General features: G+C 34.9%; 4 protein-coding genes, 1 non-coding gene and 4 pseudogenes across 6 annotated transcripts; 3 read left to right on the top strand and 6 right to left on the bottom strand.

Annotated features, from left to right (window-relative positions):
* Positions 1-54,928: 54,928 nt before the first annotated feature.
* Positions 54,929-57,458, top strand: LOC107952188 (uncharacterized; annotated as a pseudogene).
* Positions 57,459-61,348: 3,890 nt separating this feature from the next.
* LOC107952187 (uncharacterized) lies at positions 61,349-62,122 on the bottom strand. Its single transcript, XM_016887467.1, has one exon. The coding sequence runs from the start codon at positions 62,120-62,122 to the stop codon at positions 61,349-61,351; it is 774 nt and encodes a 257-aa protein (XP_016742956.1).
* Positions 62,123-78,761: 16,639 nt separating this feature from the next.
* On the bottom strand, positions 78,762-78,868 carry LOC121231016 (small nucleolar RNA R71). Its single transcript, XR_005929085.1, has one exon. It is a non-coding gene; the product is annotated as a small nucleolar RNA R71 (small nucleolar RNA).
* A 13,609-nt stretch (positions 78,869-92,477) lies between these two features.
* On the bottom strand, positions 92,478-96,116 carry LOC107951068 (uncharacterized). Of its 2 annotated transcripts, XM_016885966.2 has the most exons (6): positions 94,689-96,116; positions 94,150-94,583; positions 93,886-94,047; positions 93,393-93,468; positions 93,058-93,213; positions 92,478-92,889 (listed from the first exon to the last, which is right to left on the bottom strand). In XM_016885966.2, exons 1-6 carry the CDS (start codon positions 95,949-95,951, stop codon positions 92,749-92,751), a joined length of 2,232 nt encoding a protein of 743 aa, XP_016741455.1. In that variant the 5' UTR covers positions 95,952-96,116; the 3' UTR covers positions 92,478-92,748. The 2 variants fall into 2 exon arrangements, with proteins under 2 accessions (XP_016741455.1, XP_040971232.1); XM_041115298.1 differs by lacking the exons at positions 92,478-92,889; positions 93,058-93,213; positions 93,393-93,468 and adding an exon at positions 93,568-93,797 and having other exon boundaries at positions 94,689-96,083.
* A 10,874-nt stretch (positions 96,117-106,990) lies between these two features.
* Positions 106,991-111,355, top strand: LOC107951067 (O-fucosyltransferase 35-like; annotated as a pseudogene).
* Positions 111,356-111,617: 262 nt separating this feature from the next.
* LOC107951065 (MOB kinase activator-like 1A) lies at positions 111,618-113,804 on the bottom strand (annotated as a pseudogene).
* Positions 113,805-114,305: 501 nt separating this feature from the next.
* Positions 114,306-116,823, bottom strand: LOC107951066 (12-oxophytodienoate reductase 3-like; annotated as a pseudogene).
* Positions 116,824-127,678: 10,855 nt separating this feature from the next.
* On the bottom strand, positions 127,679-128,960 carry LOC107951064 (transcription factor TT2-like). Its single transcript, NM_001327584.2, has 3 exons — positions 128,793-128,960; positions 128,582-128,711; positions 127,679-128,505 (listed from the first exon to the last, which is right to left on the bottom strand). Exons 1-3 carry the CDS (start codon positions 128,923-128,925, stop codon positions 127,860-127,862), a joined length of 909 nt encoding a protein of 302 aa, NP_001314513.2. The 5' UTR covers positions 128,926-128,960; the 3' UTR covers positions 127,679-127,859.
* Positions 128,961-129,480: 520 nt separating this feature from the next.
* On the top strand, positions 129,481-133,464 carry LOC121230487 (uncharacterized). Its single transcript, XM_041115380.1, has 3 exons — positions 129,481-130,030; positions 130,381-130,710; positions 133,295-133,464. Exons 1-3 carry the CDS (start codon positions 129,481-129,483, stop codon positions 133,462-133,464), a joined length of 1,050 nt encoding a protein of 349 aa, XP_040971314.1.
* The last annotated feature ends 10,715 nt before the right edge of the window (positions 133,465-144,179 follow it).

The raw sequence follows: 144,179 nt of genomic DNA, 5'->3' as shown, positions 1-144,179 counted from the left end.
ATTATGATTATGATAAGTCTCAATTCAGAAAAGTATGAATAAAAGTTTATGATATATATGCGATAACACGTGATATGAAAGTTTATGTTGTGATAAATATCTGTATTTGCTTAATGCTCATATGATGTAGTGCACTTGGCTTACTTGACAAGTTGAATGGGATAATTGGAAAATTGGTGTAAACCAACATGAATGTTGTGTTGCCTAAAATGAATGACATGATTTTGACGATGTTGCTATGATGATGAAAGTTGGTTCATATGTATATGTATAAGAAAGTCGAGTCAGAGGCCTTACAACCCCTCCCCCTTATCGAAGTGATGCTTATAATGGAATTTCATGAGATTTGTACTGAATAAGTTCCCGATTGAAAAACCAAAGAGTTCAATGATAGAATAATTATAAGTATGATTAGAGATTGAGAATGAGTTGATAAGTAAAGTCAGAGCTAGAAAAGTATCAGGTTGACATAAAGATTATTGGAGCTATGCACTGTCCCAGTTAGAGAATGAATTTACTTTGGTAAATTGAATTACTCAGGTACAAGGTCGAGAAAAGTGTAAATCAAAATTTATTCCGAACTGGTCTTCTTTAGTGAAAGGTTTAACATGAAATTTGTGATGGCAGAACTAGTTGTGGGAAATGATATTTGAAATGTGTAATATCTGAGTGTGACAGTTACAGCTGAACAGATTTAACAGTTTATTCTGAGATGTTCTATGTATTTATCCGTTCTTAGAAAAATTTCTATGGCTGTTGATCTTTTGAAGAAATTCTTGTTATATGGGAATGTTTTCTAATCTTGATGTTAGATAGAAGCATTGATAGTCTAACTGGTTTATAATTTGTATTGTTGTATTTCCTCGGGCATTTTATTACATTTCGTTTGATAAGAATTGATGAGAGGATATGTATGATATTATGATACTGTTTCTTCTATTTGATGCTCCATTTGATATGTATGTATGGGAAGATACATTGTTCTTGTTATATTTGATTCCAGTGGGATTAAATGATGTTTTCTTCTGGACTTCTTTTCTCTGAGGAATTTTCAAGATCTTCCATATTTTCCTATGAGTTTGTTTTTTGATTTTCCGGCATGGTATCGTATCTTGGATTTCTTTATTCGGTTTTCTTGTTATCTTTATTCCATAATTTTTCAATTATGACTTATGTTCGAAGTACGTTCTTCAGCTTGTGATAATCATGACAAGCATGACTATACTTTCGATTTGATCTTGGTAATGTGGTGATTTTAGTATTGGAATTTCTCAAATTTTCGTGTAAGGATTTGACAACAGTAAAGGCATAAGTGATAAAAGCGTGAGTTTCAATCGGTATGGTGGATTACTTCTCTCAAGTAAGTCAATTATAGTTAATGTCTTCAATTGAGATGTTTTGGTTACTTGAGCTAATGCAATTGAGATGGTTTTGATTAGCGTAAGGAATGAATAGTAAAGGACTGCATGATGAATTGTTTAGTAACTAGAAGAAAGGATTACTTGAAATGTCATTCAACGATGTTTAAATCGGCTCGAGTGTTTAATTTTTGTGAATTATTTATTTGATAGATTTCATATGACAATTATGTCAGGATCATTTTTCCCAAATATGATAATAGAATTTCATTTCTTTACGGGTAAAAGGCAAATAGTCTGAACGAGAAGTGTATATCTCTTAGAAAATTTTGATATGAGTTAAAGCTACTAAGAATGATAAAGTTTTCATCTTGCGAAAGCTGAAAAGTTTATTACATGTTAGCAAGGTTTGGACAGATGAGAATATTGCGAACCAAAGCGTCTGAACTGGACTAGTCTGCATTGAGTAAAGATTTCCTAATTTTCAGTAATGCACCGTGGTATGAAGGGTGATGTGTTTCAAGAAAATAAGGAAAATGTGATAGTGAGTAGTAAACTAAAAGAGTACAGTGAGGATCGACTTCTGATGTTGAATTTCAGATTGGATCTGATTCATGGTATTATTATTCCGAGGCTTATACAGAAAGAACTGTACGAAGCTCACAGTGAAAATTTGCCTTTTTATTCAGAGAGTAATGACGTGTACTGTAATTTGATTTAGATGTTATTGGATTGTGATTTATCGGTGATGAAAATTTGTATGATTATTTCGAAAGAGTGCAGGTCCCTTTGATTGTTGGATTTCTTGGAATTCTTGTCTCCATAAACCAAATTGAGATCCGGGTTTTATGTCATGATATCATGGGAAACTGAGAAGCCTTTGAAAATTTAAGAACAATTGGGAGTTGAGTCCGTAAGCTTTCAAATCATATGAGAAATTAAAGAGATGTATTGGAGGCACCGCCTGAGCGAAGGTACTTTGGTATCGAGTATGAGATTGAGGAATCTAAGTGAAGACCACTTTTCTGGTAAGATTTTCGGGGACGAAAATCCCTAGAGGGGGTAGAGTTGTAATACCCTGATTTTGGGCCTAGTCGGAACAGTGGTTTCGGGACCACAAATCTGACGATGAAAATTTTGTTTTTTATTATATTTTTATGGTCTACGATTTCACGGAATAATTTTGTGAAAATTTCGTTCGAAAATTTTGACATTCGGGCACTTAATTTAGTTAAAAAGACTAAATCGTAAAAAGTGCAAAAGTTGAGTTCTACATACTAGAGGTGTCCAATTGTTATGAAATTTTAAATTGAGGGTCCTTAATGGTAATTAGACCATTGGTTAATTTCTGGACAAAAATAGACATGAAATGGGTGTAATAAAATATTTTTAAGTTAGGGATATTTTGGTAAAGTAATAATTAAAAGAATTAAAAAGAAAAATAAGCCAAATTAGCTATCATCTACTTCATTCAACCGTTTCTACCAGCAGCATCCATGGTTAAGGTTTGTTCAAACTCCCAAGCTCAATTGTAAGTGCTCATTAGCCCCGTTTTTAAAGTTCTTTACATTTTTAAAATCCCGGTAACTTGGTTAAGCTTATTCTAGCAATAATTTAACCTAGGGTTTATATTTGGAAAAATACCCATAGGTGAAATGTGTTTATTTTGATGTTTTATGGTAGAATATGAAGCTTGAAATTGTGTTAAACAACTTTTACTAAGCAATTTTACGTGAAAACGAGTAAAACGACATAATCGGTAAAAATACCTAATGTTCATAAGTACATGTTAGAGTGTGAATTTGATGTTGCTATAGAAGGGACAAATGATCAGCATGTCATAAAACATAAGAAAATAGAATGAAGTTTAATTTACGAGCCTAGGGGCAAAAATGTAATTTTGACAAAATTTAGGGGCAAAATTGTAATTTTTCCAAAATATGATTTTGGGTCAATTTGAATAATATGAGTCCTAATTAGACTATATTTGTAATGATAGAGCAGGGAAAATTGAAATTCGGGCTAAAATCGGCAAAATACCAAGTTGTGGACAAAATGGTAAAAATGGCTATTTTCGTATACAAGGTAAGTCCATGTGTTAATAATAATGCAATACCATACTTGAATTGTAATTTTCTATTGTTATGGCATAAATTGTATGATTTAATATGTTTAGGAGAAGTTGATGGATGGTGTATATGATATGGAAAATGTGATGCTTGTTGTGTCAAATGAAATTGAATGGCAAATTATTGTTACATGAATTGAATGTTAAATTACTATTAGATGGGCTGTATGAATTGCTACACAGTTGTACCCGATGAGATTTCGACAAGTTTGTACGTAAATAATTTATCAATTCTTTTTATTTTACTATATTTTGTTATCATATGAAATGTGGCTGCCTATAGAATGATTATTTGTTGTAAATTGTAAATTGAAAAAAGACTATGAATAAATTTGTAACATGTTGGAAAGTGAGGAATTTCCCGGTTGAACCTTCGGAATAGAAATGATATGAATGATCTATTGTGAGGTCACGTGTGTAGTACTAAGTGCAGGCTACTACGTGTACCAGATAATTGGTCGTATGTGTAGTACTAAGTGCAGGCTACTATGCGTACTCGATAACTTCGATCACGTGTGTAGTACTAAGTATAGGCTACTACATGTACCGGATAATTGGTCGCATGTGTAGTACTAAGTGCAGGCTACTATGCGTACCAAATAACCTTGTCTACAAGTGTGAAAATATGTGCAGGCAATTGAGTATCAGTTATTATTCTGAAGAGTTCAACGGGAAAATCGATTAAGTAAAAATACATGTGAACATGATTATATGATGAATAAGTGCAGGTATATGTTTATGAAAATTATGAGCAATGTGCTTGATATTTGAGTGAACTTCGATAAGACAAAATGGATTAAGTGAAATTATGTAAGAGTGAATTTTAGTAGTAAAACAGTGTTGGACAGCAGCAGTTGTGTGACTTTGAAAATTCACTAAAAATTGTGTAAGTTGTTACAAATTTAAAAAAAATTATGGAATTAAATATTAATGAGTCTATTTTCATATAAAAGAAATAGAGGGATAAAAAGATTTCTATATTATGTGATATTCTAATTTTTTTGAGATAGTTTCAGAATGAATTCGATATCCCCTGTTCTAAATTGGAAAAATCGTTAAAAATTGTAAAAAAATAATTATGAGTTATAATTTATATGAATAGAATCCTAAATGAGTCAAATTTCAGTAGGAATGGACGAGAACATCATCCGAGTCTTGAAATATGAGATAAATAATTTTTAGTGAAGAGAGGTCAGAGCTGTTGGACAGCGAAATAGGGGAAACTTTAATGAATAAACTGTACTAATTGGATAAACCAAAAATTCTGGAAATTTTATGGGAGAAAGGTATATGAGTCTAGTTTCAATTAAAATTAACTAAACTAAATTTTGAGTTTTTTAGCTCCAGATATGAATGATTTAGTAACTGTAAGTTGATAAAACAACTTAACCTGAACATGTGTAATTGTACAATTATAGTGTTTTATCTTGAAAAGCATGTGAGTAATTGCTTATTAATTTCATATGGACTTACTAAGCGTAAATATTACCCATCCTCTCTATTTCTTTAGTATTAGCAGGTCGGCTCGGGGTTGGAGATCGTCCGAGGCAAAATCACACTATCAAACTATCATTTTTGGGAGAATTAATTCAAATATTAGAAATATCTAGTGAGTGGCATGTATAGGAAGTTGGTTTGTGATATGTATTATTATTATGAATTTGACCATACGTATTAGTCTGCATTGAGTTATCGTATATGATCATGAGATGTGGTCCTTATCCATTATGGTTTATAAGTTTAATTAATCATGCCATGTCCTATGTTTTGATGTGATGATATAGTTAGCTTTGTTTGTTATGCATGATTGGTAATACATCAGGTAAGTTAAATGCAGGCCAGTGGATCATGAATTAAATGGAAATGAGTAATGCTACCTTGAATACAGATGTTTAATGGACAAATTGGTAACTACATTATGATGGTATAAAATTAGAATAAGATTTAGCATGTCTAGTTCTAGTTAATGTAAGAATGTATATTATATATAGGATGGTAAGAAAATATGTTTAAATTGAATGACATGTTATTGCATGATTATGGATGTGTAAGTGCTCATTTATGCCACGTTATATGTCTTTAAATATGAGTCTATACATGTGTTCAAAAAGTTTTGAATTAAATGAAATTTTATGGCCCGATTTTCATCTATGTGTATGGTTATGTCTGGTAATGCCTCGTACCCTGTTCCGGCCTTGGATACGGGTAAGGGGTGTTACATTGTAGGCTTCGCCTTATTTCTCTTCGATTTCTGTGAGTTGTGCTCTCGATCTCAATGTTAAAAAGTAAAGGTCCTGACGGGTTTCTCTTAGTCATAAACTAGAGACACCTGCCAGAAGCAATTAAAAAGAAAAATTTAGAAAAGAAAAATTAAGCTAAAAGCAAAAAGTAAATTGCAATAAAAGTAAAAATGGCTATAAATTGCAATAAAAGTAAAAATGGCTAAAGTAATAAAAATCAAGCGTTCCTAATATCTTAGTCCTCGGCAACGACGCCAAAAACTTGATGGTCGCTAAACTAACTAACAAAATTCGAGTAAGGCAAGTGCACCTGTCGAACAGTAGTATAGTTATGGTGAGATCGGGAATATTGTATCCACGAGGACTAAAAGTAGATCGGGAATATTGTATCCACGAGGAGTAAAAGTACTAGTAATTACTATCTTTGTATTATCTAACCTAAGAATTAAAGGATGTTTTTAAACTAAAACTAATTATCTAATTAACTAAGATTACGACAGAGATTAAAGTTGGAAAATACTTTTTAGAAAACCGATGGAGAAGACAATACCCAAGGAAAAATTCACCTAGACTTCACTTATTACTTTTGAATTAGACAATTTATTCACTTGACTTAATCCGTAGAAATCCCTAGTTTATGTTATTATCACTCTCGAGACTAAAAACAAATGACTCTAGGTTGATTAATCGAAAACTCTTTCTAATTAAAACCCCTATTGTCGCATTAACTCAATCTATGGATTCCCTTATTAGATTTGACTCTAATCCAGCAGATTTATGTCGTCCTATCTCTAGGATTTCATGCAACTCCGCTTAATTATGAATGATCTACTCTTAAATAGGGACTTTTGCTCCACTGAATAAGCACATGAAAAACCTGAATTAATATCCTGGAATATTAAAGCAAGAATTAGAACTCACAATTAAGAATAAGAACAAGTATTTATCATATAATTCAAATAGTAATAAGATTCGTCTTTGGTTTCATCTCCCTTAGGTATTTAGGGAGTTTAGTTCATAATAATGGAAAACATCTCAAAATTGGGAAAACAACAAAACATAAAGAAACCAAAGAACTTCTAAGGAAATTGAATAGAGATCTTCAGTCTTGAAGTAGATCCTGCTTCTGAGCTAATTCTGATGGCTATCCTTGAGTATTTTCTGCCTTCTACTCTGCGTCCCCCTTTTAATCCTCTTCTAGGGTGTTTATATAGCCTTTGGAATGCTTCAAAACCCTCAAAATTAGTCTTTTTTGAGTAGAATTAGACTTGGGCTCGATAGGGACACGGCCGTGTGACACGCCCTGTTAATATGCTCAAGCCGTGTGTAATTCTGAGTTGGTTTTTAGTCGACTTAGCCATTACACACGGGTGTGTGGTTTACCCGTGTGGAAGTGCCTAGGCCTGTGAAACACTGAATTAGGCCCATTTTGTCCGTTTTTGTCCCGTTTCTTGCTCTTTTCGCCTTCCTATGTTCACCTAAGTATAAAACATAAATTTAAGGGATCAGGAGCATCGAATTCAATGAAACTAAGGAAAAAATCATCCATAAATATGTTAAACATGGGGTAAAAAATATGTATATATTATGGTTTATCAATGACATTGCCTCAGATTTTGGTAGGACAAGGATTCAATCGACTTTTGGTACTTATTGCAGTTTCTTTTGAATACTCAACTGTTTGCTTTATTTGTGGTTATCATATTTAGCACTCCATAAGAGGTATCTTTTTTTGTCTTACTACATATATATATGTAACACCCCGGACCCGAGACCGTTGCCAGAGTCGGACACGAGGGGTTCACAGACTAAATTCGCTTACTATCGTAGTCCATTTTAAAATTTTCCAGGCAGTTGGCTAACTGCAACACTGTCACCTTAAAAATCATATCTTGAGTTTCACAACTCAAAAATAAGTTTCGTAATTTTTTTCTGAAACTAGACTCATATTCCCATCTACATATTTTTTTCTAGAATTTTTGGTCGGGTCAATTAGTATAGTTTATTATTCAAATTCTCCCATGTTACAGGGATCGACTACACTGACCTTTGCGCATTACGACTTGGATATCTCCCTGCACAGAGCTTCAATACTGATGCTGTTTGTTTCTATAGAAACTAGACTCATAGAGGAATCTATACATATATTTAATGACTCCTAATTATCTCTGGTTAATTTATAATGAATTTCCAAATTCGGAACAGGGAATCCAGAAACCGTTCTGGCCCTGTCTCACGAGAACCTGAATATCTCTTAACATACTATCCATATGATCGTTTCGTTACTTTCCTATGAAAATAGATTCATCAAGGTTAGTTTACATAATTTATTAATTATTTAATTCCAATCCTACTATTTTTAGTGATTTTCCAAATCTACACCACTGCTGCTGCCAGCATCTGCCTTTAAGGTAGACTTTACCTATTTCATAGTTTCCATGATTCAACTAGCCTTTTTAGCATAAATAGCACAAATTATGATAGTGATTAACCATTCCATACCAAATGATTATAACATTATGCTCAAACATATATAAGCCATTTTCGCATGGCTATATACATTAACCAAAATATTCTTCCGCCACTAGTCTATTTTATACATGCCATAAGATAATCCAAAACATAGCAGTACCAAACAGTGGATAGTGATAGTGTGACTAGTTGCTGACGATCCCCGAGCCTGTAGCTTCGCAATGAGATCTATAAAACAGAGGAAACAGAGTAAAAGGAGTAAGCATTACAATGCTTAGTAAGTTTTAAGCAGTGTCAACAGATAACAATCAAATTATAACATAGTTGTTCGTATTTTTATTTCACTCTTCCTTCGGGCATACCATCCCTTTTACCGAATATGCACGTCTCATCATATACAATAGGCAGATAAACTTTCACATAAAAGTGAGCTCATGTGACATAGATATATCGTATGATTTCACATCACCTCTCACACTGATCCGATGTCACATAATCATAGGAATAGTCTCATAGATTGCTCTCGTATGCATCACATAACTACCTTATGATTTAGTGCAAATCAAGCTCACATATAAACTTGGAGTACATACCTGTTGAACCTTTCGCATTGAATATATTTATAAGCAATTCTTATTACGAAGTCTTACCCGGACATAATCTCCACACGTAGTCATCGGGTCTTTAGAGCTCGGATATAGTACGAGCACGAAGCTTACGGACCTTAATCAGTGATAATATTCTCGCATAAAGCCTGCGGGGTTTTAACCCGGATATAGTGCTGACACAAATGCCCTTCGGGACTTATCACATTTATACACTTTCACATCCATCACGTTGGCCACTCGGCCCTGTTACATATATACACTTTCACATTCATCACATCGGCCATTAGGCCTTATCACATATATACACTTTCACATTCATCACATCGGCCATTAGGCCTTATCACATATATACACTTTCACATTCATCACATCGGCCATTAGGCCTTATCACATATATACACTTTCACATTACCAACCCTTTTATTCATACACAAAGATCAACTTAGCCAAAGGCCGGTAGCTCATTTATCAACTGAGCGAATACTTATTTGTAAGGGCTCAACTAATTCAAAGCACATACGAAACATACCTCAATGTTGGGATGTTTCAAGCGTATTAACTTAAATTTTTACAACAAGATCATTCATTCCCAAATCACATACCTTCGGAATTTAACCGGATATAGCTACTCGTTCAAATGCCTTCGGGACATAGCCCGGTTATAGTAACTCGCACAAATGCCTTCGGGCTTAGCCCGGAATTAGTATCTCGCACAAATGCCTTCGGATCTTAGTCCGGATATGGTCACTTAGCACAAAGCCTTCGGGACTTAGCCCAGACATCATTCAAATAACCATGCACATTTAACAATAAATCATGGCACATTCGTATTTCATTTTCGTTAGCAAAACTCAAACACAAGACACTCATCATTCTTGAAATTTCGGCTCAATAGCCACACACAAAGAGCATGATTTTGATTTGCTTAAAACATGATCTAATCAAATCATAATTTAAGCTCTATTACTCAAGAACTTACAATATCACGATTTAGAATTCAAGTATGGGTTTAATCAATAGCTTGTGAGCAACTAAAACAAGTTTATCAAGGTTCACAACATAATCTCAAATTCAGCACAAGCTGTTTTTCCTGAGCAATAGTCACTAAATTATTTATAACTGGAGCTAAAAAACTCCAAATCACTTTCCGTTAATTTTTCCTGAATATAGACTCGTATATATTCCACCCATAAAATTTCCAGAATTTTAGGTTTGGCCAATCAATACCATATTTTTCTTAAAGTTTCCCCTGTTTCACTATTTGACTAATCTGACCACTCTTCACTACGAATCAAATTTCTCATTTTACAGAATTCAAAATGTGTTGTATTTGATTTCATTTGAAACTAGACTCATTAAGGAGTCTAATCATATAAATTTTATCTTATAACCATTTTTTTACAATTTATAATGATTTTCTAAAAACAGAACAGGGGATTTCGGAGTCATTCTGACACCGTCTCACACAACTTTAAATATCTCATTATCGGAAATTCCTTTGCTTACACGGTTTCTTTTATAAGAAACTAGACTCATTAAGATTTAATTTCATGTCTCATTCAGCCTTTAATTCAAGTCCATAAATTTATGGTGATTTTCTAAAGTCACGTTACTGTTGCTGTCCGAAGCAGACTATTTCAAATTACCCTTAAATTCCCAAGCTCAAACACTTAAGAACTTACCATTTGAGCTTAGAACATATCATGGCCACATCATATCTTATTAAATCAACTCATCATGTCCTATTATAATTGAATTTACTCAACGTTTAAACACTTAAAACTTACAAAGGAATCAAACTCAAATACTTAAGAACTTACCTTGAATTTGATCGACTTAGTACAAATCGGCTATTCAACTACTTTCTCTTTTCCCCTATCCGAAGTTGGTGTCCTTTGTTGTTGAGCTAGATTTAAACAAATTCAAATCATTACTAATCCATAATTCATGCACCTTATTTCGGGTATATCAAAAATCATTCAACCAAGTATTCAAATATAGCTTAACACCAAATTCACATTCGGCACTCTATTAACGCAACATAACCATTTTCACCTTGTTAACACATAATCGGCAAGGTTAAATCCCATATACACAACTTAAGTCCATCCTTTAACGATCATAATTCACTATAAGGCCGAAAGCTACCTAAACATCACTCTCAAGTCTCTTTTTACCATTTAACAACCTTAAAGCTTACTTAATAGTCAATTTAAAATTAAAAAAACAACATCCAAAATTTAACACAATGCCACATAGCCGAATACCACTTTTAGTAATGAAATTCATCTTTAACACAAAATTACTAAGCCTCACTTAATAATTAACTATTTAGAACTCTCAAACATCAAATACTTCAAATTTTATGCAATCCACACCATAGCCGAAATGCTTAATATAAGAAATTGAGTTAAATTTGAGCTAAATTTAAGCTCCCAATCATAAACTAAACTTATAACTTTACACACTCAATAATTTTAACATTATCAAGTCCATCCAACACTTATCCAGCAACTTTTAACTTTAAAAACAAATCCCTAGCTCAAAAACACATGAACCGAACTTAATACGCCACTTAGACCAAAATTAGCAAATGGGTTTCGGCTAGATAAAGAAGTGAAGCTCGTATTCATCAAAATTTAACAAAATTACAATGAAATTACCTTAGAAATTGGCCTCCAAAAGACCGAACATTCCCAAAACACTTTCCCCTTTTTCTTTCTTTAGTTTCGGCTAGAACCCAAAAACAATGAAGTCTCCCCTCCTTCCCTAGCTCACGGCACTTCAAGAAAAGAAAGAAGATGAAGACTTTCTCTTGCTTTCTTATTTTATTCCCCCTTTCTTTTTTTTTTGATCTATTTTAATCATTTACTAATAAAAGCATCATTAAAAATTCAACTTAATGGAAGAACCATCCTTGCTTGGCCGGCCACTACTTGAGGTTTGGGTGATTTGACATGCAAACCCAAGTTTCCTCACTTTGTTATCATTTGATCCTTACATATTCCCCTATCATATTTTCTTAGGTTCTCAACTAAGTCAATCACATGAAATTCACCTTCATAAGTCTAAATTAAAACATCAAATTTTCACACATGCACTATGGTTTAAATTCATGAACAATTACATAAAAATCACATTAACATACCTTTGATTTATGAACTAACCATGGCCGAATGCCTTGGCTTCTTCTTCTCCTTTTTTTTTCTTTCACTAGTTACGGCAATGGGGAAAAGAAAGATGGACATACCTTGTTTCTATCACTCTTTCCTTCTTTTAATTATTCTTTCTTCCATAATATAAAGCCATTAACTATTATCATGCTAAAATAAAATGCATATAATATCTATCAACTATCATTATGGCCGGCCACTAATTAAAAGTGGTCCATTTGACATGCAAGTCCCTCATGTCAATAACTCATGCATTATTTGGCCACTTTAAATTTCACCTATCACATTTTCAAGTCTTATCACATGGGTCCTTTCTTATAAATTAACACCGCCTTGATAAAATCAAGGCACGAAATATTTGCACATACAAATTCCACATTCAATAAGCACAGAATATAACATCTGATTATTTTTGTGACTCGGTTTTGGGATTCCAAAACCACTTTCGACTAGGGTCAAATTAGGGGTGTCACAATATATATTGGTATACTTGTATAGTCAAACGGTAGAGGGAAAACATTTTGCATATGATATATGAACATTTTAAGTCTTAGAAATGGAAGTTAGCTAAATTTGTTCTTAATTATCTTGTGGCTTTCTTGGTTGGCCAATTAGTACTGGAGAATACAAATTAAATATTATTTATGAAAGATAGCAAGAATCTAAGCAAGAAAATAGATGATAGGTTGTTTGCTGCCAAGTGCCAACTTTTGTGTTGATAAACGCCAAATTATACATATTTTTACCCCAAATACTTAGCATATTTATGGATGTTTATTACTATATTTGTGGATTTTGGTGCTCTTAATCCGATTATTTCATGTTTTGTACTCAGGAGAGCACCAAGAGTCAAAAGGAGCCAAAAATGAGCAAAAAAGGTACGAAACAGACCAAATCAAGAAGATGACATGGCCTAAGCCTTGCCACACGGGTAGCTCACACGCCCGTGTCTTTCGAGGGTGTCGACCAAGGCTTTCACGATTCACACGGCCTGGCCATTGACCCACACGGCCGTGTGTAATTTAACGGATCGAACACGGCCTTGCAATCACGTCACACGGTCGTGGCACACGGACGTGTCCCTTTTTTAAGAAGCTGTATTTTACAGGAAAAGGATACTTAGGGAGGAAGAAAGCCAATCCAAAGCCTATATAAACACCCTAAGTATGACTTAGAAAGGGGGTCCTCTCCAGAACTTTTCTAGAGTACAAAACCACACACCGAGAATTACTTGAAGGAAGCCAGACGATTCATCCCAAAAGCCGGAGCTACTCCAAGACTAAAGATCTCTCTCAGAATTCCTTCAGGGGTTTTAGAGTTTTCTTTATGTTTTGTTATTTTCATACTTTTGAGATGTACTCTTATTTTATTATGAACTAAACCCCTTAGATACCTAAGGGGGTTGAAACCTATGATGGATCTTGTTATTATTATCTGAACTGTATGATAAATACTTGATTTGTTCTTAACTATGTGTTCTTAATGCTTGAGTTAATATTCCGGGTATTGATTCATGATTTGATGTGCTTATGCAGAGGAGCAAAAGTCCCTGTCTAAGAGTAGATTTGGCATAATTAAGCGGAGTTGATCGAACGCCTAGAAATAGGGTTACAAGATTTTGCCGAATTAGGGTGAAACCTAATATGGGAGTCCATAGATCGATTTACTGCTTCCCTAGGGTTTTTAATTAAGAAAGATATTTCGATTAATTCAACTGAGGGTTAGACGTTATTAGTCTCGAAAGAGATAATAATATAGGTTACGGAGTCTCACGGATCAAGTCAAGTGAATAAATCGTCTGGTTCAGAGTCAGATAACAAGTGAAATCTAGGTGGATTCCTCCTTGAGTGTTGTCTTTATCAATTACTTTTCTTCAAGTCTTTTTCCAAATTTTCTCTTTGCTTTAGTTTAATTAGTTAATTAGCTTAGTTAATTAGTTTAATAAACAACCTCTCTTTATTTCTAGGTTAAATAATAAAAAGATAGTTATTACTAGTACTTTTGGTTCCCTTGGGTACGATATCCCGGTCTTGCCATTACTATACTATTGTTCGATAGGTGCGCTTGCCTTTTCGTCGTGATAATAGTTAGTCTAGGTTTGATCTTCATTATAAATATTTATTACTTGTTACGAACCACGCGATCATGTGTCATAATTCAAGTGTCTTTAGTTTTCACATAAGAGGAAGAGTTTTCATCAATAGTTTAATCCAAATGGTTAAGATGAAAGCTACTGTCAAAATTGTATAAAAACCAAACTTTCTAAAGCTGAAATCGTTTGCATAGCTGATATACATATATAACATGGCAAAGGTGTTAGATCCTAAATTTGGGATAGTAGGTAAAACTTGAAGGTTAAAATAGTAAGTAAAAAAAGAAGAGCTAAAAAATAAGTACTCATTTGTGATCAATAATCATGCTGCGTTTTTCAGTTATCTAAGACATGTTTTTGACAGAAAAGTGTTGAAGTTTAGAACCATACAATTAAAGGTTAGCCCTTTAAAAAGAGAAAGATTATTTATACATATACAACATGAATTAGTGTAAAAAGAAAAAAAATGGTTGAAGTTGAGCAGGTGTAGACAATATTTCATTTTGTATACATCTTTCTTTATTGCTCTGTGGTACCCTTCTGGTTTTCAGCTGGTGTTCCATGCACCACGGTTCCTTTCGAAGAATGAAAATTGAAGCTTTTTCTTTCCATCTTTCTTTGTTCAATTTTTTTATTACATTTAGAGCTTCATAAAGTTGGCACAAGTGCTGACTGATAGTTGCTGGAGCTATTTGAATGTGGCTCAATCTTCATTTCTTACTTCTAATGCTGTAACTGTTTCCATTGAACTTTGATACCTTCTCTGATTGCTGACCATTTTGAAATAGGGTTTGTCTTCATTTTTAATCAAAAGACTGCTTTCATTTTTAATGGATAGCCAGGCAGCAAAATTTGCCTTCATTCATATTTTCAATTTTATTTTTATAAGTATGTTCTGAAAAATAATACAAATTATATATTTTGTTTAATGAGAATGCATCAAATGATGAAATATGAATAGAAAATGCAAGTTATACTTCTTTAATTTGATTTTTGACGGAAACAAATGACTAGTTTTAACAATATATGTTTTTAAATTGTATATAATTAATTGTTGTTTTTTTCCATGTTATGTGAATCTATTTAATGAGATTTATAGATATGTAATTTTCAATTAGCTATGGTTGAATTTCACATTTGTCAACAATTGAAATAATATTAAGTAGATTGTTAGTTGTTTCTCTTCAAATATAGCATCTAACTTTATATCATATTTATAAAATTGAAAAAAAAAACTTATTTACTGATTATTGGATACTTCCAATGCATTTTAAATAGTGAATTTCTCTTACACATTTTACCTATTTTTAAATTTTTACTATCTCTTGAATCTATCTATTTCAGATGCCCATATTTAAGTTAGCACAATAATTGAGAAATTTTTAAAATATATTAAATTTTATAACAAAAATGCAAGTAAATTATATATTTATGGTAAAAACAAGTTTGCGCAAATATTTGAAAAATGACTAAAATTTTAAAAAATAAAATAAAATTGTGAGATGAATTAACTAAACCTATAGTAAAATAATTTTTATTGATAAAATAGTACAAAATTAAATAATTGTGTTAACTAATTTTGGCTATATTGGTGGGACCTTTTCTTTAAAAGAGAACAATTTTTTATTTTATTTTTAAATTAAATTAAATCCTTATAATATAAGTATTATTTAAAATTTTGATAAGTGGACTCATTAAATTAATTAGTTGAAAACTAAAATAATATTTTAATTATATATAAAAATGTGTTAGATCAATTATTGATTCTATTAATTTTTAAAAAAAAAATAACTTAATCTAATTAAATTGTAGGTGTAAAATAAAAGACTTAATTCTGCTATGCATTCACCAATTTGCAATTTTGCATATGCATCTAACTGCTTGGGATTCAATGAATTTAAATAACATGAATTAATATATATTAATGTCAATTTATCTTATCATTTATTTATTATGTTTTTTATTAAAATAGTGAATTGAATCCCTAGAAAAGAAGTATTCGATAGGATCATTTGAATTGCTTAATCAAACAACTCCATTTTAAGCTCTCCTTAATTGCACTTGTAAGTACCTCGTATTACTTACATGTTTTAATTTAATACAACATTTTTTTGAGATAAATCCATGTCAGTGGTTTGAATTAAGGCATAATATCTTACATATATCCTTGTGATATTACTATTTTTGGTTAAATGTGTTCATTTAATTATATAAGTAACATGTTTCTTTCTTTTTTAATATAGAAATAAACAAACATAAATAGTAATAAACAGATTATAAATAAATAAAAGAAACACATAAACAATAATAGTATTAATTATATAATTAAAATTAGAATTAGAATTGAAATTTGACTTAAATCTATTTAGAACGTTTAAGTAATCATATTATAAACATGAATTAAATCTATTTAGAACACTTAAGTAACCATAATTTATTGTCAACTTTAGACTTCAAGAATTATGAAATGGATAAGAATTGGATGGATTTGTCAAGGGTAAGCAACGATTATTGAAAAAGAGTACAAACTTTTCTAAATTTTGCATTTCGAAATGCAAGCCAAGAGAATATGATTCTTTGCCCGTGTAAGAAGTGTGGCAACATCAATTGACATATTCTTGAAGTTTTCTACGAACATCTAATTGTTGATGGCTTTATTCGAGGGTATAAAAAATGGATTTTCCATGGAGAGTGTACACCTCGTAGAACCTCTTCAACAATTAATCCAGCTTGTCCTCATAAAGAAGATGACATGGAAGATATTTTACAAGATGCATTTAATATGCATAGTCATGGTTTGCAATCATTTCCACCTGAAATTATTGCATTCGATAATTGTGATATTGGTGGAAATACTTTTACTGAAATGAGAAGAAGTGCACTTGATGAAGATCCAAATAGAGAAGAGGTGAAGTTCTGTAAGTTACTTAATGAAATGAATGAAGAACTTTATGAGGGATCGAAATTTTCAAAACTGTCATTCTACATCCGTCTTTTTCACTAAAAATGTTTGGGAGGGTGGACTGGAAACTCTTTTAAGCTGCTGTTAGAGTCTTTGAGAGATATGTTTCCGTTTGCAAAAATCCGTCATTCATGCAAAGATATGAAGAAACTGATAAAGGATTTAGGCCTTGGGTACGTCAAAATTCATAGTTGCCTAAATGACTGCATGTTGTATTGGGGTGATTTAGAAAACCAACAGTCTTGTCATGTTTATAGTAAATCTCGTTGGATGAATAGGAATGTAGAAGATGTGAATGAGGATGAAGGTGAGGCACAGTCAAGAATGAAGCCAGTAAAGATTTTGCGATATTTTCCACTAATACCAAGGCTTCAAAGGCTTTTCATGTCTTCAAAGATAGCCGATTCTATGAGGTCGCATCATGATCAACGAACCGATGATGGATTATTAAGGCATCCTGCGGATTCTTTAGATTGGAACTCATTTGACAGTAAAATTCCAAGCTTTGCAATTGATCCTTGGAATGTGAGGCTTGAGCTAGCATCTAATGGCCTTTTAAAATCATGAGTACTTTCGTACAATACTTGGCCTTTAGTGCTTGTTCCTTACAATTTGCCTTCATGGATTTGCATGAAACAATTTTCTTTTATCTTATCTATGATTATCCCTGAAGAGAAAAGTTTCAGGAATGATATTGACATTTATATACAGCCACTTATTGAAGAGTTGAAACAGTTATGGGAGTTTGTTTCAACATATGATGTCTTAAGAAAGGAGAACTTTTATTTACGCGTAGCTTTGTTGTAGACTATTAATGATTTACCGGTTTATGCCAATTTATCTGGTTGGAGTACTAAAGGACGTTATGCTTGTCCTTGTTGTGCAGCGCAAACATGTTTGAAGTGGTTATATAATGGAAAAAGTTCTCTTATATGGGGCATCGCTGATGGTTAGATGGAAATCATAGATTTAGATTTCAGGGTACTCTATTTGATGGTACTAAAGAGTTCAAAGAAGCTCCTAAGCAGACTATTGGATTTGAAATCTTGTTCATGTTAAAATATATCAATTCTAGTTATGGGAAGATAAATCAACCTCCCAACACGCAAACAAAGGGAAGACCGAAGGAGACGTATGTTGGCAATATTGACTGGTAGAGTGATGATGAATTTGATGAAGAAGAAGATCCTAATGAGGCGAACTTGTGAAAAAAAGAAGTATTTTTTTAGTTACCTTATTAGAAGCATCACATTTTACGACACAATCTTGATGTCATGCATATTGAAAAGAATGTTTGCGAGAACATCATCGAGACAATTCTGAATGTCAATAGAAAATCGAAAGACAATCTTCATAGTCGACTTGATCTAGTTAACCTGGGAACTAGGCGTGATCTTCATCCTCAATTACTTTCAAATGGAAAATCTCGATTGCCGCATTTTATTTTTACAATGTCGAAGAAAGAAAAAGAAGTTTCCTGCACGGTGTTGAAGGATATAAAGGTCCCAGATGCGTATGCATCAAAGCTATCTCAATGTGTGAGTCTTAAAGATCGAACACTATATTCCTTAGAATCACATGATTATCACATCTTGATGCAAGATTTACTGCCAATTGCATTACGGTGTTGTATGTCAAAAAAGGTGACGTCTTGTATAATTGAACTACCCAATATAATGAAAGCTAGTTGTGACAAAGTTTTGATTGTTGAAGAACTTAAGGAAGTACAAGATCGAGCCGCTTTGACTTTATGCAACTTGGAGAAGATTTTTCCACTTTCGTTCTTCACTATTATGATGCACTTGTTAATCCATCTCCCTCATGAAGCAAAACTTGGTGGACCGATTTTTTATCGGTGGATGTATCCTATAGAGAGTTGCTAATTTATTTGGAAAGTTTTCATTCATTCATGAATACGTTTAATTACAACTTTTGATAATGTTGTATATCGTGTTTAGGTTCCTATGCAAATTGAAGTCTTATTGTCGTAATAAGCGTTATCCATAAGGATCAATTGCTGAAGGTTACTTGGCATAAGAGTGTATGACTTTCTACTCTAGATATTTAGAAGATGTTGAAACAAGACTGAATAGACCAAGTAGAAATGTTGGGCTCACTAATCATAACTTAGCCGAAACTTATCCATTTTGAAGTTGTGGACAACCAATCAGTAAAGTTGAAATTGCACACTTAAATGATAGGTCTTGGGTACAAACACATTGATATGTTCTTTTTCACCACGATTCAATTGAACCATTACGCAAGTAAGTTTTAGAATTTGATAAATATTCATCTTTTTTAATTTGTTTATCTTCTAACCAAGTAATCCACTTTTTAACATTGTGAGTACAAACAAGTCTTGAGATCTCATTCACGCTCTCGAAGATTACAACATCGAGAGATTCATAAATTATTCACATAATCTTTTCATGAATGGTTAGGGCAAACGGTATGTAACAGCCCATTTTTGAGTCAAATTGGAACAGTGGTTTTGAGACCACAAATTTGAAGTTAAAATATTTATTTTAATAAGGTTTACAGCATGATAGAATTATTATGTGAAAGTTTCGTAAAGAAATTTTACTGTTTAAATGCTTAATTCGGTAAAAAGGACTAAATCGCGTAACGCATAAAAGTTGAGTTCTATTATTTAGATGTAATAAATAGCTATATAGCATTTAAGTAAAGGTACTTAAGTTATAAATAGTCCATTTTTTGTTAGTGGATGATGATAGCATGGCAAATGGTGTAATTTTGAATTATTTTTAAGGTTAAAATGGTAAATGGTTAACAAATGTTATAATTAAATAAAACAAAGTTAAATTAGGCATTATTATCATCTATATGCACCAAAAATTGGATTAAGAATAAGTTAATATAGGGTTTCTCAATCGACAAGCATAAATTCTTCAATTAGGTATGTAATTTGACCCAGTTTTTAATGATTTATACGTTTTTGATATCGTTGTTTCGTATATTAGCTAGCCCATACCTTAATTTTTCAATTTTTTCATGATTTTGTAAAGTTCCATTGTTGAATACTTGAGTTCTTTAATGTTTAATGATAAATTATGGAAGCTTGATGATATTTTTACATGTTTTGTAAAGTGATTTTTAACAAAAATGCAAAATAGGGATTAAATTGTGAAATTGTAAAATGTAGTGGTTAAAAGTGTGAAATAATGAAAGATATGGGCTGCTAGTAGTATATAGTAAATTCAACTACCATGGGTTATGGGTAATTGTGCAATTGTGCAATTTTACATTTTTATGTGTTATGGACTAAATTACAATGTAGTTAAAATTCTAGGGGTAAAATTGTAAATTAACCAAAATGAATGTTTTAGGCTAAATTGAATTGAATGAAAGTTTGAATGAGTTAATTTGATATTATACAGATTAAGATAAGTAAATACTGAAACTACATCGGGGAAAACGAAAAGTGAACGAATAGCTGATAGTTTTATCAGAAGATACGAGGTAAGTTCGTATAATTAGAATAAAACTTCTATATATTTGAAAATATTTTAAATGAATATATGTGATTGATTAACTGATGTATTTTAAATACAAATGCCTTATTGATATATTATATTTGTAACCGAGCCTGTTTGAACTGTATGAATTCATAGGATACGAGTGACATGTCACTAGGGTTACCATTTTGGTCAAGCTCCTGCATTTTTTGTGGACTCACCATAGCTCGTATGAGCTTATCGATATATCAGCTCATAAGAGCTTACTGTTATTAGATTGTTAGAGCTTACCGTTTCAGCTCGTATGAGCTTACTGTTCAGCTCGACAGAGCTACCATTTTAGCTCAATAGAGCTTACTGTTCATCAGCTCGGAAGGAGCTTACCGATCATGGCTCGAAAGAGCATAAATGGTAATGAATTGATGGATTACTGATGTTGTTCACCTGAGTATCCTTTGAATTTCTAATAGGTTCAACAGGCATAAATTATGTTTATATGGATGAGTACTATTATTGATTGGATTATTGGTTATATGATTAAGAATGAAATGATGAATGTTAGTTATATTGAGTATTGGATTGTGATTGTGGATAATTTCATGTATTAATATGTCTAACCTATGGATGAATACTTGCGATAGGCATTTGGAAATTGTAGGAGTTTAACCTTAGTTACTTGTACTGATTTTGTTTAAATGGTAAGTTTAATTCTGAATTATACGGGCTTACTAAGTAATAAAGCTTACTCTATTTCTTTTTTTATGTTTTATAGAGGTTCGATAGCTTGCTCGTTTCGGACAAGTCGGAGTTGCACATCACACTATCCAATTTTTGATTGGTACTTTTGAACTTGTGGATATATGTAAATATGACATGTATAGGCTAGTTTAAAAGATGTTAAGTATGTTATTTGATATGAAGGTTTTGGTATATTTTGTGTATGAGTTAAGCCATGAGATTTGGCTTATCTTGGTATTATATTTTCGTTAAATATAAGTGTTCAATTATGGTATGTTTTGGGCAAGAAATAGATAGATTGAAAATGTGCAAATGATGTCTTGATATGTATTTGGTATATGAATGGATTATGCATGATGTTGATTATGTAATTGGGTATGTAAATGTTAGGTTTGATATGGCAAATAATGTGCATTGAAATGGTTATCTTGGCTGCCTATTGAGTTGTAAAAATGTGGTCATTTATGCTTGGGAATGCTTGTGTTTATAAGGTGGAAAAATGGTTTAAAAATGGTCTATTTTTGTCCACACGGGCATGTGTCTCAACCGTGTGCGACACACGGTCCTGCTGCACGGCCGTGTGTCCCTTGGGGACCCTTTCGAATTAAGTCAGTATACCCTTCAAGTTTGGCATGGCCTAGACACATGGGTGGGTCTACTGGCCATGTGTGACACAAGGGCTGGCACATGGGCGTGTGGCCGACCGTGTGACCCAGGCCAGTAACCTCTCTAGTTTTCCTACGACCGTGGCACACGGGCATATCCTCGACTGTATGACACAAGTCAGTATGTATGCCCTCTTTCCACACGGTCTAAGACACAGGCGTGTCTATTAACCGTGTGAGGCACACGACTTGTTCACATGGGCATGTGATATTTGAAATGTTGAAATTTTTCTAAGTTTCTAAAATTTTAATATGTTACCGATTTAGTCCCGAATGCATGTTTTAAGCTTTGTATGCTCGATTTAAGTACATATTGAATGTGAATGAATGATAGTTACTAAAATGAGATGGTATTTGATAAATTATTGTTCTGAGCTGAGTTATAAGTCTGGTAATGCCTCTTAACCTATTATGGCAATGGTTACGAGTTAGGGGTGTTACACGGTCTGCAACTAAAACTTTCATTAACAAATAATAATGTTTTCGTATAACATTTATAATTAATCAATTTACTTTCAATTCAATAGGCTTGGAGTGGAAAGGACATCAATGAGAAAGTTAAATGGCTTTCCCAAGGTCTGAATAGAGTAGTAAAAAGATATACTGCCTTCCTCATTAATGGATTCAAGTTTCATATAAAATCTCGCGAAAGATTGAGGACTCAAAATTGTGGAATAGTTGTTAATTCTTCAATTGCAAGTTATGCTAGTGCTAGGGACAGTAATTCTATTGAGGGAAATGTGAAGTGTTACGAACTTCTTACAGACATTATTGAGTTGGATTACTATCGCAAACGGAAGGTTGTCTTATTTCAATATGATTCGGCTGATGTTAATAATTCTCACAGAATAAAAAAAGATCAATTTGGTTTTACAATGGTGAACTTCTCTCGATTAATTCACACTGGACAACAATTGATAGATAAGCTGCATGTATATTCTTCTCAAGTCAAATAATTTTTTTACTCGAAATATCCAACTGATGAGGGTTGATACGTTGTACTCCGTAACCCCCCTAGAGACTTGTTTGACATAGGCAATGGAAGTAGAGATGACATCGACGAAAAATCAGAAACTTTACCTTTTCTAGAACAAAACTTAAATGAAACTATCCCTAATACTAGTACAGAATTTCAATGAGTTCGAGAGGATGTGGATGAAGATATTTACGAATCATGATGTAGTAAGATTTTACGATTTTTTAATTATATGTAATATTATAATTTAAATCTTGATCTTGTTAAATATTTCAACTATTTTATATGTACTATTATTGTTGTAATTAGTTACTAATATTTCAACTATTTTATGTGTATTGCAGATAATATGTCTAGAAGAGGATTGCGAGATCTAAGTATTATTTAAAATCCTCCAATTTCGGAAGAAACAAATAGTGAACAACAGACTACTATTGGATCTTTGAAGGTTTGGAATACAGCAGACGATCCTACAAAAATTGAAAGTAATGTTAACTTTAATTTACATGCATGTTGACTTTTATTATTGATTTTTGTTTCAAATCCTTATATTATCATATACCATTTTTTTAGCTGAAAGTGGTGGGAGGCGCAAAACTCGAGGACATACACTATTAAAAGATTTATACGATCTAAATTCTATTGAGCATGTCAAAGTAGCTAGAAACAATCATGGTCAGCCTATTGGATCAGAAGCTCAACTGTTAGCAGGATACTTGGGCATTATAGCATGAAATGCCAATCTGTTGCCAATCAACTACGAGTCATAACATCATATGCCTGATAGTAACAATCAAGCTCTCGATAATATTAAGGTAATAACGTGAATATATTTTATAATACTTTAGTTTAAGTTTCATTCATATTTACTTTCTAAACTTGTGTTATTTGCAAGAGAGATTTGCTTTAGAGGTCTCATATAATTATGTGAAGAAGGCGTTAGGAAAGAAATGGAGAGACCATAAAAGTACTTTAAAGATGAAATATTTTAAGAAAAATATAAGTCTCGAAGAGAAATTGCGAAATGTCCCGCCGGGAATGCTATGGTACCAATAGGAAGATGCAGTTAGATTTTGGAATTCAAAGAAAGCAGAGGTATTACGTACTTCCAAACTCTTATAATTATTTCGGTTTATAGTATTTACTATATACAGAATAATAATTTCATAATGTAGGATCGTGAGCGAGTTGGAACTACAAGTAGGCAAAAACAAAAATTCACGCACACAGTTGGGTTGAAAAGTTTTGCTTGTGTAGCTGATGACGAGGTATTTTGAATTTATTAATTATGTCAAATACTAATTATTTTCTACTAAATAATATTTTTCCTACTATATTATAGGAACTGTCGTCTGGTAAAAAAGTTGGGCGCTTTCAGCTTTTTGACATTACACATAGAAAGAAAGATGGATCTCATATGACTATTAAAGCTGCAGAAATTATGGTATATTTACTTAATAAACTTTGAATTATTTTAAATATTTATCATGTTTAATTATAATGGTTTAATTCGTCGTTTATACTGCAAATAATGCCAAGTTATGTTGCATTTGTTTGATTTTATGTTTCATTTCTAACTCCTTGATTGATTTATTAGGAGAAACTAAAGGATAAAATGGCAGAGTATGAAGCGATCGCTTCAAGTGATAGTTCTGTTAATCTAGACGACATTTATAACCGAATTATTACCGAAGTTTTGGGTCTTGAAAGGTACAGTCGGGTTCGATTTCAAGGATCTTTTGTTAACCCAACCTAATATTTTGGATCCAGCTCGCAGTAATACATGTCTTTGGCGAATCAAGCTCAAGCTGAAGTTCAGAGGTTAAGAGACCAGATGGCTCAGATGCAAGTAAGCACAGTTGAGCAAATTGCTCAACTTAAAGTGGAGGTAGCATCGAGAGAAGTAGAGGCTTAAAGAAAATATGATGAACTCCAGCTACAACTTAAAGCGGAGGCAGCAACAAGGAAAGCAGAGGCAACAAGAAAATATGATGAACTCCAGCTATATCTTCAGAATATGATAAAGATGTTTCAGCAGTCGTAGAATCCGCCATCTTAGACTTCTGTTTTCTTATTGTGAGAATATCTTAACAATATAAATTTTGAATATAATATATTTTGTTATTTCATTTATTAATTTAGATCATATACATATTTCTTTCGTGATAGTACCATTTAGATTTGAAGTTTTTGGTTGGATTTGATGTTACAGGAAATTATGTTGAAAATTCAGGTTCTATATGAATTAAAATGGTTTGGTAAAATCTACTAAAGTTAGTGGCGTTTTCCCACAAAAGCTACTAAAGAACATGATCTTTAGCGGTGTTTTTATGAGAAGCGCCGCTAAAGGTCATGCTTTCTAGCGGCATTTTCCCACATAAACGCCGCAAAATTTAGTGGCGTTATCTATAGCGGCATTTTTACGATGTTTATCAAAAAGCCATAAATTGTTTTAGTGGCGCTTATAGGCAAAAAAAAATCCTCTAAAAACCTGTTTTGCTGTAGTGCTCAACCCTATGAGACTCTTAAACAAGCTTAGGATAGGCTGTGAAAGAGGAGTTTCAAGGAAAGTATGTGAGCTATTCAAAGTGCAATTGGTGAGCTTGAAAGCAAAAGTGCGAGTTCTGCAAAGTACAAGCTTAGCAAGATGTTCGAGTTGAAAAAAAAATCGCTAGTTGTAAAGTTGCGAGCCATCAAAGAGCGAGCTCAGCAAAAATGCGAGCCATGTAAAGTTGTGATGTATCACCCCAAACTCGGCCTGGACATTATGGCCGAATTTGACAAAGTCACATGAGAGTATTTAAGAAAAATGTATTAACCTTCAAATATTTCCATTTATTAGCTTTTACTCGGTTCGGGAATTCGAGTTCTAATTAATTTGATTCAAATCATCTCTTTACGCGAAAGCTTTTGAAACCCAAATAATTAGTTTTAAGTAAAAACATTTTTATTTACGAAACCTTAGTTTTTAGGAGAACCATGTTTTGATGAGTTGCAGTTTAAATAATCACAAAACCTTAATAAGTTCCGAGTGAAAACCAAACAGTCCAAGACTAGAATTACATCAAAAACTCCAAATAAATGATTATAAACTAAACGTAATCGAAAAAAATAGTCTAAATATTTACGTGTGGCCACCCACGAGTCCTCTACCTTACTGATCCGTCAAGTCTGGGGATTATCTACACAGATTAAACAGAAAAAGGGTGAGTTTTCGCAACTCAGTGTGTAATCCCCACAGAAAAACATGTATACAACCATTCATCAGTTCATAATAAGAATCAGTCTGGGCCGGAGCCCCTTACAGAAATCAATGTAGGCTTGGCCCACTCAGTTGTAGAATTAGACATATGTACTAGGGCCTTGGCCCATCCCAGATACAATATGCAGAACAGAATAGATTAAACAGAGCCGTGCCCACTAGCCTCTACACACCAACTCCGTCCAACCCTACACACCATGTGGGGATAAAATCGACCCACCCATCCCTACACACCATGCTGTACCGAGTGCGACACATAATCAGATAATTGTAGCTGTGCTACTAGATATCAGGCTTAGGAGCCTTTCAGAACACTTCCTCCATATACATTAACCCAACCTTGATGCAATGCAGCATGCAATACATGACATGCAAATATGCAATTAATAGATCATACATACACATCAGTGTGCATGCTACGGCACGTATATAACACAATCAAATCACGAAATCAGTGGTGAAGTAACTCTCACCGACCTTACAGTAGGTCCTAGTCGAATTGGGGGACTTGAGCAACCATTCAGAGTATTTCAGAAAATTGGTCTCACACGCCCATATGGCCTGCCTGTGTTGCCCACACGCCCATGTGGCTCACACGACCAAAATTGGACACACCCATGTAGTTAACCCATGTGGCCTACACGGCCCAATTGGTCAATACTTTTTGGTACTTTGTAAACACTATTTTGGAATTATGGCATGTATAGAGGGCTGAATCATTTTGTTATATGTTATAATTAATTTGGTTTAAAATATTACTTTTCAAAATTTGATAATTTACTTGTATTTATGTATATATGTTAATGTTATCTATTTTTGTTCAAGCTAGAAGAATTAATTATGTAAGGTTAGGTAAATGTGTGAATTCAAGTTTTCGTGATATGTAATATTCCCTACCTTGTTCCCGCTTAGAACATGGGTATGAGGTGTTACATTTATTGGTATTAGAGCCAAGGTTTAGGCGCTTCTCGGATTTACGTATTGTGTATGGAAGTCTATCTATACATGCCATAATTATATTATGATAGTGTGATGACTCTTGACAATTTAAATCGTGTTTTTATATAGTAAATGGATCCCGACCGAGCTGCAACTGATGATGTAGAAAGTAATGCGCCGGCTCCCGTACAAGGGACTACGCTAGTTCAGAGCAGGCATGAGACACATGATCAGGGAGATGGGGCCCGGGAAGCCTTTCTCCGTATGATGAGTAATTGGTACACAGAATTTGTTCGGGAAAATCTGAACATTCAGCCTTCTCCACCCCCTCCTATTTCTCAACCAGTTCCCATAGTTCCTCAAGGTGCCGAAATGACAAGATTGAGCAAACCCCCTATTGATAAAATTCGAAAGCAAGGGGCTGAAGAATTTAGGGCTAATATAGATGATGATCCCGAGAAAGCAGAGTTCTGGCTTGAAAATTCTATCTGGGTATTCGATGAGCTTTCTTGCACTCCCGAAAAATGTTTGAAATGTGCTATATCTTTACTAAGGGATTCGGCATATCATTGGTGGAAGACACTGGTATCTATGGTTCCGAAAGAAAGGGTTACATGGGATTTCTTTCAAGAGGAGTTTAGAAAGAAGTATATAAGCCAGCGGTTCATTGATCAAAAACGGAAAGAGTTCCTTGAGCTAAAACAAGGTAAAATGTCTGTGGCAGAATATGAACGTGAATTTGTCAGACTCAGCAAGTATGCCCAGGAGTGTGTGTCCACCGAAGCTATTATGTGTAAGAGCTTCGAGGATGGGCTAAATGAAGACATCAAGCTACTAGTTGGGATTTTAAAGTTGAAAGAGTTTGTGGTATTGGTCGATCGAGCTTGTAAAGCTGAAGAACTGAGTAACGAGAAGAGAAAAGCTGTGAATGAAGCCAGAGACGCAAGAAAGAGGCCAATGAGTAAGTCATTTCAATCTCAGTCAAAGAAGTCTAAAGAAATGAATCCTCGGTTGACTGTTTCAACTGGACATTCGTATCAGGATCGTGGGAGATCATATTCGGGTTCTAAAGCTCAAGCTACTTCAATGGTGAGTGTAGGTAATGTGAGATCTAATAGACCCGAGTGTCAGCACTGTGGTAAACAACATTTCGGGGAGTGTTGGACGATTAGTCGGGCTTGTTTCAAATGTGGTTCCCGAGAACATTATATTAAGGATTGTCCAAAAAGGGTTGAAGAAGAAAAATTTCAGAGTGCCAGACAGACTAGTACTGCTAATAGAGGTAGACCTCCGAGAAATACTGGAAGTGGAGCTAGTAGTCGAAGTGTGACAAAGGAATCAACTGGGAGACCGGAAGCTAGAGTACCTACTAGAGCTTATGCCATACGTGCTCGGGAAGAGGCGTCATCTCCCAATGTGATTACTGGTACATTTTCTCTTTATGATACTATTGTTATTGCATTGATTGATCCCGGATCTACTCATTCTTATGTTTGTGTGAATTTGGTATCTAGTAAGAGCTTGCTTGTAAAATCTACTGAATTTGTGATTAAAGTGTCAAACCCTTTAGGTAAATATGTGTTAGTAGATAAGGTTTGCAAAAATTGCCCTTTGATGATTCAAGGTCACTGTTTTCCGGCTAATCTAATGTTGGATTGGTTGAAATGTGTTAGTAAATATGTGTTAGTAGATAAGGTTTGCCCTTTAGGTAAATATGTGTTAGTAAATATGTGTTAGTAGATAAGGTTTGCAAAAATTTCCCTTTGACGAGTTTGATGTTATTTTGGGTATGGATTGGTTGATATTACATGATGCCAAAATAAATTGCAAATAGAAAACTCTTGAGTTGAAATGTGAAAATGGTGATTTCGTACATGTCTGCTCAGCGATATATGCGAAAAGGGTGTGAAGCTTATCTTGCTTATGTATTAAATACTAAAATGTCTGATTCGAAGCTTGAATCAGTACTGGTAGTCTGCGAATTCCCGGATGTATTTCCAAAAGAATTGCCGGGGTTGCCTCCGATCAGAGAGGTAGAGTTTTCTATTGATTTATTACCTGGAACTGTACCAATTTCTATCTCTCCATACAGAATGGCTCTGACTGAATTGAAAGAATTAAAAGCTCAGTTGCAAGAGTTAACAGATAAGGGGTTTGTGAGACCGAGTTTCTCTCCCTGGGGTGCCCCCGTGTTGTTTGTAAAGAAAAAGGATGGATCTATGAGACTTTGTATTGACTATCGACAGCTCAACAAGGTGACGATAAAGAACAGGTATCTGTTACCGAGAATCGATGATTTATTTGACCAGTTAAAAGGGGCGATAGTGTTTTCAAAGCTTGATTTGAGATCCGGTTACTATCAACTGAGAGTTAAAGAGTCGAAAGTGCCAAAAACCGCTTTCAAAACGAGGTATGGACACTACAAATTTCTTGTGATGCCTTTCGGTTTAACCAATGCTCGGGCTATCTTTATGGATTTGATGAATCGAATCTTTCGGCCATACTTGGATAGGTTTGTGGTTGTGTTCATAGATGATATCCTGATTTATTCTCGAAACGAGTCCGAGCATGCTGAACATTTAAGAATGGTATTACAGATTCTAAGAGAAAAGAAATTATTTGCTAAATTCAGTAAAAGTGAATTTTGGCTTCATGAAGTCGGATTTTTGGGACATGTAGTTTCGGGTGATGGTATTCAGGTCGATCAGAGCAAAGTTTCGGCAATTTTTAATTGGAAACCGCCAAAAGATGTATCTGAGGTTGGAAGCTTTTTGGGCTTAGCTGGATATTATCGACACTTTGTCAAGGGATTTTCAATGATTGCCTCTCCTATGACTAAGCTATTGCAAAAGAATGTTAAATTTGATTGGACTGAAGAGTGTCAACAAAGTTTTGAGACGTTGAAAGAGCGGTTGACCAAAGCACCAGTGTTAGTGCAACCCGAGTCGGGGAAAGAATTTGTGATCTATAGTGACGCGTCATCAATTGGTCTTGGTTTTGTTTTAATGCAAGAAGGTAAAGTAGTAGCTTATGCCTCAAGATAGTTGAAACCGCAAAAGAAAAATTACCCGACGCATGATTTAGAGTTGGCCGCCATGGTCTTTGCTTTGAAGATTTGGCGTCATTATTTATACGGTGAGAAATGCCGAATCTTTACTGATCACAAAAGTTTGAAATATTTGATGAATCAAAAAGATTTGAATTTACGACAACGGAGATGGCTTTAATTATTAAAAGATTATGAATTAATAATTGATTATCATCCCGGGAAAGCGAATGTAGTCGCAGATGCCTTAAGTAGAAAATCTTTGTTTGCTTTGAGAGCTATGGGTACAGATTTGGCTATGTCTGATGATGGTTTGATTTTGGCCGAGTTAAGAGTTAGGCCGCTATTTCTTCAGCAAATTTATGAAGCTCAGAAGAATGACAGGGAATTGCGAGCCAAGCGATCTCAGTATGAATTGGATTGTAACTCAGTATGAATTGGTGGAACGGTATGAAGAGAGATATCTCTGAGTTTGTAACAAAATGCTTAATTTTCCAGCAAGTGAAAGCTGAACACTAGGTACCTTCAGGTTTACTTCAACCATTGATGATTCCCGAGTGGAAATGGGACAGAATTACGATGGATTTTGTGACAGGGTTGCCTCTGACTCCGAAAAAGAAAATTGTAGTCTGGGTTGTGGTTGATAGATTAACAAAATTGGCTCACTTTATACCAGTACGTACCGACGACTCCCTTGATAAGTTGGCTGAATTATATATTTTTGAAATTGTGAAATTATACGGAGTACCTATGTTTATTATTTCGGATAGAGATCCGAGATTTACTTGGAGGTTTTGGAAAAAGTTGCAAGAAGCTTTGGGTACGAAATTGAATTTCAGTACCGCATTTCATCCACAAACTGACGGTCAATCCGAAAGAGTAATTCAGGTACTCGAGGATATGCTCCGATGTTGTGTTTTAGAATTTCAGGGCAGTTGGGAGAAATATTTACCCTTGGTCGAATTTGCCTACAACAACAGTTTTCAATCGAGCATGCAGATGGCACCGTACGAAGCATTGTATGGTCGCAAGTGTCGGACTCCTTTGTATTGGACCGATCTCAGTGAGAAACAGATTCACGGAGTTGACTTGATTAGAGAAACTGAAGAGAAAGTAAAAGTGATTCGTGATTGTCTGAAAGCTGCTTCAGATCGACAAAAGTCATATACGGATTTGAAGAGAAAAGAGATCGAGTTCCAAGTGGGTATAAAGTTTTTCTAAAGGTATTTCCGTGGCAGAAAATTTTAAGGTTTGGCCAAAAAGGCAAGTTGTAACACCCCTTACCCGTATCCGTTGCCGAAACAGGGTACGACGTATTAACAAATTATAGTATATACTATTAAATAAAACCCAACAAAAATATGGCGTGCAATTTGATCATGGATTAGTATAACATATGCCATTAACAATACAAAACAATTTCAAAGGCTTCGTACAAAATGATTAGTTTGATACTATAAGTACAAAGTCTGCTATACAAGCCATATTTCAAAATGTTGAGTTCAGATACCAAGAGTATTGATAGTGCGGGCGGATCTTCTACGATCTCTAACTCCTGTGCTAGCTAGATGACACTATAAGACAAAGGAGAGAAAAGAAAGTAAGCTTATAGCTTAGTAAGTAAGTATATAAATAACAAATAAGGAATCTAATATGTTTACAACATAACTCAATTATATCATATTTTTAATTTTACTGTTTACTCCAATTTGATCAAGCTGTCCCTCCTGCGTCATGATCACTAAATAAATCATAACTCGAGTTACGAAACTCGAAATTAAAATCCGTAAAATTTCCCTGAATCTATACTCATAAAAATTCTTACTAATATTTTTCTAGAATTTTTGGTTTAGCCAATTAGTACAGTTTATTAGTTAAAGTTTCCCCTATTACACAGCTCAACTAATCTGACCTCTGTTCACTACGAATTAAATTTCTCTCAGTAAACAATTAAAATAACCATGAAAAATATTTCATTTAAAACTAAACTCAATAAGGAATTTAGGAATATAAACTATATTTCTTAATTTGTTTTTTACAATTTTTAATGATTTTTCAAAGTTGGAACAGGGGATCACATATTCATCCTGAGCAAGTCACACCCAATTTCAAATATCTCAAAATATAAAATTCCTTTGCTTGCTCTGTTTATTTTGTATGAAAATAGACTCATTAATCTTTAATTTCACATCTCATTAAACCTCTAATTAGATTCCTTCTATTTTTTATGAATTTTCAAAGTCACGTCACTGCTACTGTCCAAAACAGTTTTAATGCTAATTTCACTCTTTCACACATTCTTTATACTAACCTCATTTTAACTTACATATATATATACCACAAATCATTTTCACCACATTTCATACATCACAAGTGTAGGTCCATGACTACAATGTCACCACAAAACCATCCCGTTGAACAATTCGGATTAATCCTCGATACTTGATGGTTTCAACACACAGCCCCACCATCATATTTCATTTAATTCGGCTCTCTTGTACACATGGTGAACACTTAGTACCACTCATGCGACCTAGCCGATTTGTCTCGTAGCTCTCTTGTCTACATGGTGTCCTTCACTTGGAATCAGGCATGCGACCTAGCTACATTTATCTCTCACGTAGCTCTCTTGTCTACATGGGATACATCCCGTATCACACATGTGACCTAGCTACTACATAGTATCTCGTAGCTTTCTTGTACACATGATGTGCACTCGGCACCATACATGTGACCTAGCTACGCTCCCTCTATTTTATTCGATCTTTCCGAATGTTCAACCGGGATCTCTCTCTCTATTACTTATTTCCATTCTTCCAATAGTCGATTTATACTTCAGCATCAGCTAGTATATATATATATAATAGGCTGAAATATAAGAATGTAAATGAAATTAATGTATTATTTACATACAAACTTACCTCGGTGCAAAATATGGAAATTTTGCAATTTAGTCCAAAACTTTCTCCTTCCCCCGTTCGAGGTCGATTCCACGCCTTTCTTGATTATGAAGCTTGAAAGTTGAAGAAACCCTAGCTATGGAGGAGAGCAATTTTCGGCAGCAACTAATGAAGATGATAACCAATTTTGTGTTATTTTTCCCATTTTATTTCATTTAATATACAAATGACCAAAATGCCCTTACTACTAAACTTTCAAAAAAATTCCCTCCATGTCCAACTTGTGTCCATAACTTAAGAATGGGTCAAATTGCTATTTAAGACCTCCATCCCAAAGCAATTTCATACTAAAAACTTCTAAAACACGAGTTTTACAATTTATTCGATTTAGTTCCTAATCTCAACTTAAGCGCGCAATGCACAGAATTTCATCACGAAATTTTCACGAAATCATGAAATCATATTATAAACCCCAAAATAATTATAAAATAATTATTTCTATCTCGAATTTGTGGTCACGAAACCACTATTCCGATTAGGCCCTAATTCGGGTTGTCACAATTCTCCCCCCTTTAGAGATTTTCGTCCCCGAAAATCTTACCGATAAAGAGGTTCGGGTACTGTTTCCTCATAGCTTCCTCAGGTTCCCACGTAGCCTCTTCTATCCCATGTCTGTGCCACAATACTTTCACTAAGGCTATACTTTTATTTCTTAACTATTTAATTTCTAGAGCCAAAATCTTTATTGGTTCCTCCTCATAGGTCATATCCGGTCGAATCTCAATTTCTGTTGGAGAAATCACATGTGAAGGATCAGAACGATAACGTCGCAACATTGATACATGAAACACGTTATGAATTCTTTCTAACTCTGCCGGTAAGGCCAACCGATATGCCACTGGTCTAATCCTCTCAGTAATCTCGTACGGCCCAATAAAACGCGGACTCAACTTGCCTTTTCAGCTAAATCTCAGAATCTTTTTCCATGGTGACACCTTCAAGAACACTTTATCACCCGCCTGAAATTCAATCTCTTTTCTTTTTAAATCTGCATATGACTTTTGTCTATCTGAAGCAGCTTTCAAGCAATCCCGAATTACTTTTAGTTTCTCTTCGGTTTCTTTAACTAGATCAACGCCGTGAATCTATTTCTCACTAAGTTTGGTCCAATATAAAGAAGTCCGAAACTTACTACCATACAAGGCTTCGTACGGTGCCATTTGTATACTTGACTGATAATTGTTATTGTAGGCAAATTCAATCAAAGATAGATATTTCTCCCTACTACCTCCAAATTCTAAGACACAACATCTAAGCATATCCTCGAGTACCTGGATTACTCTTTCCGACTGACCATCTGTTTGTGGATGAAACGCGGTGCTAAAGTTCAATTTTGTACCCAAAGCTTCTTGTAAATTTTTCCAAAATCTCGAGGTAAATCTCGGATCTCTATCTGATATTATAGACATAGGTACTCCGTGCAACCTCACAATTTCAGCAATATATAATTCGGCTAATTTATCAAGTGAGTAATCGGTACGTACTGGTATAAAGTGGGCTGACTTTGTTAATCTATCAACCACTACCCAGACAGCATCCTTCTTTTTAGGAGTCAAAGGCAAACCGGTTACAAAATCCATGGTAATCTTGTCCCATTTCCACTCAGGCACCATTACCGGTTGAACTAATCCTGAAGGCACTTGATGTTCAGCTTTTACTTGTTGACAGATCAAACACTTGGTTACAAATTCAGAAATGTCCCTTTTCATACCTGGCCACCTGTACAACTTCTTTAAATCATTATACATTTTTGTACTACCAGGGTGAACTGATAAACAGCCACTGTGCGCCTCATGTAATATTTTCTGAATCAATTCATCGTTTTTCGGTACACATATCCTGTCTCGAAACATCAAACAGTCGTCTGGTCCAACTCGAAAATCTGAGTCGTAACCTGATTCGCGTTGAGTTCTCTTGGTTCGCAACTCACTATCATTCTTTTGAGCATCACAAATCAACTGGAGAAATAACGGTTTAGCCCTCATCTCTGCTGAGATTGACCCATCATCAGACAATGCTAACCCCGTATTCATGGCTCTCAAAGTAAAAAGAAATTTCCTGCTCAAGGCTTCAGCAACTACATTTACTTTTCCCGGATGATAATCAATCACTAGATCATAATCCTTTAATAATTCAAGCCATTTCCGCTGTCGCAGATTCAAATCCTTTTGATTCATCAAATACTTCAAACTTTTGTGATCAGTAAAAATTCGGCATTTTTCACCATACAAATAATGTCGACAAATCTTCAAGGCAAAGACAATAACGGCCAATTCCAAATCATGTGTAGGATAGTTCTTCTCATGCGGTTTTAACTGTCTCGAAGCATAAGCTACCACTTTACCCTCTTGCATCAACACACATCCAAGGCCTGTCAATGATGCATCACTATAAATTACGAACTCCTTTCCTGGCTCGGGCTGTACTAAAATTGGTGCTTCAGTCAATTGTGCTTTCAACTTTTCAAAACTCTGCTGACATTTATCAGTCCACTCAAACTTAACATTCTTTTGCAGCAACTTAGTCATAGGAGAGGCAATCATCGAAAATCCCTCAACAAAACGTCTATAATACCTGGCTAAGCCTAAAAAGCTTCTAACCTCGGATACATTCTTTGGCGGTTTCCAATCAACGATCGCAGAAATCTTGCTTGGATCCACCGAATACCATCACCTGAGACTATATGTCCTAAAAATCTGACTTCACGAAGCCAGAACTCACTTTTACTAAACTTAGCAAACAGTTTCTTTTCTCTTAAGACCTGCAATATGGTTCTCAAGTGTTCGGCATGTTCAAACTCATCCCGAGAATAAATTAGAATGTCATCTATAAACACTACTATAAACTTATCCAAATATGGCCGAAAGATCCGATTCATTAAGTCCATAAATATAGCTGGAGCATTTGTTAAGCCAAAAGGCATCACAAGAAACTCATAATGTCCATACCTTGTCTTAAAGGCGGTTTTTGGCTCATCCGACTCCTTAACTCTCAACTGGTAGTAACCAGACCTCAAATCGATCTTTGAAAACACTGTGGCCCCCTTTAACTGATCGAATAAATCATCAATCCTCGGCAATGGGTACTTTTTCTTTATAGTCACCTTATTAAGCTGACGGTAATCAATGCAAAGTCTCATTGAACCATCCTTCTTCTTTACGAACAATACAGGAGCACCCCAGGGAGAGAAACTCGGTCTCACAAATCCCTTATCTGTTAACTCCTGCAACTGAGCCTTCAATTCTTTTAATTCAGTCGAAGCCATCCTATATGGAGCAATCGAGATCGGTGCAGTACCCGGCAACAAATCAATGGCAAACTTTATCTCTCTGTTCGGAGGCAACCCAGGCAATTCCTCTGGAAATACATCTGGAAACTCACAGACTATCAGTACTGATTCAAACTTCAGTTGAGGCAACTCAGTATTCATTACATAAGCCAGATAAGCTTCACACCCTTTTCTCATGTATTTTTGTGCAGACATGTGCAAAATCACCATAGGCAATTTATTTGATTCATCTGTTTCAACCCACAGAATTTCTCCATTTTCACATTTCAACTCTAGTGTTTTTTGTTTATAATCTACCTTGGCATCATACAATGTCAACCAGTCCATTCCCAAGATAACGTCAAACTCATCAAATGGTAACAGCATCAAATTAGCCGGAAAACAGTGACCTTGAATCATTAATGGGCAATTCTTGCAAACCTTGTCAACTAGCACATATTGGCCTAAGGGGTTCGACACTTTAATCGTAAACTCAGTAAACTCAACAGGAAACTTTTTATTAGATACTAAATTCATGCAAATATAGGAATGAGTAGACCCAGGATCAATCAATGCAATAATAATAGTATCATAAAGAGAAAACGTACCAGTAATGACATCGGGAGATGATGCATCTTCTCGGGCACGTATAGCATAAGCTCTAGCAGGTGCTCTAGCTTCTGATCTTGCCGCTGAATCTTTCATCGCAGTTTTACTGCTAGTCCCACCTCCAGTATTTCTCGTTGGTCTACCTCTACTAGCGGTGGTATTCTGTCTAGCACTCTGAAATCTTTCTTCTTTAACTTTCTCTGGACAGTCTCTAATAAAATGCTCGCGAGAACCGCACCTGAAACAAGCTCGCTCGGTTCCCCAACACTCACCATAATGTTGCCTGCCACATTGCTGAAACTCGGGCTTTCTAGGTCGCACATTACCCACACTTGCCACTGAAGTAGCTTGAGCTTTAGACCCCGAATATGCTCTACCACGATCTCTATGTGAATCCCCAGTTGAAACTGTCATTCGAGGGTTTGTCTCTTTGGACCTCTTTGATTGAGATTGAAATGGCTTACTTATCGGCCTTTTTCTGGCATCTCGAGCCTCAATAGTAGCTTTTCTTCTTCCTTTGTTCAATTCTTCAGCTTTAAGAGCTCGATCAACCAATACTACAAATTCTTTCAACTCTAAAATTCCTACAAGCACTTTAATGTCATCATTTAGCCTATCTTCAAACCTTCTGCACATAATGGCCTCGGTGGACACACATTCCTGGGCATACTTGCTGAGTCTCACAAATTCGCGTTCATACTCTGCCACAGACATCTTGCCCTGCTTCAATTCAAGGAACTCCTTCCGTTTTTTATCAATAAATCGCTGACTTATGTATTTCTTTCTAAATTCTTCCTGGAAGAAATCCCAAGTAACTCTTTCTTTTGGTACCACTGCTACCCAAGTCTTCCACCAGTGGTAGGCTGAATCTCTCAAAAGTGATACAGCACACTTTAAGCACTCCTCGGGAGTACATGAGAGTTCATCAAATACACGGGTAGAATTTTCAAGCCAGAATTCCGCTTTCTCAGGATCATCATCGATCTTTGTCTAAACTCTTCGGCCCCTTGTTTTCGAATCTTGTCAACCGGAGGCTTGTTCATTCTTACCAAATCTATGCCTTGAGCAGTTACAGGAATCGTCTGAGGTATAGGAGGGGGTGGAGGAGGTTGAGCATTTGGATTTGCTCGAATAAATTCAGTATACCAATTGTTCATCATTTGGAGAAAGGCATCCCGAGCCTCATCTCCCTGTCTCAATGTCTCAGGTCTACTTTCCACAGGCGCGGTCCCTTGTGCGGGAGCCGGCGCATTACTAGCAGCATCATCAGCCATAGTTCCTTCAGGATCCATTACTATATTAAAACAAAACACAATTTAGAATAATCAGGAGTCACCACACTATCACAATATTTTTATGCCATGTATAACTAGACTTTTACACACACTTTATTAGTCCGAGAACCGACTAAACCATAGCTCTGATACCACTAAATGTAACAACCCTTACCCGTATCTGTCGCCGGAACAGGGTATGAGGTATTAACAAATTATAGTATATACTATTAAATAAAACCCAACAAAAATATGGCTTGCAATTTGATCATGGATCAATATAACATATGCCATTAACAATACAAACCAATTTCAAAGGCTTTGTACAAAATGATTAGTTTGATACTATAAGTAGTAATTTAAACCTGGACAATTATGACACTTAACAAAATAACTAAGTCTGCTATATATGCCATATTTCAAAATGTTGAGTTCAGATACCAAGAGTATTGATAGTGCGGGCGGATCTTCTACGATCTCTAACTCCTGTGCTAGCTGGATGACACTATAAGACAAAGGAGAGAAAAGAAAGTAAGCTTATAGCTTAGTAAGTAAGTATATAAATAACAAGTAAGGAATCTAATATGTTTACAACATAACTCAATTATATCATATTTTTAATTTTACTGTTTACTCTAATTTGATCAAGCTATCCCTCCTGCGTCATGATCACTAAATAAATCATAACTCGAGCTACGGAACTCGAAATTTAAATCCGTAAAATTTCCCTGAATCTATACTCATAAAAATTCTTACTAATATTTTTCTAGAATTTTTGGTTCATCCAATTAGTACATTTTATTAGTTAAAGTTTCCCCTGTTACACAGCTCAACTGATCTGACCTCTATTCACTACGAATTGAATTTCTATTAGTACACAATTCAAATAACCATGAAACCTATTTAATTTAAAACTAGACTCAATAAGTAATTTAGGAATATAAACTATATTTCTTAATTTGTTTTGTAAACTTTTTAATGATTTTTCAAAGTTGGAACAGGGGATCACATAGTCATCCTGAGCAAGTCACACCCAATTTCAAATATCTCAAAATATAGAATTCCTTTTCTTGCTCTGTTTCTTTTGTATGAAAATAGACTCATTAATATTTAATTTCACATCTCATTCAACCTCTAATTAGATTCCTTCTATTTTTGATGAATTTTCAAAATCACGTCACTGCTACTGTCCAAAATAGTTTTAATGTTAATTTCACTCTTTCACACATTCTTTATACTAACCTCATTTTAACTTACATATATATATATACCACAAATCATTTTCACCACATTTCATACATCACAAGTGTAGGTCCATGACTACAATGTCACCACAAAACCATCCCGTTGAACAATTCGGATTAATCCTCGATACTTGATGGTTTCAACACACAGCCTCACCATCATATTTCATTTAATTCGGCTCTCTTGTACACATGGTGAACACTTAGTACCACTCATGCGACCTAGCCGATTTGTCTCATAGCTCTCTTGTCTACATGGTGTCCTTCACTTGGAATCAGGCATGCGACCTAGCTACATTTATCTCTCACGTAGCTCTCTTGTCTACATGGGATACATCTTGTATCACACATGTGACCTAGCTACTACATAGTATATCGTAGCTTTCTTGTACACATGATGTGCACTCGGCACCATACATGTGACCTAGCTACGCTCCATCTATTTTATTCGATCTTTTCGAATGTTCAACCAGGATCTCTCTCTATTACTTATTTCCATTCTTCCAATAGTCGATTTATACTTCAACATCAGCTAGTATATATATAATAGGCTGAAATATAAGAATGTAAATGAAATTAATGTATTATTTACATACAAACTTACCTCGATGCAAAATATGGGAATTTTGCAATTTAGTCCAAAACTTTCTCCTTCCCCCGTTCGAGGTTGATTCCACGCCTTTCTTGATTATAAAGCTTGAAAGTTGAAGAAACCCTAGCTATGAGGAGAGTAATTTTCGGCAGCAACTAATGAAGATGATAACCATTTTTGTGTTATTTTTCCCATTTTATTTTATTTAATATACAAATGACCAAAATGCCCTTACTACTAAACTTTCAAAAAAATTCCCTCCATGTCCAACTTTTGTCCATAACTTAAGAATGGGTCAAATTGCTATTTTAAGACCTCCTAGTTAATATCCCAAAGCAATTTCATACTAAAAACTTCTAAAACACGAGTTTTACAATTTATTCGATTTAGTCCCTAATCTCAACTTAAGCGCGCAATGCACAGAATTTCATCACGAAATTTTCACGAAATCATGAAATCAAATCATAAACCCCAAAATAATTATAAAATAATTATTTCTATCTCAGATTTTTTATCACGAAACCACTATTCCGATTAGGCCCTAATTCGAGTTGTCACACAAGTTGAGTCCGCGTTTCATTGGGCCTTATAAGGTTATTGAAAGAGTTGGACCAGTGGCTTATCGGCTAGCCTTGCCAACCGAGTTGGAAAAGATTCATAATGTGTTTCATGTGTCGATGCTGCGACGTTACCGTTCTGATCCTTCACATGTGATTCCTCTGACAGAAATTGAAATTCGACCATATATGACCTATGAGGAGGAACCAATAAAGATTTTGGCTCGGGAAATTAAACAGTTGAGAAATAAAAGTATAGCCTTAGTGAAAGTATTGTGGCACAGACATGGAATAGAAGAGGCTACGTGGGAACCTGAGGAAATTATGAGAAACCAATACCCACATCTATTTACCGATAAGATTTTCGAGGACGAAAATCCTTAAAAGGGGGAGAGTTATAATATCCCGAATTAGGGCCTAATCGAAATAGTGGTTTCGTGACCACAAATCTGAGATATAAATAATTGTTTTATAATTATTTTGAGTTTTATGATATGATTGCATGATTGTGTGAAAATTTCGTGATGAAATTCTATGCATAAAGTGCTTAAGTTGATATTAGGGACTAAATCGAATAATTTGCAAAACTTGCATTCTAGAAGTTTTTAGTATGAAATTGCTTTGGAATATTAATGAGGAGGTCTTAAATAGAAATTTGACCAATTTCTAAGTCTATGGACAAAAATTGGACATGGATGGAATTTTTGGGCAGTTTAGTAGTTAGGGCATTTTGGTCATTTAGTTATTAAAATGAATTAAAAACAAAATTAAAAGCCAATTTTTGTCCATCATCTTCATTAGGCCGAAATTTCAAGGGTTCTCCATAGCTAGGATTTGTTTCAAGCTTTCAAGCTCTATAGTAAGTGATTCCAAGCCCCGTTTTTAATGTTCTTTACGTTTTTGGAATCCCGGTAGCTCGATTTAGCTTAGTTAGCAATAATTCGACCTAGGGTTCATATTTGGAAAAATACCCATAGGTGAAATTTGTGTATTTTGGTGTTTTATGCTAGAATATGAGGTTTTAAATTATGTTAGACAACTTGTGCTACTCGGTTTTAAGTGAAAACGAGTAAAAGGGCTTAATCGGTAAAAATACCTAATAGTCATAAGTGCATGTTAGAGTGTGAATTTGTTGCTTTCATAGAAGGGAAAAATGACCAGAATGTCATAAAACATAAGAATAAGGGCTGAATTAAATTCCTGAGCCTAGGGGCAAAATCATAATTTTGTAAAAGTTAGGGGGCAAAAACGTAATTTTTCCATAATGTGATTATTGGATTGAAATAAATAGTATGAGTGTTAAATGAACTAAATGTGTTTTTATAGATCAAGAAAGACGTGGAATCGATCGTGATCGGGGAAAAGAAAAGCTTTCGGACTAAATTATAACATTTCTAAAGTTTGCACCGAGGTAAGTTCGTACATGAATAATTTATCGATTTTTTTATGTTATTTTATGTTGTTATCATATGAATTGGTGGCTGTCCATAGAACGATTAAATGATGGAAATTTGCAAATTTAATTAGATTGTGAATAAGTGTTAACAGTGAAAAAGGAAAGATTTTCCCGGTTGAACCTTCAGAACAGGAACAATACGAATGACCCATTGTGAGTACACATGTGTAGTACTAAGTGCAGGCTACTACGTGTACCATATTGTTAAGTCGCATGTGTAGTACTAAGTGCAGGCTACTATGCGTACTCAATGACTTCGATCACGTGTGTAGTACTAAGTGCAGGCTACTACGTGTATCAGATGGTGAGGTCACGTGTGTAGTACTAAGTGCAGGCTACTACGTGTACCAGATTGTTGGTCGCATGTGTAGTACTAAGTGCAGGCTACTATGTGTATCAGATAGCTTCGGCTATAAGTGTGGAAGGGGGAAATATGTGTAAACAATGGTATATTTGTTATTTTTCCGTTGAGTTCAACGGGGAAAATCGATAAAGTGGTAATATATGAAAATTTAGGAGCTATGTGCTCGATAATTGAGCAAATTCTAGTATAACAAAAAGGACTAGGTGGAATTATGCAAGAGTGAATGTTAGAAATAAAACGGTGTTGGACAGCAGCAGTTACATGATTTTAAAAATTTACCAAAAATCGTGGAAGTTAAATAAAAATGCAAATGATATATTAAAATAAATATTAATGAGTCTATTTTTACATAAAAGAAACAGGGGAAGTAAAAGAATTCTATATTGTGTGATATTTGAATTCTTGTGAAACAGGGTCTGAATGAATTTGAGATCCCCTGTTCTGACTTTATAAATTCACCATAAACTATACAAAAATTATTAAGAGTCATACCTTATATTCATGGATTCATTATTGAGTCTATTTTTAAAAGAAACAAACGGCATGGTCGTTGGAATTCTGTACAGGGAGAAATTTGGTTCGTAGTGCACAAGGGTCAGAGTAGTCATACCCTGAAACAGGGGAGACTTTAACTAATAAACTGTACTAATTGGCCAAACCAAAAATTCTAGAAAAAATTAGTGAGTATACATATGAGTCTAGTTTCAGGGAAATTTTACAGCATTGAATTTTGATTCTTGTAGCTCGAGATATGATTTTTTTTAAAACCAGGACTCCAGAAAACAGCCTGTCCTGAATATGTGATTATATACCAGTATGATTGTTTTACTTTGATAAATTGTATGTATCAATTTCGTACTTACTTACTAAGCTATATGCTTATATTCTTTTCTTTTTCTTGTCTTATAGAGTTACTAAGCCAGCTCGGGATTTGGAGATCGTCGGAGACCCATCCACACTATCAATACTTTTTGGTACTTTGTAAACACTATTTTGGAATTATGGCATGTATAAAGGGCTGAATCATTTTGTTATATGTTATAATTAATTTGGTTTAAAATATTACTTTTCAAAATTTGATAATTTACTTGTATTTATGTATATATGTTAATGTTATCTATTTTTGTTCAAGCTAGAAGAATTAATTATGTAAGGTCAGGTAAATGTGTGAATTCATGTTTTCGTGATCTGTAATATTCCGTACCTTGTTCCAGCTTAGAACATGGGTATGAGGTGTTACACACAAGGCCAAACACATATCAATCTCACATTTATTCAACATTAGCATAACACATGACTTGTAGCAAATATCAAGTTATATACTTACCTTTTTACTAGTAGCCAACAAACTAACTTATAGCTGGGCATTTAGCTCGTTTTACACATCTGTACACGATTTACCTTTGCCCGATGAACCATTCGGAGGATAGGACACTCAGATAATCACACAAGTCGTACAATGCCAACGTCCCAGACGTGGTCTTACATGTAGTCACATATCGATGCCACTGTCCCAGACAGGGTCTTACTCGTAAACACATATCGAAATCACATATCGATGCCATTATCTTACTCGCACAAATATATCGGAATCCTATGTCATGACATATGTATCCTAACTATTCATAAGGTTCATACGGGGCTTTCAGACGTCGTAACTCGATCGAAACGAAGTCATAACATAGTTGCCAAGCTTAACAACATTCGACTAATGCAGTTATAATTTCATATATCTCAATTCAGCATATATTCTTTGCATTTAATTAAAATTAAGTACGTCTATTTGCTTATAAACTTACCTCAGACGATGTAAAATGAACAGGGCAGCTAGTCAACGACTTTCATTTTTCCCCGATCCAAATCTGATTTCTTTAGTTCTTAATCTAAACATATTCAAATTAAGCTCATTCAAACATATTTTCATTCAATTTAATCCAAAAACACATAAATGGGAAAATTACCATTTTACCCTTGACATTTACAAGTTTTACAATTTAGTCCCTATTGCACAAAACACAAAATATGCAAAATTTCCCTCTACCCAAGTTGGGCCAAATTTTACCCATGCTTATACAAGTCCATATCTTTCATTTATTTCACATTTTAGTCCCTCAAATTATTATTTTTGCAATTTAGTCCTAATTACTCAAAATCATCAAAAACTCCAGTACAAAACATGTTAATCTAAAACATATCTTTTATATTTCATCATCAAACAACAAAAATCACAAGCTCTCAACAATGGCATAACTCAAAATATTCACCAAAATAAAAAATTCAAGCATGGGTTTTGCAGTACTCGAAGCAACGATCTCAAAAACATAAAAATTATCAAAAAACCGACTAAAAACGAACCTTGAATCAAGATGAGAAAGATGGCCGAACCTAGCTTTTTTTGTTTCTTTTCTTTTGTTTTTTTTTTTCAGTGGATGAACAAAAATAATAAACTAAACTTTAACTTATGTTTTATTATGATATATAATAACATTTTAATCAATTACCATTATATCATTTATAATTAAATAACCATAACACATAATATAAGGATATAACCAGCCATTACACATTATTTTGGTTTATTTATAACATAGATACTTCAAGTTAGAAAGCCACTAATAATTCAGCCCCTTTTTGAAATAACCACTAAATTTTCATTTTATGCGATTAAGTCCTTTTATTAAATCGGACACTCAAACAATAAAATTAAATCACGAAAATTTCACAGATATAAATTCACACAAAATAAACATAGAAAATAATTTTAAAATGTTTTTTTGACTCGGATTCGTGGTCCCGAAACCACCATTCCAATTAGGGTCTAAATCAGACTGTTACATTAACCCAATCCACTACTCCCACAATATCCTCTCAACAACTGCCCACTATCAGAATTTCACCACCTCTCAAACTCCTCTACATGCTTAATACAACCAAAAGCAAAATTATCACACTCATCGTTTCCACTGAGATTTGAACACATGACTTATAACTGCACTTACACAAGCTTAGCCATCAGACCAGTAGACCCATTCTGATATAAGCTTACCAACAATTAAATATAAGCCTATAGAACCAGGTTAAGGCTTTATTCATAAAAAGGCCAAAATTTACTCAAGTCGTGACTTGAACTTGGGACCTCACACACGTACCCAGAACACTTAACCACTGAGGCAGATATACACTTGTGTAATATTTTATCAGAACATAAATTTAAAACTTGGGGCGTTACAATTCTACCCCCTAAAAGAAAAGTTTGGCCTCAAAATTTTTACCTGATCAGAAAAGGTGAGGATATTGCTGATCATCGACTCCTCTGGTTCCCAAGTGGCCTCCTCAGTGCTATGATTCTGCCAGAACACCTTCACTAAGAGAATAGACTTTCCTCACAGAAATTTAATGTCACGATCCAAAATCTGGACTGGATCCTCTTCAAATGTCAGATCTGATCTAACCTCAATGTCCTCCACCGGCACAATATGTGTGGGATCAGAGCGGTAGCGCATCAACATTGAGACATGGAATACATCATGAATGCGATCTAACTCTAGAGGTAGCTCCAACTGATATGTGACTTGCCCCACTCGCTTCAAAATTCGGTACGCCCAATAAACCGAGGACTCAGCTTGCCCTTGCGACCGAACATCAGAATCTTCTTCCAAGGCGAAACCTTGAGAAAGATGAAATCTCCCACAGAATACTCTATCTCTCGATGTTTCAGATCCACATAAGATTTCTGCCTATTAGAAGCCACTTTCAGTCGTTCTCGAATCAAACGGACCTTCCCATCAGTTTAAAAGACCAATTCTGGACCCAAAATACGTCACTCACCCAATTCGGTCCAGCATAAGGGAGTACGACACTTATGCCCATACAGTGCCTCGTAAGGTGCCATCTGTATACTAGCCTGGTATTTGTTATTGTAGGAAAACTCCGCTAACGGCAAGTACACCTCCCAACTGCCTCAGAAATCAATAAGCAACTCCTCAACTATCCTTCAGTATCTGAATCACCCTCTCCGACTGACCATCTGTCTGAGGATGGAATACAGTCTAACCTCGAACCCAAAGCCTCATGCAGGTTCTTCCAGAACTGAGATGTGAAATGAGGATCCCTATCAGAGATGATCGAGACAGGTACTCCATGTAGCCTCACTATTTCAGAAATGTAAAGTTTAGCTAGATTTTGCAGCGAGAAGTCTGTCCTGACCGGAATGAAATGAGCAGACTTAATGGGTGTTAAAGGTAACCCACTAACAAAATCTATCATTACTCACTCTTATTTCCACAATGGTATCTGAACCAGCTGTAGCAAACCTGAAAGTAACTAATGCTCAGACTTAACCTGCTGACAAGTCAATCAGTGAGCAACGAAGTCAATAACTCATGCTTCAACCCTGGCCACCAGTATAAATCCCGTCGATATTGACACATTTTGTTCCCACCGGGATGCATAGCATAAGGGCAACTATGCGTTTCCCTTAGAATCAACTGTCTCAAGTCCTCATCATTCAGTACACAAAAATTCGACCGCGGAAATACAATACCCCATCCTTATTAATCCCAAAATCTGCAGTACCACCACTCTCTACCTGATGAAAACGCAACTCTAGAGACTTATCCCCCATTTGTTTATCTCTGGTCCGATCAATCCATGTCAGTCTAACCTGAAGTTCTGACAACAGACTCTTATCGTCAAAGAGACTAAGTCGAGTGAACATCACTCTCAAATCGGTCATAGCTTTATGGTTCATCGGCCACCAAATTGACCTTACCAGGATGATACTCAATAATGCAGTCGTAATCCTTAAGCAGTTCAACCCATCGACGCTGCCTAAGGTTCAACTCCTTCTGAGTGAGGAGATACTTGAGGCTTTTGGGATCAGTGTAGATAGTACACTTCTCATCTTACATATAGTACCTCTAGATTTTCAGAGCGAAGACTACCATGCCAACTCCAAATAATGTGTCAGATAGTTAGCCTCATAACTCTTGAGTTGTCAAGACGTATAAGCAACTAGCTTTCCGTCTTGTATCAGAACACAACCCAGACTCACATACGATGCATCACTGTAAAGCACGAAGTCTTTACCAGGCTCAGGTTGTATCAGAACAGGAGCCTGAGTTAAAACAGTCTTAAACTTATCAAAACTCTCCTACTGGGCATCGGTCCAAACTAAAGGAACTCCCTTATGCAATAGCTTAGTCATGGAAGCTGCGATCAAAGAGAACAACCCTTCTACGAAACGTCGATAATATCCTGCCAGCCCCAGAAAGCTACGAATCTCAAACACATTCTTCGGTTGTTTTCAATCTACCACAGTGTCAATCTTACGAAGATAGACTCGTATCCCCTTAGCAGAAACTACATGTCTAGAAATGTCACTTCCCGAAGCCAGAACTCACACTTGCTGAACTTCACATACAACTGTTTCTCACAAAGAATCTGTAGAACCACTCTGAGATGCTCATCGTGCTCATCCTCTGTTTTAGAATACACCAAGATATCATCAATGAACACCACCACAAACTGATCCAGGTAGGGTTGAAATACTCGGTTCATTAAATCCATAAATGTCGCCGGTGTATTGGTTAAACCAAAGGGCATAACTAGGAACTGATAATGTCTATAACGAGCCTTAAATGCCGTCTTACGCACATCAACCTCTTCAACTCTCAACGAATGATAGCCCGAATGCAGATCGATCTTAGAAAACACAGAGGCCCCTCTGAACTGATCAAATCAGTCATCTATCCTCGGAAGTGGGTAATTATTCTTGGTCGCTAGCTTGTTCAACTAACGGTAGTTGATACACATCCTTATTGTCCCATCTTTCTTTTTCATGAAAAGAGCAGGTGCTCCTCACGGAGACACACTGGGAAGAATGAACCCACGATCCAACAACTCCTGAATCTGAGCCTTAAGTTCCGTCAGCTCTTTCGGTGCCATTCAGTAAGGGGCGATAGACGCTAGAGCTGTATCGAAAAATAACTCAATCACAAACTCCACCTCTCGGCTTGGAGGTACCGGCGGTAATTCCTCAAGAAACACATTTGGAAAATCCCTCACTGTCCTGATGTTTTTAACCAAACATTCCCTAGAATCGGAAATACTAACGTAGGCCAAGAAAGCCTCACACCCTTTCCGAACTAACTTTTTCGCTACCAAAGCTGAGATCACATTAGTCAGGTAATCACGACGTTCCCCAATCATAATTACCTAGCTGCCCTCATTGGTTCTCAACACAACCCTTTTTGTTGCACTATCCAGACTTACTTGGTACTTTACCAACCAATCCATCCCCAATATCATATCGAACTCCTCAAATAGAAGCTCCATCAGATCCACCTAAAATACTATCCCTTGAACCTCTAACGTAACGTCTCTATACAATTTACTAACTCGAATGGACTGCCCCAAAGGACTCACAATAGTCACCTCACTGGAAGTACCCTCAACAACAATCCCTAAAGTTTCAGACACAGTGCTAGCTACATAGGAGTCTGTAGAGCCTATGTCTATCAGTGCAAGATAAGGTACATCAAAAATTAAAAACGTACTCGTGATGACTTTCGGAGCATCTCAGTCCTCACAGTGACGTGCAGCATAAACCAGTGTAAACCCGGTGCTCTCTGACCTCAGCCCATACCATTACCACCCCTAGTCTGACCTCAGCCCCTCGGTAGCTACTGAACTACCCTCGATGGCTGCGCATTACCAGTACCCGTAACTTCATCTGCTCGGTCCTCAACTGACAATCTTGAACGTGGTGCTCAGTCAACCCACACTTCAAGCTTGCCCTAGTAGTCCTCCAACACTTGCTCAGATGGCGTCTACCATAGTGTCCATAATGCACCACCCCAGTAGGTACAACAGAAGTCCTAACTCTCACTGGCCCATCAGATCTGACCTTTTTCTTAAGCCTCATCACAGAACTCAAGGGCTCCAATTCCCTCTTATTATTTCCTTTCTATTAGTTTTGGCACTCAACGCTCTTAACCGTCAACCACCACTGGTATGCTTCGTCGCGAAGCAGAGAAATAGCCCCCTTAAGCTTCTGTTTAGCAGTAAAATCCAGGTCGTCCATAATTCTCTCTGTGGCCTCCATCCAATACTCGACCACATTAGGGCGACTCCAGCAACACCCCTGAATAACTCAGCCCCATTGGACCAGAGTTGTTCTGTTACCAACCCTCGGCCCCTAGAACCAGTATTGGGCCCAGTGACCCTCTCCAAGATCCGTAGCATGGCTTAGGACAGTGCGTTGTCCCCAGCCGCACGATCATCAGACCCAGACCCAATCTCTGTCGCAGGTGATACTGGTGTCTCACTAGTACCCAGATTCAGAATAGTATCAGATGCCAAGGACTCAGCTCGAGCCCCTCTACGACCCCTACCACAGCCTCTAGTACCCTATCCACGAGTACCACATGTGCTTATCATAATTTCAGAGTTTATCTATATTAACAGTTTTATGCATCAGTTACAGTTTCAATATTTATTAACAGATATTTTATGCAGTACAGTATCAGAATATTCATAGTTAGTTATCGCGAGTAGTAGTCTCACTACAGTTTTTACTCTACATTGTCTAGATTTTCAGTGTAATATACTAACTAAAGTAGTTTCAGTATATTCTAATCATATTTTCAGACAATTTTAAACAGAGTTTTAGAGAACTTACAAGATCGGCACCGGAAACTCGATGTACCACATACTTATTCCAAAAATATTTCAAATTATTTAAAAATTATTTCTTTAAAACCAATCTTTCAAACCCAAATCTACAGCCGAGTTTTGTAATCTGGATCTGATACCACTAAATGGAACATCCCAAACCCGGCCTAGACGTTATGGCCGAATCTAGCAAAGTTACATGAGAGTGTTTTAGAAAAATGTATTAACCTTCAAATCTTTCCATTTATTAGCTTTTACTCAGTTCGGGAATCCAAGTTCTAATTGATTTGATTCAAATCATCTCTTTTACGCGAAAGCTTTTGAAACTCAAATAATTAGTTTTAAGTAAAAACATTTTTATTTATGAAACCTTAGCTTTTAGGAAAACCATGTTTTGATGAGTTACAGTTTAAATAATCACAAAACCGTAATAAGTCAGCCCCATTAGACCAGAGTTGTTCCGTAACTGACCCTCGGCCCCCAGAACCAGTATTAGGCCCAGTGACCCTCTCCAAGATCCATAGCATGGCTTGGGACAGTGCGCCGTCCCCAGCCGCACGATCATAAGACCCAGACCCAATCTCTGTCGCAGGTGATACCGACGTCTCGCTAGTACCCAGATTCAGAATAGTATTAGATGCCAAGGACTTAGCTCGAGCCCCTCTACGACCCCTACCACAGCCTCTCGTACCCCGTCCACGAGTACCACATGTGCTTATCATAATTTCAGAGTTTATCTATATTAAAAGTTTTATGCATCAGTTACAGTTTCAATATTTATTAACAGATATTTTATGCAGTACAGTATCAGAATATTCAGAGTTAGTTATCGCGAGTAGTAGTCTCACTACATTTTTCAGTCTACACTACCTAGAGTATTTTCAGTGTAATATACTAACTAAAGTAGTTTCAGTATATCCTAATCATATTTTCAGACAATTTTAAACAGAGTTTCAAAGAACTTACAGGATCGGCGCCGAAAACTCGATGTACCATATACTTATTCAAAAAATATTTTAAATTATTTACAAATTATTTCTTTAAAACCAATCTTTCAAACCCAAATCTATAGTCGAGTTTTGTAATCTGGCTCTAATACCACTAAATGTAACACCCCAAACACGGCCTAGATGTTATGGCCGAATCTGGCAAAGTCACATGAGAGTATTTTAGAAAAATGTATTAACCTTCAAATCTTTCCATTTATTAGCTTTTACTCAGTTCGGGAATTCAAGTTCTAATTGATTTGATTCAAATCATCTCTTTTACGCGAAAGTTTTTGAAACCCAAATATTTAGTTTTAAGTAAAAATATTTTTATTTACGAAACCTTAATTTTTAAGAAAATCGTGTTTTGATGAGTTACAGTTTAAATAATCACAAAACCGTAATAAGTCCCAAGTGAAAACCAAACAGTACAAGTTCAGAATTACATCAAAAACTCTAAATAAATAATTAAAAACTAAATGTAATCAGAAAAAATAGTCTAAATATTTACGTGTGGCCACCAATGAGTCCTCCGCCTCACCGATCCATCAAGTCTGGGGATTACCTACATAGATTAAACAGAAAAAGGGTGAGTTTTCGCAACTTAGTGTATAATCCCCACAGAAAAACATGCATGCAGCCATTCATCAGATCATAATCAGAATCAGTCTGGGCCGGAGCCCCTTACAGAAATCAGTGTAGGCCTTAGCCCACTCAAATGCGGAATCAGACATATGTATTAGGGCATTGGCCCATCCCAGATACAATATGCAGAACAGAACAGATTAAACAGAGTCCTACCCACTAGCCTCTACACCAACTTCATCCAACCCTACACACCATGTGGGGATAAAATCGACCCACCCATCCCTATACACCATACTATACCGAGTGCGACACATAATCAGATAATTGTAACTATGCTACCAGATATCAGGCTTAGGAGCCTTTTAGAACACTTCCTCCATATACATTAACCCAACCCCAATGCAATGCAGCATACAATATATGACATGCAAATATGAAATTAATAGATCATACATACACATCAATTTGCATGCTAAGGCACGTATATAACATAATCAAATCATGAAATTAGGGGTCAAGTAACTCTCACCGACCCTACAGTAGGTCCCAGTCGACTTGGGCGACCCGAGCAACCATTCAGAGTATTTTAAAAAATTGGGCTCACACGCCCATGTGGCCTGCCTGTGTGGGCCCACACGCCCGTGTGGCTAACACGGTCCAAATTGGCCTTGGTCGTGTGGATCACACGGCTTGGCCCAGACTTTCACACCCCTATGTGGCCCACACGGCCCAATTGGTCGAGCCCATGTCTCGCACACGGCCTCACCTGTCCTCACATGGCCGTGTCGTGAGCCCGTGTCACTTGCACACAGCCTAGTTCATCGATCACACTCCTGTGTGCTGCCACACGGCCTACCACACGGCGACCACATGCTCATGTGACGTCGACAGTTTCATTTTTTGACTTTTGTCGATTTTCATTTTCTGTGTTTTCAGATACACACCTGGTTTCAGTTAAAGTTAAAATGATCCTCGACAACTCCAGAACCTACAAATCGATATTCTATCACCCATAAATTAATGTCACTACCGAACTTAAATGAGACTACTACGAGATGCTCAACCAAAATTCTTAAACTTTACCTTCGATCGTGAAATAGAAATTCCGCACACTACAATGGCGATGGAGGAACTTCAGCCCCTTGAATAACCCTTAATCACAGAACGAAAACCCCCTAATCCAAATTCAGAAAAGAAAAAGTTAAGATTAAACAAAGACCAAATTTACTGAACGTGTGAAACTGCGCTAAGCAAACAAAACGAATTGGATATGAAGTTGAGAAGAGGAAAAGAAAGGCAGATTACAGTAAAAAGAAAATAGAGGGGAAACCTAGGGAAATTTCAGCAAAATTGGGGGAAAAACAAAATGTTAGAAACTAAAAGAGAAAAATTGAGAAAAAAGATGAGTTTAACACAATCCACTACTCCCACAATATCCTCTCAACAACTGCCCATTATCAAAATTTCACCTCCCCTCAAACTCCTCTACACGCCTAATACAACCAGAAGCAAAAATATCACACTCATCGTTTCCACTAAGATTTGAACACATGACCCATAAGTGCACTTAAGCTTAACCATCAAACCAGCAGGGCTCATTCTGATATAAACTTACCAACAATTAAATATAAGCCTATAGAACTAAGTTAAGGCTTTATTTATAAAAAGGCCAAAATTTACCCAAGTCGTGACTTGAACTTGGGACCTCCACGCACACCCAAAACACTTAACCATTGAGGCAGATATACACTTGTGTAATATTTTATCAAAAAATAAATTTCAAACTTGGGGTCTTACGTGCGAGCTTGTTGATGACAATAAGCCAAGGTGCGAGCCTGTCAAAATAAGAGCTTGTTAAAGACAGTAAGCAAAAATGCGAGCCTATTAAAGGTGCGAGCTCAGCCTAGTGCAAGCAGCAAAGTGCGGGCCTGTCGAAAAGCTCAACAGAATGTGAGCTTGTCGAATTGCAAGCTGAGGTGGTGAACAGTCTAAATGCAAGCATGTATGAATGCAAGCCGAAGTGGCTGATAGTCTAAATGCAAGCCCGAGTGGGTGCAAGCCAAAATGGCAGACTGAAGGAAAGAAAACTATACTTGCGAACTGGATGTGCAAGAAGAAACAAGATTGTAATAAACAAGGGAATAAGGCAAGATGTGTTTGAAGGCAAGTTTCCAACCAAGTCTGTTAAAGAAGAGAAGACTCAATTTGCCAAGGTTGAAAATGAAGTGCTTGAGCAAGGCCAGCTTGAAATAAAGTATCTTGTGACTACCAAGCTTAAAAATTGTTGAAAGATTGGTGTTTGCAATGTGAAGACCAAGGAGGAGTGTTGAAAATTGGTCAATCATTCTGTTGTGATATTTTTGGTTGCAGTGCATACAGCTTGTAAACATGTTGTAGCACGTATGCTTGCTGTAACAGTAAGGTTGTTTTTAATTACATTGTAATTAAACTTAGTTGAAAAGGAGCAAGTAGATGACAATTTGATATGTTTAGGTGTTGAATGACTAATTTTAGGTGGCTTGTTTGTGTGTACAAGCAATGTTTATCAAGTTACTCGGCTACTTAGTGGTAGTAGGTAGTATCTGATGATGTATTTGACTACAAATGTATTCTTTTCTTATTGACTGAGTGAGAAAAATGAGCTAAAATCCATAAACTCCCTTATTGCACATTTGTGGGCAAGTATTGCTTCCTTGGTCTGTGTCCTGTGTTTCTTTCTTTGCTTCTCCAAATCGCTAACATTGGGCAATCAAAAGTGCATGACATGTGTTGGAAATTTCAAACAAAATTTAATATAATGGAAATGATAACGCTGACTTTGGCTAATAACATAGCTTGTTATATTATGGCTAATTTTAGGATAATCTGACAAGAATATAGGGATAATTAACGGGGCCTCCTCTTCCTCACAAGCAACCACTGTCGTCAACCTAAGAAGCAATGGCAACCCTACAAGTAAGTAATCCATCCATCCATCCATGCATGGCTAATGGGTTATAACAGGAACTCTATATGACGTTTGTTAATTTCATGGTAGTACACAACAGGAAATAACGCTTACCTTCGTCCGACCTTACACCTGACTTTATACAAAGTTGCACTTAAAGGTGATTGAGAGATCGCCACCCAAGTCTTTGAGAAAAACCTCAAGGCAGCTACGGCTATGATCATGGGGTCCATGTACGCGCTCCATGTTCCAGTAGGGACTAGGAAAGGTGGCGATGGTCAATGGAAGCAGGGCAACCACTCTTTCGATAACTGGTGCCATCGAAACCCCAGATACCGTCAAGTTACTGGTTCGTAAGAACCCTGACTACCCAATATTCAGGGCATGGATGGAGGATTTCTGTTGGTGTTGTGAGCAAAGAATAGCTTTGAACAACAGTGGCTTGAGCTACAAGGCTCGATACTCGCAGAAGAAACAAGCAGCAAGTTGAGCATAATTTTTTAAAGCAAAAGAAATGGAGAGTGAATATGGAAGAAAACTGATGAATTTCATTTATAATACAATATTGGCATAGCGCCATTACATATATTAAGCATAAGTCAAACACTACAAGCAAATTTTACCTAAACTATTACCTAACACCACTATAACTCATTGAAACTTGCTAAATTAACTTGTACAACAAAACAAAGCTGATTTGAAGCTCAATCACTACCTAATTACATCAATCATCAAACTCTCATAGTTCAAAATGAACAAGATTGCATTATACCAACAAAATGAACAAAAATGAACTAAATGACAGCAGCTTCACTTGGTTCTGCTGTTCTGCATGGCTCGGTGCTTATGGCATGCTCCTTGATGCTGCTTCCTTAGTTGTTTGAGTTGTATGGAAGGCAACTTCAACAATTTTCGATCCATAGGGCAACTCAATTTGGCCACAAGGAAACACTTTTGTACTTACTCCATGTAACAAAGGCTGAGGTGCAGCCTAGCTCATATGAGAAGCTTCTGGTGTTTTTCTTCTACGTTAACTAATTTTGGCAAGATTTTACGGTGATTTCACATCTCTACAATTCATCATATATATAGTATAGCACTATGCAATATATATGTGCCTTTAAAGCCTTTATGACTATATCTAATTTGCGGATTCGTTTGAAACCTTGCAGATTTGGAAGCAAATATGGTTGAGTAGTACCCAGAGTTAGCTAAGGACTTTGGGCTCGAGTCTCCTTCGTGTTCCATTGCGGTAATGAATTTAGCTTTCTTTAGTAGCAGTGAATTGACTCTACGCGACTGCCTTATTGACTCCTGTTAGTCATTCTACTGTTTGACTGTAATTATAAATATTACAAAGTTAAAAGGAAGCAAATAAAGTGAGTTCATTGTATAAATCTAATAATGAGAGTTTCGATCTATGATGGTTTCTGCCATATGATAGGTGTCCCTTCAACTTTGAGCTTGGAGAACGTCGCCAACAATTCCAACAGAGGAGACATTAAGAATCCAGCTAACAAGTCCCAAGTATCAATACGTAGCTGGTTTCTACATTTCACAAGAATCAATTTTAGTTCTGGTTTGTCCAAATTCTTTCATTAATCTTATATTTCTCATATAGGTCATAGTCATAGTGAATAACTTTAACACTGAACTGAACATGTTAAGGTGCAGCAAGGCAGAAACTGATTACAGTACTCTAGAAAATAATTGAAGGTTTAGGTAATACCCACGTCGAACAATTCCTTAATCTAAAACATGAGCTGATAATATGGATAATTTTAGTAATAACATGTTGCATCTAGTCAAAAATTTGGCACCGTCGGACCAGCTTAATCGTGTTTATGGTGTAGCTCTGCAAATACAACGTGAGCTACAATGGGTTTAAGATATCAAAAACCATTAGGTGAATATCTTACATAAATTTAGGTAGATAAATCTTATTTATGTAGATAAGTTTTATTCATATTCTAGGAATATTTTTATTTTATCTTTTAGTAGTTTATTAGAATAAGGGAACTATTTTCTTTTATGTTTTAGTAGTTTATTAGAATAAGGGAACTATTTTCCCAATTAGGATTAGCATTCTTTTCTCTATTTAAGTTTAGCTCTTTAGTTAATAATAATAGAACAGTTTTATTAAAAGCTCTCTTGAAAACTTTCATATATATGTACATACATAGTTGTATTAACATTTTCGTACAGGAAGTGGAAAAGATGGTACCAAATATCTATTAAGATGCTAGGAACATTGAGAGAAAGACTCCCAGAATGGTGTTCACTGAAGAACACAAGGAATTAGTTAAAGAAGGAGAGAGATGGATGAAGGATGCAGCGAATTCATGCTCGGTGGTGGCTACCCTTATTGCCACAGTTGTGTTTGTAGCAGCCATCGTAGTACTAGGTGGCACCAATGGTGACAGCGAATTCCTAGTATTTGAAAGAGAAAAGGCATTTGTTATCTTTACGATGTCAGATGCACTATCTCTCTTCTCATCCACCGCTACCATTCTCATGTTCTTGTCCATGCTCACTGCTCGTTATGTTGGAGATGACTTTCTCCAAGCCCTCCCCAAGAGGCTGATTATGGGGCTCCTCACCCTTTTCATCTCCATTACCACCATGATGGTTGCCTTTAGCTCCACGCTCTATCTTGTGTTTGGAGAGGCTAAGACATGGATTCTAGTATGTGTGGCTGAACCAACCCGTGTATTGGTAACCTTGTTTATTTATCTGTAATTTTTGCTACTTGTGGATATGTTCTACTTTACTTAGGGCTATGGAATTTTCAGCAAGCACAGTGAAAACCCCTTATATTAAATCAGAATTCAAAAATAAATAGGGAGTTATTGTGTGTGTGTGAGAGAAAGGAGGAGAGGCATTGTTGTTGGAAGCGTAATAATAAAAAATAACTCAAATACTAATTTTATTACACACAAATAAAATACAATACAAACTCTATTTTATTTTTTATCTTTATACTAGTTGCTGCTAGTTTTTCTTTCTATACTCACAACACTTTTTTTTTCTCTCGAACTCACTAATTTTTTCAACACTCACACACACAAATTATAAAACTCTACTTACATATATATATAGACATAGTAAGCCTTAATGATTGCTTATCCCTTAAGTATATGATAATACTTATCCATTTTACATGCCTTGCCTTGTAGGACTTTTCAATGTTGCTACCATCTTGATTTTTCATGAAATTTCCAACATGATAATCTTTATCCAATTTCCAAAGTTGTATTCAATTTGAAAACCAAGTTGTATGAGGTAGAACCCAATTTGGATTTGACTTCTTTAGTTGTAAATTTTGACCTTGAAAAGTTTGGTTTGATTTCTAACACTCCCCCTCAAACCGAACTTTTCTTTCCAAGCTTTTCTTTGAGTTTATGGAATATGTCTGCCTTCAATGGCTTCGTAAAAATGTCCGCCAGTTGATCATCTGTTCTGCAATAAACTAACTCTACATTTTTATTTTTCACTTGCTCTCGAATAAAATGATACTTTGTATCGATATGGTTGCTTCGACTATGAGACACTGGACTATTTGCAAGAGATTTTATGGACTTGTTGTCAACATAAATTGTAATTGGACCTTCTGGTATAATAGTAATTCACCCAAAATATTCTTCAACCAAATTGCTTGACACGTGCATGTTACAACATCCATGTATTCTGCTTCACATGTTGAAAGGGCTACTGTTTGTTACTTTTTCGATGACCATGAAAATGCTGCGGAGCCAATATGGAATAAGTATTCGGATGTACTTTTGCGATCATCCAAGTCACCACCATAATCACTATCTGAATAACCAACCAGTTTTGAACTCTGTGAGTATGTATAAAATAAACCCTGACCAATCGTACCTTTCTCTTTGCTGCAATCAGGTGATCTTGTTTTAGCTTCTTCATGTATCTGCTAACTATTCCCACTACGTATATGATGTCTAGCCACGTGATAGTCAAGTACCTTAAACCTCCAATGATACTTTTAAACAACGTTGGGTTTGCTGGCTCTCTGGATGAACAACACTTAATTTCGTGCTTAGTTCTGCGGGCGTGGCTACTGGCTTGCAATCTTTCATATTGAATTTTCTTAAAATTTGTTCTGCATACTTCTTTTGAGACACAAATGTTCCATCTTTCATTTGTTTCACTTCGACTCCAAGAAAGTATGACATTTCACCTATATCTGTCATTTCAAATTCTTTAGTCATAGCTTTCATAAATTCATTGAACATACCTGGATTATTTCCCGTGAAAATCATATCATCCACATATAAGCACACGATCATGATGTCACCAACTTCATTTTTCTTCGTATATAGAGCACGCTCGTATAGGCTTTTTATGAACCCGTTCTTCTGAAAGTATTCATCAATTCTTGTGTTCCATGCTCTCGGAGCCTGCTTTAGTCCATATAAAGCTTTCTTCAAGCGATAAACTTTGTCTTCTTGTCCTTGTTTGCTATATCCAGGTGGTTGTTCAATGTAGACTTCTTCTTCTAGGTAGCCATTAAGGAATCCTGACTTCACTTCCATTTGATAAATTTTCCACTTATTTTGTGCTATAATTACCATGAGAAGCCTTATAGTATCAATTCTGGCAACTGGAGCACGACATAGTCTACACCATATCTTTGCTTGTAGCCTTTTGCAACTAGTCTTGCTTTGTATTTCTCCACTTTTTCTTCTTTGTTGGTCTTCGTCTTGTACACCCATTTGACTCCAACTAGAATATGTCCTTCTAGTAGATTTGTTAGCTCCCATGTGTCATTTCTTCTTATTGCTGTAATTTCTTCATCCATTGCCTTCTTCCATCTAACGTCTTTAATTGCATCTTTATATATTATTGGATCACATTCTGTTATTAAACAGAATAATGAATAATCGAGTATTGTTTCTATGGGTTCTGTAACCTCATAAATATCGCGTACACTACGCATTCTTGTAGGTGCTTCCTCTGAGTTGCTGGTATTACTGCTAGTTGGTGATGATGATGTTGTCGGACTTGTTGCAACAGGACTTGGAGGAGGGCTTTGATCGTTGCCTTGTTCTTGATTAATGAAGTCGTCATCTTTGTCATCACTGAAAAATAATCCTTCAATTTTCTTTTCTTCTTCACTCCATCTTCAATAATCAGCTTCATCGAATTCAACATCTCTTGAAATAATAACTTTCTTGTTGAGGGGGTTGTATAACCTATATGCCTTGCTTCTCTTTTCATAACCAATGAAAATACATTTTACTCCTTTATCGTCAAGTTTCTTTCTCGTCTGGTCAGGAACATGAGCATATGCAATGTATCCAAAAATCTTGAGATGTTCGACTCTTGGCTTTTGATTGCTCCAAGCTTCATTTGGCGTCTTATATTTCACACTTTTTGTTGGACACCGGTTCAACAAATAAACAGCACATTGAATAGCTTCAGCCCAGAAAGTTCTTGGTAAATGCTTACCTTTAACCATGCTTCTTGCCATATCAAGAATAGTATGGTTCTTTCTTTCAGCGACTCCGTTTTGTTGTGGTGTGTACGCAGTTGTCAACTGGTGAATAATTTTGTGTTCCTTGCAGAAGCTTTCAAATAGCTTTGAAGTATAATCACCACCTCTATCAGTTCTGAGTATTTTAATGAAATGTCCACTCTGTTTTTCTACCATAGCTTTGAACTCGATAAACTTGTCAAATGCTTCTGGTTTTGTTTTAAGAAGATATATCCAACTTTTTCTACTAAAATCATCAATAAAAGTAACATAACACTTGTTTCCACCAAGTGATGGTATATCAAAAGGATCTGTTATGTCGGAGTGCACGATCTCCAATGGTCTCTTAGCTTGTCGAGTTTTTCTCGCTTCAAAACTCTGCCTGTGTTGTTTTCCTTTAACGCAAGCTTCACACAGTTGATTAGGAGGATTAATTTCTGGCAACCCATTTACCATATTTTCTTTTGACAATAGCTTCAGACTGGAAAATCCAAGATGCCCGAACCTTAAATGTCACAACCATGATTCATCTTTAATTGCATTCTTCATATATTTCACCTCACCAGATTCAATGTCAATAGTAAACAGACGGTTACGCATCATATCAACTTGTGCAATTAATTCACCACTCTTATTTTTTAGGGCGAGCATGGAATTTTTCATATGTACTTCATATCCTTTTTCTAGAAGCTGTCCAAGGCTGATAATGTTGCTTTTCAAAGCTAGTACGTAAAAAACATCTGAAATGAACTTCTTTTCTCCATTCTTTTGTGTAATAATGACTTTGCCTTTGCCTTTGACTGTGGCATGCGATTCATCTCCAAACGTTACTTGTCCATGAATATTCTCATCCAACTCTGAAAATAAGTCTTTTCGGCCACACATGTGATTACTGGCGCAATTATCAAGATACCAAATATTTTTTCTTGATTTTTTAATTTCTTTATAAGTGAGGAATACACTAGATTCCACATTTTCTTCTTCTTTAGCTGCTGCTACATGATTTCTCTCCTTCATCTTGGGATTTGATCTACACTCGTAACTATAGTGGCCATTTTTATTGCAATTATAACATTGTACCTGATATTTATTTCCTTGTTGAAATCTACCTCTGCCTCGGCCTCGGCCACGAGCTCTTTGTCCATGACTTAATGTTTGATATTCGTCACTTATTTGGACTCTACCATATGATTAATTGCCTCATCCACGTGTTCCTCGTCCACCTCTATTTCTGCCTCTATATCCTCCACGGTATCCTCTACGATTGCTCGTACCTTGTCCAAAGTTATCCTTAGCTCCACTTTCATTGAAGGACAACTTGCTATGCAAGACTTGCTCCGAATTTCCAGTATTATCATTTAGCTTCATTTTATGCTCATGGGCTTGGAGAGAACCCACAAGTTCATCGATTGATATTTGTGATAAATCTTTTGACTCTTCAATGGCAACCACCACATAATCAAATTTGCGTGTCAATGACCAAAATTTTTTTTCCATTATTCTGACATCATCAAGTGTTTCTCCATTTTTTTTCATTTCATTTACCACCGCTTTCACCCGAATAACATAATCATCAACACTTTCTGATGGTTTCATTTTCAACGTTTCAAATTCGGCTCTAAAGGTTTGTAAACGTACATTTTTAGCCTTTTTCGCTCCTTGAAGGGATTTTTGCAAAATTCCCCATGCTTCGTTTGATGTCTTCGCATCTGAAATTTTTTCAAAGGTTGATTCATCAACGCCTTGAAAAATAAAAAACAACGCCCTCTTATCCTTTTTACGAGCTTCTTTCAATACACTTTTTTCTTCATTTGTCAAAGCCACTTCGGCAACTGCATTTTCAAGCTCGACATATCCTTTTTCGACAACGTCCCAACAATCTTGAGAACCAAGCAAAGCCTTCATCTGGATGCTCCAGTTGCCATAATTTTTCTTTATTAATTTCGGGATCTGCGGTTGAATCATCTTTGCCATTGTGACGTCAACACGAACCTAACTCTGATACCACTTGTTGGAAGTGTAGTAATAAAAAATAACTCAAATTCTAATTTTATTACACACTAATAAAATACAATACAAACTCTCTTTTATTTTTTCTCTCTATATTAGCTGCTGCTAGTTTTTCTTTCTATACTAACAACACTTTTTTTTTCTCTCAAACTCACTAATTTTTTCAACATTCACACACACAAATTATAAAACTCTACTTATATATATATATAGACATAGAAAGCCTTAATGATTGCTTATCCTTAAGTATATGATAATACTTATCCATTGTACATGCCTTGCCTTGTAGGACTTTTCAATGTTGCTAACATCTTTATTTTTCATGAAATTTCCAACATGATAATCTTTATCCAATTTGCAAAGTTCTATTCAATTTGAAAACCAAGTTTTATGAGGTAGAACCCAATTTGGATTTGACTTCTTTAGTTGTAAATTTTGACCTTGAAAAGTTTGGTTTGATTTCTAACAATTGTTCAGTGGCAGCTCTTTCAAAACCTCCCCAGACGTTTGCTGTAAGGCTCTTAGGTGAGTGTCAAATCTCATGGGGTTTCATAGTGATGGAGAAAAAAGTGTATACAACTAAGAATGTCCATAGTTTCTAAAATTAGCTTGACAAACAACTTTCCATACACGACTTTCAATTACATAAAGAATATTTGAAGGATAGGAATACAAGTTGATGTAATTTATTGTTTAATTAAAACCAATAATTAGTGTGATTTATACAAGCTTCCACTTTATCATGATATTTAAGTTTTTTTTAAATTATTTAAAATTTTTTAATTAAAATACTCACGTTAATTGAGAAGAAAAGCATATAAGAAGTGAAACATTTCTATTAAGCAATAAGATGGGGATCACTTTTGAAAGAAAATGTTTCGTCTAATCTCTTTACTATTGAAGGATGGTATGAAATTATTATTCCACGTTATTTTTACCCTTCTTCAATAGGAGAATTATAAATCAAATTTTTCTCTACTTTTTTAAGAGAAAAAAAACTGAAAATAAAAAGGAAAAATTTGATTTCTCATTCTCCTATTAGAAAAATATAGAAACAACGTGGTATTACAGCTTCATATAATATTTTCTCCTTTACCATATTTGACATTACTTTTTAACATACCATCCTAAAAACACTACACTACACATCACATATTATTAAATTTTAAATAAAAGTTAGTAATAATAATAATAATAAACAACTATATCTCAAATTTTCTTCCCTTCTAACCCTTTTATCATTTTTTTGTTTTAATTATTTTTAAAAGGGACATAAATTTGATTAAATATACAATTTGATATATAAACTTTGATTTGATAAAATTAAACAAATGAAACTTTTATTGTGGTTTAAATGTATACATGAAATTTTATTTTTGATCCAATTATATACATTTAAATAAATACAATCCCTTTCAAAGAAAAAAAGTCAACCATTTCTATAACAACCACCCACTGTAACAATTAACAGCTAAGTTTCTAAAAGAATCGATTTTTTATGTTTTATTTTAACCCTCTATAACAAGTTTTCACTTATAATAGCAACATCCATAATTATGAAGTATGTTCTTTATTAAAATAATTTTCTATAAAAATTAAAGCAAAGTTATACTTATTTCTTATAAGCAAGCCTATTAATTATCAATGATTTTAATTACAATATTACTTCAATAAAATGATTAAACTTCACGTGAAGAAATCTATTAATCATATTTTATAAATGAAAATACTATTCAATGAGTGAAATTAAAAATATCAATTCAAAAAACTATTAAGTTCCTTAATTAAATATTCTACGATAAATTTGGAATATCATAAACTTATAAATTGATTATTTGAATTTAATAACTTATAAAATTAATTAATTTAATTTGATAACTCATATTGATTAATTGAGCTTCTTATATTTATGAACTTTATAATTAATCATGTGAAATAATGTAAAATAAAAGGTACATAAAAGCAATAATACATGCACTCGCTATACGCCTTTTAATTATGTTGATTTAGTTCTCACTTTCTTTCTCTTTCTAACATAATTCTCACTTTTTTATTTGATGGAAATTCACGATATGAATTTTATGACAAACTTACAACGATTATCTCTTTATAACAACATAGTATAACAACCTCCTTTCTGTAACATGCAAAATCTTGGCAGACAAATGAGACTGTTATAGAGAGAGCTGACTTTATGTCAATTTATTTTTATATTTGATAAATATAATTATTTTTATATGTTAGCTTGATTAATCAAATTGAAATTGCCAAGAGAGGGTGAATTAGCCTTTTAAAAAATTGGTGGAAGAAAAAGGAGAAAATGAACACCAAGAATTAGAGTGGTTCGACCCCAATTGCCTAATCCACTACCTTAGCTTTCCACAACTAAGGATTTTCCCAAATTCAGTAATTTGTTCAACCTTTGAGGAAAAGGTTTAACCTTACAACTCTCTTAAGACTTTTACCCCAAATCTTAAGATAAACCCTCTCAAAGAATTACAAAGAAGCAAACTAAGGAATAATCCTAACAAGATCAGAATGTTTGCAAATTAAGCACAAATAGGCAAGAATACACTTGAGCAAAAGAAAGACAATAAGAGCTCACAAGTGTGTATAAGAGAACTTTGGAAGTATTGAGTACAAATGTTGTTTGATTGATGATTTTGCTTGAATATGCTTTCTTGTTGTTGTAGGAACTTTAGAAGCTGATATTTATACCCCTAATTGATTTTCAACTGTTGAGGTTGTTGTGGTAGTTAATAGAGCCATTGGGGATGTGAAAACCAGAGCATTTAATACACCTACAATTGCAAGTATTGATACCAGATAAAAAGATACCAATAATTTTTACAATAAATGCTAAATTTAGTGACCGTTGGAGTTTAATGATACCAAAACAATTTTTATCAATACTTTATTAAAAGGTATCGATATCGTATTGATACTTTGTAGGTTTTGTGAAAAACAGAATATCATTTTGGTACTGATTTTCCAAGGGGTATCAATATTTTAAAAATATCAATACTTAGCCAAAAAGGTATTGCAAGTATCAATATTTTTTGGCCTAGAGTAATTCTGACTTGTTTGAAAGGTATTTTGACTTAATAAAATAATAAAGGACTTTATTACATAGTCAAAATCATTTTAACTTGATTTTAAAATTATTATAAAAATTTTCTAAGAGTTCAAAAAAGATATTCAAAATTTTATCTCTTAGACTTCAAATTGAAAAATTATTTTGTTAATTTTGTTCAATTTTATTTTTTATTCAAAAACACTTTAATTTGCTATATCTAAACATTATATCAATGGTTTAACAATCTCCCCCTTTTTGATAACAAAACATTTGGTAAATTTGTTTTTGAATATTTTCTCCCCCTTAATAAAAGTCATTTTGAATTTAAGGCCAAAATAAAAATTGACATACAAATTGGCATTCATTTTTACTTTAAGGAAACTGGTCACATAATTTGCATAATTACATATGGTTAGCATAAAAGTAATCAAACAATTTACCTTAATTTACCCTTTCTTCTCCCCATTTTTTGTTATATCAAATGACAAATTGAACTTAAAGGAGAGAAGTTATTAGTTCAACATAATAGATAGATAAGAGTGAATGGCAATGAACTAAAACAATAGTGTACCTCAAAATACCAACAAATCAATAATGTGCAAGAAGACATAAACATAGGCATTAAAAAAATCTAGGTGCAAATGATATGAGTAATAATATGTAAATGTAAATAAAAAGTGCTAAGCGTCATCAGGAGGAGAAAATGGAGGATTCAAAGGACAACGATCAAAGAGAGACGTCATTTGCATCTTTAAGATGGATAGCTAAGAATTAACATCTTCATTATGAGACCGAACCTCATCTCTAATACCTCAAACAACATTTCTCAATGAATGGATAGCATCAAGGATGACACCATTGATCTCGGACGAAGGTTGAGATGCTTGAGAGGACGAAGTCGGAAGAGGAACATGTTCGGGTGTCGAAAAGTCTTCAAATGCAGTATCAGTGTCGTCATCTTCATTTTTCACCGAATGGTTGTTCTTAATCAATGTACAGTGGTGGCATCATAATGATATCCCGCATGATGAAGGACCCCATAACTAATAGGTTGGTTAAAAGTAATGGGGGTGTCTCCATTAGTGCTAATGCCCAATCACCAAAAAAGATATGACAAATACGTGCCATGAGGAAGGGAGATATTTATATTCATCCCTCTCCTGATAGCCTTGGTAATGTCATTAAACATGATGAGGGCAAGGTCGAGATGCTTATTGGATTTAAAATAATCAAGCCACCAATAATTAGTGTTTCGAAGCTTAGCATATTTTTTAATAGAGTAAAGGTTCGAGGCTATGATCAAGTGGAGGACACGATCATGAAGGTTAAGTTCAGATGCCGATTCAGACTAAATAAAAAAGGACTTAAAAGGACCCTTTTCATTGGAGTTACCTCCGGGAGGCAAATAAAGATAATCGCCAAACTCTTCTAAGAAAAGACATATAGGGGTTTTCATTAAAAAAGAGGTTATGGCTATAACGGTGTCGTTGGACTCATCATGTTCGAGTTTGGCATTAAGAAAAATGCTTGAACAAGATTTTAGTAAGTCGGCGAAGAAATATTTAGAAAATCCATCCAAACTTAAGTTTGCAAAATAGAGAGATAGATAAAATTAATACCCTCTAGCATGGCTATATCCACTTTCCTAGAATCCCAAACTCTCTTAGATGCATACTTTCTAGCAAAATGGTTACGAAGGGCATCATTATGAAAACATTTGTTAAAAGAAGATATAGGGCCACTAGGTTGTTAGGAAGAAGATGCACGGGTTCTAGGCCTTTTCTTAGGAGCCATAACTAGAGAAATAAGCACTAAAGTTTGACTAAAAACACTAAAAATTTCGTTTGATAATTTTGTCAAACACTTGGTGTGCAAGGGTGTAAGGTAAAAAAAATTAAGAAAATGGCTAGTAAATGGAAACCCCTACAACAAAATACAATAGATATAACCCAAAACACCATTAAGAAGCACTATTTCAACCTACATTTTATAAAATCAAAAGATTAAGAAAATTAGGATTTCCCTTAAAAAGTGTTGAAATAGGCAAAATTTCCAAGCAATGTTGAACAAATCTTGAAAAAGGAGTGTTTGGAATTGTTGCAAAGGCAAGATTTGATGAAAAATTAAGGAAACTTGAAGAAAATTTGTAAAAGAAATGAGAGATTTTTGGTGAAGGGAAGAAATTTTTTCTAAGGTTTTTCAAAATCGTTTTAGAAGCAGCTGCAAGTGCCTTTAAAAACCTCGAGGTACCGATGATTGCTCACAAGTATCGATATTTTTATAAAAGAATCGATATTTTTAAGTTGGTATTAATACTAATTTGCAATTCTATTTTCCAAGTGTAGAAAATTTGCAAAACTGAGAATTTTAGGTCATAAAGTTTTCTACGAGTCCTAAAATGACTTCAAAACCATTCCTAATAGTTTCATAGGCATAAAAAATGTACAATGTAAGCACGATGCATATGATTCATGAAAGCCAAATTAGACAAAAAAAAGAGACTAAATTAACAAGATTTACTTTATTCTAACAAGTTTAATTGCATCAAAAGAGTAAGCATGCTAGACACATAAATTCAAAATAGATCATATAACCACATAAAACTCCCCCTATATTTTTGCATAAAAGGCCCATAAAAGTCATGCATAGACACTTTTTCAATCATTGTTAAGTCATAAAGCATTTTAAAAAAAACGAAGTGCAAAAATTAATTTGAACACAAAAGTTAAGTGAAGGTAGTAATATCTAATTCTCTCCTACCTGTCCAAAATCTTTCTTTGTCTAAAGGTTTTGTAAAAATATTTGCTAATTAATTTAAGGTGTCAATAAACTCTAGAATTACTTCTTATTTTTGGACATGATCTCTAATGAAATGATATCTTATTTCAATGTGTTTAATCCTAGAATATTGGATGAGATTTTTAGTGAGACAAATAGCACTAGTATTGTCACACTTGACAGGAATGATATCTATATCAATTTCATAGTCTTTAAGTTGTTGTTTCATCCATAAAACTTGAGCATAACAACTACCAGCAGAAATATATTCTGCTTTGATGGTGGACAATGCAACACTATTTTGTTTTTTAGAAAAACCATGATATTACCATGTTGCCTAGGAATTGACAAGTACTAGAGGTGTTTATCCTATCTAATTTGCAACCTCCAAAATTCGCATCCAAGAATGCATGCAAGCTAAATGATGAGTCTCTATGATACCAAAAGCCTAAATTGGGAGTGTCTTTAAGGTATCTAAAGATTCTCTTAAGGACTTGTAAATGGGATTCCTTAGGACGAGATTGATATCTAGCACACAAGCATATACTAAACATAATGTTGGGTCTACTTGCGGAAAGATAAAGCAAAAAACCAATCATTGACCTATATAATTTTAAATCAACACATTTACATTCCTCGTCTTTGTCAAGTTTTGTAAAAGGGCTCATAGGGGTAGCTTCTGGTTTAAGAGTGTCTATCCCAAACATCTTGAGCATTTCCTTTGTGTACTTAGCTTGATTAATGAAGATGTCATCATTTCTTTACTTGATTTGGAGTCCCAAAAAGAAAATTAGTTCTCCCATCATGCTTATCTCAAATTCACCTTGAATTAACTTAGAAAATTCTTAACAAAAAAATCATTAGTAGAACCAAAAATAATATCATCAATATAAATTTGAACTGCTAATAAATATTTATCTTTGCTTTTAATAAAAAGTGTTATGTCAGCCTTCCCTTTACTAAAACTCTTTTCAATAAGAAAATTTGATAACCTTTCATACCAAGCTCTAGGAGCTTGTTTCACACCATATAAAACTTTTGAAAGTTTAAAAATATAATTTGAAATTTTTGGATCTTCAAAACCGGGTGGTTGTTCAACATACACTTCTTCATTTATAAAACCATTTAGAAAAGCACTTTTTACATCCATTTGTTATATTTTAAAATCATTGAAGCATGCAAAAGCTAAAAGCATTCTAACAGCTTCCATCCTAGCTACTGGAGCATAAGTTTCATCATAATATATTCTTTCATCTTGAGTGTAACATTAAGCAACAAATCTAGCCTTGCTCCTCACTCTGTTCCCACTCTCACCTAGCTTGTTACTAAAAACTCATTTAGTACTTATAGTAGATTTATCATGAGGTCTTTCAACTAGGGTCCATACTTTACTTTTGTAACACCCCTAACCCGTACCCATCGCCAGAGCAGGGTTTTGGAGCATTACCAGAACATTCAGAACATTTTTCCATTATACTACGTAAATTACTATTCATTTATCGAGATCATCCATAACATCCCTTGATCGAGCCCTCGAAGCCCAATACAAGCATTAGAATTGACTCGGGACTTAATCGGGACCTCTAAGAATTCTTCACGAAACTACAAAACTTTTCCAAGGTGCAGGGCTTACACGCCCGTGTGGTCCAAGGGACATGCCCGTGTTAGAGGTCGTGTTCAACCCCGTGTAACTCTCTGACTTGCACACACGGCTATGTCACACGCCCGTGCGCTAGGCCATGTGGTTAATTAATTCAATTCAAAATTAGGTGCAAGTTTCACACAGCCAAGACACACGCCCGTGTGCTAGGCTAGGTGTGCCCAATTCTGAGCATTCTTGTGATATCCCGAATTAGGGCCTAATCGGAATAGTAGTTTTGGGACCACAAATCAAAGATAGAAATAATTATTTTATAATTATTTTGAGGTCTATGATATGATTACATGATTGTGTGAAAGTTTCGTGAAGAAATTCTATGCATAAAGTGCTTAATTTGAAATTTGGGACTAAATTGAATAAGTTGCAAAACTTGCATTCTAGAATTTCTAGTATGAAATTGCTTTGGAATATTAATTAAGAGGCCTTAAATAGAAATTTGACCAATTTCTAAGTTTTTGGACAAAAATTGGACATGGATGGAATTTTTGAAAGTTTAGTAAGGAAGGGCATTTTGGTCATTTGGATTTTAATGAATTAAAATGGGAAAAATTAAGCAAAAAAATCCATTCATCTTCTTCATGTTGCTGCTGAATTTTACTTGCTACCATAGCTAGGTTTTCTTCAACTTCTAAGCTCAATAGTAAGTCAATCCTGGCCCCGTTTTTAATGTTCTTTACATTTTTGAAATTCTCGTAGCTCGGTTTACCTATTTCTACCAATATTTTGAGCTAGGTTTTATAATTAAAAATTTACCCATGAATTATATGCAAGAATTTTGATGTTTTATGGTAGAATATGAAGCTTGAGATTGTGTTAAACAACTTTTGCTAAGTGATTTTACGTAAAAACGACTAAAATGACGTAATCGGTAAAAATACCTAATGTTCATAAATACATGATAGAGTGTGAATTTGATGTTGCTATAGAAGGGAAAAATGATCAGCATGTCATAAAACATAAGAAAATAAGATGAAGTTTAATTTCCGAGCCAGGGGAAAAATCGTAATTTTGTGAAACTTTAGGGGTAAAATTTGTAATTTTTGCCATAGGATGTTTTTGGAGTAATTTGAGTAATGTGAGACATTAATAAGTCAAATGTGTTATTATAGATCAAGATATATGTGGAATCGACCTTGATCGGGGAAAAGAAAAGATTTCGAGCTAAATTGTATCCTTTATACATTTTGTACTGAGGTAAGTTCATGAGTAAATAGGGTAACATAATTGTTGTTTTAAGCAATTTAATGTTGTTTATATAATATGATGCTTATTATCATGAAATGTTATGTTTTGTAGTTATTGTTGAATAATATGTAATTATGTGAATTACTTGACGAGTATGAACTATCACCGAAGTATCGATTTCGACATTTCGTGGAAGATGGCAAAGGAGTATGATCGAGGAAAATCCCATTTGAACATTAGGAATAGATTAGGATACAAGTGACATGTCACTAGGAAATTGAGATCCGAGCTCATTGAGTTGCGTTCCGAGTTCACTTATGGGAACACCCGAGCTCGTTGAGTTGCGTTCCGAGTTCATTATGGGTGAAATTATGGTAGCTTGATTTTGTGTATCCGAATTATATTCCAATGTGTTCAACGGGTAAAGTTCTAGTGAAATGGAAGAATTCTCGAGATGAAAGTGACTAGTTCATAAGTGTTGTAGAACGGATACTTTGTACAGGTATGTACTTAACCCTCGGGTTGAGACTTCAATATAACAATAATATGGTAGGATCACAAATGAGAAATATGATATGAATGCTTTGGTGATATTATGCAAATGTGGACTTCGTATTATTGCATGGTTATGTTACTTGCTATTTACATGTGAACTTACTAAGCATTTATGCTTACTCCCTCCCTTCCATTCCTTGTAGTTTTGACAAGCCGGCTTGGAGATCGGGACGGTCAGAGGCACGTTCACACTATCAACGGACCACCTCGGTATAGTGGCTTGCATATTTTAGGAATATGGCATGTATAGCATTATGATCCTTTTGTGTATATAATCTTATTGTATGGTGAATGAGTGATGTGGAAATGCTTGTTGATGATTATCTATTGGAATGGCTAATCAAAATTTATATTTAGTGTTATGTATGCTTAATGTATTTCCTAATCCATGGAAAAACATAAAATGGTGAAATTGGCTATAAAACAGAATCACACAACAGCAGTGATGTGAGTTTGAAAAATCACTAAAAATAGTGGAGATAGAATTAGATGATTAATAAAATATGGAATTAAATCTTAATGAATATATTTTCATTTGGAAGAAACAAAATAGGTAACAGAGTTGTATTTTATGAGATATTTACATTTTGGTGAAACAGGATCAGAGCAATTTCTGGATCCCCTGTTCTAACTTTAGAAATTCACCATAAATTGTGTAACAATAATTAGGACTCACACTTTATATTTATGGATTCCTTATTGAGTCTATTTTTAAGAGAAGCAAACGGAATGGTCATTGGATCTCTTTACAGAAATAAATTTGATTCGTAGTGCACAGGGGTCAGAGTAGCTATATGAGTAAGTAGATATATGAGTCTAGTTTCAGGGAAAATTTATGGAATTGGATTTCGAGTTTCTTAACTCGAGATATGATTTTTTTTTGCGTCTGTAACGCAGATGGATAGTTTACTACGAGAATTGTTTGAACTAGTTTAAATCCTAAAAAAAAGTTTAGTAACGTCTCATGCTCGACTCCGGAGACGGTCTCGGGTAAGGGGGCATTACAATTCTGGTTTTCAAAATTAAGGTCTAGGGGACACACAGCCTAACCACATGCCCATGTTACCAGGCCATGTGTCACACACGGTCTAGACACACGCCCGTGTGTCTGCCCGTGTGGACAAAATGAAACCATTTCTAGCTTCATTTCTCACTCAAAATTTCACCCAAGACCTGCACTTGAAACACACAACCAATATCAACCATTCCAAGCATTCAAAATAGGCAATTTCATCATTTAACATAGCATACCATCACATGCATATGTGTTTGTAAACTTACCTTGGATGAACTTAAGCAATACACAACATTAATCACATATTCTTAACATATCTCATGTGTAAATATATAACATGATAATATACTTAGTAATACCAAAATAAACCATTACTAGCCATTTCAATGGCTAGGTTACAAAATAGCATTTCAAGCCACTATTGGTCAAGTTGTCCTATACATGTTATTATACCAAAATAATTTCACTATATATACCCAAAATAGCTAGTTGATAGTGTGACGATGCTCCAATGATCTTCCAACCTTCACGAGCTTCCCAGCACTACAAAACAAGGGAAAAATAAAACGGAGTAGGCATTACATGCTTAGTAAGTTTGAATAATGAAAACTAAACTTACCAATCTTACTTATTAAATCTAGGCATACAATGTATGTTTCCATCCATTTGGCTAAATTTTCCTAACCACATACATGCAATCAAACATGTTAGTCACCAAAATCTTCATATCAATCAAGTAACATAGATGAGCTCATCAAGCAATATTCTTTCAAGTCATTATCAATTCATCTCAAAGTTCTCGTGCCATGTCAAGAGTTTTATGTCCGTTGAATCATTGAATCCCGATAGATGCACAAGTACTACACCCGAAGTGCACGATTCGGTAATCCGTCAATTTCTTATTCAAGGGTACCTATTAGGGCACTTCACCAAGAAACATTCTCTCAAGTCAGACATCATATAACAGGATTACTAGTCCAAGCTAAATCTCTTTTATAACGTAAGCTCAGAGGAGCTCGATTAGGATTACCAATCCAGGCTAAACCCTAATCATAACGTATACTCGAGAGATATTATATCGGGATTACCCATTCGGGCAAAATTCTTTCTATAACAAGGTCATTGGCATTACTCCTCTGAGATAAATCATGTCCGCAACAAATGCAGGACCCTATTTGTTTAGGGAAAGCGCATACAATCATCAGAATTCAATATTCAATTAGGACTTAACCCTTTATCACCATTTTAAGGATGTATTAAGTTAATGTATATCAATATAAATCACATTCCATACAACTCAACATTCAATTAAACATATTTACATACTGGATTAAGTTACATGGACTTACCTCGACACTTGTTCGCGTAAAAGTCTACTAATCCAAAATCTTTTCTTTTCCTCGATCTAACCTCAAATTGGTGTTGTCCGGATCCAATTAATCCTTGAAAGTTTCCCCTCTCTCCTAGGGTTTCCATAAAATTTTTAGGTTAAAGATGATGAAAATAAGATGATATATTTCTTTTCATCTTTTAATTAATTAAGTATTTTGGTATTTTTAATTTAGTCCTTGCCGTTCTTTTATAATTCCATGGATGAGTCACCAAGAAAAATCTACATACTTTTCTTAATGGTCTAATTACCATATAAAGACCTTAAGTTTTGAATTCCATAGCTATTTGATCCTTATAGCTATTAGAATTCAACTTTCGCATTTTATGCGATTTAGTCCTTCTTGTAATTAAGCACTTAATCGATAAAATTTTCGTTTCCAAATTTTCACATGACATGTCTATTATATTACAGACCATATAATGAAATAAAAATAAATCATATTTTTGGGTCGGACTTGCAGTCCCAAAACCACTATTCTAATTTTATTGAAAAATGGGTCGTTACAACTTCTCTAAAATTGATTTAACTCTTCTTACATAACCAATATCCAATATTCATCATTTAATGCTTCTTTGATATTTTTAGGCTCAATGCATGGGATAAATGCAACAAAATTACAAGTATTTCTAAAAGAAGATCTAGTAGTTACCCCTTTTGATGGATCTCTTAATATCTTACCATCCTTTACATAGTTGAATTCTCTTGGACGAGTGACTTCCCTTTCCTCTATTGTAAGCTTTTCTAGAGCATCTTGTGTTTGTTCTTAAATCTTCTCACTTGATGATTGACAATCTTTATCATTACTATAACGCCCCAAATTTCTTATGTCTGCTTCTGTAAAATTTTGACACAAATGTGTATCTACTTCAGTGGTTAAGTGTTATGAGTGTGTGTGTGTGAGGTCCCAAGTTCAAGCCCTACCTTTAGCAATTTTGCTTATGTTTGGAATTAAGTCTTATCTTTATTCAGTGGGCTTATATTTATTCATCTGTAATTTCATATCAAAATGGGTCTGCTAGTCTAGTGGTTGAGTGAATGTCAAGGTGATGGAGATCCTGTGTTCGAATCCCTACACAAGCAAGGGTATTTATTTTTGCTCGGTTCTATGCAAGTGTTTCAGTGCAATTGGAATTCTGAGTAGTAGGATAGTGGGGAGTGATTTGAGGGATGTGGGAGTTAATCCTTGATTTTTTTTATTTTTTTTATTCTTTTTCCAAAATTTCCCTCTCCCCTCCAAAATTCCCAAGATTCTAACGTGAACTTTTCTGTTCTTGTTCTCTACCGTCTCCACCCTCTCTTTCTTGTCACCGATTTTATTTTCTTTTTTTTACCTTCTATCAAATTTTCGTGTCTCACTATTCTGGCATTTTTGGTGCGTTATCAGTAAGTATGGTAAGTGCGGTTTTTGCTTTGGTTAATGAACCTTGGATTGATGGAGTTCGTTTTGTGTTTAGGAGAAGTTCAAGAGGCTGGAGGTTTCCAATTGGTGCCTTAATTTTTCATAAGCATCGTTGTTCGTTCTAAGGTAAATGGTTTTGGTAAATTAAAGGAGTGTCTTTTACGAGATAGTTTGGTTTAATATCATTTTAAGAGATTAATTCAGGTTTTAATTGGTCAACTTTAAGTTCTAGTGATCTCGTGAGTGTTTTCACATTGAACCAATACCAGGTGTGTACTCGAAATGCAGAAATCGAGGTTTTGACAAAAGCCAAAAATGGCCACTGTCAACGCCACACGAGCGTGTGGCTGCCCACATGAAAGGCCATATAGCCGTGTAGTCAACGAAAGCATGGCCGTGCGCAAGACACGGCCGTGTGGTGGCTCGAGTATGGCCATGTGGGCCACATGGGCTAAGCCAAGTTAAGCGCGTAGGCCCACACGGGCGTGTGGATTTTGGGCCAGGCCGTGTGGCCATATGGGCATGGCCAATCTGGGCGTGTGGGCCCACACAGACATGTGGGCCCGTTATACTGACTTTTTTTTGTAAAGTCGCACAGGTCATCCTAATCGACTGTGGGCCTACCGTAGGGTCGGTAAGGGCTAACTAGACCCTAAAACTATGTGATCTGTTAGATCGATATACTATTCTAAGCATGGTTGTGTTATGTATATCTATTATCTGTTTAAGTAAGCATGTTAAGCTTGTTTTATCTGTTAATTCTGTATGTATGCTCTGTATCTGTTTCTATTTTGGGGTGGGATTTGTTATGAGGAGGAAGTATTATGATCGGCGTTAAATGCCTATATTTTCAAGCTTGGCTGCACATTATATCTAATATGTGTCTTAATGACACGAAGTGGTGTATAGGGCCGGGTGGGTGTTTTTAACCCTACATGGTGTGATAGGATGGTCGGAGATGGTGTTTAGAGGATAGTGGTAGGATTTTGAATATTTGTATTTATATCTGTATCTAGTTCTGTTACTGTATCTAAAAAGGGACATGAGTCCGTACCTGTATATGTTTTTGAGTTTGTGTTTTGTGTTATATGCTTGCAAGCTTAATTCTGTTAGGTTATACACTGAGTTTACATAAACTCACCTCTGTTTGTCTATTCTTTCAAGTAATCCATAGTCTTAGGCATGTCGGTGCGGCAGGGACTCAGTGGTGACCACTCTTTAGTAAAACTGTTTGGACTTGTTAATTTTTTGTATTTATTATTTGGGGTTATTTCCTAGGAGTTTGTAAATTTTGGGACTCTCTGGACTCTAAGGTTTTTAACTGCGAATTTTGGTTTATTAACGATATGCATGCCGTGATAAATTGTTCTCTTAAAATCAATGGTTCCTACTTGAACAAAGGTTTTCCTAAAAACACAAGACGGATTTCAAAAACATATCGATTTGCAAAGAATCCACTGTAAAAACAAGTTTTTACAAATAACCTAATTAATCAATGCTTTTGGAAATGGTATAAAGAACATGAGATCGAAGATTGAAATGATTGTACGTAATCAAACCCATTCTCTATGACATCTCCAGATTCAGCCATAACGTCTAGGCCGGGTTTGAGGTGTTACAATTACTGATAAACCATAATATACACATATTTTTATCCCATGCTAGGCATATTTATGGATGATTTATCATTATTTTTATCGAATTCGATCCTCCTAATCCTTTAATTTCATGTTTTATACTCAAAAGAGCATAGGAAGGTGAAAAGAGCAAGAAACGAACCAAAAACGGACAAAATAGGCTGATTTCAGTGTTCCACACGGTTAATCCACCACCCGTGTTAGACAAACAGGAAAGCCACACGCCTATGTGTCATGGCCGTATCGACTTAAACCAACTCAGAATTTCACATGGCTTGAGCACCCTCACACGGGCATGTCACACGGCCGTGTCCCTGTCGAGACCTATTTTAATTCTACTCGGAAAAGGCTAATTTTGGGATATTTTGGGCATTCAAAAGTCTATTAAAACACACAAGAAGAGGATCAAAGGGGGACAGAGAATAGAAGACAGAAAATACTCAAAGACAGCCATTGGAAGACAACCTAAGACGGATCTTGTTATTTAATATTCTGAATTTAATGATAAATATTTGTTCTTGTTCTTAATTATGTTTTTTTTTTAATTCTTGTCTTAATATTCTCAGGAGATTAATTCAAGTTGATGTGCTTCTTCAGTGGAGCAAAAGTCCCTGTTTAAGAGTAGATCTCACATAATTAAGCGGAGTTGCATGCAACCCTAGAAATAGGCCGACTTAAACCTGTCAGATTAAAGTCAAATCTAATAAGGGAATCCATAGATCAAGTTAATGCGACAATAGGGGTTTTAATTAGAAAGAGATTTCAATTAATCAACCTAAAGTCATTTGTTTTTAGTCTCGAAAGAGATATTAACATAATTTAGGGATTTCTACAGATCAAGACAAGTTAATAAATCGTTAGATTTAGAATTGGAATAATAAGTGAAGTCTAGGTGGATTCTTCCTTGGGTATTGTCTTTATTATTTTTTATTCGATTACTTTCTTCACTCTCTGTCACGTTCATTAGTTAATTAGTTTAGTTAAATTTAGATTAAAACAAATCCCTTTTATTTTAGGCTAAATAATAGAAAGATAGTTAATACTAGTACTTTTAGTCCTTGTGGATACGATACTCTCGACTCACCGTAACTAACACTATCATTCGATAGGTGCGCTTGCCTTAGTCGTGATCGTAGTCTAGTTTAGTGGTTCATAAAACGATCATCAAGTTTTTGGCGCCGTTGCCGAGGACTAAGATATTAGAAACGCTTGATTTTTATTACTTTAGTCATTTTTACTTTTATTGCAATTTACTTTTTGTTTTTAGCTTAATTTTTCTTTTCTAATTTTTCTTTTTAAATTGCTTCTAGCAAGTGTCTCTAGTTTATGACTAAAAGGAACTCGTCAGGACCTTTGCTTTTCAATAGTGAAATAGAAAGAACAGCCTACAGAAATTGAAGAGAAATAAGGTGAAGTCTACAATACATAGAGGAAGAGCAAGAAGATGTTACAAATTTTACTGAAGAAATGGCCTATAATCAGAATAATCTGCTACCTCCTGTAGTTACTGCAAATCCTGTTAATCAGAATCCTGCTCCTTGTACTATGTATGATTATGCTAAGCCTACTTTAACAGGAACTGAATCGAGTATTGTTCGACCTGCTATTGCTGCAAATAATTTTGAACTGAAACCTAACACTATTCAAATGATACAATAGTTTGTTCAGTTTGATGGTTTGCAGGACAAGGACCCCAATACGCATTTAGCAAACTTTCTGGAATTCTACGATACGTTTAAAATAAATGGCATTTCTGACGATGCCATTCGCCTTCAGTTGTTTCCCTTTTCATTGAGAAATAAAGCTATACAGTGGTTGAACTCTCTACCACGAAGGTCCATCACTACTTGGGAACAAATGACCAAAAAAATTTTACTTAAATATTTTTTGCCGGCTAAAATGGCTAAGTTGAGGAATGATATCTCTTCTTTTGTGAAGATCGATTTAGAAACACTTTATGATGTATAGGAGAGATACAATGACTTATTGAGAAGGTGTCCTCACCATGGGTTACCTCTATGGTTGCAGGTTCAAACCTTCCACAATGGTTTAAATCCCTCAACTAGACAAATGATCGATGCAGCTGCCAGTAGAACTATCAATAATAAAACACCTGAAGATGCTTATGAATTTATAAAGGATATGTCATTGAATAATTATCAGTGGCAAGTTATGCAGACAAAGCCAACAAAAGCAGCTGGTGTTTTCAACCTCGATGCGGTCACTATGCTATCTAAGAAGGTAGAGCTTTTGAATAAAAAGATTGATGGTTTGTATAGTTCTACTCAGGTACATCCAGTAATGAGGTGTGATTCAAATGAAGGACGGGTGCACAGCGCAGAATATCCATCCTACAACCTAAGCACAGAGAACGATCAAGTCAACTATATAGGTAACAATTCTAAACCTCAAAATAATCTCTATAGTAACAATTATAATGCAGGTTGGAGGAATCATCCCAATTTCTCATGGGGTGGTCAAGGAAACCAAAGACAACAACCCCCTCCAGGCTTTCAGCCACCTTACCAGCAAGAGAAAAAGTCGAACCTTGAAAAGATGCTTACAAAGTTCATCTTGGTGTCAGAAAAACACTTCCAAAACACCGAAACTGTGTTTAAGAATCAGCAAGCGTCGATTCAAGGGCTCAAAACTCAAATAGGACAGCTTGCCAAGTTGATCTCTGAACGACCACAAGGTAGCTTGCCAAGTAACACTGAAACTAACCCAAGGGAGCAACTCCATGCTATCACTGTGCGCGACGAAGAAGGGTTAGTAGGAAATGAACCAGAACCGAGACAAAAAAAGGTTGTAGGTAAGGGTAAGTTTGAGCTGAGCCATAATGAACCAAAACCGGTAAGTAAAGAGTATACACCTTGTGTGTCATACCCCAATGCGACAAGGAAAGACCACACGGAAAAACAATTTGATAAATTCCTTAAACTACTTAAAAAATTACATATTAACTTACCGTTTATTGAAGCTCTTTCGCAGATGCCAAACATAGTTAAATTTTTAAAAGAGCTCTTAGCAAACAAACGGAAGTTAGATGAGTCATATCATGTGGAGTTAAATGCAGTTTGCTTGGCAATCTTGCAGAATAGACTACCTAGCAAATTAAAAGATCCAGGGAGTTTTACTATTCCTTTTTTAATTGGTAGTTTAGACGTTAAAAATGTCTTGGCTGATTTAGGGGCTAGTATTAATGTCATGCCTTATAAAATGTTTAAACAACTAGGTCTTAGGAAATCCAAACAAACTAGGATAAGTATTCAATTGGCTGATAAAACTATTAGATCTCCTAGGGGTATTGTTGAAGATGTGCTTGTTAAAATTGACAAATTTATATTCCCAGTGGATTTTGTTGTCTTAGACATGGATTAGGACAGTGACGTACCCTTAATTCTGGGTAGACCCTTTTTAGCAACTGTTAGAACTATTATTGATGTTGGTACAGAAGAACTAACGCTTCATGTAGGTGATGACACGATTAAACTTCAAGGTCGTGATTCCGTTAAACTATCTAGTGATCGAGAAGATATTACAAGTTATTTCCATGAGAATAACATTTTGGCTCAAACTTCTGTAAAGGAAATCCCTAGGGATAAAGTGATGGAGCCATGAACAACTCTTGATGAACGAATATTACGAATCGAGGAACTAGATGAATGGCAAACAAAAGTTAAGGAGAAACTGAGAATACACGATGAACCAAAGTAGTGTCATGATAAACTTAAGGGTGAATCGAATCAATTTAACCTCTGAGCCTAATGGAGCAATTCCTTTTTACGGTATTAAACGTTTTCCCATACGGTACAGTCGAGGTAACTCATTCCAAATTCGGCACTTTCAAGATAAATAGTACTCGTCTAAAACCTTATTGTGATAAGATTGATAGCAAGAATGAGGAGTTCCAACTCCTCAACCCACCATGACCAGGCAAATGAGAGGTAAGTTCAAGCTTAGACTTTAAATAAGCGCTTCTCGGGAGGCAACCCAAGCACTAACACCACTAACTAGTTTATTTTCTCTATTTTTCATATTTTAATACAGGTACAGTGACCCACATGACCAGGACACATGGGCGTGTCCTTGGTCGTGTGGAAACAGGACTAAAAATTCCCAAGTATCGACATACACACGGCCACAAACTCGAGCCACACGGCCGTGCGACACGGCCGTGTAAAGCACACGTCCAGGATACACGGGCATGTCCTTCGCTGTGTGAAACATAAAGCTTACTTTTTTGAATTTTAAATAGGTCAGAGAGCCGCACGGGAAAGGCCTACGATCGTGTGCGAGACACGACCTGGCCACACGAGCGTGTGGGATGTTACACGGGTGTGTGGGCGAGCCATACGGGTGTGGGAGAAGCGAAGGACATAGAACACGGCCGTACGACACGGTCGTGTAAACCACATGGCCTAAAAACACGAGCGTGTCCCAAGCTGTGTGATGAATGACCATTCAATGCTCGCAATGAATACAGGCTAGATTTGAACCACACGGGTATGTGACACCTCGTGTGGCCCAACACAGGGCCGTTACACTACTGTTTCACCATAAAAAAAAACCTTAGCCCCTTTCTTCATTCTTTTCTCTTGTCCCCCAAATTCCCCCAACCCTAGCCCCCGCAACTCCATTCTCCCTTCCGTCCGACCACCGTTCGAGCCACCTAGCCTCGCTGTGTACTCCTCAACCCTTTTTCGCATACACTTTCCTCCCATTTTTCCCATTCCTCACTTATCCCTTCACCACCATCCAACATCACCTCAAGCTTTTATCCCCACAACCCAGCCCTACTGCTGCATTCCTATCCCTTCCCCTCGCCATGGCCACCACCACTCACACCATCTAGCCCAGCTCTAACGTCCGTGCGACTTCACCGACTACCAACCCTACCATTGGTCACCCCTTCTCAAACCTTGTTCTTGTCTTCCTTTATTATTATTAGTTTAATTATTATTTTTTATTTTGTTTCTTTATTTTATTTTATTTTATTTCTCTTTGTCTCTACTGATTTTACTTACTATTTTGTTCTTGATTAGTTAGTTAATTCCTTGATGATAATCTTGTGTTTTTTCTTCATTAAATTCTAAACATTATTTTCAGTCATTTGATTTCATTTACTTCTGCTAATTCCATTAGTCTTCTGCATATCTTCTATTTTCATTGCTATTCTTAGTTTTATAATTTTTTTTTGCTCTGTTGCTTCATGGATTGGTCTTAGATTTCTCTTAATAAGCATGTTGTTTCTTAGCCCCATTATATTCTATGTTTACTTTCTTCCAATTTTGGAGCTTCGTTTAAATTTTTATTCTCTCCTTACATACCTCTATTAAGTGTGTTCATTCATTCTAAAATATTTTGCATGCCCATTATGACGAACACACGAGGCAAGTCAAAAGTGGTCTCCCCGCTTCGAAAAAGTGGAAGGGTCCTAGAGCAACCTCCTCGAGCTCTTCGGTCGCAACTCACCACCCTTTTCCCAATTTCCATCGAGCAATCAGGAGGATTTATATCAGCTTCTCAGCGTACGACCCCTCGATGTGGGTCGTTGCATTGATTGGGTCGCGCTAGAGCAGGTTCGTTTGGTTGATGATATGCGCGCGATTATTACCACAGCCCCGTGGAATAGGTTCTTCACCATTATCAAGCCCAACTACTCGGAGCTTACCTTAGAGTTCGGTGCTACATTTTTAATCCAGCAGGTCATGTCAGTCCATGACGAGCCCGGCACTGTCACCTTTCGCCTTGGTGGGCTAGTGCGACACATGAGCGTCCTAGAGTTCGGTGCTACTTTGGGACTTTACACAGAAGAGTTCATGAGCACCGAGGACTTTCTTTAGCTTCATGGACATATTCATTACTCACCTTCGCAATGTTGGATTGAGCTCACGGGCGGCCTAACTAACTATGACGTAAGTCACTTGAAGGTGACGCACCTCTCTCTAGCCCTATGGTATATTCACGCCCTACTAGCTCACACTTTGACAGGTCAGAGAGAGAGCACAGGAGTGGTTAGTACTTGTGGTGCCTATTTCCTGTGGAGCCTGACTACCGAACATGTGTTTGATTTGGCGTATTTCATCGCACTCGCTTACCGCAACCAAACTAAACACCATAAGAAGGGCCCCATCTTTCTCGGCCCTTACGTGACTCATCTCGCTTGACACTTCGGTCTCCTCGACACTCTAGAGATGTCATCGACACTCACACTGGTAGGCCAGATGTCTCCTCAAGGAATTTCTAGTATGATCCACATGAGGATGATCAAGCGACGTTATGGATTCTATCTCTCTCAGTACCATTTAGCTCGTTCTTATGGTCAGAATGATCCAGATGACATTACTAATGATGTTCCTCTCCTTTATGAGGACCCACCTCCACCACTATCACAGAGTCACCGCCCCACTGCTGCCACCTTGACAGATATATCTGAGCGACTCACTTGCTTTGAGCAGCAGTGTTTTGAGCAGTTCGACAGCATCAATGCCACTCTTCGACAGATTTGCCACCACATTCACATCTCTCCTTCGGCACTATCGACCCCCGAGGCATCCGATAATGAGGACCTTTGAGTCTATTTATTTTATTATTTTTTTCTTTTTCTTTTTCTTTTTCTTTTTCTTTTTCTTTTTCTTTTTCTTTTTCTTTTTCTTTTTCTTTTTCTTTGAAGACTTTTGTTTTATATTTTATGTTTATCTTTATGGTTATTATCAAGTAATCACTTAATTATTTTCCATAGTTGTGTTTATTTTCTTATTAGTAACTCAGAATCATGCATTTCATTGGCCTTATCTACAATTTTAGCTTTCGCTATTCCAAGGATTTCATCCAAAAATTCAAGGTAGTTTCACTTCTCTCCCTCTCTTCTGATATTATGCTTATATTATTATTATCTATCTTTGTATATTGAGGACAATGTACATCTTAAGCAGGGGGAGGTTATTTATATGATTATCAGAAAATCCCTGAATTTCTATCTCGTTCTTAAGTAATTTTCTCATATTACTATTAGAATGAATTTTGATTGACTAATTATTTTTATTTATATATTTTGGATTAAATCATAGGTAATCGTGCATTGATTGTTTAAAATTTAAGACATTAGAGAATCAAGCATGATAAGTTTATTTTTGAGAATTAAAAATTTTTAGGTTGTTTCCCCAAATTTAGGTATTATCTTGAAATTTGAAATTCACAGGATTGACATTAAAAGCCATAATTTTTGTGAGATTTTGAGCCTTTAGAGCATATATCCCTTATTGCTCACTTTTATTGTTGCTTATGAGTGTGTCAATACTAATTTGTTATTCTAAAACTTGTTTCGATTATACATGTCGAGACGACACCTTTGATTTGATACACTGAGATGATAAAGACACTTAGGTTTTAATCCACTCACTGCCTAAAAGGCCTACCTTCATAATTAACCCTTAGTGAACCCCCTTGAGCTTAAAACCTCCCTCTTAATTCACCCTTAACATTAACCCATTAACCTCTTTTTGATTCCTTGAGAATTTTCCCTATTTAATATGATCCTTATTTTGTCGAGATTTGATTTGAATAATTGCCTTGCTATGTTTTCCTATTCAATTAGTAGTTCTAAATATTTGACTTGTTCTTATTCTCAAAAAAAATATGAATATATATATTTATGTTGATTCTTATTAGTTTTCTGTTATGAGCTAAGTATTTAATTCTATATTCTGTGAAGAAGCTCATGTTTCTCGTTAATAAATTCGATTGATGTAATTATTTAGTGTTAGTTTTTCTAGCTAGCTAATTTATCAATTCAATCTCGATTCTATCCTTCCTTTTCAGCCATTATCCACACCTTTAACCCAAGCCCCATTACAACCATGTTAAAGACCTTTTGATTTGTGTATCATCTCATTTAAAGTGGTGGAGATTTGATTTTCATGCAAGCCTATAGTATTAACTTTTCATGTTTGACTAATTGAGCGCTTATTTTTTAACCTTAAACACCTTGCGTGATTTGAGCGAATCTTTAGTGAGGATGCCAACTCTGTGCGATTTTGAATTAAAGGTAAATACTTAGATAAAAGGAAATACCTATATTTTCGTGATAAAATGTTCAACTTGGATTGTTTGAAAATTTGATGGTCTTTTAGTTAAACTCTCAATGTAGGATTACTTGTGGATTACTTCGAAACATTATTGATGACAATTATAAGTTGAGAAGAATTTATTTTAATTGTGAGTTGAGGATTTTGCTTAAGGACAAGCAAATGCTTAAATGTGGGGATATTTGATAAACCATAATATATACATATTTTTATCCCATTCTTGGCATATTTATGGATGATTTATTATTAGTTTTACCGAATCTGATCCTCCTAATCCTTTAATTTCATGTTTTATACTCAGGAGAGCATAGGAAAGTGAAAAGAGCAAGAAACGAGCCAAAAACGGACAAAATAGGCTGATTTCAGTGTTCCACACGGCCTAGGCACTTCCACATGGTTAATCGACAAGCCCGTGTTAGACACACAGGCAAGCCACACGCCCGTGTGTCATGGTCATATCAACTTAAACCAACTCAGAATTTCACACGGCCTGAACACCCTCACATGGGCGTGTCACACGGTCGTGTCCCTGTCGAGTCCTATTTTAATTCTACTCGAAAAAGGCTAATTTTGGACTATTTTGGGCATTCAAAAGTCTATTTAAACACATGAGAAGAGGATTAAAGGGGGATAGAGAATAGAAGACAGAAATACTCGAAGACAGCCATTGGAATCAGCTCGGAAGCAGGATCTCCTTCAAGACTAAAGATCTCCCTTCAATTTCTCTCGAAGTTTCTGGGTTTCTTTATGTTTTGTTATTTTCCTATTTTTGAGATGTTTTCCTATTACATTATGAACTAAACTCCCTAAATACCTAGGGAAGATGAAACCTAAGACGGATCTTGTTGTTTAATATTATGAATTTAATGATAAATATTTGTTCTTGTTCTTAATTATGTTTTTTTAATTCTTGTCTTAATATTCTCAGGAGATTAATTCAAGTTGATGTGCTTATTCAGTGGAGCAAAAGTCCCTGTTTAAGAGTAGATCTTACATAATTAAGCGAAGTTGCATGCAACCCTAGAAATAGGGCGACATAAATCTGTCGGATTAGAGTCAAATCTAATAAGGGAATCCATAGATCGAGTTAATGCGACAATAGGGGTTTTAATTAGAAAGAGATTTCAATTAATCAACTAGAGTCTGTTATTTTTAGTCTCGAAAGAGATATTAACATAATTTAAAGATTTCTACGGATCAAGACGAATGAATAAATCGTTAGATTCAGAATCGGAATAATAAGTGAAGTCTAGGTGGATTCTTCCTTGGGTATTGTCTTTATTATTGGTTATTCGATTACTTTCTTCATTCTCTATCACGTTCATTAGTTAATTAGTTTAGTTAAATTTGATTAAAACAAATCCCTTTTATTTTAGGCTAAATAATAGAAAGATAGTTAATACTAGTACTTTTAGTCCTTGTGGATACAATACTCTGGACTCACCGTAACTAATACTATCATTCGATAGTTGCACTTGCCTTAGTCATGATCGTAGTCTAGTTTAGTGGTTCATAAAACGATCATCAATTACTATTAAAAATTTATGCATCATCATTATCAACACAAGAATCCTTTCTAGGAAGAAGGTTAAAGTCATCAAAAACATGTATAGACTCTTCTACTACTAAGGTTCTTTTGTTAAACACTCGAAAAGCTTTAGAATTTAAAGAATAACCAAGAAAATTCATTCATCACTCTTTGCATCAAATTTACCAATATTATCTTTTTCATTATTTAAAATAAAACACTTGCATTCAAATGGATAAAAATAACTAATGTTAGGTTTTTTATTTTTGAAAAGTTCATATGGAGTTTTCTTTAAAATAGGTCTAATCATTACTCTATTAACAACATAGCAAGCGGTGTTTGTGGCTTCCGCCCAAAAATATTTTAGTAAATTAGTTTCACAAAGCATAGTTCTAGCCATTTCTTCTAGAGTTCTATTTTTCCTCTCAACAACTACATTTTGTTTAGGGGTCTTAGGTGTAGAAAAATTATGGCTAATTCTATTTGAGTTGCAAAAATTTTCAAACCCAAGATTTTGAAATTCGGTTCCATGGTCACTTCTAACACTAGTGATAGAGTAACCTTTGTCATTTTGATTCATTTTTGAAAATGTGATGAATTTTTTCTAAAGCTTCATCTTTAGTACTTAAGAAAAGAACCCCAAGTAAACCTAGAATAGTCATCAACAAGCACAAAAGCATCTTGTTTTCCACCCAAGCTAGTTGTCCTAATTGGACCAAATAAGTCTATGTGAATTAGTTGAAGAAATCTACTAGTTGATACATTATTAATAGGTTTAAAGGAAACTCTTTTATGTTTACCTTAACACATGCATCGCAAATTTTATCTAATTAAAAATCAATTTTAGGTAATCCTTTCACTAAGTCATTTTTAACTAGTTTATGAAATATGCTTATGCTAGCATGTCCTAGTTTTCTATGCCATAATAAAGTATTATTTTCATTTTTAGCAACAAGGCATATGAGTGAATCATGCAAATCTTCAAAATGCACCATATAAACATTTCTTATATTATGTCCTACAAGCATAATCTTATTAGAAACAATGTCAACTATTTTACAACCATTAGATTCAAAAATGACATTCAGACCACTATCACACAATTGACTAATACTAAGTAGATTATGTTTAAGACCATTGACATAAAGAACATTTTTAATAAGAGTTGAAGAGTTTTTACCAATAAAGCCTGTTCCTTCTACTTGCCTTTTAAAGTTGTCACCAAATGCAACTACTCCTCCATTTTTAGGCTTGAAATTGATAAAATGGCTCTTGTCACCAGTCATGTGCTTTGAGCATGCACTATCAAGGTACCAAAAGTGTTTAAGTGAATTCTCCACCTTGAAGTAATGCTCATTTTCCTACAAATATAGAATTAAGTTTTGATTTTTGGTACCCAAATTCTTTTGGGTTTATAAGCATTAGTTTCTATAATTTTGGTCACTTTAGATATCCATTTAGAAATCAAGTTCTTATCTTGAGAAGTTATAAAAGTTTTGGGGACTTCTATGTTTATAGAAATTAAAGCTATTTTTAACAAAATTTTATTTTGAATTTTCTCCTTTTTCAAAAATTTTGTTAGAGTTTTTTCACTCTTAAGCAACTCAAGATGCTTTTGATGATTATCATGAACTTTAAAAAGCAATTTATGCATGTCAAAATTCTTTTTCTCAAAATCTTTTATATTAGCTTGCATATCATTTATTTTACTTTCAAGTTCATACTTGACTTTGGACATTGGACATTTTATTTGGGTGTTACTTTATTTTACAACTTTAAAACTTCCATGCATGCATGCAAACTGATAAGGTTTATGATATTTTACATTATCAGGTTTATCTAAATTATTTATGATTTTACTTGTTTTAAACAAAATTATAACTCATGATTTTTCTAAGTATTTTTGAAAGTCCATTGCAAAAGATTTTTACTCAAAACCATTTTAAGAAATAATTAAATTACAAATTCCTTTAAAATGACATTACGATAAATACCGTCTTTTCAAACAATCATGTTTTAATAAGAATTTTTTTCAAATATAAAATCACTCAGTATTTAAATTTTAAAGTTTTCATAAAAACAACAGGAACCTAGTTGTCTTTAACAAGTAAATTATTTTCGAATGTTGTTAATATAATTCCCAAGATTCGGCCATAGTGTTTAGGTCAGGTTTTGGGTGTTACAAGTGTAACTTTTACCCTTTTTTATTTTTTTTTATGAAGTACACATTGATTGTCTTATTGGTTGTTACCTTAGAGTTGTTAAAATTTAAACACTCTAACCAACTTTATAGATTCATGATCATGAGAGTTAGATTTAGTTAGTTCATGTGTTAATTTGTTTAATTAGTTGATATTTAGCAAGCTTCCATTAAAATGAGATTGATGATTTGAGCTTGAATTGAAGAAATTGATAGTTAATAAGCTTAGATAGTGATAAGTACTAAAGTAGAAATTAAGTTAAACTTGTTAGATAGCTTTGTAGCATTAAGGGCTAAATTAAATAAATTGAAAATTGTTATGAAATTATACTACATATAGAAAGTATAAGATCCCTAATAAAAAAATGTGAAATCAAATTTTAATACGATGTTAGATATCGAAATACATGTATATCTTGAGTATAGGGACTAAACTGAATAAAATGCAAAGTATGTTAGCTATATTGTAATATGATTGGGATGTAAATTGATATTGTTTTATAATTACATTATTGAATGTAGCGAAAAACAACGTCAAGCCATCGCAAGTGAATGGAAAAACAAGAGTTATAAACGAGTGACGAAAACTCAGTTTATACTTTTATTATTTAAGTTCATTATACATATATACGTGTTTGTTGCTTGTTAATTGTTAAGGTAAGCTTAAACTTATCATATGAATTAATTCGTATTTGATGAAAATATGTCTATAATTGAATTGAGATGTGCTTAACATAAACGAGAATAATATGAACCTGTTAAATAATTAGTGATACGAAATGATAATGAAAATGATATGAACTATGATATTGAACATATATGGACTTAATTGTTGATTACCCTATTAACTATCTGAGGTAGAGTCAGATATAACTGGCATGTCATAGGATTAGATTTTGTACGAGTTATACTTTAATTATATACCAATGAGCACTAAGCACACATTTTACTTTGGTTATACCAATGAGCATTGCGCACAAACCATACTCTGGACATTCTGATGAGGCACTGGATGTCAATTGGTGTGATGGTCGAATGATCCGTGTATCTGCCCTAGGTTTGTTCCGGTTAATAGGGATTATAAAATAAGAACATGATAAATGATTTTGAATTAAAATGATCATATATGTGAAAGATGATTAAAGACAATTTGTGGAAATGGAAACAAAGAGCCAATATAGAAACAAAACGAATCAATAGATTCGATATAGAAATGAGATAATGATATAATTAAATGGTATGAGTTGAAATAGTGTATGAAATGGTATATATATAACATGAATAGGTGAAACTGAAATGATTGAAACTTGAACATGCATTAATTATATTTTTATCATGTTAATATTTTCGTTTATACGACTTGAATCATAAAAGTACCATTGAGCTTTATCGCTCAGCGTACGATTTATTTATTCCATGTGCAAGTATTAGTAGATCTCGAAGACTCAAGGATGAACAACATCCAAACTGCAATTCTCAACTCAACAAAGTTTGTAGTCTCATTTTGTTATCTAAAGTGGCATGTACCTAAAGTTGTAATGGCCTTGAATTGTATGTGTCATACTAGCACCATGAATGGGAAGTGTCAACTAGAGTAATACATATGAAATGTTGAATTTGAATATATTTGAATAGCATAATAGCATGTATAAATTGTTGAATTATATGGAATTGAGATCGTAATTACTCTGGCAATGAATGTAGCATCTTGTAATTCGGACCCGACGATCCAATCAAGTATAAAATGTTCCATCACTATTCAAATTTTTTGTGTTTCTCAATAGTGAATGAATTGACCATAATAATTCCCACATAATATATAAATAATACAATTATAATATATTAGGTTAGATTATACAAATTTTATTATTTATAAAATTATATATATAATATAAAGTTGCTTATTATATAAATAATTAAAATTTATTATTTAAAACTAAAGTAATGCAATTTTTTTATATTTTTAAGTTAATCAAACATAATAATTTAAATATAAATTAATTAAATTTAAAATTTATTTATCATATAAATTCATTTAATAAAATTATTTGAATTGAACCAGAATTCTTATTTATAAATATTATAAATATTTAATCAAATATTTTAGTAAAATTAAAATTCTTATTTATAAATGTGATAAAACTTATAACTAATTAAAAAATATTTATATGACAAATTCAGGAATATAATGAAAAAAAAAATTATATTGGTCAGTTAAATTTTTTTCTTCAAATTCATGTTTTTTATATATCATATATATATATAAGCAATTTCACTAAACTTTAAAGGTTGAGAATCGATGTGAAAGTGAAAAAATGGTAAATGTTAAGAGATAAATTTCATGTAATTGATGAAAAATATATAATTATTTGACCGTATCAATTAGTTAAATGAACATTTTTGCATGGTTTTTGAGATCAGATCGGTGATCAAACCGATCAGGCCATCGATTATCAATCTAATCGTTGGTCCAGTTTTAATTAAATAAATTATTAAAAAATCATAGAAATTATTAAAAAGTATAAAACTCGATTCAACCACCAATTCAACTGGTTTTTAATCTCAATTCTACCGATTTGTACTAGTTCACAGATCAACCAACTCTTTTCCTTGCTCTAAAGCAATGTACTGGCGATTCTTAATCTAACCAGTCTGATCTAATTTCAACAACATAACATTTTTGGATAAAGACACAAGACTATTCAAAAACTAAACTCAAAACTGATGTCGAGTGAAGAACTAAACACAAATGTAAAAAAGGTATAATCAGAGTCACAATTCAACAAAAGTGGTTTGCCAAAAGTTGTTTGCCATTAGTATTGAATCAAACAATAGGGTTCTTTTGGATATTCTTCATAAATTATTAGTGTTCGTGTATAAAAGGTAAGGGAATTTGAAGGCTGATATATTTAAATAGGTAAAGGAGTTAACAGGTTAATAATTGCTATAAATTGAAAAACAACGAAACCTCCCAAAAATATGGTTTTGATGGTTTCTTCTGTTGTTGGCGGGTATTCCAAAGCGTGTTGGAATTTCAGTCAAATTTAATATGATGGAAATTCGGCATTAACATAGATTGCTACATTATGTCAAATTTCAGTCTATAAAACAACCATTGCTCCATATCCATAATCTGACGACAAGGTTTAGCATTCAACGGAGTTACCCACGATACAGCTGATATATCGGAATTAACATCTCCCTCCAGAAAGCGGAAAAGGTTGTACCGAATATCTATCAAGATGTTAGGAACATTGAAAGACCGACTCCCAGAATGTTCACTGAAGAACAAAAGGAATTAGTTTAGGAAGGAGAAAGAAGGATGAAGGATACAGCAAATTCATTCTCGTTGGTAGCGGCACTTATAGCCACGGTCGTGTTTGCTGCAGCCATCACAGTACCAGGTGGCACCAATGCTGACATTAAAAGTGAAAAGTGAAAAGTCATTCTCATGTTCTTGTCCATCCTCACTGCTCATTATGCACAAGACGACTTTCTCCAAGCCCTCCCCAAGAGGCTGATTATGGGGCTCCTCGCCCTTCTCATTTCCATAACTACCATGATGATTGCCTTTAGCTCCACGCTCTATCTGTGGCTGCATCAACCTGTCTATTGGTAACCTTGTTTGTTTATTTGCACTTTCCACAACTTGTCGATATGTTCTATTCATTCTACTTGTGGCCATGGAATTTCGGCAAGCACAGTAAAAGTTTAATTAAAAAGCAAAAGTGTTTTGAGCGAAATTAATATGATGGAATTTCAGTCAAATTTCGCTCAAATTTCAGAATTCAAAAGCAAAAGTGTTTTGAGCGAAATTAAAAACTTCATGATAAACCGTAAAAGTTTAATTTTGTGGAGTACAAGAATTGGCTTTGTTATTTCTCAAAACATGAATTTCATTCATGAAAAAGCCATTAATGATGCGACTCATTAGACAGGTATTCAACAAAAGAGAGCATCACAGAACGACAAAAAAATGTCCTTGTTTCTTTAGACATCAAACTGTTAGCACTTCACTAGAAAATTTAGTTGCCACCTACACGTTTCCGGTATACATCACATGGCTATGACTGGTCACTGACACCCAACTGATACTGAAGAGTACTGCAATGGACCCTGAGCTGGTGTTTTGATATGTTCCAGTAATGGAGACAACTTCAAACCAATGATTTCTACCTTGGCATTAGAATGGCCATACAAAAAGACGTCTGTAATCTGCAAACATAGCACCAAGACAACATAAAACAACTGATGTCAAGCAAATAGTTAAGTCTGCAGGTTACTCAAGCTGCATGATATTGCATTTCATACAAAAGGGGACAATTATATGGTATTGAGAAAAGGTTTCGTTGCTAAAAGGCGAATCTGATCAGGCAAAAGTACCTGAGAGCATCCAAAAAGTTTAAGCACCCTCAGCGATAAACAGCTATCTACAATCAAGCCCATAGCTTCATCAGTCAGATTTCGGCACCAAGATAGATCCAGACTAACCAGATTTCTTGAACGCCTCGCAAGTGATAAGGCTGTATTAAGACCAACCTAAAAAGGCTCATCCATTTATAAGAAATTAGAATAATACCATACAAAAACAAGCAAGAAGCCTTAAGAAATGGTTTTCTTTCTTTACTTTTTTTTCCCTGTGTGTAGGCGGGGAGTTATTGTATGTGCATGTCTACGCATATGTGTGAGAGAAAAGAGGAGAAGCATTAATCAAGTACCTTCCCAACATTGTTCAGTGCTAGCTCTTTCAAAACCTCCCCAGACATTTCAAGAAATGCAGCTATAGCATCATCACTATTGCAAGCAAGGGGAAAAAAAAGAAAGAGTGAATTCTACAGCTAATATAACAGAAATCATATTCGAAATATAAGAATGAAACAAACTCCAACGTACTTTCAAAATATTGGGTAGACTTGAGAAAGACAACTGCTCCAAACCAACCATATGGCTACCTCATTGATTAGACACACATAAAGGCACTCCACTCTTACATTATTACTCAATAAGACATGGGGGGAATACTTATTTATACAACGAATGCCTTGTGCCCCGTTGGAATAAATAGTAAAAAACGCCCATGTGCCAAACTCAACTATCACACAATGTCAACTACAAGGAATCAACTAGCAAAACACAATAGACGAGACCACAGCATAAGATTATATGACATAGTAAGTAAAAATAACCCCTCCCAGAAGACACGGTAAATACCTGAATGCATTGCGGCAGAGTTTCAATGACTGCAATGACCGACAACCACTGGCCAGGTAGCCGAAAGAAGTGTCTGTCAGTTTGGATATGTTACCAATGTCAAGTGCTCGTAAATTTGAACAGGTTTCCGCAATGATTTTCAAGGAAGAATCAGTTAATTTCCTGCAGGAAATTACAGTATCAAACATATTTAGGGATCAAAAGAAACTCAAAACCAGGGAACTACAAAAGATTTTAGATAAAACAAGTGATAAGTAAGCGTACCAACAATCCATCAAAATCAGTTCCTTGATACCATCGCCTCTTGCAATAAGAAATTCCTTGATAAAACTATCAGTTACAGACTCCAACCCTGCTACTGACAACACTTCCAAATGCTCCAGCTTCTTCAATGATGGCAGAACCAGCATTGCATCAATACTTTGGCAATCATCGATAAATAGTTCCAGTAGAACTGATGCCAAGGAGGTAGCTAAAATGTCAATAGCGCTGTGGGTAAGAAATGAACACTGGCTGAGATTTACAGATCGTAATGCAGGGGCAGAAGAAACAAGAGCACTAAGCCCAGCATCCGAAAGACGATATGCACCAGTCAATGACAAAGTGGTTAGTGCAGGCAAGCTGTTCGGCGACCGAGCTAAGGTAGAAGGTAAATTATAATCCGCTAAGCAGTGGCCACAGTAATCAAGTTGGAGAATCTGAATTCCAAAAACAATAAACTTTAGACTAGTCGCAAAAAGAATATCATGAAATGGACAAATAGCAATAACTCAATACGACGTGTAGATGAATATACAGCGTACCGTCAAGTTGATAGTGTCACACTTTTCAAAACATTGATTGAACTGTTCCTCAGTTAGCCATGAACAATCTTTGAGGCGAATTTCGATAGGGGATCCGTTAAGAAGGAGATCAAAAAAGTTACTATTCATTCGCCTCGAGTCACAGAGCATATGACAGAGCTTGTGTCTCAGAGCATCAGGCACATGAGCAAGCGAAGCAATCGCATCTGCATTATCGACAAGAACCCTCAAGCTCAAATCAAGCAATGATGGAGGCAGCCGCTTTGACCAGTCTTTTCTTTTACCCTTTTGAGGAACCCACTTAATTTGTAAGTACTGTACCTTGTCCGAGGAAGAACTCCCCTGTCTTACGTTAAAATTCGCTGCTCTATCCCTTATAATCTTCATAGCAGTAGAGAAAGGACCCGGCCAATCTTCAACACCCTTTTCTTCAGGTTCTTCGGACGGAATTTCGCTTTCAGCCTCCGTTGATAAAATGTTATCATCTTCTTCCTGGGTGCTGAAATGGGCAAATCGAGAAGCATTTTCCCTAGCCGTATCTCGAAACCGCTCCATTCTCCCCTGACTTGTTCTCCTATTATTCTTCTTACTTGGCTTTTCATTGGACAAATTCACTTCCTGTGCTAGAAGTTCAACGTCGGAAACTGAACCGTCAACTAAACTCTCATCTTTAGATTCCAAAGCACTTTCTACAAGCAATTTCCCCTTCCCTTTCTCTTCTCTACTATATCTCCTTTTTCCCTTCACATTCACTCTCTCCTTGCTTCTTTCCGGTTTCTCAGTATCTTCACTCTCTTCCACTAACATGCTTTTACCTTTCCTGTCAATTTCAACCTCTACATCGCCTTCGCTGCCGTTGCCGTCGCCAAATGGACCCTTCTTAGTAACCCTCTTCCCCGACCGCAAACTCAATACCCCTTCATCCTCGCCGCTCTCCAAACCGACATCGTTATCGGCACTCAACTTCCTCTTTCTCGAAACGTCACCGTTTCGTCGTTCGATAGGTTCCTCCGCCTCCAAAACACCATCCTGGCCGGCATTGGACGAAGCTCTCGTAGAAAGACGAAGGCTCCGCCGAAGTATGGGTGCGGAACCGGAAACTGAACCAAGAGTTTTAGGGGAGGGAATGAGTGAAGGCGGCGATGAACGAGTGGCGGGTTGTTCGCGGCCTTGCGTGGGAGTGGCGGGCGGGTCGATATTGGCCCGAGCTTTTAGGGGCTTGGGTTGGACCGGAAGGATTTCGCGGGATCTTAGGACCGGCATCGCTGCTGAAAGAAAATGGCGGGAAGTGAAAACGAACCAGTATGAACACTCAACAAAAGAATAATAGGGAGGAATCGTATTAAGAAAAAAGGGCGGCCTTTTGGTTTTTTAACAAATTTAGGGTTTTTCTGAAAGAGAAGCTTCTCGCGTACGCTTTTCTATATTAATTTTCCCGCCACATAAATGTCCTCAATATTACGGGCCTGAATCTGAATGGTCAGCCAGCTGGCTTTTTTATGTATTTGTTTTTGGCCCAAAGAGATGTGAAGAAGAAATAAAATAGTGAGAGGAAAAAAGAATGTATTTTTATTGATTAATCGGAATTTTTATAATATTTATTTATTAATTTATGTTTGTTTAATAATAAAATATTGATAACGTTCAACATGATTTAAATTTTAAATTTATATAGGATTTTAAAATATTTTAATTAAGTTTTTAGAGTATTAATATTAAATTAAATTAATTGTAAGTTTAAATTTATCATGAACATTTAAAATATGTTAATCTAATCAAATAAATGAATAATCTCTTTCCTTAAAAAAACTATATAATTTGCTGAATTTTAACTTTATTAATTTGTTTCTTTTAAGCATGCACTAACAACCTATTATTTTAGACCTTAAACATAACTATCTAATTAAATACTATACACTTCAACTCAACTTACCATATATAAGGTTTAGCATTATATATTAAGCTTAATTCAAATCAACATTAAAGAAATACTATCTTAATTCTAGTATATATTAGAAGCCAATCATGACATATCTAATCTAATCACATATATCATATATTGTTGTGATTATAGGGCTAAATAACGTCAATAGTCCCTTTTTTTAATAATTAGATTTAATTAAGGAAATAAATTGATTTAAATAAAAAAGCGAGTTCAACTGGACGAGCTTTCTGCATACGTATCAAGAAAACACGTCTAGCTGGACACGTTTTCTGGAAAACTCATCTAATCAGGCATGTTTTCCCTCAATGTTCAAAAAGGTCAAAAAGCAATGGCTTTTTTATCAGTGCCACGCCAACTGTAAAAAATAAAAATAAAAATCCAACAATAAGTTTTTTTACCCTATAAATACCCTCCAAATTTCAGTTTTTTCATTCACATTCTTCTCTCAACTCTCTCAAACCCTCTCAAGTCTCTCGTTTTGATCGTGTACGATATTTTCATTTAAAAATAATATTTTTATTAATTATCTCATATTGTATTTGTTCAAAATCTATTTTTCACGAATGACCGCCTCTCTAATCCACTTCAACAACAAGAATATTTCCACCACCCAAGTAGTAATGGTAAGACGAAAATTTAAATTTCATTAATTTCAATAAGGTTAATTTTATTTTTTTTAATTTGAAATTATTTTTATTGTGTAAATAGGCAGAGAATCGTGTTTTGAAGGGCTTCATTCATAACATCGGAAAGCTTGCGATCCCTGAAATTCTTGGCCACTTGCAAGCAGTTGGATTCTTACATGTGTCTTGCATGTTCGGGGGCTACAAACTTGATTTGGCACTTATCAACTCATTGGTGGAAAGATGGAGGCCCGAAACACACACTTTCCACTTTCCATTTTCCACTTTCCATACGGTGAGTGAACAATCACACTCAAAGACGTTGGAACTACAACTCTGTCTGCCAATGGATGCGCCAGTCATCACGGAATTAGCGATCGTTCCGGGTAAAGTGGACTTCTGCACATCACTGTTGGGGAAGGTTCAAGACAAGTTCGAAAGTGGTCCGATATCGATGAACTAGTTGAATGATAATTTCGACGAGCTCCTTGAATACTGAATAAAGGAGGTCATAGAACAGTACACTCAAGCATACGTCATGAGTTAATCTGGGGCATTTTAATGCTTGACAAATCTCAAAATTTGGTTCATGTAAGGTGGCTACCACATCGTGGACTTCAATAAGTACGGAAAACTAAGTTGGGGATCTATCATAGTGTCCACATTATACTGGGAGATGTGTTGGGCCACGATACCGAGTGCAACATCGATCGGTGGTTGCCTGCTCTTGTTGCAACTGTGGGCCTAGTGGCTACTATTATTTCTACGTCCCAAGGTAACCAACCCATACATGTTCCCTTTGGTGACGAGGTAAATATCATTTATTAACAAATATGTAGTCTATACAGTAAATTTTTTTATTATACGTTTTGACTAACATATCGCTTATATAGGTGGAACCGTGAGCCGAGTTATATGAGACTGCCTGAGGAGCTAGAAGATATTATATTGTTGTTAGACCAACATTTGAAAACCGAGGTTAGTTACTTATTCTTTCGAACCTATATTAATTACATAATGATTCGTAAAAAAAATTCATACATAACTATACTTACAATTTTACTTTTCTATTTGAATGGATGTTGTACACCGACACTAATGTCATATCTTACATCTTGCCAGAAATGTTGGATAATGGGCAGATGTGGGATGCCAAGGTGTCATTGGTAGTGTACACGATGATGGAAATGCACAAATCGGATTGGGTGTTATGACAGTTCGGGTGGAGGCAATGAATTTTGCTGTCACCGTGAGACTTAAAGAGTTGTACAATGGGAACATACGGAGGAAGGGCAATAACGACTAGGTGGTACAGCATAAGGAGCACATTGAGGCGTGGGATCGTAAGGTAATCTTAACTCATTCGCGAATTATTTTTTGCAGTGGACATGGCGGCATCTGATGATTACTTGGCATAATTCAAAGCTACCAGCAATTTGTATATGTTACAATTGGAGGTAAAAAGTAAACAAATTTGGGCAAAGAGGCAACATCGACCTCCACAATAGCGTAGGAGAGGATGCGATCGCACGACGGGTTCGTCATCCACTCTGATAGAAGATGCGTTACTTGTGGCTACGCAATATAAAGGTCAGTTCGCTCCACTTATTCTCGTTCAATTAAGTAGCCTTTTTTTTCATATGCACCATCATACTACAGACCACCGTCGCATGTGGTCAGTTTTTCTGTTCCTACGGGTACATATTCTGTGGCATTGACACCCCCTGCATACTACACCCCTATGCAGATGTCGATGCCAAACCCCATGTTAGGGCAGACGTTGATGTATGCATCGCCACCGATGAAAATACTGATACAGATGCCCATGCAGCAGTCAATGATAACATCGATGCCCGATACCTTTATGACGTACTCGGAATTTAAGAAATTTATGATTACACGCCTATAGTGACCCAAACATCATGCACATCATTGTTTTATAGGGGTGGCTCATTATTGCAACCACCAGACACGATAATGGCAGATACACGATGAATGGCGAGGATGATGCAGCAATCAACCATAGAAGAAAATGATTACGTTGCGAATCCTAAAGAAATGATTGTTCAAGGGGTCGTACTAGATACATATTCAGGCGATGATGACGACGATGTGAAGTCTACAGGCCCATACCTCCAATTACACTCCGGTTGAACCTTTTGCTGTACGGCTGGTTGTATGTAGAAATCTTCCACGCAACCGTCGTCCACCGCCATGCTGCACACATTCTCCCCAATTACACGGTTGAGTATATTTTTTCTTATAAATATTGTAATGTAAATATAGATATGTCATAAATAAAAAATTAAACTTATTCATTCAAATAATATATTTGTCTTTATTACTATCTACCATGAGTTATGCGTAAGTTAATAATAACTAATAAATTAAACCAATGAAAATATGTGAAACACACTAATGAATTTGAAATTTAGTAGAAAGTAATATTAACGATGTTGAGGCCCTAACGTATCCCTATATAGGAAAAATGGCTTCATATTCACTGGGTTTCTATAATACCTGCATAATTTCTGTTGTCTGTCTCTCTTCCGAATATCCATATTATTCTTTATCCGAGTGGAATTTAGCAACCTTTCGGGATGCGACATAAGTCCTTGTTTGGCACCAACTTGAACAGCACACTGGACATAGGCGGCCACATACTTTCATTTGGGACATGTGGGCATTCATGACTTCGCACACTATGAATGCGTTGTAGTTGGTAGACGTCGTTGATGTAAGGTGCGTACTCAATTCATATGTTTCTACATGTGATAATTACATGTGCGCATGGGAACCAAAGTGTTTGGAATCTCTTACAATCACGGATCCTTTCTGTTAGGTTCACACGATACGATGCACCTGATATTTTCTGGTCAGGCCTAGCGTGCTCCGTGACTCAAAAATTGAGGTTTCGACATGAATGGCAAACTATATATATGGTGTTTGCTCTCGCTATACTTCACCAAATCTTTTTCATCACAGAATGTACCATCGTCCATTATCTGTCCAGCATACGTTGACTCATTCTTAGGAAACCAATCTAATGTATGTTTTTTTAACAACCGATGTTACTAGCAAATGACGCGTCCTTTTAGTACGGAATTGATGCATTCGGCCAAGTTTGAAATTATGTGCCCATATCGTAGACCCCCATTGTACGACTGCTTCCACTGTTCAAATGGTATATTCGATACATACATTGCAGCGTAAGTGTTGGTGGTGCTTAAATTGTTTAACATTTGATGGAATCAATGTTGGACAAGCTTGTAACATGTCAAGAAATAGCTACTGGTTAGTGCAATAAAATAACCCGGTATAAATATTTGATGTGCAGTGAATACATAGTTCAAACTACAAACCCATGTTAATGACTAGATCTCGCTCAGTTGTCTAAAAATATTTTTTACGGTAGTTGGATCCCACACGTCGTATGCAGTACCGATGATGAGTGCGATTCTAAAGAAATCTATGACGACCAATCACCAAGAGTATTCCGAGTCTGTTATCTGATATGACACATATGTCAAGTTGAGGGTAAATGCGGTGACCTAACCGGCTCAGAAAAAAATCTCAGTGATCTGCCGTTTCTCTGAAAGTTATTGCGAACGTTATAGGTAAAAATCTTCCGATTACTATCCTGAGCAACGGCAAACAACAGACACTACTGATATCTTCCTTATAGCTAATGACAAACAACAGACGCTTACAGTGTTAAAATGCCTCTGTATTGCTCAAATGTCGAAAAGAACAGGTGAAATATTTTTTTTCTAGGGACCAACTGATTGCCTCAGTACCCTGGTCGCGTTTCAAGATCGATTACAGAACCTGATACGTATCAATCCAATACCTGACACCATTGCCATAGATAGTTATATGAACCCTCTCACCTATGATGTAACTTCTCTATAGCCTTCTGTTTTGCAACTTTCAGTTTGTAGTATGTTGGAGTGTATTGATACTAGCTACATATGTCTGTAATCAACACCGGTATTTGAATTTGAGGACTGACATTCACTATTGGTAGAATAATGTCAGCAATCATGTCCAAGTGTAGCCTCGGATAATCTTGACTTGCACCTGTCGCAACACAAGTATGGGGACTAAGATACTTATTTATCGTCCACATCCTGATTTTCTTCTGGTAAGACGTTATGATTTTCCACTTACATCACTCGTCCTACATTATGCACTTTTATTCAAATTTCTCTAAAACGAGACATCGTAACGTAGTAGTTCATGCCGATCTTAAAGCTGTACCGCTTTAGTGCAGTAAGAAAAGCATCTTTGTTAGAGTATTCCATTTCAGCTTCTAGTACTCGTACATCACAATATGTGCTTACATATCCAGGTGTTCTATATGAAAGTCGCGAAAACTCTAACCACCTTCGGTTGATAGGTCAATATTCTTCATGTGGGGCAGAGATTCATAAGCCCTGAATCGTGCATCTGGATTTGAGGCGTCATCGTTAGACTCGCAAAGTTTTGGATCTATTGTAACTAGATCTGGTTTGAAAAATAGTACCATTTTTGAACCATCCGGCCCGCACTGGCTTAGGTCCTAGCTCCTCCCCCTCGTTTGCATTTACAACCCTTTCTTCTTCATTTACATCTCATTTCTTGTCTGTACCTTCATTGTCACTTTCAAGCACAGTGTGGAATGTACATGCTAGCCCCAGTCGAAATGAGTAGTTCATCGGTTCTCCTATAACCCATGTGTCTGGCAAAATATTCAACGGTTTGATGATCGGTATACGTCGATGATCGACCGGTATACATCGATGATCCTCCGGTATAACTGTTTCTGCCTTATAACATGGACCCAATGTCGAAGTTGAAATCAAATGCACTGATTGAATGTCGAGCTTAAGTGTCTAGGTTTGGGTTATAATGATACCCCAACTAATACTGACCCCCGAAATTTAAATTAATGCCGGAGACCGATAAGTATCTGCCCAACCCATAATTATGTAATATGACTTTTTACTTTAACTTTGGTACCCGTATTCGTCACGACGGTGGTCAAAGATAGGTCAGATCCATCAACATCGGCAAATAACTTAATAACAACATTTCCGCTTGAGATGTGCGATGATATAACTGTCTCGAGATGCTTTTTTCTAATCACATCAAATAGTTAATACTTATAAGGGTCAACAAATGCAAGAAATTTGCATTACAACCTTGTATTTTTTTTTCTCTAGCCTTCCTGCTATAATCAGTGTAATTTTTTTCTCTATTCTTAAGCAACCAATACATTTAACCTTCTTGTTTATTCAAAGGCCGATACCATCGTAGACGCAAGAAGACTCTCAGGTGAGGAGCGATTGTTATGGTATAGTAAAGGTGATGCTCATTTTTGGGCGACGATGGTTGTCATTATTACACAACCCATTAATAACTACAATTGCTGCCACGTCGACTTGAGTTCGACTTCTACTATGCTGGAACATTTGCTCTCCACCTAAGAGCCCTATTGTGTCCACTTTAGTGTCAGCCTTCAAAAAAGAATGAAAGGTTAAAGATACCGATTGCTTGGAAATAGAGAAAAAAATTACGTTGTTTATACCGAAAATTCCCTGAGTTTTCTGTATGATTATATAAAGCATTGTTTGCGGGTATCCAAAAACCTTGATCTCTTAACCGCGTAATGACCGTCACCTAGCCCCCGGTTATACTTGAACCCATAACTGCATCATGATTGCCAACTGGGATCTCCACTTGGACTTCGACCACTGATTGTATCAAACATTATTGCCTCAAAACCGGATTTCCCCATAATGGGTTTCTAAGGTGATGGTCCTATTGGTCTTATTTAGTCAGACTATAGTTGTTCATTATTGGTGTTTCAACTCTTGTTAAATAATTTTTTGTACTATTATTAGTGGTGTATATAAAAGGCCGGTAGGGGCCTCGGCCCCTAAAATGAAAAATTGTTCATTTAGTCCCTTTAACTTTTTTAAAAAATTTAAATTAGTAAAGATAAAATTATACTTTGGCCCACTACAAATGATAAAATTTTGATTTAATCATTTAAAAGTTATAAAGATTTAGCCTATTAAAAATTACAATTTAACTTTACCCCCTTAAAAAATTTTCTAGTTTTGCCCCTGACTACTACTATTCACTTTCATGTTTAAATAAACGTCTAGATAAATCTTTGGACAATAGTCTAGATATGATTTCAAGACAAGTGGAGTTAAGATGTTGGCATTTTTTACTTTGACCTTCATAATTGCTTTCTTTATAAGCAAATGATCCTTGGGTTGTGTTTTTTTCCTTCTAAAATTATACTAATCAAATTTCGTTAAAGAAGAAAAGATGAATCGACTTGTCTTATTTTAAAAGCTTATCTTTATCCTTATCATCACCATTTTACTTAGAAATCAAGCTGAAAACTTTCTCTGATAATCATAATAAAAGGATTTATCTCAAAAAAATTCTCGATGAATGAGACCAAGATTGAGGATGGAAGTAATTGGATTCGAATCTTATAAATCGATTGAGTCAACTTTTGTATGCTTTCATGTTTTAGCGAAAGATTTTGAAGTACTAATTCTTGTAAATTTGATACACCAAGACTATTCAAGAACTCTGAATGTCAAACGTCGTAAAGAGAAAAATTAAATGCAATATGTTTTCTTTTTTAATATTTTAACTTAATTGATAATTCAAATAAATTTATAACAGCTATTTAATATTGAAAATTTATTAATTTATTAACATGAAAGGTCTTTTTGGACCTTCCCTCGTTGACTCATGTCTAGTCATTCATGCTTTTTTTTTTTTACCAAAATGATTAAATTTTAGTTTTACTTCCTCTTATATGTTTAAATTTAAGATTTAATTTTTATAATTTATTTTTAATATAAATTGATCTTTATATTTTTATAATTTTATTAATTAGTCCTAAAAATTAATATTGTTAACTTTTTAGTTAAAACATTATATTGTTATAAATATTTTTGAAAACTCTAAAAATCTTACATACTGACATGTGTTTCCTATTTCTTTTAGGTTTGTGTTGATCTTACCTTTTTTTTTTTTTTTTTTTTACAATTTTAGAAAAATGATAAAATTTCAATTTTGATCTCTCTATTATGCCTAATTTTGAGATTTAACCACTACACTTTAATTTATAATGTAATTTGGTCATTGTATTTTTATAATGCTATTAATTAGTCCAAATAATTAATATCATTAAATTTTCAATTAAAATACTATGTTGCTATATTTAATTTTTCTAAGTAGGATTAAAATATATTTTAACTTTCAAATTTATACTCCATAATTTAATATAAACAAATAATCAACCTAATATGAAGGGAGGGAATCATACTTTTTTTTTTGTGAAAGGGAATCATACTATTTTCATTTAAATTTAAGAAACATAGTTAATATACATACGTTAATAATAATTTATAGGCTTGAAAAAAAAAACCTAAACTATGATATTTTTTCCTAATTAGATGCCTAATTTTTTTTTGGTTATTTTAATTACCTAAACTTATTTTTCTGTTACCATAATAGGCCTTGTTACCAATTGTTTAAAAAAAATTCTTGAACCAATCATTGCCTACCATGTAGCATTTGAGAAGGTTTCGTCATTGTAAAAAAATTAATCATTTTGCTCTTAAGTAATAAACTTGTTTGGACATAAAATTATTTTTATAATTTTTTTTTACTCATCAGACAGTGATATTACGATACCCAAACTTAGGGTGCCTTTGGTTCTCGGTTTAGCATCAGTCCAAGGCATTTTTTTATTGATTTTTGTGCAACTGCAGCACAAACCTCTCTTTGGATGATCAAATTTCAGTGCAGTTAAAGGGAGTAAAACGCACCACACCCTAAAATTCTCACTGCTCTATTTATGCCCAGTTGAAAATTCAAGCACAAGTTAAAAAGAACAATATGTATGTTACAGTAGAATACAAATGTTAAAAATAATAAACATTTTTCTCATTATTTTATAATAATAAACATTTTATCAAAAGAAATTTTAATCTACCATTCCTTGAATTAACTACTTTTAGATTATTTATTTTAATTTTTTAATTATTTTAATTTAAAAATATTAAAAATTTCTATTTTATATAATAAAATATGAAAGATATATTTTATATTTTATTAAATAAATTTATAAATTCACATATTTTTAATAATTTCATAAAAGTAAAATAATTTTAAAAATTTCTATTATATATTATTTCTAATATAATGTCCTTAATAGTTATTTTCTATTTGCACCTCACCACTATAGCTGCGTTTAGATCCAAACACACACTCCACCGCTGTTTCTAATCTCACCGCTATAATATTTAATTTCACCGCCACCACTATTTTTAACCTCACTAAAGGTAAACATACCGCCCATCCAAATTAAGCCTTAAACATTAATTTATTACAACTACCTCTAAAGGTTTTGGTATGATGTAAAAAGAAGATGCAAAAACGTAAACCCTAGGTTGAAAAAGAGAAGAGAAGAATGTCGTGTCTTATTTTCTTTTTAATTTTTCTAAAAATCCCAAAAATCTCAATGACTAGTTTAAAATTTTTTCTTCGGGGGGTTTTAAGCCTAAAATATAAAAATAAAAAAGGAAAGGTAAAAGAAAAGAAAAGAGGTATTATTGTAAATGGATGAAAGGGCGAGCGCATATTAGTGGGTGTGGACCCCACAATTCAAAATATAATTTACTCTACTTTCAGTTGTAATTAAGGTTTCTTTACATTAATCATTTTAAATCCTCACATGCACGCACTGATTTAATTAAATTACATGGGTGGGCAATTTCGTACTTTCACCCAAGTCAATTTTGGTGGCTTCGACTTCCCGCTGTCACTTCATTTTGTTATTTGTCAAACAAAATTCGCTTCTTTATCATTACAATATAATATTTACACGTTATATTAATTTGATTTTAAATATAAAAATTTTATAATTTTAATTATTAATATTTTAGGTTTAATTATAAACAAATTAATAAATTTAAATCTTAATATTTACAAAACTTATCAATTTAGTCCTAATTCTAGAAATTAAAAAGAAATAATTTTTAAAGTTAGGATTAGGTTATGGTCGCAGTAGAGCATTGGGGCGAGGCGAGTGAAAAACCGCCCCGCCTAGCCTTGTTGTCATCACTAGTTAACCAATGGGTTATAAAAGGCTAAAAATAAATTTATTTTAATTTATTTTAATTTTTAGAGTTAGGACCAAATTGATAGATTTTGTAAATATTGAGGGTCAAAATTTTTCAACTCTTTAGAATTAAAAGTAATATGAAAAATTTTGTAAATATCGAGAGCTAAATTTGTTGAATTTTTTATATTTAAGATCAAATTGATAAAATGTGTAAATACTAGAGAGCTAATTTTACTACTAGACCAATAAAAAAAGTCCACATTAGCTTAGAGTGATTAAGATATTTAATTTTGAAAAATTTAATGACTAAATCGTATAAGTTTAATAATTAGGTGACTAAAATAAAATAAAAGATATAATTGGGTGATATTTTTATAGTTTACCCATAAAAATTTTTTTCATCATGTTCTAGGTTATTTATTTAATTGAAAATTTTAACATATGGACTGATTTGCATGTTTTAAAATATATAAGGATTAATTTGCTATTTTTTCAGTAAAGTGGCCGAAATACAATCCGCCTAAGTTGAGGGGCTTCCTGCTATTTTTAGCCAAAAAACAGACAATACTATAAATGCAGAGGCCAACACCCCACTCATGTCATGTCCTAACACACGCTCTGTTTTTAGAAATTTCTAAGTCTCTGATTCCAGACCCCAAAATCCCAGAGTGTTTTTTCTTGTTAATGGAGGTTTAATTGAAAACTTAGTTTTCGATTACTACATAGACCAATAAATACCAAGTGTAGTGAGTGAGATTGTAGAGGTACACCAAAATTATATATGGCTCACCACCATCACCACCACCACAACACGAGCGATGGCGTTTCACAGAGAGTTAACAGCCCGCGTTTCTCGGGTCCAATGACTCGCCGAGCTCACTCCTTCAAGCGCAACAATAACGCCGTCGGTTCTTCCAACAATAACGGAAGTAACAACATTAACTTGAGCGTGCATCATGAGATTGATCTACCGTTAACCTCACCCAGATCGGAGGTTGGAGTTGTGGCTGTGGGTTCGGTTTCAATTGATGGGTTGAGCCAAAGAAAAGGGTTGTTAAGGAAGCCGAGCGTTGGATCCATGGTTCTGGAATTTGGGTTGAAAGAGAGGAAGAAGTTCGGGCATTGGATGTTCTTGGTTTTCTGTGGGGCTTGTTTGTTTTTGGGTGTTTTCAAGATTTGTGCTACTGGTTGGTTTAGATCTGCTATCGAAACCGCTACATCAAATCAGGTACTTTCATTAATATTACGTAGCTTTTTGTGATAGCTGTTTATGAATTGACTTGCACTTGTATTCCATGTTGATAGATCAATGTGAAAAATGTTGTTTATCTTTGGAGACTATTAGATTCTTTTAATTCTCATGCTTGGGAAATTAATGGGTGATCGTCTTGTGTACTTATTGCCATATTTGTGGGTATAAAGCAGAAACTAGGGAGTATGCATATTAATTGCTGAAGTAATATATTTGCAACCCGAGACAATTTAAAGTTTCTTCGAAATGTGGATAAGTTGATACCAATCCCGGTTCGATTCCTGGATAACCCCTACCCCGTACATTTGGATCAAAGCATGTATCTGATTCTAGATTTTTATAGCCAGATTATTCCCGTTTCATATACTGAAATTGAATTTTCAACTGGTTATGCTTTTTATATCACTGGAAAAGAATCTTGAATGTCAAGTTTTTAATTTTATGTTGCTCCATATATTTTTTTCTTTTCTCAAAGCGCAAGGTATGTTCTACTGGCAGATAAACTATATAACGTGGTTTAAATTTTTTCCTTGCTAATGTGCTATCTCCGTCGTTGTGATTAGGGTTTATCTGTGTCCTCCACCAATAGACTAAGGCTAATGGATCAAGGCTATCACGACTATGGGTACGGAGGAAGTGATTCAGATCAAAATCTGATGACATTGACATCACACATAACTGATGTAAGTTTAAAATCTGCATCTTAAATTTATTGCCTCACGTATGCTTGTATGCAAAGAAACTTAGAGTTGATTATTCTGTTTGCCAATAAACAATTTTAAGATATTTTCCATTTCTTTTCCAGCATTCAGGTATTTGGTCTCAACCAAATAGCAAGAATTTCACGCAGTGTATTGACCACTCAAAGAATCAGAAAAGTATGGAAGTCTTTCATCTTTGTTAACACTCCCTGTTTACTTTTATGTGTGTGTTCACAGATATATTGATGTTTTTGTGTATTGGGAACTTGCTATCAACTTCTATGTTTTCATTTGTTCTAAACTTCTAATTGTTGCTTTCTTGGCAGAGCTAGATGCAAAGACAAATGGCTACATTCTTGTAAATGCTAATGGCGGTTTGAATCAGATGAGATTTGGGGTCTGTCTGTTGTGTGTTTCTGATTGTCTTTATAGCCTAACCTTTTATTATTTCTATCTTCTGATGTATCAATAATTTTAGAATGCAGATCTGTGATATGGTTGCTATTGCTAAGGTTATGAAAGCAACACTTGTCCTGCCCTCACTTGATCACACCTCATATTGGGCTGATGAAAGGTTGGTTTCTTTGTGTTCTGTGCTAATGTTTTGGATTGCCTGTTTTGCACCTATCAGTACATCAGTTCCTTACTGGTTCTGTTGAATGCATAAGCTAATAACCTTCATTTACTTGTCTTGCTATTAACGAATGGCTAGCTTATAGTTATTCCAATTGACATTCTTGACTTCTGATGTTTGGGTACTTTAGTCACATAAGACTGTTGCATGGTATGCATCATAGTTATCTGTATATCATATAACACATTGTCTGATATATTTGCAGTGGCTTTAAAGATCTGTTTGACTGGCAGCATTTCATTGAGACCCTGAAGGACGATGTCCATATAGTTGAGACAATACCGCCTGAGTATGCTGGAATTGAACCTTTTAACAAAACACCGATATCTTGGTCTAAGGCTAGTATAAACTTATCTTTGTCATTTCCAATTGTCTATTCAGAAACTATAGAATGCACCTATTGTAGAGGATGGCTGGTTCTGTTTTCTGCCTGATATGGCAATAAGTTGAGCAGTCCATTCATACGACTGTTCTAGTGGCTTTGCTTCAGTCAAACCATATCTATTGTGATACATGTATGTACTTTACTTGTTCCTTATGAGACTAGAGTAACTATCTAACATACTTTTTTTTATTTAGGTTACATATTATAAGGCAGAAGTCCTTCCGTTGTTGAAGCAGCATAAAGTAATCTATTTTACTCACACAGATTCTCGGCTTGCTAATAATGATATCCCAAGATCTATTCAAAGGCTAAGGTGCCGGGTAAATTATGTGGCATTGAAATATTCAGCTCCAATTGAAAAACTTGGAGACACTTTGATTTCTAGAATGCGCGACAATGGTGGCCCTTATCTTGTTCTCCATTTGAGGCGAGTAAAAGAAATTTATTTATTATGTATATAAATTCATCTTTCCCTTTACTCCATACTTTTCTTGTTTGGTTTGGCATGGGTAAGCATTTGTTTTCATGAAAATGGATGTGTATATGGTATCATCTTTACATTCATGATAAACTATAATATCGATTAAGTTCACATTATTGTGAATAAGTCAAGGCTGATGTATGTTCTTGCTTTTATATGTTTACTTTGTAGATATGAGAAGGATATGCTGGCATTCACTGGCTGCATAGCTTGACTGCAAAAGAAGATGATGAGCTACGTAGGATGCGTTATGAAGTTGGCCATTGGAAGGAAAAAGAGATTAATGGAACAGAAAGAAGATTACTTGGTGGCTGTCCACTGACCCCCAGGGAGACTTCCCTCTTGCTCAGAGCATTGGGTTTTCCGTCAAGCACTCGAATTTACTTGGTCGCTGGTGAAGCTTACGGAAATGGAAGTATGGAGTCTCTTAAGGAGGATTTTCCTAACATTTTCTCGCATTCCTCCCTCTCTACTGTTGAGGAGTTGGAACCTTTTAAGAATCACCAGAATATGTTGGCTGGTTTAGACTACGTTGTTGCCCTTAAGAGTGATGTATTTGTTTATACATATGATGGAAATATGGCAAAGGCAGTTCAAGGACATAGGCGATTTGAGAACTTCAAGAAGACTATCAACCCAGACAGGTAATTTTCTACCTGTTGGCTTTCAACAATTCTTAACCTTCTTCATCAGGTTGTTTCCATTGTTTTATTGAATACATGCTCTTACAGCCATCTAATCATTGCCATTTCTGGAGCAAAATGTGAATAAATAAACATCAATCTATTGGTGCAGGATGAATTTTGTAAAACTTGTGGATGATTATGACGGGGGAAATATTTCTTGGAAGAAATTCAGTTCCAAAGTGAAAAAGCTTCACAAAGATCGAGATGGATCTCCCTATTATAGAGAGTCTGGGGAGTTTCCAAAACTGGAGGAGAGTTTCTATGCAAATCCGCTTCCTGGATGCGTCTGTGAAAGAACAGAAGTATAGCAAAGCTAAAACACAGCTTCTGTAATTTTATCTCAATGCTACAGAAAGTAAAAGCTCAACCGGAAAGGATGACTCAATTCATTGGTTGCAAAATGCCTGGTCGAAGGGAAAAACCGGTGGGTCATTAGTAAACTAACATATTGATTCAGCATCATCCATCAATGGAGGTATTAGCAAAGCCACAACAGATAGCTCAGTCATAGAAATCTCAAGAGACACGGTAAAGATAAACATCCTATCCACCAAACTACCCTTAGAGAAAGAAAATGTTACTTTTTCCTCTTTTACTTCCTTTTTCTTTTACTAGAGAACATTTATTTTTATACTAGAACTGGTTTAAGGTTATGGCTGTAAAGAAAGCTGGGTGGTGATGGGATAAATGAGGTGGCTGATCAAAGTTAAAAACAGTTTTGAATAACTTAAGAAAAATACTATAGGACGATACTGATTGAATTGTATTACATCTGGATGTTTAATTAATAAAACGAAAAATATGATTTTGGTGTTAAATTCTACTTTTTGATAATATCTTATAAATATATTCCTACATATATGACCTCTGTAACAAGTCGTTCTTATGTCAAAACTCTTAAACTACTTGCTTGATTACTTTCTTTGTCTCTCAAATATTAACTAAAACTATGATCCAATGCTTGCTTGATTACTTTCTTTGTTCCACAAATATCAACTGTGATCCAAATAATATCATAAATAATGTCAAACTTGTCTTCATTTCTAATTAAGAAAAGACCCACCATTGGGAGACAAAGGAGACCAAAAAAAAAAAAAAAAAAAAAAAAAAAAAAAAAGACTAGATGAGCAAATAGAAGCTCGCAAAAAAATGTGTATCCAAAATATTCAAAGAAAAGGGTGAATCCTTGAGGCTACAACTGCAAAATAGAGTCCACAAGATCAGACAGAGGTGCAAGTTCTCCTTTGTCAATCAACCGGAATTCCTGCATAACATGACAATGTTACAGATATGGAGGCCCCCATAATCATATCATCATTTGAGCAATGAAAATGAAAAGCACATGGGATTTTGAGAAAAGCAGAAACTTACCCAAGTAAACAGAACAAAATGTTTAAAGCAAGTATTCAAATGAGCTTCTTCTTTCAAACTCACAATCTTCTGAAAATGTGAGTGGTAAATGTGGGCGTATACTCTGAACAATCTTTTAAATATCGTCTTCACAACATCTCGGAAATTCGGTGGAAATGGTGCCCCTGTACTCCATCAAAAACAAAAGCAATCTCATCAACAATGACAATAGCTTCCATTTTATTTGGTTCATCACATGATATATTACAATACTAACCCAGTTTTTGTGGGAAAATTGCTTCATCTTCTAGCCTGAGCTTCAATCCAGTCCATCAGATACTCAACATACTTGGGAGCTGATACCTCTATAGGCTTCTTAATAGTAACCCCATCTGCCCATCTATACTCATATCTGCCAACCAATTAAACCAACCAATTTCAATCTTTATGTATACCTGTTGAACAATACCAGACTCACTGGTTTACCCCTCGGCCTGTAAACCATAGGGGCCCTTGCCAGAAGCACAACAACAATACTTTCACCTAACAAAGCAAACTATACTAAGTAATATCATACTTTGGTCCTGCTGACATAGTTGGGCAGTTGTTTGCTGTGCAGAACTCAGTCAATGTACCATACAGGATATTCACCTGATTGAAGAAATCCACCGCTGCATGAAAATAAAAATGGAGAGAAAAATTAGTTCCAATGATAGTGAGTCCATTAAGAATTTCTAGCAAAGAAGTTTTTTTAAACTCAGATTCTTACTATTTACAGCAAGCCACTCATTGATATCTTCACCAGGTGGTAGCCTAACAGCTTCTCTCAAGTTCCCGCTACCCAAGGTTGCATCAATGTGCTTTTGAAGCTTAGCACCCTGCAATTCCATTTTCATAGAAAAATTGCTGCTCATCCACTTCATGTAATATTATTGAAAGCACAAACACACGTTTAACAAATGCTAAAACTCAAAACAAGAAAAAGAGAAAGGGAATCAGCACTTCAACCTTGCTTCCTGATGGAGCATTCTTCTTAGGCCTAAATGTCTTCTGGTTTCTGCATAATGCAAAAAACAAAGGATCAGCCAATCCTTATGAGGAGAAAGGGTTTCAAGTTTCAAGGATTCCGAGTATCGAAATCCTTTGCTTAGTATCAATCATCTAAAGTAGAACCAATAAACAACTTCAATCATGAAGTTGAATGGATTACATGAAGTCATATATATCATCACTATTCGAATGGATTTTTTCTATAATTGTTTCTCGAAAACTCCATGTATGAAATCATATATATCATCACCACAAAAACACATAATGAAAAGAAGAAAAAAAACAGAGATCACCACCATATTGAAAAAGACACAGAAACAAGGTTTGGGTAATTGAATGGGTGCGAACCTGCTACCGAGGCCGAAGAGACTCATGGAAAATGACAAAACGTTGACGTTTTGTTAACGGTGCCAAAACCTCTTTGTGTTTGTATAATAAAAATGCTGGAAACAGAGGATAAAGAAAACAAGAAAGCCGTATATGGTTATATATATAAATGGAGAGAAGAGAAAGGTTTTTGGTAATTAAAATAAGGAAAACATTATTAAATTAGTATATATAGGAAAAAAAGGGAATGAAGATAAATGACAGATTGGCAATTGGCAAAGACAGCGAAACTCTGTCTCAGTTAAAGAACAGAACATATGAGAGAACAGAGCATAGCCAGAGGGAAGAGCAGACACAGTCCCCGTCCCCCTTTGGCCTTTGCTGACCTGGCATTCTATTCCACTTATTTCAACCTTCTTTTTGGTCTAATTCTATACAAAGTCCCTCCCACAATAGAGTTTGAAAATATGAATTTTTTTCATTAATTAATTAGATTGTTTTCATTTTTTAAACATATAATGACAGTGGGATGTACAGTTAAACAACTTTTTGCACATATTTATATTATTATAATTGAATTTTATGGATGAGGGTAGAAGAAAATATATGATTAAATTTAGCAAAAAATGATGGAATTTAGTTGGGAAAATATGAAAGAAATGAATGAGGGTGGGGTCGTTGTAGCTGGATTTTGGATTTGTATTTCAACCTTTGGGGCTGAATTGGGATTTTGATTGGACCAGTTCAATGTCTTAAGCCTGCGATAATAAAATACAAAATTGATTAATGGTCCAAACAAATTTATTATATATTATTCAAATGATCTTCTACCCTTGACCCAAAGTCGTAGTTCTTACTTACTATATTCTCTCATTATTATTGTTAAAAAAAGAAAAGAAATCTGTGGGTATTTGTTTAAAAGAAGGAAGAAATTCGAAAGAGAAGCCATAACTGGGGTAACGATAGGATTGGATGCAGCAATCATTTTGGATTTGTGTTTTTGCTATCTTTGCTCTTGACTCTTTCTGCAACAAACCAATCTACAGCTAAGTCCCAGCTCGGACTACTTACTATTTCTTCCACTACATTCCATGGATTTTATAATAATTTTGTTTCGTTACATCTGAGCAGGTGAGCTTAGGGTAGTCCCAGAATTGTGTACAAAAACCAAGACACAGGTTTGATATCAAATTAGACTCTCCTATTTCACACATAATTTTAACATATATTCAACAGCACAGCCATTGCACATCAAAGTCGTGATTGTACTACCAGGAAGGGATAGTCCGTGTACCCCACAACAGGGTCTTGCGTATAAAATGTCTTCCTAATGTATCGATTTAATGGCGCATTGATCCTCAACCTAAAACCAGGTCTGGATTCGATATAAAAAGACGGCCATACGATACCAGATCGGCATCACCCTCAGCTACTGCTTGCATTCCGAGCTCCCTTGTGAATCCACCACTGCACATGAAAGTTCCCTCGTAACTCCTTTTCAAAGTCCTCATTAAATGAGCTTCCTCATCTTCACTACCGTGCCTGCCTGATTCGGTTTGCCCATAGGCATGATAACGAGGCTGAGTCACATGAAGGTAAGCGAGTTTCGACCCCAATTTCAGCTGAAGCTCATTAAGCCTCTCGATCACGGCTAAGCCTAGGTTGAGCGGATTAGTGTCAGTGGCGTCGAGGTGATCGATTGCGGGTGAAATTCGGACTGCGATTCTATCTGCACGTACAGCTTCGGCTACGGATCCAACGATTTGCATTAAGAATTTACATCGGTTTGCCAGTGATCCACCGTACTCATCTCTGCGATCATTGATCCCGTCTTTTAAAAATTGGTCGATGAGATATCCATGCGCTCCATGAATCTCGATTCCATCAAAACCGGCTCGAATGGCATTCAAAGCTGCCGTGCGGTAGTGTTGGACAAACCTCTGGTATTTCCGAGATTTGTAGAGCTCTAGGTTTAGGATATATGCCATAGCTCCCATCTAGCATCAAAATTCTCCACCTGTTGGAGAGAGGCTTGCTTGTTGACGATATGGGTGCCGCCCCACCAGGTTGATACACTATTTCATTAGTCAAAATAAGCAAATAAAATATTTCAATAAATGGTGAAAAAAAGGGGAAATGCATAGGGTGATGGAAGTTACCAGAATGTGAAGCACGGCCAACGTGCCAGAGTTGGCAAAAAATGATGCTTCCTTTTGCATGAACAGCATCCACAATCTTCTTCCATCCCTCCACCTGTTGGTCATTGTAGATCCCAGGAACATGTGGGAACCTGCTTCAACATTGCACCATTAGGCAATTTAGGATATGCCAGGAATCTGGATAGCTCAATATTATGAAAATCTGATATTATTGGAACAATCATTTTGTAACAGGGAAGGGATAAAAAGACTAACAAGGGTACCATTATATCATATACAAAATGATTATATTTGAAGTGAAGCATTGCATCTCCCAACCCTATTATCTCATATTCAATTTAATTTAATTTAAAAATAAAAACTCTTCCAATATGCAAAACGACACAACATTGGGCAAATCCTATCTGTTTGATGGAAAAGACTAGAAAGTGGTATAATTTATTGGTGGAATAGTCGTATCAGGATTTGGTTAAATTACGAAATTACCCAGCTGCAGTGTCGGACACCAGTGTCCCTTCGGTGATGAGAAAGCCGCCTGGAGTCGACCTCTGCATGTAATATTCAGCGAGCGCCGGCCTTGGGATTCCATTCAACGCCCTGCATCTAGTCATCGGCACCAGCACCCCCCTGCCATCACATACAAACCAAACTCAATAGACCCCCGGAAATCTTTGGTAGAACATGTCTGACAACCAAAGTTCCCTCAAGACAAGGATCTAAGCCCCTCCGAAATCAAGGAATCTGATGCAAAAAAAAAAAAAAACAGACAAACTGAAACACAGATCTGTGAGAAAGGTTGAACTTGCCCATCTTGTAAGGAGAGAAGAGCGTTGGGGTCCCTTGAGATAGAGTTTCCGCCATTGTTACCTTCCTACGAACTTGATCTGATGATGAAAAAACTTATCCGCAGTACACACTCCAGTTGAAAAAGTAAGGAAAACCAACAGTTACTAGAATAATTTACTTAATTATATAAAGAAATTTAGGGTGAGAGAATATAAGCATGTGGCATAAAATTGGACGGTATAGGGCGGGGGTTGCGGGAGTATTTTATAGCTGAAAATTTAATCCTTTGTTTTGATTTGATGAACTGCGTGGGGGGTTTTGATTGGAGATATATGGACGGAGGAGTCGGTGGCTGCTATTTATGGCATGGGTTTCATGTGCTGATTTAAACAGTGGCGACTCTTGATGCAAATATGTTTCCGCCGGCAATCACTGTTGCCGACCTGTTGTTGCTTTGAAAAAACTCTGGCGACAAATAGTTGTAGAATTACTTGTGTTTTTCTTTCTCTCTTGCAAAAGAAGAATGAGTCAAAACTCAAAACGGTGTGTACCATCCTGAATTCAATGCTCAGTTACAATTGTGAGTGTTCCCACTAGTTTGAACCTTGACAAAAAAAGGCCGGGTGAAACAACAATTTTGCACTTCATCAATTCTGTTAAAATCACGATTATACCTAATTAACACTGTAACGACTGGTAGTCAGTGATCTCGATAAGTGCATTTTTAGAATTTTTTTCCCGTAAATTGAAGTCATAAATATTTAATAAATATTTTTAAAGTTCAGTTAAGTGAATTTATTTAAATTAAAAGTAATTAAATATAAGGATTAAATTGTATATAGCGTGAAAGTTAAATTATAGATTAAAAATAAATTAAAGGGTCAAAGTAATAATTATACCTATGTTATAGAAATATGTTAAAATATGTTATTTTAATAATTAAGTAAATGTATATATATAATATTATATAATAATAAATTAAAGTATAATAAAACAAAATTAGTATTAAAAAAAAAGAAAGAAAAAGACATACAAATTAGAAAGAAAGAAAAAGAAAGAAAAAAGAGAAATACGCACAGCGTTAGGGACTTTTAGGGTTTAAAGATCAATTGATTAGTTAATTTAGTCTATTTTCTTATAATTTTTATGTTTTTAGAATTTCGGTATCTAGGGCAACTCGACCCATGTCAAAATTTTAGCAATTATTAAAATTTTAAGTGTTCTTAATGTTGAATAATCTTAGTATTAGGGATTAAATTGATATATTTTTAAGTTAGAAATGGAAAAGAATTAAATTGCAGAACAAATTGTAAATTTTGAGTAATAGGGACTAAATTGTGAAAAATTCAAAATTTATATGTTTAATTGAAAATAGGGAGCTAAATTTAGCTTAAAGTGAAATTAGTATAAAAATATAAAATTAAATATGAAGAATAAAAATTAGTCTCAGTTAAGGGACTAAATTGAAATTTAGGCAAATATTGAGTGAAAATTTAAAATATTCAATATGAAATTGAATTGTGTTATATTGATGAATTTTAATTGTTTTAATTTCATAGCTAACGTCGTACCAGAATCCTCGACTAAAAAAGGGAAGGATAAAATGGACGTCGAATAGCTCAGAATTCACGGTTTGTATTTCTATAATCCGAACTTAGTTGTTAATTGTTATAATTCAATTTAATGCATATGATAAGTGTTAAGGTGAGTAATTGACATTTGATAGTTGATTGAAATAGATTGAATTGGTAGATACATATTGAATGTATTGATTATTGAATTGAAATGAATATGTGTTAATGTGAAAGTTGGATATTGATTATTATAGATTGAATTTAATTCATGTGTATATATGTGATTATATGAAAAATTAGTATTGGATATTGGTTATATTTGAAATGTAAAATTAAACCCTATTAACTATATCGGGCTGATCGGATATAGATGACATGCCATAAGATAGGAAGAGTTCAAGGATTTCTTCGACTTCGAGTCGATGAGGCAATGAGTGCCAATTTACTTTGGTTTAACTGATGAGACACCGGGTGTCAAATTTATATAGCGCTGGGCATAGATATTACTTCAGATTTATCCGATAAGGCACTGGGTGCCAAACTATGTGTTGGTTGGATCCATGTATCCGTTCAAGTCCGAGTAGGGTTAATAGGGGTAATTAAATAAAACGGTACTATGATTGATATTGGATGATATTGTATGTGAATTGAAAATGTGATAGTGATTTGAAACATGAAAATGAGATACATAAATTATGTACTAATGAATTGGATATGGAATGGATAATGTTATTGTTTAAATGATATGTGGATCAAATTGTGAAAAACTATTATATAGCAAGTGATGAGAATTGTGTATGGTATGAAATGGTATATTCATGAGTTAAGTATTGAATGGCTAATGTCATTGTACAAATAAATGTGGTTTGATATGTGAATACATATTTATATAGTAGTTGTTTGAATTGGGACATTGCTTAACAAATGAAATATGATAGCATATGATAGTCATGATATTGGACATTAATATGTGCTTAAAATTCAATTGTGCATATTATATTATCTTGTCTTTAAATATTTGGATTATAGAAATATCACTGAGTTTTACTGTAACATCTCGAAATAGGGCCTAAATGGAATAGTGGTTGCAAAACCACAAATCTGAGATAGAAAAGTTTATTTCGATTAATTTTTATGATTTACCAAGTGATTAGATGCATGTGTTAGAGTATTGATAAGAAATTTTATAGATTGCATGTTTAATTTTCCTATTAGGGCTTATTTGCAGAAGTTGCTGTAACAGCCCGATTTAGGGCCTAAACGGAACGATGGTTTTACAACCAAAAATTTGAAGTCAAAAAATTTATTCCAATTAAGTTTTAAGGTTTATTTATTGATTAAAATATTGTGTAAAAATATCGTTAAGTAATTTTACTGATAAAGTGCTTAATTGGACTTTTAGGACTAAATTACAAAAATTGCAAAATATGTGTTCTAATTCATAGGTACTTGATTGAAATGGGGGTTTAAAGAGGAGGTCCTTAAATGGAATTAAACCATTATATTTCGTTTGGACAAAAATGGGCATGAATAGGACAAAATTTTAAAGAAAGGCCTTAAGGGCATTTTAGTCATTTGGTAATTAAAAGAAATAAAAAGGGAAAATAAAGCCAAAATTGATTCATCTTTTTCATGGAGGCTGAAATTAGCATGGGGGAAGCCATGGCTAGGGTTTTCAAGCTTTTCAATCTCAATAGTAAGTCCGTTCTAGCCCCGTTTTTCAAGTTCTTTACGATTTTGGAATCCCGGTAACTTGATTAAGCTTATTCTAGCAATAATTTAAGCTAGGGTTCATATTTGGAAAAATACCCATAGTTGAAATGTGTTTATTTTGATGTTTATGGTAGAATATGAAGGCTGAAGTTATGTTAAACAACTTTTGCTAAGCGGTTTTAAGCAAAAATGAGTAAAACGGCTTAATCGGTAAAAGTTGTTATTGTTCATAACTATGTGTTAGAGTGAGAATTTGATGTTGTCATAGAAGGGAAAAATGATCAGCATGTCATAAAACATAATAATAAGGGATGAAGTTTAATTCCCGAGCCTAGGGGTAAAAGTGTAAATATACAAAATTGTAATTTCCGGCTCAATACGGACACAGCGCTCATACTCGATCGCCAACATGCCTCGTGCATAATGAGTTAGCCTTAAAAACTCGGCCTCATACTCAGCCACTGAACGATCTCTTTGAGTAAGATTTAGGAACTCAAGCCTCCTAGCGTCAATATAACTGGCTCCCACATACTTGTTTTGGAAAGCCGTCTTAAACAGATCTTATGTCAACTGGTCGGGCTGAGTGCCCTCCTTAACCGTCAAACACCACTGATATGCTTCATCGCGAAGCAGTAAAACAGCCCCCTTGAGTTTCTGCTCAGTAGAAAAATCTAGATCGTCCATAATACGTTCTGTGGCCTCCATCTAATACTCGACCACATTAGGAGCAACTCTAGCGATGCCCCTAAATACCTCAGCCTCATTGGACCGGAGTCGTTCCATAACCGACCCACGGCCCCCAGAACCAGTGTTGGGCCCAGTGACCCTCTCCAGAATTCGTAACATGGCTTAGGACAATACGTCGTCCCTAGCTGCACGATCATGAGACCCAGTCCCAGATCCAGTTTCAGTAATAGGGGACATCAACGTCTCACTAGTGTCCAGATTCAGAATCATGTTAGATACGAAAAACTCAGCTCGATCCCCTCTACGGCCCTTACCACGGCCTCTTGTACCTCGTCCACGAGTACAATGTGTGCTAATCGTAATTTAAAATTAATCTATATTAAAAATTTTATGCAAATCATTTTATAGTTTTGATATTTCTTAACAGATATTTTATGCAGTAAAGTTATCAGAGTATTCAGAGTCTGTTATCGCAAGTCACAGTTTACTACGATTTTCGGTTTACACTACCTAGAGTGTTGCAATAAAGTATACTACCTACCGCAGTTTCATAGCATACATCAGTATTTTCAAACAGATCCAAACATTATATTCTAGGCATGCTTTCAGAGAATTCTAAATAGAGTTTCAGAAACTTATACGATCGGCACCGGAGACTCGGTGCACCACGGTTTATCAAAAATATTTTAGGTCATATTGTAAATTATTTTGTAAAAACCAAATTTAAAACCCAATCCATAGCCGAGTTTTGTAACCTAGCTTTGATACCACTAAATATAACACCCCAAGCCCGGCCTAGTCGTTATGGCCGAATCCGGCAATGTCACATGAGAGTGTTTTGGCAAACCTTTCAACACATAAAAATCGTTCCAAATATTGTCTGCTACTCAGTTTGAAAGAAACCATAAATTTATTAATTGGCTTGAAAACATTTCTAATCTCGCGAAAGCTTTAATATCCAAATACTTCTTGTTACTATTTTACTTACGAAAACCTTAGTTAAGTTTAAAAAACATGCTTTGGCGTTGCAATTCATATTCCAAAATCACAGTTCAAAAACCCAGATTAAAACCAAAAGTCCAAGTCCAAAATTAAATCAAAGTTCCTAGAAATAATGAATAAGCTATAGTCGAAAGTTCATAAACTAGAACATGTGTGGTCGTGGTCACCGTCTAGTCCTCCACTGCGCCAATCCGCCTACTGCTGGGGATTACCTGAACAGGTAAACAAATAAAGTGTGAGTTTTTGCAAACTCAGTGTGTACATCCCCACAGTTCAGCATGCATAATCAAATAGCAGAATACAATCATAATCCAGGCCTAAGCCTTTTACAGAATTGGTGGAGACTTTGGCCCATCCGGAAACATAATCAGATCAGACGTAGGGCTTTAGCCCATCACAGATATGACATGCGTAACAGATCAGAATATCAGCAACATGCCCACCAACCCTGCACACTAACTCCGTCCAACCTAACACATCATGTGGGGATAAAATCGATCCATTCATCCTTACACACCAAATACGGGGATAAAATCAACCCATCCAACCCTACACACCATAGTGTACCGTAATGCGGCACATAACATAAATACGAAGCTTACCTGCCAGATAAAGGGCTTATGAAGCCCTTTAGTTCTTCCTTCACTTCATCAAACCCACCTCAATGCAATGAATCATACAAGAATGACATGCTATAGTGTAGAATAACAATCATATACTCGTAATCAAATCAGAACATATACATATACATGCATCACAGTATCATATCTCAGAATAGGGGTATAAGTAATGCTTACCGACCTTACGACAGATCACAGTCGTCTTGGGCGACTCGTTTAATCCTATAATATATTTTAGACAAATGGACTCACAAGCCCATGTGGCCCCACACGTCTGTGTGGCCCACACGATCCAAATTGGCCTTGGCCCAAATTCCCACACGCCAGTGTGGGCTCACACGCTCAATTGGCCCACATGGCCCAATTGACTGAGCCCGTGTCTTACACACGGCCTACCAACTTTCACACGGCTGTGTCCATCGTGCCTGTGTAGCATGCGCACAACCTGGTTCATCGACCACACGCTCGTGTACTGATACACGGCCTACCACACGGGCGACCAGATGCCTATTTGGCGTCGACAGAACGCTTTTTGGCTTTCGTCGAAACTCATTTTCTGTGCAATCGGAGTATTCACCTATTACGATTCGATGCTTAAACGATCCTTGAGCACTCCAGAACCTATAAACTCCCTTGCTCACGCAGGACTCAAACTCCAAACCTCCAACATATTAACACTCAACTTAACCACCAGACCAGCAGACTCATTCTAATATAATCTCACTTACATTTAAGCTTAAGTCTACTGAACCAGAGTAAGGCCTTATCCATAAAAATACCAAAATTTGTCAAATGCAAGGCTTGAACTTGGAACCTCTCACACATACCTTTAACCACTGAAGCAAATACAAATTTATGTCATAGACAAACAAAAATAAATATATAGGATTTTGGGTGTTACACAACATATATTTAATTTTAGATTTTTTTTTTCAAAAAAAGTCATTTAAATTCGAGTATTTGAATTATGTTTAGGTATGACAGCACTAATCAATAATTGGCTGAAATGAACTGAACATCTAATATTATATAAGTTAAGATGAATAAGGTTGGTAGATGAAAAAAAGAAAAGATGTTGTTGGATTAAAAAAAAAAGTTATAATAAATGACAGTAAGTTAGATTAGTGGGTGAAGAGAACTGAAGCAGATCTTGTTGCATTAAAAAATTATAAAGAAACTTTTTGAACAAAAATAAAAATATTCCTTTGCAAATATAAAAAGAAAGGAAAATGGGGCAACTAATCAACTTGAAAACAATGGAGATGCAAGCGTGGGAAAAGGTTAGGCTCTACAAATAATTTTCAATGGAGCAGGTAATAATTACCACTACCTACAAAGTTTATAATTAACGCTTAAATCATTAATCATAGTTTCCTTTACAAAATCCACAGGTTTCAAAAACTAAAACCACTTTCCTAGATATTTTCTTGTGGCAAATTAAACCAAATTTTAAATAATAAAATGACCCATAAGCAATACTAGGAATTTTGTGTTAGTAGAATTAGAATAAATCAGGTCAAATGAAATTAATTTTTTGCATTATGTTAAAGAAAATAAATTAATTTTATTATGGGTCAAGTCTTGAACACCAAAAGCTATCACATCTTCTAAAATTATATTTAAAAATGAATAAAATATATGATGATTTTTTTATAAAAAAAAAACAATGTATATATTATTTCATGTTTCCATATATGTTATATTTCATCAACTTAAAAAGTAAAAATAATTTATTCACATGAAAACATAGTTTATATATTTAAGAAAGGTTGATTGTTGAAAGTGACGCGCAGAGCCAAAAACAGTCAAACCTATTTATTTTAGTTTCTCAAATATTGAGAGAGAATTTCAATTTTTTTTAAAATATATATATAATTTTAAGGCACCAATAGAATAATATTATATCATCAATTTTCAAAGAGATATAAATATTATTTTGCACTCATATTATCTTCAATTTAATTAAAAGTTTCGAAGAAAAGAAATTATACACCGGAAAAAAAACAAAAAAAAAATTAAATAATTTAATTAAGTTAAAAGAAAATATTAAATATAGACAAGTGTTTTTTTATATATTTTTAAAAAAAATTTCTTATGTAACATATCTAAAAATTAATATAATTTATTAAAAATATATATAAGTAACAAAAATAACACATAAAAAGACAATGATAAAAGAATTTATGTTGTAATTGTTGAATATTGGCAATATCCCACATTAGGAAAAGATAGAAAGGGAGGGGGTTTGGTTTGTTATATATAGAACCCCTCCCCCTTTGGTTGTATCATCCCAAAATCTTCTCCTTTGTAATATTTCTAGAGGAAATATTAATTTGGTAGTGTCCGAGGACGTAAGCTAAATTGGCCGAACCTCGTTAAAACTCTGGTATTTTATTTCTTATTTGTTTGCTTTTATTTAATAGCTTTATGTTGGTTATATTTATTTAGTTATTATTGCTATAAATATCTAAGTGAGTTCTGTCTAGTTGTTGGGTTTTAAGCGGGACCATTGTGACCCCTCCAATTTAACTGGGAATTTTCTTAGTATAATTGTTGGCATAATAATTATCTAAATATTTCTGATAATATTGTTATTAATATTATCGTCGCTTCCGCAACAATTGGTATCAGAGCCAAGGTTTTGTAGTATGCTCTGTGTTTGCAACTTAGTCTGATCTTACACATCAGAAACATTTCCTAAAGCTTGTGGGTATTCTGCATTTGGTGGCTATTAAGTAGAAGCTATGGCAAAAATGACAGAAGAAAAACCATCCATATCAACAACTTCCACTTCGTACATTTTGCCGAGGATTGGAACTGCAAATACGAGATTTGTAGTGGAAATTTTTGATGGAACAGGTCATTTCGGCATGTGGCAAAGTGAGCTTCTAGATGCCCTCTTTCAACAGGGTCTAGATATTGCCATTGAGGAAGAAAAACCAGAAGGGGTTGATGATAAAGAATGGAAGACCATCAACCGATTGGCATGTGGTACAATTCGATCATGTCTTTCCAGAGAGCAGAAGTATACATTCAGTAAAGAGACTTCTGCAAGTAAATTGTGGAAAGCATTGGAGGAGAAATTTCTGAAGAAGAACAGTCAAAATAAGTTACATATGAAGAAAAGACTGTTTCGTTTCAGTTATGTTCCTGGTACCACGATGAACGAGCACATTACCAATTTTAATCAGCTGGTGGCTGATTTGTTGAATTTGGATGTGACTTTTGAAGACGAAGACTTGGCGTTAATGTTGTTGGGATCGCTTCCTGAGGAGTTTGAGTACCTTGAAACTACTCTACTTCATGGAAAATTGGAAGTAACTTTCAATGAAGTAACTGCTGCATTGTATAGCTATGAACTACGCCGAAAGGATAAGTTGAAAGGTTCAGGTGAAGCAGCAGTGGAAGCATTGGTAACAAGAGGTCGTCAGCAAAGTCAGTCTAAGGGGAAGAGAAGAAAGTCCAAAGGTCGAGCTGTTGCCAAAGATGAATGTTCTTTTTGCAAAGAAAAAGGACATTGGAAGAAAGATTGTCCAAAATTGAAGAAAAAAGGGAAGACTCCGCAAGATGCAAATGTTGCAGAATGCAATAGTGAAGCAGAGTCAGACTTTTCTCTTAGTATGACATCTTCAACATTATATGCAGATGAGTGGATCATGGATTCTGGTTGTTCCTATCATATGTGTCCCATTCGGGAATGGTTCTTTGAATTTCAAAAACTAGATGAAGGGGTTGTTTACATGGGTAATGATAACACATGTAAAATAGCCGGGATAGGTTCAATTAAACTGAGGAGTCATGATGGATCTACTAAAATTTTGCGGGATGTACGATATGTCCCAAAGTTGAAAAAGAATCTCATCTCTTTGGGGTCGTTAGAATCTAAAGGCCTAGTTGTGACAATACGAGATGGAGTTCTTAAAGCAACTTCAGGAGCATTGGTGATGTTGAAAGGCATAAGAAAGAACAATCTGTATTACTACCAAGGTAGTACAGTGGTCGGGACAACAGCAGCAGCAATTACGAGTACCAAGAAGGACGCTGAGGCAACACAGCTGTGGCATATGCGTTTGGGCCATGCTGGTGAAAAATCCTTGCAAACTCTAGCCAAGCAAGGATTATTGAAAGGTACAAAGACTTGCAAACTTGAATTTTGCGAGCATTGTGTTCTGGGAAAACAACGAAGGGTGAAATTTGGCACTGGGATTCACAATACTAAAGGTATTCTGGATTATGTGCATTCTGATGTATGGGGACCGTCCAAGACTCCATCACTTGGAGGAAGACGTTATTTTGTCACCTTTATTGATGATTTTTCCAGACGAGTTTGGGTGTTTCCTATGAAGAACAAAGATGAGGTGCTTGAAGTTTTCCTTAAGTGGAAAACTAAAGTTGAAAATCAGACAGGAAGGAAGATTAAGGTTCTCCGATCAGACAACGGTGGAGAATATAAAAGCGATCCTTTCCTGAAGATATGCCAAGATTGTGGCATAGTAAGGCACTTCACCGTAGGTGGAACACCGCAACAGAATGGGGTGGCAGAGCGTATGAATCGAACGCTTGTGGAGAAAGTTCGATGTATGTTATCTAATGCTGGATTAGATAGAAAGTTTTGGACTGAGGCTGTGACGTACGCTCAACATCTCATCAATCATTTGCCATCATCTGCTATAAATGGCAAGACTCCTTTGGAGAAATGGTATGGAAAACCTGCTACTGATTATGACACCTTGCGCATTTTTGGTTCTATTGCATATTATCATGTGAAAGAATCAAAGTTAGATCCAAGAGCAAAGAAGGCTCTATTCATGGGCTTCAATGCTGGTGTTAAGGGATATCGTTTGTGGTGTCTAGAGGCAAAGAAGACGATAATCAGTAGGGATGTTACCTTTCATGAATCTGCCATGTTGAATAAGGTAAATCCAGAAGGAGTGAGTAGTACTTCGCAGCAGGTGGAGTGTACTCCGCAGCAGGTGGAGTTTGAGCAGAGTGTGGTAATTCCAGCAAAAGGTACCACTAGTGATTCTTCATTGGCAGATGCAGAGTCAGATGAGGAAGAGGTTTCTACCCAAGAACCTCAACAGCAATCAGAGCCAATTGCAGTCAGAAGGCAGAGACGAGAAATTCAGAAACCTGCTCGTTTCACTGACACGGTAGCTTATGCACTTCCAGTTGTTGATAATATTCCATCCACTTACACCGAAGCCATTCAGAGTTTAGAGAATAATAGATGGTTAGGTGCAATGGAAGAGGAAATGCAATCTCTAGAGAAAAACAAGATGTGGAAGCTGGCACAACTACCAAAAGGGAAGAAGGCGATTGGTTGCAAAATTGAAGACACTATTGAAGTTTGTGTTATGAGAAGATGTTCGAAGATGTGGAATATCGCCAAGGTGGAGATTTGTTGAATATTGGCAATATCCCACATTAGGAAAAGATAGAAAGGGAGGGGGTTTGGTTTGTTATATATAGAACCCCTCCCCCTTTGGTTGTATCATCCCAAAATCTTCTCCTTTGTAATATTTCTAGAGGAAATATTAATTTGGTAGTGTCCGAGGACGTAAGCTAAATTGGCCGAACCTCGTTAAAACTCTGGTATTTTATTTCTTATTTGTTTGCTTTTATTTAATAGCTTTATGTTGGTTATATTTATTTAGTTATTATTGCTATAAATATCTAAGTGAGTTCTGTCTAGTTGTTGGGTTTTAAGCGGGACCATTGTGACCCCTCCAATTTAACTGGGAATTTTCTTAGTATAATTGTTGGCATAATAATTATCTAAATATTTCTGATAATATTGTTATTAATATTATCGTCGCTTCCGCAACAGTAATTTCTTAATAGAAAAATATTATCGAAATTGATACGGAAGAAACAAGCCAACATTCCCACGTGGAAATCTTATGGAAAATTCGTCGACAAAACAGTCCTTTGAGAGACTTAAACCCCACACACACAAAGAAGAAGAAGAAGAAGAAGAGCAGAATTATTGATGGAAGATGTGTTTATTTAGTTTACATGAGAAAATATTTTTCGTCTTTTATTTTTTCAAGGTCATTCAATTCCATTTTCAATAAATGGAGGCAAGGACTGGAGATTGGAAGCCGCACTTTGGTGACAGCAGTGAGTGGAGGCGGCGGCCGTCCACTCTTTTAGCATTTCGTCGGAGAAATCCATAGGAGGCTGATCCGGTGAGGGTGACGAATCAAAACCATTGCTGTAATTAAGCTCGTTTACATCGCAGAAATCGGAATTCAAAAGATCCGATAAACAAAACTCTCCCATGTTGAAGTCAAATGTAAAATCCGATGATATATGATCGGTCGTCCCTTCATTCTCGGATTCTGACATTATCGGTAATAACAACTCATTCATTGTTTTAGGTTCCCGGTGATCCCCATGATTTGAACAAGTTGAAGAAGGCTTTGGGTCTCTGTTTTGTGTGTAGTGAGGAGGGTTTATGAAAACCTTGGAGCACCTTGTCGCCCTTGTCCGCACCACGTGTGTCGAGGAACTACCACTACCATTACCATTGGTATTGCCATTACCAGCAGTTCCTCGTCGAGCCGCCTCGGGATTTTTCGAAGGAGCGGCGGGTGACTTTTGACGATCGGAAACTCTTTTACTTAAGTTGGTGTTCCAGTAATTCTTTATTTCATTGTCTGTTCGTCCTGGAAGCCTCCCAGCTATCAAAGACCATCTGCATTAACAGGGAACACAGTTATAAACACTAATAAGCATTCAATCGACATCAATCTCAAGATATAAAAACAGACCTGTTTCCCAAGAGTTTGTGGAGTTTGATGATAAGCTCTTCCTCGTCAGGTGATATGTTACCTCTTTTAATATCAGGTCTCAAATAATTCAACCACCGAAGCCTACAACTTTTCCCACATCTCTTAAGACCTATAAAAGACATGTTTGGGTAATGCTTGTTTTTGGACGGAAATAAGAAGATATAAAAATTGGTGTTAAAATTATACAAACCAGCTCTTTTGGGGAGATTTCTCCAACGACCTTCACCGTGTACTTTGATATAATCTTTAAGAATTTTGTCTTCAAGAGCAGTCCAAGCTCCTCTGTTAAGGCCTTCCTTAGAACAACAAGGACTCCTTCCCATTTTTTTTTTCACACTTCTTTCTTTCTTTCTTTTTTTTTTTTTTTTGGTTAATGATTATTTCGATACCTCTCCGTTGTTCTGGGGAGTATAATTTATAGCTGGCTTTCGGATTGTTGGGGCTGACGACTGTGGTCACGTTTAATGTACAAAAAAAATATAGCAAATGGGAGAGGTTTTTGCTGTACATGTGAGGAAAGGGGGCCACGTTTTCAAATTCGTATTAATTTATTTAGTATTAGTATTTTAAGTACCAATCAAATATATTGGGAATGGATTCGTGACGCAAATCAGTGTGTTAAGGTAATTCTAAAGTGACAATTTATTTTATAAAAATCCCCCATCTTAGTTTCTTTCTTTCTATTTTTTTTAAATATTATAACTTTATTTGGTTATTAGTGTAATAATATAAGGTAAAAATTTATTTATATGTATTAAAATAGTTTATCATAACATGACAAATAATTAATATAAATTTAAACTTGAAATTAAAAGGATAAGTAAAAAGAAGCATATGATAGGGTTGAATGGGATTTTATAAAGGAGGTAATGATACGGATGGGGTTTGATCAAAAATGGGTGGATGCTATTATGGAATGTGTAACATCTGTTTCGTATTCAGTAGCCATTAACGGACAGATTGGGGAAAAGTTTTTTCCATCTAGAGGTCTTAGACAAGGGGATCCGTTGAGTCAGTTCTTGTTTCTTGTATGTGGTGAAGGTTTATCGAGCTTATTGAGATTAGCGATGAATGGGAGTCTTTTGAAAGAGGTTAAAGTTTGTAGAAGAGGTCCACAGATATCTCACCTATTATTTGTCGATGATTGCATTTTATTTGGGGATGCAACAAGTAGGGGAGCGAGTCTATTTAAAGAAATTTTATGTGAGTATAAAGCCTGCTCAGGTCAAAGTGTTAATTTTGAAAAATCAACTTTATTTTTTAGTACGAATACATCGGAGGATGATAGGAGACTGGTGGTCAATTTGTTGGGGGTTCGTAGTTCGAATGATCTAAAACGGTATTTAGGGTTGCCGAATATGGTGGGACGGAGGAAAAAGGAATCTTTTCAAAATCTGAAGGATAGGCTCATGATAATTGGAGTAACAGGTATTTATCTCAAGGGGGAAAGGAAGTTTTTATTAAAGCAATTCTTCAGGCTATTCCAACTTATACCATGGCCTGTTTCTTACTACTGAAGACTTTATGTGAAGATCTTGAAAGTATTGTTGCAAGGTTCTGGTGGCAAAAGTGACATGGAAAATGGGCAATTCATTAGTGTACTTGGAAACACATGTGTTTATTAAAAGAAAATGGTGGGCTAGGTTTCCAAAATTTTGGTCAATTTAATGTTGGGTTATTAGCCAAACAGGGTTGGCGCCTCATTAATTATCCCAATTCGTTATTAGCTAGAGTTTTAAAAGCAAAGTACTATCCGCAATCAAGTTTCTTAAACGCAGAGTTGGGAAGTTTACCTTCACTCACTTGGAAGAGTATCTGGGTAGCGAAAGGGCTTCTTCAAAAAGGGATGTGCTGGAGAGTGGATAGAGGAGACAAAATTTCTATCTGGGAAGATAGTTGGATACAAGGGATCGACATAATTGACAGGCAGAACGTTCCATACAATGGGGAATTACAGTTAGTCTCAGATCTTACTGATAATACAAATAGGAAATGGAAAACAGATTTGATTAATAGTACCTTCAGAGGGGATATTACTCAGAAAATCCTTCTGATTCCGCTTGCTGATACTGTTCACAAGGATATTCAAGTGTGGAAGGGGGAATCCGGTGAGTTTTCAGTACGCAGTGCCTATAAACTATTACAAGATGCTATTCTAGAGCCTAGTACTTATTTACAGACCGAAACAAAAGAATTTTACAAAAAATTATAGAGTCTACAGTTATCTCCAAAAATTGCAATTACTATCTGGAGAATTTTCTGGGATTTCATTCCTAATATAGCCAATCTCAGGTATAGAAGAGTCACTACTAATGATAGATGCCCCCACTACTGTGCCTGGGTTGAAGACAACCTTCATATTTTATAAGAATATCCTACAACAAAAGAAGTCTGGCAGGCGTTATATTTATCCTGGGTCATGAATAATATGAACCAAAGTCTATGGGAATGGCTGACCTGGGTTTTTAAGAGAGGAACTAATACTCAATGCCGATTATTCTATTATGCTTAATGGTTAATATGGTTTTTCAGAAATAAGCTCCTGTACGAGAAGGGAAATATAATAGGAAGAGATTTAGCAAAGCATATACAAAGACTCATGGCAGAACACGAGGGAGTAAGAAGAATGAAGGCCACTGCTACTACAAACAGAACTTACAGTATCTAGAAGGACAGGTCGAGAGTAACGATCCTATTTGATGCGGCATTTAACAGTAGAACCTTTAGGTTATCACAGGCCTGGTGGTTTGGGATCTGAGGGGGGAGTTACTGGCCTTGAAAATGATCATCCATACCAACATTTCCTCCCCATTTGCAGCGAAAGCGTATGCGTGTTTAGAAGGCACAAAGTTAGGGATTGAATTAAGAGTACAGTCGATCAAACTTATAGGGGACTCTAAAACAATAATAAAAAAATGCCAAACGAATTTCACAGACAAATTAGTGATAAGAGCTATTATCAGAGACATTCAGAACACGAAACCTTGTTTTCAAGAGATTACTTTTCAATTTATACACAGATCAGGGAACATGTAAGCACATCGACTCGCAAAGGATGCTCTCAGTAGGGGAGAAAATTCGTACCTGATGGGAGAAGGAATGAATCGTCATCTTGCTGCTTTGGAGAGAAGACGGTCTCAAAATCTAGATTGATGAGGCATTTCATGATGGAAATGGTTTTCAATAAGGAGATAGCAAGTAAAATAATTTCTTTGGGAACTGCTATCGTCAGAACGGTAAGGTTTTTGAAAAGACAAATCAAGAAAATGGTATCCACCATTTTGATATGACCAGGGTAGATTTTAAATTTCATTTTTTCTCTTTTCATTTATTACTTTTCTTTCTCTATACGATTAGCATTTATTGCTGGTCAGAAAGGTCTCATTATTATCTTTTGTGAGGCCGGATTTTATTCATGTTTTATAATGTTATAGGTTTGGGTCTAATGGTCTGTTGGGCCTATAGTTTATGTTTCTTTTATAATCAATAAAATACCCGGTCTTTTATCAAAAAAAAGGATAAGTAAAAAGACAAGTTTAAAATAAAATAAAATAAGCTTTCATTCATTTTGCTGAAAATAACTTGTGTGAGTGGCAAAAAATTGTCAAGTGAAAAATATAATATTCTCATCCGACATAACATAGGTGTAATATAGTTTCCTTTGAGAATGTAATTGTGAGTAAATTAATGAAATATGCTAAATTTTTTAATATTTAAGTAAATAGGTTGTTTTTTTATATATATATTTATGGGATATGCTATTTTTTAAGAGAGAAATGACAACACGCGCCCTATAAGACGCATATTCAGGGCAACAGTAACTTTCCCCTAATGATCACAATTCCAATGGTTACACCTCAACAACCATAATTTTTTTCCTATATAAATCCCTCCAAACTTCATTCTTTTCAATTCAAACTTATTTTTTATTCTTTCAATTCTTAATTGGCATAATTGTAAAAAAAAAAATACCCTCAACATGTATGGGTTTTTGAGTTTGAGCCTTTAACCTTTTTTTTTTGGATTAACACCCTCAACATTATGATTTTTTTCAGAAATCAGCTCAACTTTAATGGTAAACGTGAGTTGACCGTCAATCAAATCGCAAGTTAATGAAGTAGCCTATGTGGCATATGTGGCGTGCCACATAAGCAAAAGGTTATAGATGGCGTCATCTATAAAAACAAAATTGTTTAAAAAATTTTCTTTTTTTCATTTTATTCCTATCTTCTTTGTTTTTCTCCTCTTTCTCTCTTCCCCTATAGCTGTTGTCGCTATTGTGTTCAACCATCGATTGATTAGACTTTCATATCGATTTATTTATTATAATGTTTGAGAGAGAAAATCAGAGCCATAGATTTCTAACCCTTTTTTTCCTCTCTTTTTCCTGTTAGATCTAGCAGAATCTAAGTCGATTATCTTTTGTTTTTGTTTTGGGTTTTCTTGAGAAGGCAATACAACAAAGAGGAGACTTTGTTGAGCATTGTTTTCTCTTTGTTGGAGGTTTTAGTGACATTTTGGAAGAGCTAAATGAGGCTGATTAATGGATTTATGTCAGTTGAGTTTGATTTGGCTTCGGTATTTCCATGGATTAGACCATAGAAAAGCCAGCTATACTCGAAAATGGGTTACAATAGTGAGTCCTCTTTTTGCTTTTTCCTACAAACTTTGACAACGATGACGATGCCGAAGATTTTGAGACCGTGATAATGAAATCTGATCCCGGACGCAACACTCGCAATCAATCTTCGTATTTGTTTAAGCCTTCAGCTGCGGCAAGCTTAATAAGGGCTAAGGAAGATGGATTGGATGTTGATGATGGTGGGGAGGAGGATGATGAGGATGGAGATGGAGATGAATAATAACAACGATGATGATACGAGAGATTTTGGGATGTTTATGGTAAGATCGAAGGTGAGGAGTGAAAGGGAAATAAGTAGTAGTGGGGGTTGGGACAGTGAGGAGTGAGAGGGAAGGCGACAGTGGTTTTGGGATGTTTAGGGAGAAAGTGAAATGGAGAGAGCTTATTGGAGTTGGAGATGGGCAGACTGCAAGAGCAAAGGGAAAGAAAAAAAAATGAGAAAGGGTAGACATATTTGAAATTGGTCAAGCATGCATCTATCTACGGTTGATTGACGATCAACTCACATATCCCATTAAAATTGGGTTGACTTTTAGAAAATCATAATGTTAAGGGTGTCAATCCAAAAAAAAAGGATAAAGGTGCAAACCCCAAAACCATAATTTAATTCTCTTGATAATTTAATTTTAAATGATTTTCTGAATCTTATTTTTCTTCAATTTTATTTTATTCCTTATAATTTGTAAAATGACAAATCAAATTATTCGTTTGGATGACAAGTACATCTCCAACATTCAATAACAAAAGGTAAGAAAATATTATTAAATTAATAAATTTTAATTAGTTAATTATTATGTTGTCAACATTATTAATCTTTTATGTTTGTACTTAGGTCAAAGATCAGATTTTGGAGATGTACATACACAATTTAAATGTGAGTGCATCGGTTGTCATTCATGGGCACTTACGAGATGCGAGATTCTTATACGTGGTATGCATGCTTTGGGGGATTAAATTGGATCTCCCATTTATCAGTGCTTTAGTGGAAAGATGGAGACTGAAGGCATACACATTTCATATTTCCTACGATGAGTGTACAATCACACTCGAGGATATTGGTTTACAACTCAGTCTACCGGTCAGTGGGGAAGTCATTATGAGGCCATTGGCGAGTGCTGATTGAAGTGCAACATGCGACCAACTACTAAAGAAGGTGTCGAACAAGTTTATGGCTATATGGATCAAGATGGGATAGTTGTAGGACAACTTCAAACATATAGAGGTTTTCTCAAGTGATATTGAAAAAGAACAATTCGTGCGTGTATTCATCTTGAAGTTGACCGGGGTCTGCTTATGCCTGATAAATCTCGAAATCTGGTACATTTAAGGTGGCTACTACTACTAGCCGACTTGAAAGAAGTGGGACGGCTTAGTTGGGGACTGCAGTGCTGGCGATATTATATCGAGAAATATATCAAGCGACAAAACCAGAAAAAGTCAAAATCAACGGTTGCATGCTCCTTCTTTAATCGTGGGCATGGTATCAACTATAATTTTTATGGCCTCGAGTGGACCCTTTTTATCGTTGGATCTAGTGCCTTGAGTGTAATATATTTGTTTGTAAACTTGTAATTTTTCCGAACAAATTGATTATTAAGACAAATTCATTGATTACATCAATTTACTTTGTATGATTGTTCTCAAATGGTTTTTACACGGAAAGAAAAATAGAAGCCAATGTTGTTCATTGGTTGTCTAATGTTTAAACTAATACTGAACAATTTCACGTGGTTGGATCGTGATATTAAAAGAAAACTTATATTAGTAGATGAACCTGAACTTATCCTTAGTCTAATAAGAAATGAGCAAACCGATTAAAAGAATAATATGTTATCTATCAAGTCCAACTGGGGAGATTTGTTTTCCTAGGCATCGAAGCAGATGACTCTCAAAAGATAGAAACATAGATATGATTGACAGTACATTAGACTAGACCCAAGAAGAATAGATCTTGAACCTATTCATGGATTTTGTATTGCCCCAAATTCTTAAATTTCTATGTGTGTATGTTTGTCAAACAATTTGATTTGGTATGTTGGTTAAGTGCCTTGAAAGTCTGCTTTAGGTCTTGAGTTCGATTCCCTTATTTTGAATTTTTCATATCAATTATGACATTGTGTTAAGCTTGAGCCTTAGGGCTTATATTTTATTTCTCATTGGGTTGTGACAATGATGAACCTAGTGGTTCAATGGTAAAGGTTCAGCTTACCCTTTGGTCTTGTGTCCGAATCCCGTGGTGCACAAGTATGGAATATTTTTGCTTAGGTTTTTATTAGGTATTAGAGTATTGTTTGCATTCTATAAAAATCTGGTATGTGGGATTTGTATCAAGTTAAACCTTTTTATTTATTTTATTTTAATTTAATCCTACCAAATTTCTAATTTTCCTCCTTCCTAAACCATCTTTCCCATCTCCTTTAGCCACGTTCTTTTTCCTTTTCTTTTGTTTCTTTATTTTTTTCTTGTGTTGTTATTTTTTTTGTTGCCAATAAATCATTGTAAGGCTATCTGTTGACTCCTCTTTTGCGATTATAATCAAGATAAGTGTAAATAAACATTGTTTATTCTTTTTCCATTATTTTGGTTAACCGTTCTTCGTTTAATATAGGGATTATGTTAGAGTTCGTTCTTGTTCTTGATAGCGACAAATTTTTTTATGCTTTGAATAGGCGAAGGATGCGCAAATCAAACTCCTCCAGCGGAGTAATATTTGATTTGGACGCTGTTTTGGAGAAGTACTCGAATGTTGTTAGGATCTAAAGTTTCAGGCTAAAGATATGTTTTAGATGAGTTTTTCCTCGATTAATTAGTGTGATTTATAAAACGAATGTAGGTATTGTGAGTTGCTGGTGGTGTGGTCGACCAATTTCACTATCAAGTGTGTGAAATGAACCTAAAAACTCAATCGAAACTTAATAAAATTATGAAACATGGCTGTTTTTCGAAACTGCCTAGCATCACACGGTTGTGTGTGCAAGCCGTGTGATTGATTGTATGCGCCCCACGACTATATGGTAAGCCGTGTGGAGCACACAGTTGTGTGTGTTTTTGCAACTCGTGTTGGTAGGCTGTGTGAGATTTCGTAGTCGTGTGAACCACATAGGCTAGCTTTTTGGGTCGTGTGGGACACACGCCTGTGTGGGCCTTTTTAAAAAAAATTAGTGCCCGATTATGGGCCGATTGAAGGCCTTTTTAATGTGTCCCACCACGACTTCTACTTTATACCTTAGTAGGTCTCCTGGTATATGATTTTGAAGACTTCACATTTATAACAACATGTTTTACGTCCTAGTGGACTACCCATGTGGCCATAGTCAAGCTATGGTCATACATATGTAACCCCATGTTTAATGTCCTGGCGGACTTTATTGGTTGCCATAGTCAAGCTATGGTTTTACATCTTAATCCCTATGTTTAACGACCTAACGAATTGCACCGGTTACCATAGCCGAGCTATGGCCTTATACCTTATAAACTCCTTTGAGGTGTTGCCCTATAAGACCTGAATACCATCATCACAATCTCGCTCTATGGATCTTGTAGACCGTCGTCACAGTGTTTCTCTATGGAACCTATAAATCATCATCATTATACCACTCCGAAGGACTAATCGATAATCGTCATCACGATTTCATTCTAACGTGCCATTAGCTAACCATTTTTGCGATGTCTTACTTCCTTAAATTCCCATTTGAAGTCGCCTATTCCTCCAATGTGCCAAATATTCCTATCTCCATCTACTTCATCAAGGTAAAATTCCTCCATGCTTCACATACATAATAAACATGCATTTCATACAAAGGCAAAGCGCTATTTACAAACACACAGTACGCTAATTATTCAAACACTATATGGTAACTAAACAAACAATCAACAATCATTCACATACTTTTATGAGGTTCTGCATCTATAGCATACCTATTCATTACTTTTATACACAATCATGGTCTAGGAAAACTTAGGACAAAAACGAAGGTAATTAAACCAAAACCACAACATCATTAATCACCCAAAAGTAGATTACAAAAACTCACCTTAAATCCTTTTCCCTTGTAAGCTTAGCTTGTTCCTATGCTAGAGCCTTCTTCGTCTTGGCAACTAAGCATGACAATCGATTATTGATTAAATCAAAGTTATTCAACCTTAAAACCCAGAACCCAATTTACAAAAACTTATTAGGAGCTCTTGCTTTCTCCTTCCTTGAATCCTCGAGTACAAAAAGATCAGAAACTCTACCAGTTACTTGATTTCTCTACTTTTAGACTCTAATTCTCATGACTACGACCTCATGCAGAGCTCTCCTAAGTTCTCTTCTTCTTTAGAGCAACCAAATAAGACAAATAAAGTACAAGAAAGAAATTTACATACTAAGTGAAATAAGATTTTTCTTCTTTTCCAGAATGTCTTCTTTCACCTATATATATATGTGTGTGTGTGTATATATATATCTTCTATATATGATCTCCAAAACCCTCTTAGCCAATCGTCAGCAATCATTATGTCTCCCATTATGGAACCAACCTGTTCTATCCTAACCAAACTAGAATTGGAACTCAACTATTTACTCGATAGTCCACAATTTTCCCAAAATTCCTAATAAAGTCTATTATCATACCGTACGTTCAATTAGGTCCTAAATTTCCTCTATAATTGGGTCATTAAAGATATCTGTGTGTAACATGCACAAGATCGACTTGCGGAGGAGACTCAAGGAAGATTGACCAACATTCCAAGAGAAGTATATTGAGATGTGGTAGTATAGGTATGATTCTTGCCAACGCGTGAACCATTTCTCACAATGGAGTTGGCAATATCTCCAGATTACATAGATTGGTTCAATCATTTAGGTATCTACAACTTTTTTTTACATATCAAAATAAACAATTTAGGCAGGCTATTAGATTTAATACTTACATATAATATTTATTCAATCAATTTTGGGAATTAAATAAGCTTACGTAAGCTCTTACGATGAATTGATGTTAACGAATGACTAAAATGTAAAATTTCAAATTTACTGTGTTGACGTCACAACATTGAGAGAGTTATGTCGTGGCATTGAAGGCAAAAGCTCGATGTCGTGACTTCAGTTTTCTATTCCTAAAATATCAATTAATTAATTTTATTTATTTATTTTCTCAACCTAATTCTAATTCTGTCAAAGTCCTAACGACTTTACTATATTAGAATTTGTGAGTAAGTATATTTAATTTTCATATTTAATAAAATTGTGATGAATAATTAATTTAAAAGTTTACTTTAGACTCCATTATTTAATTGCATTCAATTAAATAATATAATAATATAAATTAAATTAAATTCCAAGTTATCTCTTATTACTTCAAGAAAATGTATTTATTGTAGATAGTAATTCATGCATTAATTTATTTCTCATATATTGGTTTCATCCATTCAATAGAGCAGATCTTATCATGCAATCTAAACACTGTTATGTTGAGCTAGTGGAAAGACCAGTTGAATATATATAATTACGATTAAATAATTTGTAAAGAAGTTTCAACTTTAGATTTATTAATCACAAAATATATACTTATGGAGTCAATCCACTAAAAGTACTATAACTGATCTCTCAATTATATACCATTACGAAAATAATTTATATTTTATGTTTTTGTCTAAGGACATTGTCGTTTGTTTATTACCCTTATAGGATATCATCGATCTCTTTGGGTAAATTCATTCATCGTCACCATTGCATTTACAATAAGGGATAACCTGCGATCATGTTCCTTGTTCATAATTCGTGTAATGCTATGAATTCCACTATTGTTAATGAAGCCATGTCATATCTAAGTCATGTACTCAATATACCAACTTTCAACTTTAATACCAAGTGAGCACATGCTTTCAATATATCAAAGTACATGAGTTATGTACACATGATCAGTCACTTACTCAAGATTAAGGTAAGTCAAACCATGAAAGCCACAATTGAATAAATCGATAAATTAATCTGGGATAAATTCTACTTGGGTATAATACAATGTATTGTAAATCTAGACAATAACACCTATGTCTCTATTTTTAGGAGTCGTTAGCTTTGATATCCAAGACAAGGTATCTTCCTAATTTGACTTATAAACATCATAACAGTCCCCATTAATTAGCTGCTTATTTTTATTCCCATTGATTACAAACAATTTATATTACTTACTACTATTAGTTGTCTTCTCGCATAATAATTATTTCATATGATTCAACTTAATATTAGTAAAACCATATTAGGTAATCAAAGAGCAATTTTTTTGCTTATTCATTTTGTTTTTCTTGCAAAAACCATTGAGGACAATTATACAATTATCTAATAAATTAATTATATTATTAATTTATACAAGTAGAATAACAAAATCACTACACTAAAGACACAAATCCTAATAGGAACCTCCTATGATGAGAATAGAAAACATAAAGGAAATTGCATTTGACTAAAAGAGAAAACATGGTAGGCCAAAGTTATAAGGTGGGTTTTGATTGAAAAAAAAACTACCAATCAAGCCTTCACACTCATGCTTGATTGGAGACTCTAGCACGAGAAAAATAAAATCTGGGCACAAACATTCATTACAAAATACCTTCAGGGTAGATCTAAGAAGGATTCCTCTAGCAATGTATTTTCTACCTAAGGTTTGTCAATCTTTTATTGCAAGGAGCTAGAGATAGGGTGGTGCAAGATAGTGTTAGATTTAGTGCCCTAAGTGTAGTATTTTCGTCAATATACATTTGCAATTTTTTGAACAGATTGGTTAATAAAATAAATTTATTTATTACATTAATATACTTTATATAATTGTCCTCATATAGTTTTTGCACGCAAAGCAAAATGGAAGCAAATGTTGCTTATTGGCTGTAAAAATGTTTAGCTAATACTAAGCGGTATTATTTGGTTGGATCGTAGTACAGAAAGATAACTTGTATTAGTAGACGAATCTACACATGTCCTTAGTCTAATAAAAAAATGAGCAAACTTATTGAAAGACCAATATGTCATCTATCAAGTCCAATTGGGAGATGCCTTATTTTGGGCATCGGAGCTGATGACTCCCAAAAGATAGAGACATAGATGTGACTGACTGGATTGACAATACATTGGCCTAGACCTAAGTAGAATAGATCCTAAATACGTTTATGCATTTATTCACTTTTGGCATTCATAGTGTGACATACCTAAACCTTGAGCAGATGACAGACTATATATGCATGACTCATACACTTTGATGTAAGTAAAAACATGAGTTCAAATAGATAAGAAACCGAGCTGGTGCGTTGGGTGTATGAATTCTACAGTATGTAGCGTCATTCATAACAATGGAATTCATAGCCCAAAACATGGGTAAAAGATATCATCTCATTAGCATTACATGGTTGATGAAAAGTAAATGTAACAACGGGTCATCCGCCTTTATGATGGATGACTTGATCACTATTTAATAGTGATTGACTTTTAATGAAGAAAGATGTAATGGTTACCATTAGATAAAATATGATTATATTGGGAGATTGGATATTATTCCAAAAAGATCAATGATATCCTATGAGGGTAACACACTTATGATAAGGTCATTAAACGAGTACTGAGTAGTTGCTTTCGTAATGATTTGTCGTTGAGGAGAGCTTAGCCACAATACTATAGTGGAATGACTTCGTGACTAAATGAGTTTATAATTAATAGGTGAAAAGCTAGAACTTAATTATAAATCATTTGAGTCTCAACTACATATGTCTAATCGGTACCTCTGCTAGCTCGTTGAAACCAGAAATGAATTGTGTGTTTAAATAGAAATGAATGGAATGAATAGAAAAAGAGAAATGAGAAACATTCGGGAATAATTATGGTTTTTTCAGAGATAGAGAAATGGAATCATTTGGAAATGAATGTAGGTTTTCAAAAATAGAAATGAAAATGAAAACTTGCAATACTATATAGGATTACTTAAAAATTGATGGAAGAATGAGTTTACGTTTTTAAATTGTTTTGAACCCCGAAAATAAAAATAAATCATTCAGTCATAGTGAACATGTTGAGTTGTGACATATTGAACAAATTTTCTTAGAATTTTACCAGGGTAAAATCATCAAAATTTTACCGAAGTAAAATTGGGATGAAAAAATTATTTAATATGTAAATATTATATTTTATTTTGGGAAATAAAAAGATTGAATCGAGTGAGATTGAATCGAGTGAGATCACATTACAGCATATTGGGTCAAAAAGGCCTAAGAAGTACTTGTAATTGAACCCGATGTGAGAGAGGTCTAAAACCCCTCATATAACATGAGGGGTTTTATCTTCTCTTCATATAAATAGATGGCATCGGTAGAGCTATGAACAAAACTTTTTAGAGATTATTATTCTGTTGAAAAATAGAAAGAATTTATTCTCAACTGTACATATATATTTTTCCATAATAGCAATTCTATCTATTTCTATTAAAGAAGAGAATTTTCGTTTTCACAATAAAAGGAGAGAAAACTTTTTCCAGTTTTGTGTTTCAATTTAATTGGTTTGAGCCCACACTCAAAGAAGTTCATGGTATGAGAATAACGGAGAAGATCGTTTGGTTGAAAGTCGGAAAACATCAAGGATATGCTTATCTGAAAACCTAGGTACAGTTTTGGTGTAAGGTTTATTGCTATATATATCACAAACTGAGTCGATTTTCAAAATTTTAATTTTTCATTATGCAAGAAAATCGTTTTCAAACCGGACTTTTTCCAATAGATAACAACTCTATATGTTTCTGGACAGATAAATGGATAGGTTTATGAGCATCTAGACAATTTTTCACAGGTTTTTCTTATGATAGGAAATGAAAAGAAGGCCTAGTAGTAGGTTAAAAAGGAAAAGAATTATGGAAAACAACATTATTAGTTAGACTTTTAGTAATATCTTTAATATATTTTTAAGTATCCCTAGGTTGTCTCATACTCAATACCATAATTTGGCGAAATCGTCTTGATTTAAAAGTGTTCTTTTACACTTTTCAATGGTTACGACCTAGTAGGTAAGAGAAGCTTGCAAAGTAGTGATAGGGATCACCAACTATGAACTACTTTATAGATGAGTAATTTACCTCCTAAACTTAAAATAGCTTTGTGGAAATGTATCTTAAACATCCTTCTTACAAAGTCCCTCAATAACCAAGGCTTGGATACGGACACAATGTTCGATATGTACTTTCACCTCCTTAGAAAGTGCACCAGCATTGTTCATTAGGGAGCATTGATGGAACAAGGTATGTAGTATATAGAATGTTCATATTTCCAATGATAGAGATTGTAGGTCATGGTTGCTTGAAAATCTTCACTCAAAAGCTTGGTATCATTGACCACTAATCCCTTGGAACTTGGTCTTTGTTTTTTCTTATGGGAAATCTAGATTACATGTAGCAATATCATCTTCTAGTATGCCTTATTAAATTTAAATGCGGTTCAATAGACTTTGGAACACATTAGCTACAAAGAAAAGTAAATGCCTTATGCCTATCAGTGTGGAAATGAGATGGAAAAAGCCGAATAGAGAGCGGGCTAAACTTAATTCTGATGGATCAATTTTGACAACTCCAAGTAGGGCATGTGTGAAAGCACTCATTTGAGATGAGAACAATAGATGGCTTATTGGATCATAATGGCACATTCAATATGTGAAGAGCTTAGAAGTGAAACTATGAGGGCTTAGGGATGTTTAGAGCTTCCTAAGAGATTTAACATGCGGAAGCTTGAAATTAAAATTGCTATTATAAGATTGATCATAATGCCTCTAGTGCTAACATGTTACTTTCAACACTTGTTTTCAATTGTAGGACTCTCCTCTCTAACTTGGAAGCCATGACACTCAAGCATATCTTTAGAGAGAAGAATGTGTGTATGGATGTCGTTGCTTGCATAGAGAGTAATTTTGAATTCTTCACTCTTTCAAATCCTTTCAACTGGCGAAATTATAAAAAGAGACAAATATAATTACAAAATTAAAATATATATGAATTATTTATGCTACATTAGGTTGGTGTATTATTTTGAAAATTTAATTTTTTACAAGAATTTGTATTTATCTTTCTAGTTGTATGTTTAAATTTGTATTAATTATTCTTTCTTTTATATCTAACTATTTTAAAACATATGTATTAAATAACCTTTTGACTCATGTTATTACACTAATAACCAAATACAACATTAAAACATCATATAATTGTTTTTTCAACTATTCATTTTATCTAAAATTTATTTACCTTGAAAAAAAAACAACTCTCTTTATATAATAACTATAAAATTATAACCTATCTATTTTTGTCCATATTTTATTTATTTTTATCAAAATTATATAGTTTTTTTTTATTCGCATTGTGAATGAGGTAAATTCTAATATACCTCAATTATATTGTTTTAATTAATGAAGTTACTCTAATTTGAATGAATTTAACAATTGGGTTAAGGAGTTCCTTTTAACTAATTGAAATATCCCATCTCTTAATATTATTAAATAATAATTAATATGCCTTTTCTTTTTTAAATTCTAACTAAAGAAACAGCTTTTTGATATTTATATATATATATATATATAAAAAAAAAGAGTAAAGGTTTTGTGTGGATAGGAACTATAGGTTAGCAGGTTTTAAAATTAAACCAAAATTACATCATAATCGATTTGTGAAATCAAGGTAGAAAACTAGAACTGAGAGTAATAAATTAAATAAAAATTCAAAATCATAATTTTTTTTATCTTCAATTCTATCTTTTCTTTCCCATATTGTAATTAGTGATGTCACACAACTTCTTTGTTTTCTTTAATAGATCCACGCTAGGCATTGCACTTTTTTTTTTAAAAAAATTCTATTTAATCTCTTTTAATTCTGTTATTAAATGTGAAAAAAAATATATACTTTTATCCTTTAAAAATTGTTTCATTTAAGCTACTTT

Source organism: Gossypium hirsutum, chromosome A06 (genome assembly GCF_007990345.1).
Source record: "Gossypium hirsutum isolate 1008001.06 chromosome A06, Gossypium_hirsutum_v2.1, whole genome shotgun sequence".
NCBI lineage: Eukaryota > Viridiplantae > Streptophyta > Magnoliopsida > Malvales > Malvaceae > Gossypium > Gossypium hirsutum.
The sequence above is the reverse complement of the archived record's forward strand: the minus strand, read 5'-3'. Positions and strand labels throughout refer to the sequence as shown.

Excerpts from the sequence above, each read along its gene's own strand:
- LOC107952187 (XM_016887467.1), bottom strand. The coding sequence starts at position 62,122 with ATGGCAAAGATGATTCAACCGCAGATCCCGAAATTAATAAAGAAAAAT.
- LOC107951068 (XM_016885966.2), bottom strand. The coding sequence starts at position 95,951 with ATGCCGGTCCTAAGATCCCGCGAAATCCTTCCGGTCCAACCCAAGCCC. Across the intron at positions 93,469-93,885 it reads CTCTGCCGCAATGCATTCAG|TGATGATGCTATAGCTGCAT; the intron begins GTATTTACCGTG and ends TGCTTGCAATAG. Across the intron at positions 92,890-93,057 it reads AACTTTTTGGATGCTCTCAG|ATTACAGACGTCTTTTTGTA; the intron begins GTACTTTTGCCT and ends CTATGTTTGCAG.
- LOC107951064 (NM_001327584.2), bottom strand. The coding sequence starts at position 128,925 with ATGGGAAGGAGTCCTTGTTGTTCTAAGGAAGGCCTTAACAGAGGAGCT. Across the intron at positions 128,712-128,792 it reads AAATCTCCCCAAAAGAGCTG|GTCTTAAGAGATGTGGGAAA; the intron begins GTTTGTATAATT and ends TGTCTTTTATAG. Across the intron at positions 128,506-128,581 it reads CACAAACTCTTGGGAAACAG|ATGGTCTTTGATAGCTGGGA; the intron begins GTCTGTTTTTAT and ends CTGTTAATGCAG.
- LOC121230487 (XM_041115380.1), top strand. The coding sequence starts at position 129,481 with ATGGGGTTTGATCAAAAATGGGTGGATGCTATTATGGAATGTGTAACA. Across the intron at positions 130,031-130,380 it reads CATGATAATTGGAGTAACAG|AGTTGGGAAGTTTACCTTCA; the intron begins GTATTTATCTCA and ends TCTTAAACGCAG. Across the intron at positions 130,711-133,294 it reads AGTGTGGAAGGGGGAATCCG|ATTTTGAGACCGTGATAATG; the intron begins GTGAGTTTTCAG and ends ACGATGCCGAAG.